At 46.3% G+C, this 111,142-nt stretch overlaps 1 protein-coding gene across 1 annotated transcript; it reads left to right on the top strand.

Annotated features, from left to right (window-relative positions):
* The first annotated feature begins 31,500 nt into the window (after positions 1-31,500).
* On the top strand, positions 31,501-104,072 carry LOC138768711 (NXPE family member 1-like). Its single transcript, XM_069946666.1, has 5 exons — positions 31,501-31,917; positions 81,072-81,763; positions 90,041-90,105; positions 101,702-101,917; positions 103,519-104,072. Exons 1-5 carry the CDS (start codon positions 31,501-31,503, stop codon positions 104,070-104,072), a joined length of 1,944 nt encoding a protein of 647 aa, XP_069802767.1.
* Positions 104,073-111,142: the final 7,070 nt, after the last annotated feature.

The raw sequence follows: 111,142 nt of genomic DNA, 5'->3' as shown, positions 1-111,142 counted from the left end.
GCCCCCATATACTAATAATGCCCCCAGAGGTGGCCCCTATGAACTAATAATGCCCCCAGAGGTGCCCCCATATACTAATAATGCCCCCAGAGGTGGCCCCCATGAGCTAATAGTGCCCCCAGAGGTGCCCCCATATACTAATAATGCCCCCGGAGGTGCCCCCATGAACTAATAATGCCCCCAAAGGTGCCCCCATATACTATTAATGCCCCCAGAGGTGCCCCATGAACTAATAATGCCCCCAGAGGTGCCCCCATACACTAATAATGCCTCCAGAGGTGCCCCCATGAACTAATCATGCCCCCAGAGGTGCCCCCATACACTAATAATGCCCCCAGAGGTGCCCCCATGAGCTAATAATGCCCCCAGAGGTGCCCCCATATACTAATAATGCCCCCAGAGGTTCCCCACATGAACTAATAATGCCCCCAGAGGTGCCCCCATACACTAATAATGCCTCCAGAAGTGCCCCCATACACTAATAATGCCCCCCAGAGGTGCCCCCATACACTAATAATGCCCCCCAGAGGTGCCCCCATACACTAATAATGCCCCCCAGAGGTGCCTCCATACACTAATAATGCCCCCAGAGGTGCCCCCCATGAGCTACTAATGCCCCCATACACTAATATTGCCCCCAGAGGTGCCCCATACACTAATAATGCCCCCCAGAGGTGCCCCCATACACTAATAATGCCCCCAGAGGTTCCCCCCATACACTAATAATGCCCCCAGAGGTGCCCCCCATGAGCTAATAATGCCCCCAGTGGTGCTCCCATACACTAATAATGCCCCCAAGGTGCCCCCATACACTAATAATGCCCCCAGAGGTGCCCCATACGCTAATAATGCCCCCAGGGGTGCCCCTATACACTAATAATGCCCCCCAGAGGTGCCCCCATACACTAATAATGCCCCCAGAGGTGCCCCCATACACTAATAATGCCCCCAGAGGTGCCCCCATACACTAATAATGCCCCCAGAGGTGCCCCCATACACTAATAATGCCCTCAGAGGTGCCCCCATACACTAATAATGCCTCCAGAGGTGCCCCCATACGCTAATAATGCCCCCAGAGGTGCCCCCATACGCTAATAATGCCCCCAGAGGTTCCCCCATACGCTAATAATGCCCCCAGAGGTGCCCCCATACACTAATAATGCCCCCAGAGGTGCCCCCATACACTAATAATGCCCCCAGAGGTGCCCCCATACGCTAATAATGCCCCCAGAGGTGCCCCCATATACTTATAATGCCCCCAGAGGTGCCCCCATATACTAATAATGCCCCCAGAGGTGCCCCCATATACTAATAATGCCCCCAGAGGTGCCCCCATACACTAATAATGCCCCCAGAGTTGCCCCTAAAAAAACAAACATCCTACTCACCTAATCGGCGCTGTGCAGGCAGCAGCTCTTCCTCCTTTTCTGGCTCCATCTTGCGAGCCGCAGGGACGGGACTTCCGGCAGGCGTGATGACGTCACATGATCATGCCTGCCGGAGAGGTCACGGCCCGGCCTCCCATAGGCTGCTGGTATGAAGTGCCGGCAGCCTATGGGAGGGAATACAGGAGGAGGACGCTGACAGATCCATTTTTAAGCAGGAGATAACAGTACCACATACTTACAGGAGCCACATCACATGCAGCCCCAGTGTTCTACATATAACCCTGCAGACTGGAGGGAAAATACAGGGAATAAATACAAGTGCTGTGAGGTGTATGTGTGACAGTGAGGGGAATAAGTGACAGCCTGCAGCCTGAGGTTTCCCCACCTGCATGTAAAGAGAGAGAGACTACAGCTAAAGCCTATCAGTCCCCTGCACTGTTATCTGTGGGAGCTACTGGATTTACAGCTGTGCACATGCTGGACTTCTCTGGGTTTTGGTACTAGAGGACTCTGGACACATTTTTCCTCCTTAAACCAGTTCTTTTTACTCTTACCTCAGACAAGAACCTCTGAGGGCATTTTTGAATCAGTTAGATCATAAAATTACAGTTTATTGTGTGATTTAATGTCTATGCATGTGTAATTAATAACATTACCTTAAGTTCATTATTGCTGGTTAATTAGCAAATCATTTTCTTTTGTTGCTGTATGCTAATTGTCTATTGTGTTAACTGCTCTAAGGACAATTCTACTAACCTGTCCTAATAAATGTGTTTTCCTGCTGTCAAAGAAAACTGTGTCAGAGAGTTGGGGAATATTTGGGGTGTCACCAAGGTTTCAGGCAGGGGTCCCATCCAATTAGTATAATAAAGCTCCACCTACGGGTGTGCTACACCAAGATGGAGTATTCCACCACCTTTACAGCCTCTCAATAATACACTCCAAACACAACATAACTTTACTTTAATATTCAATCAAATAGCTACTTGATTGAGTACTACTCACTCATCTACTGCCATATTAGTTGGCCTCTGCCTCTCTCCGAAAAATACATGATAAAACTCCATTAGAAAAAATGATGGACTCCCCTCACTTTATACTAAATAACACATATACACTTTACAGATGAAACAAAGTGACAATGATGGACCATAGCATCTTTTTTCCTTCCTGATATTTGATATATTTGTATGCAGGGACAAAGTAAAGAGAACCAATCACCTCCCTGAGTGAGAGTTAGTACTGGCACCTTACAGCTGCCGGGCTCCAGCGGTGCAGCAAAATCAAAGCTGAGTTTTGTATTAAAGCGTAACTGTCATTTCAGGGTCATTTTTATGAAAACAATAAATATCTAGAGTACAAGCAATTTAAGGAAACTCTGTAATAGGTTTTATTTACCAAAAGAGTTTTCTTTGTACTGAAAAGCTGTTTTCCTAGCTCCCCCCTGACTTCAGAAGAAGCAGGATTTCTGTGTCCATTATGTGGCTTTAGAGAGGCTGAGAGGAGTACGTGAGCACGGAGCAGTCGTGCACAGCACAACACCCTGCAATCTTCTCTCAGCAAGTTCCTAGATAAGCACTGACCTTTCTGACCCCCGAATCCAGCGTTTTAGGTGCCCAGACAGTCTACAAACAGCTGACCTTCATGTCACCTCTTCCTGCTCACTCATCTCCCTCAGCCCCCCCCCCCTTCATAGGGATATAATGGACACAGCAGAACCTGTCTTCACTGGCTTCTCTGTAATGAAGACGGATTTGCCTGATAATGCACAGATAAGAAGTGAGGGAGTGTGTGTGTGTGTGTGTGTGTGGGGGGGGGGGGGGGGGGGGGGGGGTCGGCTGGGAGATTGCTTTTTGAGTACAGAAAGAGGCTTTTTTGGCTAAAAAAACTATTATATACAGTTTCTTAAAATCGCTTATACTACTGATTTCTGCAAAAGAAAAAAAAACAATGACAGTTACGCTTTAAGTTCCCAGAGCTATGGCTGGCAACCCTCCTGCCTATTTACCGGACGTCGGAATGGATGATTAAAGATGAGGATTTAGAATATGTCGCTCCAAGCAAAGCTATGCCCTGGCAGCTGTAAGGTACTCATGCCAACTCACTCTCCCTCGGGGAGGTGATTGGTTCCCTTTAAGGTACCCGGGGGCCAGGCAGGATTGGGACAGGCTCTATTGGTGTCCAAGGCAAGGGCTTTAAAATGCATGAGTATGATAAAATATTTCATGCAGCTATGCTGTAGTTACATATTGCTGAAATAGTGGATTCTTAAAAGGGTAGTGCGGCGGTAAAGAATTATTCACAGAATAACACACATTACAAAGTTATACAACTTTGTAATGTACTGTATGTTATGTCTGTGAATGGCCCCCTTCCCCGTGTCCCACCACCCCCACCCGTGTACCCGGAAGTGTGGGGCGCTATACATTACCTGTCACGTGCCGACCGCCGTCTCCGATCTTCAGTCAGTGACGTTTTCTTTGGCCGGCCCGCGAACAGCTCCGACTGTTCCGAATGCCGGCCGCCCTCTGCAGCGTCATCCGAGGCTCAGCCGCGATTGGCTGAGCATCGGATGACGCTGCAGAGGGCGGCCGGCATTCGGAACAGTCGGAGCTGTTCGCCGGCCGGCCGAAGAAGACGTCACTGACTGAAGATCGGAGACGGGGGTCGGCACGTGACAGGTAATGTATACACTTCCGGGTACACGGGTGGGTGGGACACGGGGAAGGGGGCCATTCACAGACATAACATAGATTACAAAGTTGTATAACTCTGTAATGTGTGTTATTCTGTGAATAATTCTTTACCGCCGCACTACCCCTTTAATATTGAAAAACCTTTATGGGTGATTGTGGAGAACTTACAGAAATGCTTAATAATTCTGTACGGTTACACAGAATATTTTTAAAATCAGAGCCCTAGAGATGAATGTTTGAAGACCATATTTTAGGGTGAGTTCACATGTACTAAATTGCAGCGGATTTCACACTGTCAGTACTGAAATTTTTTATGGGTTTACATACTCGCAGCAGATTTTTCATTCCACTGCAAGTATGTAAAGCCCTGTCCCCCTTAACCCACCGCTGCCTATTTAATACTCTTCCCGTTTCTTTGGCTCCTGGCTCCCTGACATACCGCTCAGCCAATCGGTGTGCTGTCCCTCCGCAGGCACTAATTTGCTGAGTGGGATGTCAGGGAGCCACAGAAACAGGCTGGAGCGTAGATGGGTAAAGTATTCACCAGGCTGTGGTGGGTTAAGGGGAACGGGGCTTTACATACTCGCAGCGGAATGAAAAATTTACTGCGAATATGTAAACCCATACAAAATAACAGTACCGAGAACCACAGCGGATTGTGAATCGGTATGTGCAATCCCACCCTAAAACAGTTTTACCATGAATATACATAAAAAAGTTAGGACTTGCACAAGTAAATACATATGAGAAAAAGTGTGAAGAGAGAAAGATTAGATAGATAGATAGATAGATAGATAGATAGATAGATAGATAGATAGATAGATAGATAGATAGATAGATAGATAGATAGATAGAGATGTTTAGATGTTTGTTTGTGCAGTTGTCAAAAAGGTTAATGCTATCTGCAAAAATAGTTTTTTTTAGAAGCTACCCCTAGTGGCTGATGCTTGTAGACATTTTTTAAATAGTTTATTGAACAGATCAGTCAGCATCTTACAACACACAGATCCCTCACAGGATCTGTTTGGTTGTTCATTAAGAAATCTTGCCCAAATTTTCTTTTAATTTTAGTTTGTTTTTCCTACAGAATCTGCTGTGTAGTCAGTGAAGGGCAGTATGACTGGAAAAGACACTGGTGCTCTAAACTGCCCTTACTGTACTCACAGTATTGACTTCATTGTCAGACCTCTACAGTTCACCTCTCAAGTTAAAATGTTGAAAGAACAATTTAAAAAAATCTCACCTGCTCAGGCTGCTGGACCATCTTCATCCTCCTCCTCCGCAGGGCAGGGGCTGATGAGTGACGTCATAGTACCTGCAACATGGGCAATGGTCACAATCTGATTGTCCAACACTGAGACTTCAGGCCCTATTACACAGACAGATTTATCTGAAAGATTCTTATAGCCAAAACCAGGAATAGATTTGAAAAGAGGAAAAATCTCAGCCTTTCCTTTATTCCTGTTTATAGTCTGTTCCTGGCTTCGGCTTTAATGATCTGTCAGATAAATCTGCGTGTATAATAGGGCCCTTACACTGAGAGCTTTCAGCTGCATATGTGCATACAGTTGAAAATGATGCTCGTTCGTTCAGGAATCCTGGGCAAGTTTTTCTGGATTCCTCATTTATAAACAAACACAGAGTAAACTTTAATGGGGGCAATTGTATTTCTGTCCTTGACACCATTATAGGACTGGGCCCCAGGTGGTAATTCATTTTGCCTTTATAGAAATCTGCTGCTACATCTTCAGCAGGAGGTTGTGCTCCCAACATTTTGAATTTGTATAATAATAGGGATAATAAGTACACAGAAGCGGTGCCCATGGGCTCATTTAGGATCCCAGTGATGACTGGCGGCCAGGTTCCTATTTGAACTGTGGCTCTGGGTTCTCGGCGTGTGGGGGGGATTTATGGAGACCGGAGTACTCCTACACCGGTCTTAAATTAGGTAATTCCCCCTTTTCTCTGACAGAATTACTAAGAGACGCACACCTTTTAGTGAACCCGGGGGAAGGAGCGAATCCGCATCAAATTCATAGTTAAAGTGACTGTACCACCAGGTCCAGGCTAAAGCACTAGAGGCGGGCCGACCCACCCTTAGTGGGAAGAAACTCCAGCCCCTCCATGACGTGACTCCATTAGAATCAATGGAACCCTATCATAGAGGGGCTAGGGTTTCCTCCCACTAAAGGTAGGTCGGCCCGCCTCCAGTGCTTCAGCCTGGGCCTGGTGGTACAGTCACTTTAAATCAGAAGGTGGTGTGACAAGAGCATAGGACATGGGTTTTAAAAAATCAGGAGCATAACAACCCCCCTAACACACACACACACACAGACACAAAATATTCAAATGTATTGGTACAAAAAATATAGCTTTGAGCTGAGGCAGCCATGTAGCAGAGCCGACACCCGCACTACGTAGCAGAGCTGAGCCAGCCGTGTAGCAGAGCTGAGGCAGCTATGTAGCAGAGCCGACACCCACACTTTATAGCAGAGCTGAGGCAGCAGTGTAGCTGGATGATATACAAGTCTCTCTTAAAGGGACAGTACCCAAGTCGCTCTTTAAGGGACTGTACCAAATTTGCTCTTAAAGGGAGGGTATCAAGGGTTAAAGTTTCTCTGAAAAGGTAGTCACTGTTAAAGGGGCGCTCTTTTCAAGCACTATGTATTTCCCTGCAAATGCAAATCTAGTCTTATTTGTTATACAAGAGCAGCATAATTTGTTTTCCTCCCCCTAATATGCAGCAAATGTTCCCACCTGTGTCTCACACTTCAAATGTCTCCATTCTCCTCAAGCTTTTCCCCAAAGAGTCTTTAGTCTCTTAAATTCCTTTCTGGCCGTATTACACAGCATGATAATCAGGGCAAAGCAAATGCCGACCGGTCTGGTTACCGCTCGCTGCAACGTGAAACGTGCTGCCATTTTCTATGTCTACGTATTGACTTTGCTGGTATTTTAAACCTTTTAAGGATCAAGGCTCAAGCCCCCCCCCCCCCTTTTTTTTGTTTGGGCAGGGGGAGGAGGAGAAGGAGGAGGAGGAGAAATTTGGTCAGATGCTGATGAATTTATCTAATCTTTATTTGATTAGAGGCCGTACAGATATTATCCAATTTAAATTTTTAAGTTTAACAGAGATAAATAGGATAATACAGTGCACAACAGTGCACAATGTGGGAGATTTATCAAACATGGTGTAAAGTGAAACTGGCTCAGTTGCCCCTAGCAACCAATCAGATTCCACTTTTCATTCTTTACAGACTCTTTGGAAAATAAACGGTGGAATCTGATTAGTTGGTAAGGGAAAATGAGCCAGTTTCACTTTACACCATTTTAAAGCAGTATAACCTGTACATAAGTATGTAATGAGCAAATGATAGATGTTATCCAGACATAAAGCTCAAGGCAGTTATACCATTGTTATTCTGGGTAAATGAGGTGGGAGGTGGGAGGGGTGGATAAGAGGTGAAGGGGTATTGGTCTGAGACCAACCATTTACAAAAAGGCACTTACTGATCCGAGGCAAAGTAAAAAGTGTTTTTTTTTTGTAATATTGGCACTAGCTCACACAAACCTCCTCTCAAGAGGACTATAAGGAGTATGTAAAATAATCTTGACCTAACAACTAGTTGATATTCCATAGGGGGAGGGACTGTGGGCAGATGGAGGGAGGTGAGAGATGCCAATCCAAACCTGAATCATCTTCTGTGAGAAAGGATTTTTTTCTAAATGTTTTCCAAGGGGGCCAGACCTCACAGAACCAAGCGTGGGTACTATTCTTCCAACTGGCTAGTTCTTCCATTCCCATAGTACATGGGAATCATCAGTAGATATACAAGGGAAACTTGAAAAAGTATAGCACCCAAAGGCACACACAGTATGGTAACGCCTGGGCCAATAGTACTGATGATTCCCATTTACGTTGGAAGGAAACGCATTGTCAGGGAAGGACAGGAAGGCACAAGGACAGGTGAGCCCTGAAGCTGGCACCCGCCCCACTGGTTCTACCTACTTGCCCCAGATGCCCTAGATGGCAAACGGACAACTGGACGGCAGTCCCTGTACTTACTAAGGTGCAACACGAAACAAACAAGACAGACACACACAATAAGAGAGAGGTCAGAATTCCGGGTCAATAACAGTCGAGCGGCGAGGTACAAACACAAGTCCAAAGGGTAGTCAGAAATACAAGCCAGAGGGTCAGGTAACGGGAATAGCAAGGTCAGGAAAGATCAAGAAAACACTAGGGATACTAGGCTCTATCGCAGGCAAGGACTGAGACACAGGGGAAGGAACTTATACAGCCTGGAGTCCCAGCCCCCTAACACCATTGGAGCTGAGACTCCAGGCAAACACAGAGCGATGTATATGACTGGAGCCTACTGCTGTCAGTCACCATCCCTAACGCCGCTCAGCTGGGGAAGAATGAGCCCCAGCCGCGGCTAGCAGTGGGTGTTCACAGCAGGCTGACTGCCAGGGACGCTGCCGACGCGCCCCTAGCAACCAGCCCTGCACTAAGGACGCCGTCGGCGTCTCCTGAGCCTGGCCGCGCGCTCCCACAGAGTGAGAGCCGGGAGCGCGGCCGGCCGTAGTGAAATAACAGTGGGCCGGCTGCTAGGGACGCCGGCGGCGCGCCCCTAGCAACCGGCCCCGCACGTCACCAGGGACGCCGGCGGCTCTGCTCAGAGTCCGGCCGCACGCTCCGGCAGAGCCAGGAGCCGAGCGCGCGGCCCAGACCCTGACAGAACCCCCCACCTTGAGGAGGGGCCTCCGGACCCTCACAAGAGCCTCCAGGTTTGGTAGGATGTTCCTCATGAAATTTTTTAATCAACACTGGGGCATGAAGATCCTGTGTAGTGACCCATGTGCGCTCCTCTGGCCCGTATCCCTTCCAATGTACGAGATATTGTATGGTTCTGCGGATTCTCCTAGAATCTAAAATTCTTTCGACCTCATACTCTAGCTCGCCTTGAACCACCACTGGAAGAGGAGGGGAACTGGTACTAGTTGGAGGAGTATATTTCTTAAGGAGGCATTTGTGAAACGCAGGATGGACTTTCAAAGATTGAGGCAATTGCAACCTAAAAGACACAGGACTTATAATGTCTACAATGGGAAATGGACCAATATACCTCGGGGCGAGTTTATACGAAGGAACTCGGAGACGCAGGTTTTTTGTAGATAGCCATACTTTTTCACCCACCACATACTGGGGACCGGGGCGGCGTTTCCGATTAGCATATAGAATTTGTTTTTCTTGGGAAACAGTTAGAGTCGCCAGACTCTCCGCCCAAACTGTGCACAGTTTTTTAGTAAGTTCATTAGCAGAAGAAAAGTGTGTTTCTTGATTTGGGACAGCAGAGAACCTGGGATGGTAGCCATAATTGCAAAAGAACGGAGTTAGTTGCGTGGAAGCATTTACGTGATTGTTTAAGGCGAATTCCGCCATTGGTAAGTATTCTGACCATGTAAGTTGATTATCGGAAACAAAACACCTTAGATACTGCTCAAGGGATTGATTGGTCCGTTTCGTCTGACCGTTGGTTTTGGGGTGAAATGCTGAGGAAAAAGATAGTGATATATTTAACAGTTTACAGAAAGCTCTCCAGAATTTTGAAACGAATTGTACCTCTCGGTCCGAAACTATGTTGGTAGGTATTCCATGTAGACGAAGGATATGCCTAACAAACAACTTGGCGAGAGACCTGGCATTGGGAAGTTTTTTCAAAGCAATAAAATGACACATTTTACTGAACCTATCAACCACTACCCAGATTACTGTCTTTCCTAGAGAAGGAGGAAGATCAGTAATGAAATCCATTGACCGGTGAGACCATGGGCGGCCAGGTAACGGTAGTGGTTGGAGTAGACCTTCAGGCAATGACCTCTGGGTTTTAGCCCAGGCACACGTCTCACAGGACTTTACATATTCCCGTACATCCCTCTGCCATGAGGGCCACCAGCAGGAGCGGGACAAGAGATAAGCAGTACCGGCAATACCAGGGTGGCCAGCAAGTGTAGACGCATGAACTTCCTTCAAAACTGCTAACCTAAGGTGTACAGGAATGGACAGCTTTTCAGGGGGTACATTAGCAGGCGCATCATTTTGAAATCTCAAAATTTTTTCTTTTAAGTCAAGGGATACACTAGCGACCACAATACCTGGGGTTAAGATATTTTTGGTTTCCTCCTCAGGCATATCATTCGTCCCAAAGCTCCGAGATAAGGCGTCAGCCTTTACATTTTTGGACCCTGGACGGTGTGTTACCACAAAATTGAACCGGGTGAAAAACAAGGCCCAACGCGCTTGACGTGGGTTCAACCTTTTGGCTTTATCCAGGTATAACAGGTTCTTACGGTCCGTTAGAACCGTTATTTGGTGCTTAGCACCCTCCAGGAAATGCCTCCACTCCTCAAAAGCCCATTTGATGGCCAACAGCTCTCTATTACCAATGTCATAGTTGACCTCGGAGATGGAGAATTTCCTGGAGAAGTACGCCACAGGTCTCAGATTGGTATACGGTTCCCTTCCTTGGGACAACACTGCTCCGACTCCGAACTCTGACGCGTCTACTTCTACCACAAATGGTGAATCTAGGTCAGGATGCACCAGTACAGGAGCAAATGAAAAACTATGTTTAAGCTGGGTGAAAGCTAGGTCTGCCTCTATAGGCCAGGAGGTTGGATTCGCACCTTTTTTCGTTAATACGGTTAAAGGCTTGACAATAAGTGAGAAATTACGGATAAACTTCCTGTAGAAGTTTGCGAAACCTAGGAACCTTTGAACCTCTTTCAAGGTGGTGGGCTTTGCCCAATTAAGTACTGCTGACACCTTCTGAGGGTCCATCTGTACAGATTCTGGAGTTAAAATATATCCTAAGAATCCAACCTCCTTAACCCCAAATAGGCACTTAGATAATTTAGCACAAAGGGTATTCTCTCGGAGTCTAGATAAAACCTCGCGGACATGTTGAACATGGGACTCCCAATCAGGGGAATAAATAAGTATGTCATCCAGATAGATTACTACATATTGACCAAACAGATCACGGAAAAGATCGTTAACAAATCTTTGGAAGACGGCAGGGGCATTACTTAACCCGAAAGGCATTACCAGATACTCAAAATGTCCCTCGGGCGTGTTAAAAGCCGTCTTCCACTCGTCCCCTTCTCTGATCCGAATCAAATTGTAGGCGCCCCGTAGGTATATTTTAGAAAACCAGTGGGCACCTACCACCTGGTTCAAAAGATCTGGGATCAGGGGAAGGGGATGTTGATCTCTGATGGTGATCTTGTTGAGTTCCCTGTAGTCAATACAAGGACGCAGACCACCATCTTTTTTTTCCACAAAAAAGAATCCAGCGCCCATAGGGGACACTGAAGGCCATATATGACCCTTCCTCAGACTGTCCTGAACGTACTGGCGCATCGACTCTCGTTCCGGAGGAGACAAGTTAAAAAAGCGGCCCTTGGGAAACTTGGCCCCGGGCACCCGGTCGATGGCACAGTCATACGGACGATGAGGAGGTAAGGCGTCGCAATGGCCTCATTAAACACATCAGAAAAATCTGAAATAAAATCAGGAATAGGGGAATCAATCACTGTACACATAATAGGATTCACTTGTAACAAATGAGAGTCACAGGAGCCACCCCACTGAACCAGCTCTGTGGATGTCCAATCAAATACCGGATTATGTTGGCGCAACCACGGTAGACCCAGTATGATATCAGCGGCCAATTCATCTAACACAAAAAATGAGATCTCTTCACGGTGAAGACACCCAACTTGCATTAATATCTCCGGAGTGCGATATTTCACTGACCCGCCTCTCAGAGGGGCGGAGTCAACCCCCGCCACTGTGAAAGGAGTACTGAGAGGTATCAATGTTAAACCCAATGAGTCTGTTACAGAGGTACGGACGAAATTCAGGGCGGCACCTGAATCAACCATGGCAGAACATGAAATTACAATATTGTTGAACACCAGTGTAACCGGTAAACAAAAATTATCAAACTGTCTAGGAGGTACCTGTGTGCCTGAGTGACCCTCCGGATTATCACTCAGGCACTGAAGTTTTCCGGCTTCCGAGAAGGCTTGGTGGGACAGTCTTTCAGGTAGTGCCCCGACTTTCCGCAGTAAAGACAGAGATCATAGGTTCGTCGGAATTCGTAGGAGGGGGAAGTGACTCTGTCACCTTGGGGAACGGTTTAGGAAGCTGACTGACCCCTCGACTGTACTGTGGTCACCCCCATTTTTTATCGCTTTCTTTCCTCTGAGTCTCCGGTCAATACTAATAGCCAACGTCATATATGCGCTGAGGGAATCAGGAGTGGGATGACTGACCTTGGCATCCTTGATGGAATCCGTGAGACCCTGTCGGAACAGGGTGTTCAGAGGGGAATCCTGCCATCCAGTCAGGGTGCACCATTGGCGGAACTCCGAGCAGTACTCTTCCGCAGTGCGACGGCCCTGCTGAATGGACAATAGGTGGGATTCCGCTACTGCAACACGGTTTGGGTCATCGTAGATCTGAACCAGGGAGGAAAAGAACGTTTCCACCGAATTCCACTCTGGAGCTTCAGGGGAAAGGGCTAAGGCCCAGTCCTGAGGGAGCCCTTGAAGGAGGGAGACAATTAGTGCAACCCTTTCAGCATCTGAAATAAAAGGGTTAAAACGAAAATACAAATAACAAGACTCCCGAAAGGTACGGAACTTGTCAGTACTTCCACTAAATCTATCGGGTAGTATCATTTTGGTTTTATGCTTAACTACCTGGACAGGTGCTGACTCCGGGTTCTGTGTCACCGGGCGGGATGAAGTAGCCTGAGACAGATTGTCCACACGATTAGACAATTGGGCTACTAATCCAGCCACACCTTTGAGCTGAGTATTCAACTCGTCTAGACGGTCAGCGACCGAAGTATCGGTACTCATGCTGATCCGCCGGGAGTGACGTCGGTTAGGGCCTGCGATAATGTCAGGGAAGGACAGGAAGGCACAAGGACAGGTGAGCCCTGAAGCTGGCACCCGCCCCACTGGTTCTACCTACTTGCCCCAGATGCCCTAGATGGCAAACGGACAACTGGACGGCAGTCCCTGTACTTACTAAGGTGCAACACGAAACAAACAAGACAGACGCACACAATAAGAGCGAGGTCAGAATTCCGGGTCAATAACAGTCGAGCGGCGAGGTACAAACACAAGTCCAAAGGGTATTCAGAAATACAAGCCAGAGGGTCAGGTAACGGGAATAGCAAGGTCAGGAAAGATTGCGAGGTCAAGAAAACACTAGGGATACTAGGCTCTATCGCAGGCAAGGACTGAGACACAGGGGAAGGAACTTATACAGCCCGGAGTCCCATCCCCCTAACACCATTGGAGCTGAGACTCCAGGCTAACACAGAGCGATGTATATGACTGGAGCCTACTGCTGTCAGTCACCATCCCTAACGCCGCTCAGCTGGGGAAGAATGAGCCCCAGCCGCGGCTAGCAGTGGGGGTTCCCAGCAGGCTGACTGCCAGGGACGCTGCCGACACGCCCCTAGCAACCAGCCCTGAACTAAGGACGCCGTCGGCGTCTCCTGAGCCTGGCCGCGTGCACCCACAGAGTGAGAGCCGGGAGCACGGCCGGCCGTAGTGAAATAACAGTGGGCCGGCCGCTAGGGACGCCGGCGGCGCGCCCCTAGTAACCGGCCCCGCACGTCACCAGGGACGCCGGCGGCTCTGCTCAAAGTCCGGCCGCGCGCTCCGGAAGAGCCAGGAGCCGAGTGCGCGGCCCGGACCCTGACACGCATCTGGGTGTTAATATAGAGACATGAAATAGGGACACAGTAGCTGACAGTTTTGCTTTTATGGGTAAGTGCTCCGCTAAGGGCAAGAGCAAGGGAACAGTAATTAGGGGTAGTCTTAGGGTCCCATTCCATGGGCCGAGGAGGGCCCGATCAACAATGTAAACGAGCGGCGATCTGCTAGATCGCCACTCGTTTACTGGGCCTATTCCACGGCACGATGATCGTTGAGCGAGGGCTGCAGGGACATCGTTACTGATGTCTTTGCAGCACTTGCAGCATCATACATTACCTGTCCAGGCTTCTTCTCCGCGCTGTCTTCATCCCCGGGTCTCGCTCGCTCTATCTTCAGAATGGCCGGTCAGCTGACAGGCCACACTCAGCCAATCACAGGCCGCGGCGGTCCCAGCCTGTGATTGGTTGAGTGCTCTGTCAGCTGACCGGCCATTCTAAAGATAAAGCGCACGGGACTTGGGGATGAAGACAGCGCAGAGAAGAAGCCTGAACAGGTAATGTATGATGCTGCTGCTTGTCAAATCTCCGGTCGCCCACTATTCAACCGTAGCGATGCGCAGTGGGGGAACGATGATTTTAGGTCTGGCCCTAAATGAACGATCAGCCGATGACACGATCATCGGCTGATCGTTCTCTCTATTTCGCTGAACGATAATCGTCCGAATCGGGCCAAATGGGGCCGATCCGGCCGATTATCGTTACTGTGGAATAGGGTCCTTACTAGCAGGGTGGTCTGCTTTACTGCTTTAGGTAATCTGTACAACTGTGTGGTTAGCAACCTAACTCCGTGTGTTAACACACTCTGTGTGTTAATGGGGCTATATATAATTTATATTTACTTTTGTTCAAGTGGGCTGTTTTTAGTGCATATTAATAAAAGGTTTATTTTAAAGGGAGGAGTATCTAGGTATTTGGTAAAAGCTGTTTCGCAACCATCAGCATTTAAGTAGATAAGTCATGTATTTTAGGTTGAGGAGAGAAAAAGCTCAGAGCAAGATAAGAGGAGATTTCAGGTAACAATTATCAGGTGAGATTTTTTTATTTATTTTGCTTTGCATTTATTATGGTGCAAGAACATTTCCGTGTCTGAGTGAGGGAAATTCGGTCAGACGCTGATATTTTTTTTGAAGAGTGTCATTACAAAGTGTCATTACAAAGTACAATTGGAGGAATAAAAGGAAAGTACAAAATTGAAAATTGGCTGCGTCATAAATTGGTTAAGGTCTGAACAGCCTCTAATCACATGAAGATTAGATAAATCCATTTAATCTTCATGTGATTAGAGGCTGTACAGACATTAACCAATTTATGACGCAGCCAATCTTCAATTTTGTACTTTTGTTTTATTCCTCTAATTGTACTTTGTAATGACACTCTTAAAAAAAAATCTATTTGTATCAAGTCAGTACGATTACAACAACACCCAATTTATTACTTTTATTATTTACTACTTACTTTACTACTTTAAAAAAAATGTACTTAAAATTGTTCTGACCTTTAATACACTTTATTGTTTGGTCTATGGGGCTGCTTGATGGTTCATCTTTTGTGCCATAATCTGTAGTTGCATATATTTGACTTTTTGATGACTTTTTTATCTATTTTTTTCTTAGATGTGATGTTACCAAAAATATTCAGTTTTTGCACTTTAACACGTTTGTTTTGTTTTATAATTATTTATTTTTTGTTTACATTTTTTTATTCGAAAAATAGGAAAAGAATGGTGATTTAAACTTTTATTATTTTTTAGCATAGTTGTGTAGTCCTTTTAGGGGACCTAAATTGCTCATAAAGATCTGAGCAGTACATATGTAGGCATCATATAGGCACTGGATTGCTTCATCCTGCTGGAAAATGAAACAATTGGTTATCTACACCCATAACCAGGGCCTAGCAGAGGCCTTAGGCAGACTTTACAATGAATCAGCTTCCAGCCACTAAACCACTGATTACAGGCATTTGAGCAATTACCCCTTCACGTCAGTGTCGGACTGGGCCACTGGAGGACCAGAGGCACACTTACATGGCACACTTACTCTAGGGGAAGCAGGGCAGGGGTCCCCAACAATAGTATAGTGCTGCCGATCGATGCTGTCATCTGACTGGGCAATCACTTACCCAGTCAGATGACAGCATCAGTGTTGAGTTGCTCCCCCCAGGACTGGCGTCTCTGATTAAAACTGTATGTGCTTTCGCTGCCTATGAGCGCATACAGTTCCTGCAAGCACTGTGATTGACCCAGCCAGGAGGAGTCATAGGGTCTTCGCTATGTCAATCATTCTTGTGGCCGGAGGCAGCATTATGCCTCCGGCAACAAGAGGCTGCTCTTTGCACCAGCACACAGCACGCATGAGTGACGTGCCGACGTCACTCATGCACTTGTGCGAGGGACGGCGGATCAGGACCATCTAGCAATCAGGCAGTCCTTTCAGCCTCCTTACCCTACAGAGAGAAGTGTGCCAGAGTTGATGCGCTGGCGCTGATCCCCAGCCCCTGTGACCCCAAGCTGCTCACCCTGCCTTGAGACCCCCAGCTGCTCAACCTGCCCTGTCACCAAAGCTTCTCTCCCTGTCCCTGTGACCCCCATCTGCTCCCCCTGCCCTGAGCCCCACAGCTGCTCCCACTGTCCCTGTAATCTCAGCTGCTCCCCCTGTCCCTGCCACCCCCAGATGCTCCCCTTGTCCCTGCCACCTCCAGGTGCTGTCCCTGCCACCTCCAGGTGCTGTCCCTGCCACCAACAGCTGCTCCCCCTGACCCTGCCACCAACAGCTGCTCCCCCTGTCCCTGCCATCCGTAGCTGCTCCCCCTGTCCCTGCGACCCACAGCTGCTCCCCCTGTCGCTGCCACCCCAGCTGTTCCCCCTGTTCCTGCCACGCCCAGCTGCTCCCCCTGTCCCTGCCACCTCCAGTTGCTCCCCCTGTCCCTACCACCCCCAGCTGCTCCCCCTGCCCTGTAACCCCTAGCTGCTCCCCCTGTCCCTGTGACCCCCAGCTGCTCCGCTGTCCCTGCCACCCCCAGCTGCTCCCCCTGTCCCTGTGATGCCCAGCTGCTCCCTCTGCCCGTGTTACCCCCAGCTGCTCAATCTGCCCTGTCACCAAAGCTTCTCTCCCTGTCCCTGTGAGCCCCATCTGCTCCCCCTGCCCTGAGCCCCACAGCTGCTCCCACTGTCCCTGTAATCCCAGCTGCTCCCCCTGTCCCTGTGACCCTCAGCTGCTCCCCCTGTCCCTGTGACCTGCAGCTGCTCCCCTTGTCCCTGTGACCCCCAGTTGCTCCCCCTGTCCCTGCCACCCCCCAGTTGCTCCCCCTGTCGCTGCCACCTCCAGGTGCTCTCCCTGTCCCTGCCACCCCCAGCTACTACCCCTGTCCCTGCCATGCCTAGCTGCTCCCCCTGTCCCTGTGAACCCCAGCTGCTCCCACTGTCCCTGTGACCCCCAGCTGCTCCCCCTGTCCCTGCCACCCCCAGATGCTCCCCCTGTCCCTGCCATCCCTAGCTGCTCCCCCTGTCCCTGTGACCCCCAGCTGCTCCCCCTGACCCTGCCATCCGTAGCTGCTCCCCCTGTCCCTGTGACCCCCAGCTGCTCCCCCTGTTCCTGTCACCCCCAGCCGCTCTCCCTGTCCCTGCCACCCCCAGCTGCTCCCTCTGTCCCTGCCATCCCTAGCTGATCCCCCTGTCTCTGTGACCCCCAGCTGCTCCCCCTGACCCTGCCATCCCCAGCTGCTCCCCCTGTCCCTGCTACCTCCAGTTGCTGCCCTGTAACCCCTAGCTGCTCCCCCTGTCCCTGTGCCCCCCAGCTGCTCTGCTGTCCCTGTGAAAGGCATCATATAGGCACTGGATTGCTTCATCCTGCTGGAAAATGAAACAATTGGTTATCTACACCCATAACCAAGGCCTAGCAGAGGCCTTAGGCAGACTTTACAATGAATCAGCTTTTAGCCACTAAACCACTGATTACAGGCATTTAGAGCAATTACCCCTTCACGTCAGTGTCGGACTGGGCCACCGGAGGACCAGAGGCACACTTACATGGCACACTTACTCTAGGGGAAGCAGGGCAGGGGTCCCCAACAATAGTATAGTGCTGCCGATCGATGCTGTCATCTGACTGGGCCCTCACTTACCCAGTCAGATGACAGCATCAGTGTTGAGTTGCTCCCCCCAGGACTGGCGTCTAAAACTGTATGTGCTTTCGCTGCCTATGAGCGCATACAGTTCCTGCAAGCACTGTGATTGACCCAGCCAGGAGGAGTCAAAGGGTCTTCGCCGTGTCAATCATTCTTGTGGCCGGAGGCAGCATTATGCCTCTGGCAACAAGAGGCTGCTCTTTGCACCAGCACACAGCACGCATGAGTGAAGTGCCGAAGTCACTCATGCACTTGTGCGAGGGACGGCGGATCAGGACCATCTAGCAATCAGGCAGTCCCTTCAGCCTCCTTACCCTACAGAGAGAAGTGTGCCAGAGTTGATGCGCTGGCACTGATCCCCCAGCCCCTGTGACCCCAAGCTGCTCACCCTGCCTTGAGACCCCCAGCTGCTCAACCTGCCCTGTCACCAAAGCTTCTCTCCCTGTCCCTGTGACCCCCATCTGCTCCTCCTGCCCTGAGCCCCACAGCTGCTCCCACTGTCCCTGTAATCTCAGCTGCTCCCCCTGTCCCTGCTACCCCCAGCTGCTCCCCTTGTCCCTGCCACCTCCAGGTGCTGTCCCTGCCACCAACAGCTGCTCCCCCTGTCCCTGCCATCCCTAGCTGCTCCCCCTGTCCCTGTGACCCCCAGCTGCTTCCCCTGACCCTGCCATCCGTAGCTGCTCCCCCTGTCCCTGCGACCCACAGCTGCTCCCCCTGTCGCTGCCACCCCCAGCTGCTCCCCCTGTTCCTGCCACCCCCAGCTGCTCCCCCTGTCCCTGCCACCCCCAGCTGCTCTCCCTGTCCCTGCCACCCCCAGCTGCTCTCCCTGTCCCTGCCACCTCCAGTTGCTCCCCCTGTCCCTGCCACCCCCAGCTGCTCCCCCTGCCCTGTAACCCCTAGCTGCTCCCCCTGTCCCTGTGACCCCCAGCTGCTCCGCTGTCCCTGCCACCCCCAGCTGCTCCCCCTGTCCCTGACTCCCTAAGCTGCTCCCCCTGTCCCTGACACCCCCAGCTTCTCCCCCTGTCCCTGCCACCCTCAGATGCTCCCCCTGTTCCTGCCCCCCCCAGCTGCCCCCCCCCCCTTTGCCCCTGTCACCCCCAGCTGCTCGTCCTGCTCCTATCTCCCCCAGCTGGCCCCTTAACCACATAACTCCCAGCTGCCTCTCCTGCCCCAGTCACTCCCAGCTGCCTCTCCTGCCCCAGTCACTCCCAGCTGCCTCTCCTTCCCCAGTCATCCCCAGCTGTGTCTTCTGCCCCAGTCACCCCCAGTTGTCTCTCCTGCCCCGTCACCTTAGCTGCCTCTCCTGCCCCAGTCACCCCCAGCTGCCTCTCTTGCCCCAGTCACCCCCAGCTGTCTCTCCTGCCCCAGTCACCCCCAGCTGTCTCTCCTGCCCCAGTCACCCCCAGCTGCCTCCCTGCAGATGAGTTGTGGCTAGAGACGTCTTCATGAAAGAAAAAAGTGAGTGACTGCAGTCAGAGAAGATGTCGCCTGTGAGTCAATAGTAATTGCACTGTAATCACTTATATAGTGTGCATTGCCTGTGTACTATTGTGGTCTAAATGGGTCAGTGTATAGTTTGCGCTAGTGCACTGACACAGCCCTGTGGTCACTACAGTACACTGTACAGCGCCAGCTTTTTAACTGCCTAGGAGCTCCCAACATCATTAATTATCAGGATGCTGGGAGCTCCCAGGTCCAGTCCGCAGAACACCGTCCGTGCACGGGTGGAATTCTACAGATGTGTGTGTTAGTAACTATGTGGTGGTAATGGTGGTGGTCATGGTGAGGTTATACTATTTGTTTCTGCTGGTATAATTGGTCTTGGTATACTGGACTTCAGTTATGGTATGGTCGTATTAGTTACTATATGGTGATGGTGGTGGTCACAGTGGGGTGATAATGTTTGTTTCTTATATACTGGTATTATTGGTAATTTTGTTCTTGATTGTTTGGTTACTAACAGTGTGACAGTATGGTAGCAGTGTGACAGTATGGGGATAATATAATAACGGTGTGACAATATGGTGATAATATGGTAGGGGAGTAGATGATTTTGTTCTATCCCCTATTGGTGATGTTCTGGGGTCACCTACACTGAGTTCCCACAGATCTATGTATTCTTATATGCCACAAAGCATTCAGTGTATAATGCACCTAGGACCCAACTACAACAGCTGCAGGCACTACAACTTCCAGCATGTACTGACAGTCTGCAGCCCTCAGGATATGCTGGGAGTTTTAGTGCACTGTGGACAGATGTATTGCTGGACCTTAAGGGCTGATGGTTGTCACCTACAGATTGCAGCCACTGAAAGCCTCTGCACATAGTGATTTATTAAACTGTTTATGCCGGAACGAGACGTGCCTGCTTGTGCATAATTGAGTATGCATAAGAAGGAGTGCACTTTCACAACCAGCGTGCAGGTGGGGTGGTGCACTGAGGGGGGGAGGAGCTTCCCCAGTGCATTAAAGGAACTAATTAGCATTTTTATTTTGGATCGAAGTGTGGCAGCAAAACAGCGGCACCTGCAAAAATAAGGAGACTTGCGCCGGAATGAGGAGCTAGGCAGCTACAGTGACACATCAGCAGGACGGTCATATGGACGAGCAGGGGCGTAGCTAGGATTCATGGGGCCCCATAGCAAAAAACGGTACGGGGCCCCATGAATCCTGTACGCTCCCCTACCCCCCCCTCGCCAAACACAGACAATGACGCACATATACACACACAGAGGCACCATTAACATATATACAGATACGCCACTGACATACACACATATATACTCTGTAATGTGATTACACTAGTGCAGATGTATAGACCATGAGTAGATTGTACACAGGGAAATCTTCTCAGTGTAATAAGAAATACTCAACCAGAAATAAAAGAAAATGCAGCAGATATTGGTGGTGGGTTCTTTTATTAGAGCCCAACATTAATAGAAGCTGCTGCAGAACATCTTTGGGAGCTGACCTGTCAATCACTTGAGACACTGCTGACATACACACACATATACACCTTTGCTACAGACATTGTAGACATACACAAACACACACATATACACCAGTGTTACAGACATTGCTGACATACACACACACACACACACACACACATATACATACCTCCCAACCGTCCCGGAACGGCCCCCCGTGTCCCGCAATATATGTGGCCCCAGCGAAAAAAACAATAAACCAGTAACTCACCTGTCCTCCGGTCCCAGCAGCTCCTCTCCCGGCAGAGCGCGCACTCCTGTCATCCTCCGGGGCGGGCAGCGGGGTACAGAGTCACTGACTGTGCCGGAAGTAATTCATATAGAGGCTGCAGGTCACTTCCGGCACAGTCAGTGTCTCTGTACCCCGCTGCCCGCCCTGGAGGATGACGGGAGTGCGCGCTCTGCCGGGAGAGGAGCTGTTGGGACCGGAGGACAGGTGATTTACTGTTTTTTTGTTTTTTCCGCTGGGGCCACACTAATGGGGGGTATTGGCTACTCTGTGGGGCGCTATATGGGGGCATTGGCTACTATGTGGGGCACTATATGGGGGATTGGCTACTATGTGGGGCACTATATGGGGGATTGGCTACTATGGGGCATATATGGGGGATTGGCTACTATGTGGGGCATATATGGGGGATTGGCTACTATGTGGGGAATATATGGGGGATTGGCTATTATGGGGCATATATGGGGGATTGGCTACTATGTGGGCATATATGGGGGATTGGCAACTATGTGGGGCATATATGGGGGCATTGGCTACTATGTGGGGCATATTTGGGGGCATTGGCTACTATGTGGGCACTCTATGGGGGTTTGGCTACTATGTGGGGCACTCTATGGGGGATTGGCTACTATGTGGGGCACTATATGGAGGGATTAGCTACTATGTGGGGCACTATATGGGGATTGGCTACTATGTGGGGCACTATATGGGGATTGGCTACTATGTGGGGCACTATATGGGGGGATTGGCTACTATGTGGGCATATATGGGGGATTGGCTACTATGTGGGGCACTATATGGGGGCATTGGCTACTATGTGGGGCTCTATATGGGGGATTGGATAATATGTGGGGCACTATATGGGGGCATTAGCTCCTATGTGGGGCACTATGTGGGGATTGGCTACTATGTGGGGCACTATGTGGGGATTGGCTACTATGTGGGCATATATGGGGGATTGGCTACTATGTGGGGCATATATGGGGGCATTGGCTACTATGTGGGGCATATTTGGGGGCATTGGCTACTATGTGGGCACTCTATGGGGGTTTGGCTACTATGTGGGGCACTCTATGGGGGATTGGCTACTATGTGGGGCACTATATGGAGGGATTAGCTACTATGTGGGGCACTATATGGGGATTGGCTACTATGTGGGGCACTATATGGGGATTGGCTACTATATGAGGCACTATATGGGGGGATTGGCTACTATGTGGGCATATATGGGGGATTGGCTACTATGTGGGGCACTATATGGGGGCATTGGCTACTATGTGGGGCTCTATATGGGGGATTGGATAATATGTGGGGCACTATATGGGGGCATTAGCTCCTATGTGGGGATTGGCTACTATGTGGGGCACTATGTGGGGATTGGCTACTATGTGGGCACTATATGGGGGGATTGGCTACTATGTGGGGAACTATATGGGGGGATTGGCTACTATGTGGGGCACTATATGGGGGCATTGGCTACTATGTGGGGCACTATATGGGGGCATAGGCTACTATGTGGGGCTCTATATGGGGGCATTGGCTACTATGTGGGGCACTATATGGGGGCATTGGATACTATGTGGGGCACTATATGGGGGATTGGATTCTATGTGGGTGATTGGACACTATGTGGGGCACTATGTGGGGGATTGGACACTATGTGGGGCACTATGTGCGGGATTGGATACTATGTGGGGCATATATGGGGGCATTGGATACTATGTGGGGCATATATGGGGGCATTGGATACTATGTGGGGCACTATAATGGGGGATTGGATACTATATAGGGCATTTTTTGGGGGATTGGATACTATATAAGGCACTATTCAGTCAGCAGCATGTGGTGACTGTAGGGGAGTGGCTATGGAGGGTTGCTATGGGGGCGTGGCTATGGAGGGTCACTATGGGGGCGTGGCTATGGGGACCGCGGAGCACATGTCCCTCTTTGCTCTTTGCAAAAGTTGGGAGGTATGCATATAGCCACAGATACATACACATACTGACATATACATATATACACAGATACATATATACACACACTGACATATACATATACCCACAGATACATATATACACTCACTGACACAAATACACAGCACTTACAGCTCCCAGGCTTCCCCCTCCTCCTCCTGTAGTCCGGGCTGATCTTCACATAGAAGTATTCAGGACGTTTGGGTCATGTGACCCGAAGGTCCTTCACTCCTCTCCTGTGGCGTGCAGGACCTGGTAGGTCCTGCTCCTCTGTTCAGCCCGCTCACCCGGCACTACAGTGAGGGGGCTGAACAGTGCAGTGGGGTTTCCTCTTCCGCTCTGGACCCCTGGGGGTACAGTGGTCGGTACCTAGCATGAAGGCAGGGCAGGCTTCCTCGGGCCCCCTTCCTGCAGGGGCCCCATAGCAGTCACCTTCCCTGCCTTCATGGTAGCTACGCCACTGTGGACGAGCCTGCTTAACTTCATCTACAGAATGCTACATATATTGACAGTCATACACACAGGTTATATATTTGTACACACACATGCACTTGTGCACTTTACATACTAATATACTATATATATTTATATATATGTATATACAGTATATATATATATATATATATATATATATATATATATATACAGTGGCGGATTATAATATGGGCGGTTTGGGCGGCCGCCCAGGGCCCGAGGCTCCGGGGGGCCCATGCCACGCCGCCCACATTATAATCCGCCACTGAATCTTAGTCCCCCGGCTGATGCGAGGCTGCCGGGGGTGTCCTATCCCATCAGAGAGATCCCCTTGCGCTTGTGGCTGTGACTTCCGGCGCACGGGGAGCTCTCTGAGGCGCGCGCTGCCGGGGATAGGGCGGGACAACCCTGGCAGCCGCGCATCAGCCGGGGACAGACCAGGAGGCGTGAGGCTCGACGGGGGAACGGACGGCAGGTGAGTTGTGTTGTTTTTTTTGGGGGGGGGGTTGTTTTGTTTTATCTGCTGTGCACAGGGGGGGGGGAGAGAGAGGGGGACAATCTTTAAGGGAGGGGGGAGAGGGGGACAATCTATAAGGTAGGGGGGAGAGGGGGACCATCTATAAGGGAGGGGGGAGAGGGGGACCATCTATAAGGGAGGGGGACCATCTATAAGGGAGGGGGGAGAGGGGGACCATCTATAAGGGAGGGGGACCATCTATAATGGAGGGGGGAGAGGGGGACCATCTATAAGGGAGGGGGGAGAGGGGGACCATCTATAAGGGAGGGGGGAGAGGGGGACAATCTATAAGGGAGGGGGGAGAGGGGGACCATCTATAAGGGGGGGGAGGGCGACAATCTATAAGGGAGGGGGGAGAGAAGGACCATCTTTAAAGGGGGGGAAGAGGGGGACCATCTATAAGGGAGGGGGGAGAGGGGGACCATCTTAAAAGGAGGGGAAGAGGGGGACCATCTATAAGAGGGAGGGGGACCATCTTTAAAGGGGGGGAAGAGGGGGACCATCTATAAGAGGGGTACCATCTATAAGGGAGGGGGGAGCATCTATAAGGGGAGGAAGAGGGGGACCATCTATAAGGGGGGGAAGAGGGGGACCATCTATAAGGGAGTGGGGAGAGGGGGACCATCTATAAGGAGGGGGAAGAGAGGGACCATCTATAAGGGAGGGGGGAGAGGGGGACCATCTCCTATAAGATCAGCACCCTCCTCTCCTGACATCCTCTGTGCTGCTGTGACCTCCCCTATAAGATCAGCCCCCTCCTCTCCTGACATCCTCTGTGCTGCTGGGACCTCCCCTATAAGATCAGCCCCCTCCTCTCCTGACATCCTCTGTGCTGCTCGGACCTCTCCTATAGATCAGCACCCTCCTCTCCTGACATCCTTTGTGCTGCTGTGACACTGTGTCCTCTCCTATAGGATCAGCACCCTCTTCTCCAGACATCCTCTGTGCTGCTGGGACTTCTCCTATAGGATTAGCACCCTCCCTCTCCTGACATCCTCTGTGCTGCTGGGACCTCCCCTAGAAGATGAGCCCCTCCTCTCCTGACATCCTCTGTACAGCAAGGGACCAAACATTATGTTTATTGGGGACAGCATGGGGGGGGGGGGGGGGCAGTAGTGGATTATAATGTGGGTGGATTGGGGGGGGGGGCCCAGGTTGGGTGGACAGCCCGGGGCCCAGGGTACATTTAATCCGCCACTGTATATATATATATATATATATATATATATATGTATACACACACACACACACACCAACAAATCACTGGGCTACATATACATTTTTTTTTTATTTCCTTGAGAGCGGACTCCTCCAACCAAGGGGTGTAATTCAACAAACCTTCCCTCATCCAGTCTGGACCAGTGTAACGCCTGGAGTAGTGGATCCACTGGACCGTCACTAGCGATAGCACTAACCTCACCAGGGAGCGGAGTCTAAGGGGCCGCTGGTTTTCACCAGAGCCCGCCGCAAGGCGGGATGGACTTGCTGCGGCAGGCGACCCCCAGGTCGCTACCCCTGGCTTGGTTGCTAGTGACGGCAGGCGAGGCGTGGCAGGAGCAGCAGGCAGAGGACTGTAGACGTGCTCGCAGGTGGCGGACAGGACTCAGGAACAATGGGAAGGCAGCGGGCAAGGACTAGGGACAAGGACTGAAGACAGGAACAAGGGACAAGGACTAAGGTCAGGAACAACAGGGAGCTGGGCCAAACGCTATGGGAAGCATGTAGAAGCTCCAACACCTGTAGTGGGGCAGCGCTGGAATTTATAGGGTGTGATTGTGTGCATACACCAATTAGGGGCGGACTGGCCCTTTAAATCTGAGACAGCCGGCGAGCGCGCGCCCTAGGAGGCAGGGACGCGCGCGCCGGCCGGCACAGACGGAGACAGGAGCGGGGCGAGGTAAGGCGCCCCTCGGGGCCGAACATGTAGCAGCGCCGGGTCCCCGCACAAGGACCCCAGCAGCTGCATGGGGCAGAGGGAGGTCGCGGCGGCGGCCCGGAGCACGGGACGCCGCCGCGGCCGTGACAGTAGCCCCCCCCTTTGGCCTCCCCCTCTTTCTAGCCTGCAGGAACCTCTTGATGAGATCTTCGTCCAGGATGTTAGCCTCGGGTTCCCAGGACCTCTCCTCAGGAACAAATCCTTTCCAGTCCACCAGGAAGAACCTTCTCCCTCTGACAGTTTTCATGGCCAGAATGTCTTTAACAACGTAGACGTCATCAGAGACGGCTTGTGGAGCAGAGAACGAAGATTTATCGGAGAACCGGTTGAGGACCACTGGCTTTAAGAGGGAAACATGGAAGGCGTTCGGAATCCGCATAGTAGGGGGTAGGCGGAGTTTGTAGGTGACAGGGTTGATGCGTTTTAGCACCGAGAAAGGACCGAGGAATCGAGGACCCAACTTGTAGCTGGGAATCTTGAGTTGGACATATTTGGCCGAGAGCCAGACTTTGTCACCTGGGAGAAAATTTGTGGCGGGTCTTCTTCTCTTATCCGCCTGGCCCTTCATACAGTCAGATGCCTTGAGCAAAGATTGTCGAGTCTGTTCCCAGATAATAACTCCTCCACGGCTGGGACCTCAGAGGATGGAGAGAGAGGCAGAGGAGGACGAGGGTGATGTCCATAGACCACATAGAAGGGTGACTTGCCGGTGGAACTCGAGTCCAGATGGTTGTAGGAGAACTCCGCCCATGGAAGCAGACTGGACCAGTTGTCCTGGCGAGCGGAGATGAAGTGTCAAAGATAATTGCCAAGGACCTGATTGACCCTTTCCACTTGCCCATTGGTCTGGGGATAATAGGCCGATGAGAAGTCCAGCTTCACTTGGAGTTGAGAGCAGAGAGCACGCCAGAATCTGGTGACGAATTGTGAGCCTCTGTCAGACACTATATGAAGAGGAAGACCATGTAGGCGGAAGATATGCTGAAAGAACAGCTGGACCAGGCGAGGAGCTGATGGTAGTCCAGGAAGAGCCACAAAGTGGGACATCTTGGAGAAGCGGTCAGTAACAACCCAAATGACAGTGTTACCAGCAGATGGAGGCAAGTCTGTGACAAAGTCCATGCCTATATGGAACCAGGGGCGGTCTGGAACTGGCAAGGCCTGAAGTAGGCCGGCAGGTTTTTGACGGGAGGACTTGTTTCTGGCACAGATGGTACAGGAAGCCACAAAGTCCTTGACATCTTGGAGTAGGCTAGGCCACCAGTAGTGGCAGGAGATCAGTTGCCCGGTCTTTAGAACTCCCAGATGCCCGGCCACCATAGAGGAATGACCCCATTTCAAGATGCGTCTTCGAAGAGCAGGGCGCACATAGGTCTTACCGGGAGGCAATCTTTGAAGAGTGGATATGGCGACTGGCACTAGGCGATCGGGAGGTATAATGTGGCGAGGAGAGTCCTCTTGTCCCATGACATTAGATGCTCGGGAGAGAGCATCGGCTTTCACGTTCTTCTCAGCCGGACGGAAATGGATAACGAAGTTGAAACGTGAAAAGAAAAGTGACCACCTGGCCTGCCGGGGATTGAGACGTTGGGCCGATTGGAGGTAGAGAAGATTCTTGTGGTCCGTGTAGATATTTACCGGATGCCTAGCCCCCTCTAGGAGATGACGCCACTCCTCCAGTGCCAACTTAATCGCCAAGAGTTCTCGGTCGCCAATAGTATAGTTCCTCTCGGCAGGGGAGAAAGTCTTTGAGAAGAACCCACAGGTTCGGGTTTTGCCTGATGCGTCCCTTTGTGAGAGGACGGCTCCAGCGCCTACTGAAGATGTGTCGACCTCAAGTGAAAACGGCTTGGTGGCATCCGGGCGAACTAGCGCAGGAGCAGAAGCAAAGGTTGACTTTAGGCTAGTGAAGGCTTGCTCGGCCTCAGGTGGCCAGTGCCTGGGATCCGCCTTCTTCTTAGTGAGAGCCACGATGGGTGCGACCAGGGTAGAGAAGTGTGGGATGAACTGCCGATAGTAGTTGGCAAATCCTAGGAGGTGTTGGATAGCTCTGAGTCCCACAGAACATGGCCACTGGAGAACAGCTGAGAGCTTGGCCGGATCCATTTGTAGACCCTGGTCGGAGACGATATACCCAAGAAACGGAAGACTGCGCTGATGGAAAACGCACTTCTCTAGCTTGGCGTACAAATGATTGGCCCGTAGTCTTCGTAGGACCTGACGTACTTGTGTAACGTGAGTCTGCTGGTCAGGGGAGAAGACCAAAATGTCGTCAAGATAGACAATGACGCAGACATAGAGGAGGTCACGGAAGATGTCGTTAACGAATTCCTGGAAAACCGCTGGGGCATTGCATAGGCCGAATGGCATGACCAGGTATTTCTAGTGCCCATCTCTGGTGTTAAAAGCGGTCTTCCATTCGTCTCCTTCACGAATACGCTCCCCTGAGGTCCAGCTTAAAGAAGATCTTGGCTCCACGGAGACGGTCGAATAGTTCAGGGATAAGTGGAAGAGGATAACAGTTCTTGACTGTCACCTTATTTAGGCCCCTGTAGTCTATGCATGGGCGAAGAGAACCGTCCTTCTTCTGCACAAAGAAGAATCCTGCGCCAGCAGGGGACGTGGATTTGCGAATGAAACCCTTCTGTAGGTTCTACCGGATGTAGGAAGACATGGCCTCAGTCTCGAGAACGGAGAGAGGGTACACCCAACCTCGTGGAGGAGAAGTTCCAGGAAAAAGGTCTATGGGACAATCATATGTCCGGTGAGGGGGTAGAGAGTCCGCCTCTTTGGCAGAAAAGACGTCAACCAAGTCTTGGTATTCTGCCGGTAGGCCGGGTAGAGGCTTGACGGAGTCAGGTGACATCATAGAGCACTTGGGCTGAGGAAGCTTCAGACACCGGTTAGGACAGTCCAGACCCCAACTGAGAATCTCCCTGGTTCTCCAGTCTAGCTTAGGGGTATGTAATTGCAGCCAAGGTAGACCCAGCAGGATGTCGGAAGAGGAATGGCGCAAGACGTAGAAGGAGATCTTCTCCTGATGTAAAGCGCCCACCTGGAGGACTAGAGGTGCAGTCTGGTAGAGCACAGCTTCAGCAAGAGTCTCGCCCGTGACCGAGGAGATAGACAGGGATCGGGCTAGCTGGATCAAGGTAGCTGCAATGAAACTGCCCGCAGACCCGGAGTCGATGAAGGCAGTAGTCTGGTGAATTTGTCCTGAAACTGGCATAGACAATCTTGGAGAGGTGGCATTCACACATAGGGAGGCCTCTCCTACCAGACCTAGGTGCAAGCGTTTCCCTGACACTGAGGACGTTGGGGACATCTCTGCAGGAAGTGATCAGAGCCACCCCAATAGAGACAGAGATTCAGCTCTAGTCAGCGAGCCCTCTCATGAGGAGTCAGGCGAACTCGTTCTACTTGCATGGGAACCTCAGGAGTCGACTGGGGTACAGGAGCAACAGGATTCTGGAAAACCGGTGCCAGGCGGTGATGGCGACGGTTCAGGCTTAGTCGCCGTTCTTGCCGGACCTCCTCCTCTCTCTCGGAAAATCGGTTGTCGATTCTGGTAGCCAGTAGGATTAGATCGTTCAGAGATGTAGGGAGGTCGCGGGCGGAGAGCACGTCCTTCACCTGACTGGATAGGCCCTTCTTGAAGGTGGCTATTAGAGCGGCCTCATTCCAGTCTAATTCAGCTGCCAGGGTGTGGAACTGGATGGCGTAGTCACCAACAGAGGAGCTCCCTTAAGAGAGGTTGAGGAGAGCAGTCTCAGCTGAAGAAGCACGGGCAGGTTCCTCAAAGACGGAGCGAAACTCGGCCAGGAAGGTTTGGATATTGGCAGCAACAGGATCATCTCGGTCCCACAGTGGCGTGGCCCAGGCCAGAGCTCTACCCTCCAATAGGCTGATGATGAAAGCCACTTTAGAGCGCTCGGTGGGAAACTGACCACTTAAGAGTTCAATATGCATGGTGCATTGAGTCAGGAATCCCCTGCACAACTTGGGATCGCCTCCATATTTACTCGGGAGAGCCAGTCAAAGTCTCGAAGAGGCTGCAGGAGGTGGTGAGCGCTGAGCTGTAGTATGCTGCTGTAAGGCGGCAGTCAGTTGCTGGATCTGCTGCGACTGTTGCTGGATTTGTTGAGCCTGTTGAGCGACCACTCTGACTATGTCACGGAGATCAGGCACCTCGCCGGGATCCATGGTTGGAGCCTACTGTAACGCCTAGAGTCGTGGATCCACTGAACCGTCACTAGCGATGGCACTAACCTCACCAGGGAGCGGAGTCTAAGGGGCCGCTGGTTTTCACCAGAGCCCGCCGCAAGGCGGGATGGACTTGCTGCGGCAGGCGACCCCCAGGTCGCTACCCCTGGCTTGGTTGCTAGTGACGGCAGGCGAGGCAGGCAGAGGTCTGTAGGCGTAATCGTAGGTGGCGGACAAGACTCAGGAACAATGGCAGCGGGCAGGGACTAGGGACAAGGACTGTGGACAGGAACAAGGAACAAGGACTAAGGTCAGGAACAACAGGGAGCTGGGCCAAACGCTATGGGAAGCATGCAGAGGCTCCAACACCTGTAGTGGGGCAGGGCTGGAATTTATAGGGAGTGATTAGTGCAACTTCCATTTAGTGGCGGACTGGCTCTTTAAATCTGAGACAGCCGGCGCGCGCGCGCGCCCTAGGAGGCGGGGACGCGCGCGCGCCGGCCAGCACAGACGGAGACAGGAGCGGGGCGAGGTAAGGCGCCCCCGGGGCCGAACAGGTAGCAGCGCCGGGTCCCAGCACAAGGACCCCGGCGGCTGCATGGGGCAGAGAGAGGCCGTGACAGACGCCTTACCTCGCTATCCCGTCCCTGGCCATCACTACTTTTCCTGCTTTACACCAGCATGTGTCCCATCATCGGGCGGGTCCTAAGTTACGCAGTTAGCGCAAAGGTCCACTTAACTTGATCAGGTCCACTGATGCAGAGCCTGCCTCACCATTACGGGACTCTCCTGCTATTCTATCTCCTGTTCTGATTCTACAGCAGGACTCCTCTGCCTCTGCTCCTCCACCAGCTACTGTTAAGGGGGACAATGCTCTCTCTCCAGAGGCTCCTGAATTCCATAGCCTTATTTGTCAGCCAGTTCTTGGAGATAGTCCTATTATGCAGCATCCCCAACTACTGCCATCATCTTTATCTACAACTTGCTCTACAGCTGCATTAAGCACTGCTGCTCTGAGAGGGGCGAGAGACAGACATATGGATTTGCTTCAACCATCAGACACTGTACCAACCTCCCCCTTCCTCAAGTCATTGCTATTATCATTCCGGGACTCACTTTTGGAGGGGGTTGACCGGATTGTTTCCTCCTTTGTTTCATCCTTGAGAGCGATGGAAGATAGGCTCCTGCTAGCCGAGACTAAACTAGGAGAAATCATTTCCTTCCACAACTCATTGTCAGATGTTTGCCGGAGGTTGGATGAAGAATCTGCTCGCCTAAACAGCAAAATTACAGCCCTAGAAGACTACACCAGGTGCAATAAATTAAAGCTGCGGAATGTCCCTGAATCTATTGCTCTTCCAGACTTGTCATTGTATGTCCAGTGTCTCCTTAAGCATGTCTTGCCTCCTTGCCCTAAAAGAGAACTGGTGCTGGATTGGGTCCGCCGGGTCCCTAGACCCAAGCATCTCCCCCTTGACTCCCCAAGGGACGTCATTGTCCGCGTTCACTACCTACATGTTAAAAATGCTTTTTTGACTGCCACTAGACGGTTGGACAAGCTTTCTGGCGATTATCAGGATGTTTCAGTATTTTAAGATCTTTCCCCGGACACATTGAAACTACGCAAATCCTTTGCTTGTCTAACTAAAGTTTTAAGAGACGAACGTTTGCCCTACAAGTGGATTAATTCCGCACACCTATTGATGTACCTCAGAGATAGCAAACACATTGGGAGAGATTTATCAAAGGGTGTAAAATTTAGACTGGTGCAAACTGCCCACAGCAACCAATCACAGCTCAGCTTTAGGCAGTGCTGAAAGGAAAGAGGAGCTGTAATTGGCTGCTGTGGGCAGTTTGCACCAGTCTAAATTTTACACCCTTTGATAAATCTCCCCCATTGTTGCCAGCCCAGGGGAGGGTCTACAGCTACTGGATGCTTGGAAATCTTCTCATGGTCACCGTTGACTCAGGACAGATTGTGGGATCGCTCTGTAGTATCCATGCACTCACGACATGTATCAATAATCCTCTGTGACATCGGCCGAACTCTGAGCCCCTACCCTTGCAGCGTATCTAATCTGTGTATTAGTACTGCAAGCTGCTTTTGTGTTTTCATATAGCTGCATTCTTCAGTTATGCTTTAGGTATTCAATAGCTTGAATTGTGACAGTGTTTCTGTTTGACAGTGTTTGTGTTTATAGTGCTGTTTTGTAACACACCTGCATTTGTGTGTCTCCTATTTCCTTTTAATGCAACCTGATGCCTTTAATTGTGTATCACTTACCTGCGTAAGAGTGCTTAGGTGCTTTTGCATCACATCTGCCTATCACTGTAACCTGCATATAACTCTTCTTATACACACTGTGTATTACCTTCCTTCATTAGATATTCCTGCATTGCGCACTTGCTCTCACACTTCCTACCTGCGATTTATTTGATAGCTAGAGATGAGCGAACCGGGTTCGGGTTCAAGTCGATCCGAATCCGAACATTTGGCATTTGATTAGCTGGGGCTGCAGAACTTGGATAAAGCTCTAAGGTTTCCTGGAAAACATGGATACAGCCTATGACTATAATGACTATATCCATGATTTCCACATAGCCTTAGAGCTTTATCCAAGTTCAGCAGCCACCGCTAATTAAATGCCGAAAGTTCGGGTTCGGATCGACTCGAGCATGCTCCAGGTTCGCTCATCTCTATTGATAGCTCATTTGTTATAGCTTATCTCTGCATTCCTCTGCACATGTTTCATTAGCCTTTAATGATGATTGCCATTCCTGGGCAAGTGTTCGCTTAGGAAACTTCCCAGCTTTTCCTGCAATTTTAAAGTAACTGTACCACCAGGCCCAGGCTGAAGCACTGGAGGAGGACCGACCCACCCTTAGTGGGAGGAACCCCTAGCCCCTCTATGATAGGGTTCCATTGATTCTAATGGAGTCACGTCATGGAGGGGCTGGAGTTTCTTCCCACTAAGGGTGGGTTGGCCTGCCTCCAGCACTTTAGCCTGGGCCTGGTAGTACAGTCACTTTAATAGTCACTCATACCCTAAGGGTCCGTTTACACACACAGATTATCTGACAGATATCTGACAGATTTTTGCAGCCAATGCCAGGAATGGACTATAAACAGAATAAAAGACAGCGCTCCATAGCATAGTTCTGACAGGTAGAAAAGGTGAGTCAGTAATGGAGGTTCTCACCTAGTGGAGTTGTCCTAACTGCAAGGCACAATTCTTGAGTAAGCATGCAAACAGGACCGCTGCCACTCCCATATGATCCTCACAGGAAAAAACATACGACAATACACCTCCTCTCCAGGTATGGGTCAGCTGGGCGCAGGTCCAATGGGAATGAAAAAATGTTAACCATAAGGTAAAAATAAATAACCACATTTATTAATCAGACACAACGCGTTTCGAGACCAGTCTGGTCTCTTTATCAAGTGTCATATACAGCAATGAATGCTACTAAAATTATATATATAGATATCCCATGTATCCCAGCACCACTCATCAGCTGGGTGGGGCTGCAGATATTAACTCCAGGTTAACCAACACAGTAAAATAAATGAATAAATAAACAAATGTTAAAAGAATAAATTCATACATACACACATTTATAACATTAATGAATCAATTCATTACAACCTACAATAAAACATCTATAAAAAGTGATGTGTATAGCAAAAAAACAAAACAAAAAAACACTGATGTCTGAATACAACTCTAAAAACAACTTCCCCACCCTTACTGAGTAGAGACTCATTACTACTTTGGATCCTCTATTGTTTCATTTAACTCTTGAGGGGCCAGTGTGCACAATTTAAAAATCCAAAAAGACTCCCTGTTTATCAGCTGCTTATACCTGTTCTGTTTCTCACTGGGAATGTGTTCCAGAATGGTAAGTTTCAGTGCAGTAGGGTCACTATGATGTTTTAATAAGTAGTGTTTAGACAAACTATGTAATAAAAAACCTCTCTTGATGTTGGAACAATGTTTGTTCATACGTGGGAATAGGAATGGACTATAAACAGGGAACAGGTCATAAAAGAAAAAAATGAGATTTCTCTTTTTTCAAATCCATTTCTGGTTTTGGCTGCAAAAATCTAGCAGATATCTGTCAGATAATCTGTGTGTGTGTGAACGGACCCTTAGCCTAATATCATTTCCAGCATTTCCTTATGCTGCATCCTCGCTTACACAGCGTTTGATATATCTTACCACACTTATTTTATCTATCATAACCTGCGTTGTTTTATGTGATCTGTTCCACCCACATCCCTCCTGCCGAGGGTATGTCCGGCTTTCTCCTGTAATTTATACACGTATTATCTACCTGCTCAGTTCTCCGAGATGGGGATTATTCCCTGCTAGGATGTGTAAAATTTTTCTGTGAAAAATCTCAATAAAAATTTATTGAAACAGAAACTTGGCATTTCACCTTTAAATCATAATCTTGCTATTTTAGTTCCTTGTGTTGTCTATCTCATACCATTTTATTTCTTGATACAAACTTGATTTGGGTGTCTTCTGCCTTTCTTTGATTTTGTAGCTGATGAAAGGCAGAAATCAGTAGGTAAGTAGAGGCCACTCTATTGGCAGTTTTTTTTTTTCTTTTTTTAATTTCAAATTAAATCAAATTCAATTAAAATGTTAATTACATTTTTTAATTTTTTATTAAATTGACTCAAAAATGGTCATTTTGGAGGCCTCACCTCAGGGGCACAAAATCAATTTTTGGAGGGCTTACCTCAAGGGCCTTAAAGGAGTACTACCGCGGCGCCCTCCAAAAAAAAAAAAAAAAAAAAAACACAGACACACACAGGAAATATACTTAGCATCCCTCTGGTGATGATCGCTGTTCGATGGCCAAGATGGCACCTGGGAGAAGAGGACAGGGTCGAGAGTTATTTGGTATGTATATTTTATTTAACTTCTGGGGGGGGGGGATGGAAAGACTAGGGCCAGACCCTTATTAACACACATTACAAAGTTATACAACTTTGTAATGTGTGTTAATTAAGCAGGAAAAGAAAATCGCTGCCCTACCCCTTTAAACTCCATTTTTGGCACGCTAATCTTTTTTTTTTTTGTCTCTGCTCCTCGGGAGTCGGGAGCTCTAATTTTCTTTCCTTATGCCTTTAGTTCGAAGAACACACAGTTTAGCAGGCAGGATCAATCAGGTATGCAGAGGCAGTAGTAGTGGGTGTTTTATTTTTTTCATCAAATTCAAATTAAATTTTAATGTCTTTTTTTTTTCTTTAATTAACCCCTAGACGACCCTGGACGTAGGGTTACGTCATGGAAGTCTGTCCCCAGACGACCCATGACGTAACCTTACGTCATGGGTGTTATTCCCGCTATGAAGCGCGCTCCGGAGCGGAGCGCGCTTCACAGCAGGTGGGGGCCGGCTGCAGTGAGCAGCCGGGACCTCACCAGTAATGACACGCTGCAGCGATCGCGCTGCCGCGTGTCATTAACCCCTTAAACGCCGCGATCGCGGCGCGACCGCAGCGTTTAAGTGTAAGTGACAGGGGGAGTCCCCTGTCACTTACCGATTGGGACCCCCGCAGTGTGACTGCGGGGGTCCCGATCGTTGAAACGGACTGCTGGAGGTCTCTTACCTGCCTCCATGCGGTCCGATCGGCGATCTGCTACACTGAGCCTGCACAGGCAGGCTCAATGAGCAGATCGCCGATAACACTGATCAATGCTATGCCTATGGCATAGCATTCATCAGTGTATAAATCAAAGTAATGTATGTACAAGTCCCCCAAAGGGACTTCAAAAGTGTAAAAAAAAAAAAGTTCAAAACACTAACACACTACCCCAAAACCCCTCCCCCAATAAAAGTCTAAATCACCCCCCTTTCCCATTATATAAATAAAACATATAAAAATGAATAAATAGATAAACATATAATATACCATAGCGTGCGTAATTGTCCGATCTATTAAAATATAACAAGCGTCATTGCGACCGGTAAACGGCGTACACGAAAAGAGGGGAAAAAGTGCGCAGATTACCGATTTTATGTTACATTATATATTTAAAAAAATCTATAAAAAGTGATCAAAACGTCCGATCTTCACAAATATGGTATTAATAAAAACTAGAGATCATGGCGGAAAAAATGACACCCCATACAGCCCTATAGGTGAAAAAATAAAACCGTTATAAGCGTCACAATAGGCCCATTTTATTAATATTTAATTGCCAAAAAAAGGATTTCATAAAAAAATACATATATAACATTAGAGAATCTGTGTAACCTGCATATGGTTGTGTTCGGACTGACCTATAGAATAATAGTGTCATGTCGCTGTTACCATATAGTGCATTACGTAGACACAGGAACCCCCCAAACGTTACCATATTGCATTCTTTCTTACGATTTCACCTATTTATATCTTCATAAATAATATATTTGGAATTCCATCATACATGTTATGGTAAAATGAATGATGCCATTACACAGTACAACTATTCCTGTAAAAAACAAGCACTTACATGGCTTGTAGATAGAAAACTGAGAGTGCTAGAGCTCTTAGAAGGGGAGGAGGGAAAAACGAAAGCACTAAGATCAAAATTTGCGCGGTCCACTGGGTCATTTTGGGCCTGGTCCTCAAAGGGTTAAAAGCGCCTAAAAATAAATAATATCCTGGTTTGCCAGGGCTACCGCATTTGCCCTCTTTTAGATACTCTTTTAGGGTGCGTTCACACCTACCGCATCCGCAGCTTATTTTTCCGAGGAAATCCGCAGGTCTGTTAGTGCAGATTTCAACCGGCGAGAAATCCGTGTATGTGTGCGTTTTGCGTTTTTTCCGCAGCAAGTTTATCGCAACTGAAATGTCCGTTTAAAATGTCTCTCATTCTAAACGTACATTTCAGTTGCGATAAACTTGCTGCAGAAAAACCACAAAACGCACACATACGCGGATTTCTTGCAGGTTGAAATCTGCACTAGCAGACCTGCGGATTTCCGCGGAAAAATAAGCTGCGGATGAGGTAGGTGTGAACGCACCCTAAAGGATTTCAATTGTAAATATTTAAATTCCAGGGTCTCTTAGGAAGACGGTATTGTTATCAGTTCTCCTGTAACCCCCAGGATATTTCTAGGGCATCAATTTAAATTTTTACATGGTTTTTATGAGAACCACACCCCTTTATGTGTAGCACGTGTCTGACAACATCACACAAACAGGAACACGCACACAATGACAGTGGTAGGTGCGATTTGATTCCCCCCTTGCCTATGCCATCTGTAGTTGTCATAGGCAATGTGAATTAAAGGGGTGCATGAAAATGTTTCTTTTGCTTAAAGGGAACCTGTCACCCCCTCGTGCCAGGGCAGAGCCCGGCCGTCCCCCCTGTGCAGAACCATATACTTACCTCTTCCACAAAGTCCGGCTCCTGAAACCGGTCCTGCCGCCGAAATATTCCCGTCCGAAGCCGCGCACGCGCTCACCAGAGATGAGTGAGTCAGAGATGAATGAGATGAGTCAGAATTTGTTGGTTTTTGTTTGTCCACCCGTCTCTTGATGACTGACCACAAGTTCTCAATGGGATTAAGATCTGGGGAGTTTCCAGGCCATGGACCCAAAATATCTATGTTTTGTTCCCTGAGACATTTAGGTATTACCTTTGCTTTATGGCAATGTGCTCCATCATGCTGGAAAAGGCATTGTTGATCGCCAAGCTGCTCTTGGACGGTTGGGAGAAGTTGCTTTTGGAGGACATTCTGGTACCGTTCTTTATTCATGGCTGTGTTTTTAGGCAAGACTGTGTGAGAGCCGATTCCCTTGGCTGAGAAGCAACCCCACACATGAATGGTTTCTGGATGCATTACAGTTGGCATGAGACAAGACTGGTGGTAGCGCTCACCTCGTCTTCTCTGAATTAGCTGTTTTCCAGATGTCCCAAACAATGGGAAAGGGGATTCATCAGAGAAAATGACTTTACCCAAGTCCTCAGCAGTCCACTCCCTGTACCTTTTGCAGAATATCAGTCTGTCCCTGATGTTTTTTCTGGAGAGAAGTGGCTTCTTTGCTGCCCTCCTTGACACCAGGCCTTGCTCCAAGAGTCTCCGCCTCACAGTGCATGCAGATGCACTCACACCTGCCTGCTGCCATTCCTGAGCAAGCTCTGCACTGCTGGTAGCTCGATCCGACAGCTGAAACACTTTTAAGAGACAGTGCTGGCGCTTGCTGGTCTTTCTTGAGTGCCCTGGAGCCTTTTGGACAACAATGGAACCTCTCTCTTTGAAGTTCTTGATGATGCGATAGATTGTTGACTGAGGTGCTATCTTTCTAGCTGTGATACTCTTTCCTGTTAGGCAATTTTTGTGCAGTGCAATGATGACTGCATGTGTTTCTTCAGAGAACCATGGTTAACAGAAAAGATGCCAAGCACTAGCCTCCTTTTAACCGCCTTTTTTACGGCGGTCACTAATGGGCTTTATTCCGATGCGTACACCTTTTAACGGCAGACGCATCAGAACAAATCGCCGCACCGGCGGCGGCAGCAGAGCTGGGGATCAGCTGTCAGTGTGACAGCTGACCACCCCTCTGAAATTGCCCAGAGTGGAGGATTCTCCGCTGCGGGCAGTTTCACCGGTTAAATGCCACTGTCAAACCATGACAGCAGCATCTAATGGGTCCCGGTGGGTCTGGTAGGCGCAATGGGCCACTTTCATAATTGCGATCCGGTCCTACGATGTCTCCATGGTGATCCCGGGGTCCAAATGAAGGCCCCCGGGGTCACCATGGAGATGCCTCATGCTGACAGGGGTGGCCGTGGCTATTGCCTGTCAGCATTAGGCATGATACAATACACTGCAGTACATTAGGTACTGCAGTGTATTGTATCAGTGATCCAAGTATTTTACACTAGTGTACGGTAATGTACACTAGTGTAAAAGTAAAAAAAAGGGAAAAAATGTGCAGCAAACACAAAACATCCCCCCCAGCCCCCCCAATAATAAAAATGCATTACATTCCCCATACACAATAAAACATTACATAAAAGTGATCAAAAACACAAATCCTATTGTTACGTCCGTAACGACCCAATCTATAAAACGATATCAATAATTATACCACACGACACACGCTGGGAAAAATAATAACGGCGGCCACCGGTAACGGGCATTGCCAGAGCAGCTAGACGCTTTCATCTCTTCTCACTGTGAATCCACAGTGAGAGGAGATGAAAACATGTCCCCCCCTGTCCCCAGAATTAATCCTAGTGACCTGGTCACTGACCCTCCCTCCCACCCTCCTGGTCAGACTCTGTTCACAGTGATGGATTTCTAAAAATGATCAAAGCTCCATTCTCTCCACCACCGGAGGTGGCAGACAGCATGGGGCAATGATCGGGGACCACCCGGTGTGGTCCCAGTACAAGCGATCAGCGGTATATACTATATACCGCTGATCGCTTATTCCAAATGGTGCCGGCACTTTTTTACCCCTGTCACCAAAGTCAAGTGCCCCGGATTACCTGTAACCACCCCAGATTACCCGGAACAACCCCAGATTACCTGTAACCACCCCAGATTGCCCATCATAACCCCATATTGCCGTCACCTCCCCAGATTGCCTGTAACCACCTCATATTGTCCGTAACCCCCCCAGATTGCCCGTAACCCTCCAGACAGCCCGTAATAATCCCAGACAGCCCGTAACCATCGCAGACAGCCCATAACCACCACAGATTGCCCGTAACCACCCCAGATTGCCACAGACTGCCCGTAGCTACCTCAAATTGCTCGCAACCATCCCAGATTGCTTGTCACCTCCCCAGATTGCCCGTTACCTCCCCAGATTGCCCTTCGCCTCCCCAGATTGCCCGTCACCTCCCCAGATTGCCTGTCACCTCCCCAGATTGCCCGTCACCTCCCCAGATTGCCCACCACGACCCCAGATTGCCCGTCGCCACCCCAGATTGCCCGTAGCCACCCCAGATAGCCAGTGAACACCACCAGATTGCCCGTCACCACCCCAGATAGCCAGTGAACACCACCAGATTTCCCGTCACCACCTCAGATAGCCAGTAAACACCCCCAGATTACCCGTATCCACCCCATATAGCCAGTAAACACCCCCAGATTGCCCATAACCACCCCAGATTGTCCGTAACCAACCCAGATAGGCACAGACTGCTTGCAACCACCCCAGATTGCCCATAACCACACATGATTGCCTGTTGCAACCACAGATAGCCAGTAAACACCCCGAGATTGTCCATTACCACCCCAGATAGCCAGTAAACACCCACATATTGCCTGTAACTAAAATGACACTCTTTTTCTTCTGAGCCCTGCTGTGTGCCCACACGGTGGTTTATGCCCACATATGGGGAACCATTGTACTTAGGAGAATCTCCTTTACAAATGTTGGGGTGCTTTTTCTCCCCTGTTCCTAGTGAAATTGAGAAATTTGAAACTAAACAAACATGTTATTGGAATTTTTTTTTTTTTTTTTTACGGTCTAGTTTTGAATACTTTCCTCCAATACCTGTGGGGTCAAAATGGTCACCACACCCCAAGATGAATTCTTTGAGGGGTGTACTTTCCAAAATGGGGTGACTTTTGGGGGGTTCTATTCTGCTGACACTACAGGGGCACTGCAAACGCACCTGGTGCTCAGAAACTTCTACAGAAAAGTCTAAACTGGAAATGCTAATGCTCCCTTCTGAGCCCCGCTGTGTGCCCATACAGTGGTTTACGCCCACATATAGGGTACCGTTGTACTCAGAAGAACCTGCGTTACACAATTTGAGGTGCATTTTCTCTTATGTTTATTATGAAAATGAGATACTTTATTCTTAACAAATATATTATTGGAAAATTTCTATTTTGTACACAACAGTGTATATATGCTACACCAATTAGCAATACAAAACAAAAGATAGGATATGCTTATAACAAAAGGTGTTTATTCAATATACAACCATCACCAATATATACAATTATGTACAGAAATTCGATTTCTCCGAAACAATGATTAATTTAGTAGGAAATAATGCAATAATGTGCCTAATTTTCCCTACAAAAATCATTTAGTCTTGTCCGGTCCAGTCCAGTCCATTCCCTGATCTGGCCGAGGGACCAATCACCAGAAACGAAAACACTATTTGCAGTACACTGTACAAATGTTACAGTATCAATGTTCACCAGCGTTATAAAGTATATCAGGTCGAGCAATGACTATACCAACAGACCCATCCATCTATTAGTCAACTTGGTCCCTGTGTCAACAGCAGTAGTCGTATTTGCACTCTAGTCCTTAGACATCAACACCTCGACCGAACGCGTTTCAGCCACCCGTTATGGTGACCTCATCAGGGGTCGCCGAGGCATGCAATAATATCAATTACATTAAATTGCAATGTTAATTAGTTGTGTTATGTCACAAATCGGGATAGCTGCGGGTTATGGCTACTCACTGTCCGGAGTATGGCTAGAGGGTAGGTCACATGTAGCAGTGGCTGATATGGACCAAACTCCCTCCAAGCTCCTATATAAAGGTGAGTGCCCGGAGGTCCGGAAGGTGCCCGCGGAGCTGTGCTTTTGCTATGTGTCCTGTGGCTCTGCAGTGCCACTGCTGCCGACACAGGGACCAAGTTGACTAAAAGACGGATGGGTCTGTTGGTATAGTCATTGCTCCACCTGATATATTTGATATACTTTATGAAGCTGGTGAACATTGATACTATAACATCTGTACAGTGTACTGCAAGTAGTGTTTTCGTTTCTGGTGATTGGTCCCTCTGATGGATCAGGGAACGGACTGGACTGGACAAGACTAACTGATTTTTGTAGGGAAAGTTTAGCACGACATAGTGCATTATTTCCTACTGAATTAATCATTGTTTCGGAGAAATTGAATTTCTGTACATAATTGTATATATTGGTGAAAATTTCTATTTTCCATTTTTTACGTTCTAATTGTGAATACTTTCCTCAAGCCCGTGTAGGGTCAAAATGCTCATTATACCCCTAGATTAATTCTTTAAGGTGTCTAGTTTCCAAAATGCTGTCACTTATGGGGGTTTCCAGTATACAAGCCTCCTAAATCAACTTAAAAAAAGAACTGGTCCCTAAAAAAAAATCAGTTTTGGAAATTTCATGAAAATTTGATAATTTACTGATACATTTCTAAGCTCCGTAAAACCCTAAAAAAGTGAAATATGTTTACGAAATGAAATCAGAATAAAGAGGACATATTGATAATGTGACTTACTAACTAGTTTTTGTCATGTAACTTTCTTTTTTTAGAAGCAAAGAATTTCAAAGTTCGTAAAGTGCAAATTTTTCATGATATTTTGATGTTTTTCACAAAAAAACAGACAAGACAGTGACCAAATTTTGCCACTAACATAAAGTACCATATGTGACGAAAAATCTCAGAATCATTAGCATACGTTAAAGCATCACTACGCTATAAGCGCATTAAGTGAGACAGGTCAGATTTTGAAAAATGAGCCTGGTCATTAAGGCCCAAATAGGTTTGGTCCCTAAGGGGTTAAAGTGTCCAGTGGTGTCATTCTTACTTAATCATGACAGATTGATCTCCAGCCCTGTCCTCATCAACACCCACACCTGTGTTAATGGAACAATCACTGAAACGATGTTAGCTGGTCCTTTTAAGGCAGGGCTGCAATGTTGTTGAAATGTGTTTTTTTGGGGGATAAAGTTCATTTTCTAGGCAAATATTAACTTTGCAAGTAATTGCTGTTAAGCTGATCACTCTTTATAACATTCTGGAATATATGCAAATTGACATTTTAAAAAAATGAAGCAGTAGACTTTGTAAAAATCTATATTTGTATCATTCTCAAAACTTTTGGCCATGACTGTATTATTGAGAGACAGTGATATTGGCGTAATACTGCAACTTGGGCATGTTAGATGCACCCAGGCATGAGTCCCCTATTGCCCCAGTTGCATTCCAGAGGTGTGTGCATCCATTTCTGAGGCTTCATTGAGGACTTGGTGACCTCCAAGTAATCAAATTTAGGTTTCCAAGAATCAAGCATTTTTCGCCCATAGGCTGGGTTCAAACACAGTTTATTTCAGGCAGTATTTGGTCCTCATGTCAGGTCCTCATAGCAACCAAAACCAGGAGTGGATTGAAAACACAGAAAGGCTCTGTTCACACAATGTTGAAATTGAGTGGATGGCCGCCATATAACAGTAAATTACTGCCATTATTTCAATACAATGGCCGTTGTTTTAAGATAACAGCAAATATTTGCCATTAAATGGCCACTGTAATAGGGTTCAATATTTGATCAAATTGTCGAACATCGCTGTCCATTCTAATCGAATTTCAAGCTTTCGAATACTTCACTACTCGCTCATCTCTAGTCATCAACAGTCTGCCCACTCTGTTAATGTACACAAAGGGGGAGATTTATCAAACTGGTGTAAAAGTAGAATTGTCTTAGTTGCCCCTAGCAAACAATCAGATTCCACTTTTCATTCATCACAGGTCCTTTGGAAAATGAAAGGTGGAATCTGATTGGTTGCTAGGGGCAACTAAGATAATTCCACCAGTTTGATAAATCTCCCCCCAAATGTTGTATCTGTGAAAAGGAGTAGTAGATGTGTGATACTCTCCACCGTGTCCTGGACAGACAGAGCATAAAGTATTTTTAGAGTGACAACATGGTTGACAGCAAGTTGTAATAAAACTAAGCTTTTATTTAATGTTGTAAAATCAGTAACATAAATGGACGAACATAACAAACAATTCCACAGTGCTCTCTGTGGAGGATCAAGGATGGATAGGCCTAAACCCTAAAGAATCCCTGCCTATAACTACTGTGGACCGCCTGGTGTGGGCGTCTCTTGAGCCAGGCGGGAATGTTCCTATATACCCTGAGAAGATGATATATTGTGAGAAGAATACAGGTATGTGGTTTCATGTGACCTTAAGTGTTCAACTATAAAGCGGGATGTATGCCCTTTTAGCCATTAGTGATAAAGAATATTGTAAATTATTGCAAAATATTTGACATCTATTTTGGTCAACCCAATGATGTGTGGAGTTGTTGTTGACCCTGTTTCCAAACTGATTTTACAAAACCAAATAAAAGCTAAGCTATGTGCTGTCAACCATGTTGTCACTCTAATAATACTTTAAGCTCTGCCCACTCTGTTATTAAGAGGAGTTTGTTACTTATAATCAAAGGATTTGTCCGTCTACTCAGTTATTAAGTGGAATTTGTGACTAACTATAACCACAGCATCTTATTATAATAAGACATATAATAATTATCGGTTCATTCTGTGATTAAGAGGAAGCTGTACTAACCACAACTAAAGTTACTTTCTGGTTATTCTGATATTGAGTGGATTTTGTGACTAACTACAGTGGCGTAACTAGAAATGGCCGGGCCCCATAGCAAACTTTTGATTGGGGCCCCCCAGCCCCACCCCCCGACCGACCACTACACCATCAAAACACCCAGATCTACACAGGCTCTGTACTCCATATAAATTACAGTGCAGTTATATTAAGTAACTCACAGGAGACGTCTTCTCTCATCTGAGTTCTTCCCTTTTCATCTTCTTCTCCATCTGTCCTGGGCCATTATGAGAACTTCTCCGAGCCACGAATCCACAGAATCTGCCAGACAGACATATTAGGCTCCTCACACTGGCACCATCCTCATCTCAACCAACTGCACATCTGTATTGGCCCCTTTAAGCCCTCTTTCAGTGGGTAGCCCTGACTGTAGTATATGAATATATATATATCCCTTATAGTATATGCCCCCCTCTGTGTAGACACCTTATAGATGGTCCCTTGTTCAGTCTTCCATATATGTGGCCCCCATGTGCATGTATGTGTAATACCTATACATAGTAGATGACAACCTCTGTGCATCATCTATGTCAGGGATAAGGAATCTTGGCTCTCCAGCTGTTGCAAAACTACAACTCCCATCATGCCTGGATAGCCAAAGCTAAAGCTGTAGTTTTGCAACAGCTGGAGAGCCAAGATTACCTCTGTGTAGTCCCCATATAGATGACCCCTCTGTGTAGTCCACTATAGTAGATGCCCCCCCCCGTGTAGTTTCCCTTATAGATGGCCCCTTTGTTGTTCTCCTTAAGATCCATCCCCCATATAGATAGCCTCCTTATGTTGCCATTCCCCCATATAGCCGCCTTATGTTGCCATTCCCCCATATAGCACATAGCCCCCTGTGTTATCCATTCCCCCATATAGCACATAGCCCCCAGTGTTGTCCAGCTCCCCCATATAGCACATAGCCCCCAGTGTTGTCCATACCCCCATATAGCACATAGCCCCCTGTGTTGTCCATACCCCCATATAGCACATAGCCCCCAGTGTTGTCCATACCCCGTATAGCACATAGCCCCCAGTGTTGTCCACACCCCCATATAGCACATAGCCCCCAGTGTTGTCCATACCCCCATATAGCACATAGCCCCCAGTGTTGTCCATACCCCCATATAGCACATAGCTTCCAGTGTTATCCATTCCCCCATATAGCACATAGACCCAGTGTTGTCCAGCTCCCCCATATAGCACATAGCCCCAAGTGTTGTCCATACCCCCATATAGCACATAGCCCCCTGTGTTGTCCATACCCCCATATAGCACATAGCCCAAAGTGTTGTCCATTCCCCCATATAGCACATAGCCCCCAGTGTTGTCCACACCCCCATATAGCACATAGCCCCCAGTGTTGTCCATACCCCCATATAGCACATAGCCCCCAGTGTTGTCCATACCCCCATATAGCACATAGCCCCCAGTGTTGTCCATACCCCCATATAGCACATAGCCCCCAGTGTTGTCCAGCTCCCCCATATAGCACATAGCCCACAGTGTTGTCCATACCCCCATATAGCACATAGCCCCCAGTGTTGTCCATTCCCCCATATAGCACATAGCCCCCAGTGTTGTCCATACCCCCATATAGCACATAGCCCCCAGTGTTGTCCAGCTCCCCCATATAGCACATAGCCCACAGTGTTGTCCATACCCCCATATAGCACATAGCCCCAGTGTTGTCCATACCCCCATATAGGACATAGCCCTCAGTGTTGTCCATACCCCCATATAGCACATAGCCCCAGTGTTGTCCATACCCCCATATAGGACATAGCCCTCAGTGTTGTCCATACCCCCATGTAGCATATAGCCCCCAGTGTTGTCCATACCCCCATATAGGACATAGCCCTCAGTGTTGTCCATACCCCCATATAGCACATAGCCCCAGTGTTGTCCAGCTCCCCCATATAGCACATAGCCCCCAGTGTTGTCCATACCCCCATATAGCACATAGCCCCCTGTGTTGTCCATACCCCCATATAGCACATAGCCCCCAGTGTTGTCCATACCCCCATATAGCACATAACCCCCAGTGTTGTCCAGCTCCCCCATATAGCACATAGCCCCCAGTGTTGTCCATACCCTCATATAGCACATAGCCCCCAGTGTTGTCCAGCTCCCCCATATAGCACATAGCCCCCAGTGTTGTCCATTCCCCCATATAGCACATAGCCCCCAGTGTTGTCCATACCCCCATATAGCACATAGCCCCCAGTGTTGTCCAGCTCCCCCATATAGCACATAGCCCCCAGTGTTGTCCATTCCCCCATATAGCACATAGCCCCCAGTGTTGTCCATACCCCCATATAGCACATAGCCCCCAGTGTTGTCCAGCTCCCCCATATAGCACATAGCCCCCAGTGTTGTCCATACCCCCATATAGCACATAGCCCCAGTGTTGTCCATACCCCCATATAGGACATAGCCCTCAGTGTTGTCCATACCCCCATATAGCACATAGCCCCAGTGTTGTCCATACCCCCATATAGCACATAGCCCCAGTGTTGTCCATACCCCCATATAGGACATAGCCCCCAGTGTTGTCCATTCCCCCATATAGCACATAGCCCCCAGTGTTGTCCATACCCCCATATAGCACATAGCCCCCAGTGTTGTCCATACCCCCATATAGGACATAGCCCTCAGTGTTGTCCATACCCCCATATAGCACATAGACCCAGTGTTGTCCAGCTCCCCCATATAGCACATAGCCCCAAGTGTTGTCCATACCCCCATATAGCACATAGCCCCCTGTGTTGTCCATACCCCCATATAGCACATAGCCCAAAGTGTTGTCCATTCCCCCATATAGCACATAGCCCCCAGTGTTGTCCACACCCCCATATAGCACATAGCCCCCAGTGTTGTCCATACCCCCATATAGCACATAGCCCCCAGTGTTGTCCATACCCCCATATAGCACATAGCCCCCAGTGTTGTCCATACCCCCATATAGCACATAGCCCCCAGTGTTGTCCAGCTCCCCCATATAGCACATAGCCCACAGTGTTGTCCATACCCCCATATAGCACATAGCCCCCAGTGTTGTCCATTCCCCCATATAGCACATAGCCCCCAGTGTTGTCCATACCCCCATATAGCACATAGCCCCCAGTGTTGTCCAGCTCCCCCATATAGCACATAGCCCACAGTGTTGTCCATACCCCCATATAGCACATAGCCCCAGTGTTGTCCATACCCCCATATAGGACATAGCCCTCAGTGTTGTCCATACCCCCATATAGCACATAGCCCCAGTGTTGTCCATACCCCCATATAGGACATAGCCCTCAGTGTTGTCCATACCCCCATGTAGCATATAGCCCCCAGTGTTGTCCATACCCCCATATAGGACATAGCCCTCAGTGTTGTCCATACCCCCATATAGCACATAGCCCCAGTGTTGTCCAGCTCCCCCATATAGCACATAGCCCCCAGTGTTGTCCATACCCCCATATAGCACATAGCCCCCTCTGTTGTCCATACCCCCATATAGCACATAGCCCCCAGTGTTGTCCATACCCCCATATAGCACATAGCCCCCAGTGTTGTCCAGCTCCCCCATATAGCACATAGCCCCCAGTGTTGTCCATACCCTCATATAGCACATAGCCCCCAGTGTTGTCCAGCTCCCCCATATAGCACATAGCCCCCAGTGTTGTCCATTCCCCCATATAGCACATAGCCCCCAGTGTTGTCCATACCCCCATATAGCACATAGCCCCCAGTGTTGTCCAGCTCCCCCATATAGCACATAGCCCCCAGTGTTGTCCATTCCCCCATATAGCACATAGCCCCCAGTGTTGTCCATACCCCCATATAGCACATAGCCCCCAGTGTTGTCCAGCTCCCCCATATAGCACATAGCCCCCAGTGTTGTCCATACCCCCATATAGCACATAGCCCCAGTGTTGTCCATACCCCCATATAGGACATAGCCCTCAGTGTTGTCCATACCCCCATATAGCACATAGCCCCAGTGTTGTCCATACCCCCATATAGCACATAGCCCCAGTGTTGTCCATACCCCCATATAGGACATAGCCCCCAGTGTTGTCCATTCCCCCATATAGCACATAGCCCCCAGTGTTGTCCATACCCCCATATAGCACATAGCCCCCAGTGTTGTCCATACCCCCATATAGGACATAGCCCTCAGTGTTGTCCATACCCCCATATAGCACATAGCCCCAGTGTTGTCCATACCCCCATATAGGACATAGCCCTCAGTGTTGTCCATACCCCCATGTAGCATATATCCCCCAGTGTTGTCCATACCCCCATATAGGACATAGCCCTCAGTGTTGTCCATACCCCCATATAGCACATAGCCCCAGTGTTGTCCAGCTCCCCCATATAGCACATAGCCCCCAGTGTTGTCCATACCCCCATATAGCACATAGCCCCCTGTGTTGTCCATACCCCCATATAGCACATAGCCCCCAGTGTTGTCCATACCCCCATATAGGACATAGCCCTCAGTGTTGTCCATACCCCCATATAGCACATAGCCCCAGTTTTGTCCATACCCCCATATAGGACATAGCCCTCAGTGTTGTCCATACCCCCATGTAGCATATAGCCCCCAGTGTTGTCCATACCCCCATATAGGACATAGCCCTCAGTGTTGTCCATACCCCCATATAGCACATAGCCCCAGTGTTGTCCAGCTCCCCCATATAGCACATAGCCCCCAGTGTTGTCCATACCCCCATATAGCACATAGCCCCCTGTATTGTCCATACCCCCATATAGCACATAGCCCCCAGTGTTGTCCATACCCCCATATAGCACATAACCCCCAGTGTTGTCCAGCTCCCCCATATAGCACATAGCCCCCAGTGTTGTCCATACCCCCATATAGCACATAGCCCCCAGGTTTGTCCATACCCCCTTATAGCACATAGCCCCCAGTGTTGTCCATACCCCCATATAGCACATAGCCCCCAGTGTTGTCCAGCTCCCCCATATAGCACATAGCCCCAGTGTTGTCCATACCCGCATATAGCACATAGCCCCCAGTGTTGTCCAGCTCCCCCATATAGCACATAGCCCACAGTGTTGTCCATACCCCCATATAACACATAGCCCCAGTGTTGTCCATACCCCCATATAGGACATAGCCCTCAGTGTTGTCCATACCCCCATATAGCACATAGCCCCAGTGTTGTCCATACCCCCATATAGGACATAGCCCTCAGTGTTGTCCATACCCCCATGTAGCATATAGCCCCCAGTGTTGTCCATACCCCCATATAGGACATAGCCCTCAGTGTTGTCCATACCCCCATATAGCACATAGCCCCAGTGTTGTCCAGCTCCCCCATATAGCACATAGCCCCCAGTGTTGTCCATACCCCCATATAGCACATAGCCCCCTCTGTTGTCCATACCCCCATATAGCACATAGCCCCCAGTGTTGTCCATACCCCCATATAGCACATAACCCCCAGTGTTGTCCAGCTCCCCCATATAGCACATAGCCCCCAGTGTTGTCCATACCCTCATATAGCACATAGCCCCCAGTGTTGTCCAGCTCCCCCATATAGCACATAGCCCCCAGTGTTGTCCATTCCCCCATATAGCACATAGCCCCCAGTGTTGTCCATACCCCCATATAGCACATAGCCCCCAGTGTTGTCCAGCTCCCCCATATAGCACATAGCCCCCAGTGTTGTCCATTCCCCCATATAGCACATAGCCCCCAGTGTTGTCCATACCCCCATATAGCACATAGCCCCCAGTGTTGTCCAGCTCCCCCATATAGCACATAGCCCCCAGTGTTGTCCATACCCCCATATAGCACATAGCCCCAGTGTTGTCCATACCCCCATATAGGACATAGCCCTCAGTGTTGTCCATACCCCCATATAGCACATAGCCCCAGTGTTGTCCATACCCCCATATAGCACATAGCCCCAGTGTTGTCCATACCCCCATATAGGACATAGCCCCCAGTGTTGTCCATTCCCCCATATAGCACATAGCCCCAGTGTTGTCCATACCCCCATATAGCACATAGCCCCAGTGTTGTCCATACCCCCATATAGGACATAGCCCTCAGTGTTGTCCATACCCCCATATAGCACATAGCCCCAGTGTTGTCCATACCCCCATATAGGACATAGCCCTCAGTGTTGTCCATACCCCCATGTAGCATATATCCCCCAGTGTTGTCCATACCCCCATATAGGACATAGCCCTCAGTGTTGTCCATACCCCCATATAGCACATAGCCCCAGTGTTGTCCAGCTCCCCCATATAGCACATAGCCCCCAGTGTTGTCCATACCCCCATATAGCACATAGCCCCCTGTGTTGTCCATACCCCCATATAGCACATAGCCCCCAGTGTTGTCCATACCCCCATATAGGACATAGCCCTCAGTGTTGTCCATACCCCCATATAGCACATAGCCCCAGTTTTGTCCATACCCCCATATAGGACATAGCCCTCAGTGTTGTCCATACCCCCATGTAGCATATAGCCCCCAGTGTTGTCCATACCCCCATATAGGACATAGCCCTCAGTGTTGTCCATACCCCCATATAGCACATAGCCCCAGTGTTGTCCAGCTCCCCCATATAGCACATAGCCCCCAGTGTTGTCCATACCCCCATATAGCACATAGCCCCCTGTATTGTCCATACCCCCATATAGCACATAGCCCCCAGTGTTGTCCATACCCCCATATAGCACATAACCCCCAGTGTTGTCCAGCTCCCCCATATAGCACATAGCCCCCAGTGTTGTCCATACCCCCATATAGCACATAGCCCCCAGGTTTGTCCATACCCCCTTATAGCACATAGCCCCCAGTGTTGTCCATACCCCCATATAGCACATAGCCCCCAGTGTTGTCCAGCTCCCCCATATAGCACATAGCCCCAGTGTTGTCCATACCCGCATATAGCACATAGCCCCCAGTGTTGTCCAGCTCCCCCATATAGCACATAGCCCCAGTGTTGTCCATACCCCCATATAGCACATAACCCCCAGTGTTGTCCAGCTCCCCCATATAGCACATAGCCCCCAGTGTTGTCCATACCCCCATATAGCACATAGCCCCCAGTGTTGTCCATACCCCCATATAGCACATAGCCCCCAGTGTTGTCCATACCCCCATATAGCACATAGCCCCCAGTGTTGTCCATACCCCCATATAGCACATAGCCCCCAGTGTTGTCCAGCTCCCCCATATAGCACATAGCCCCAGTGTTGTCCATACCCCCATATAGCACATAGCCCCCAGTGTTGTCCAGCTCCCCCATATAGCACATAGCCCCCAGTGTTGTCCAGCTCCCCCCATATAGCACATAGCCCCAAATGTTGTCCAGCTCCCCCATATAGCACATAGCCCCCAGCGTTCTCCAGCTCCCCCATATAGCACATAGCCCCCAGTGTTGTCCAGCTCCCCCATATAACACATAGCCCCCAGTGTTGTCCATACCCCCATATAGCACATAGCCCCCAGTGTTGTCCCCTCTGATAAAAAGAAACAAAACACAACTCACCTAACCACACGCTCCCCCGTCGCCGGTCTCCTCTTCTCTCTTCCTCCGGCCGATGAGCAGCTCCCTGCTGAAGTCCCGGGCAGCGGCATCACTCAGCTCAGTGTGCGCCGCGGCAGCTGGGACTTCCGGTACAGGAAGCGCAAAACGGAAGTCCCAGCCGCCGCCGCGCACACTGAGCTTAGTGATGCCGCTGCCCGGGACTTCAGCAGGGAGCTGCTCATCGGGCGGGGGCCGGGACGAAACTTTTGTGATCGCAAGCAAAACGCTGCTTACGGTCACAAGAGTGATTGACTGCGCGGGAAGCCTATGGCTTCCCGCGCGGTCAATCGCAACACTGAACACCTGTTTGGCCCCCTCGGCCCCCGGGTGCTTCAGGCGGTCAGCTCCGGGGGGCCCAGGCCACGGGCCCCGTAGCGGCCGCTACGGCTGCTACGGAGGTAGGTCCGCCCCTGACTAACTATAACCTAAGTGATTAACAGAAAAAAAAGGAAAAAATTGGTCAGCACTCCTAGAACACTGTTCACACTAGACAGGAGCACGTTGCCATGACTGAAATTGCAAACACACAAAAACACAGAAAAATGCAACAGCTCACCGCAACAGCAAGATACAGACCCACCATAGACATGAAAATAATTAAAAGCAGCCCCCCCAACTGCCCAAAAAATTCCCACAAAAATAATGAGTCTCTTGGTTACTATTTGCAAACAGCGTAAACTGCCTCACCACGATAAGGTGGACTCATATAGGCAGACCCTACACTGTATGTACACTATGGCCTCTCCATGGCGTATAATACGCCTATGCTCTGGGCATGCAAGATCCGTCTAATACCTGCAAAAATAATTGCATCACCTGGGTGAGACAGGTGGAGTGCATGACCAAATAGAGGCAGCCACTCCCCCAACTGGAAAACAGAAAAAAAAGGAAAAAATTGGTCAGTTGGGGGAGTGGCTGCCTCTATTTGGTCGTGCACTCCACCTGTCTCACCCAGGTGATGCAATTATTTTTGCAGGTATTAGACGGATCTTGGATGCCCAGAGCATAGGCGTATTATACGCCATGGAGAGGCCATAGTGTACATACAGTGTAGGGTCTGCCTCGATATGAGTCCACCTTATCGTGGTGAGGCAGTTTACGCTGTTTGCAAATAGTAACCAAGAGACTCATTATTTTTGTGGGAATTTTTTGGGCAGTTGGGGGGGCTGCTTTTAATTATTTTCATGTCTATGGTGGGTCTGTATCTTGCTGTTGCGGTGAGCTGTTGCATTTTTCTGTGTTTTTAAGTGATTAACAGTCTGCACACTCTGCTATTAAGTGGGAATTGTGACTAACCACAAAATTACTAATGGTCTGTTTACTGCTATTACGTGGAACCTGTAATTAAGTACAACCGAAGAGACAATTTATCTGTTTACTCTGCTGTTAAGAGGAATCTGTGACTACAGTGACTTTTGTCTGTTCACTCTAATTAAGTGCAATTTGTGATTAGCTATAACCAAAGTGGCAAACTGCTTGGAATCTGGGACTTACCAAAGTGACAAACGGTCTGCTCACTCTGCTATTAATTGAAATCTGTGAATAGTAAAACCAAAGTGACCATCTGTATGGTCATTCTGCTATTAAGTGGACTCTGTGACTAATTATAACCATAGTGATTATCTGTCTGCTTATTTTTGCTGTATTCTCCACTATTTAGTGGACTAAGGGCCATATTACAGCAACAGATTATGTAACAGATTTTTTTAAGCCAAAGCCAGGAATAGATTTGAAAAGAGGAGAAATGTTGGTCTTTTCTTTGTTACTAGTAATGAGTGAGTACTAAAATGCTCAGATGCTCGATACTCGAGATCAATATTTTCCAATGCTCAGGTGCACGTTTCGAGTAACAAACCCCATTGAAGTCAATGGGAAACTTGAGCATTTTTGCAGGGGACCCAAGCTCGGCCCAGGGAAGGTTGCGTGAAAACCTGTCAACCTCAGAAAATGATGGAAACACCACGGGAATGGACAGGAAACAGCAGGGGCAGCATGGATGGATGCCTCTGAGGATGCCTAATAGCACCATTACGCCAAATTCTGGGCAACAGCCTGGTGGTTTACCTTAAGACAATAGTGGTGACCCAGACCAAGATGGGCAAGGCCAAGGTCAAAGGCCTGAAGGTCACTTTGAAGGTTAAAGGCCTTGGAGAGTGTTCCCCTGCCTGTACCTGACAAGCTGATTGCTCCTCTCCCCCCATTAATAACTGACTTGTCTTTTTAAGTTACTAGACTAACCAGGGCTGGGGCATGACACCCCCTGACTACTTTCGCAGTTATGGTAATTTTCCCAGTATCATGTCACACACCACTTCTCCCCACCGCTTCTGTTCTAGCAAACGAATTTAAAATTATTTATTTATTTATTTGAAGTTTGAATTATAATTTGATTTTGAGTTTGAATTAAAATTTGAGTTTGAATTTGAGTAGCATTTGAGTTTGAATAGCGCTTGAATAGAAGTCTATTCGATTTGAAATTTTTAAAATTGTAAAGTGGCCTTTACCGAGCTGCTGACTTCTGCCTTTGAAACAGCTACGAAATGAAAGGATGGCAGAGGACACCCACAGCAAGTTTATATCCACAAATTATATGGTTCGAAACGGACAACACAAGGATCCTAAATTAGGATCCACCATTTTCACTGTCTGTTCCTTTTAGCTGTGGCGTATATCTTGGAGATACAATAGATGACCTGACAGCCCTGCAAAGTAGCACTTGAATCAAAGTCAATTTGATTTGAAAATTAGGCCTGACACAGCATTGCGGTGAGAACTCAGTAAACAAGGTAGATGAGGCAGCAATGCAACCTCCCAAAAATTATGCCTGACACATCATGGCGGTGAGAACTCAGTGAACAAGGTAGATGAGGTAGGCGTGGAACCTCACAAAAATACACGCTCAACATACACGCTCAACAGATAACAACGATTGAGCATAGGTACCCTCTTCAATCTCTACAACAGTCTGCTTCTCTTCCTACTTCTGTGCATCTGGGTGAGTGGCAGTGTATTTGCGCTTCCATTCAAAGGTCTGTTGTAGGGAGAGTTAAACGCTGCGCTTGGACACCTTGCTGGAGGGTGTGGAGCATAGTGAAGGTGAAAGTGTGGGTGTAGGGTGGGAGTCGCTCGTGCCTGGGGCCTGGGCGAGGGGACTGACAGAGCCAGCATGTGACACAGGGGAAGGAGCAGGGGTATGACTTGCAGTAACTGAACGGCCTTGGTTCCACTGAGTGGGGTGTTTAGCACTCATATGCCTGCACATCAGTGAACAGTTGCTAATCTACTTGCTCTGGCCCTGCTTCTTCCTCTGTCCACCCCTCTTCCTCTTCCAACCTGTTCTGTGGCTGAACTTGCCTCCCCCTCAGAAGCACTGTCTTCACTAGGCTAACCCACCCAGCTCAGGTTAGTCACCTCGTCCTCATCCACCAGCTCTTCCTCCAATTCCTCACTCTGCTCCCCATTTTGACTTAAAGCATTGACAACAAAGTCACTGTCTGACAATCAGGTCTCATCGTCATCATCAGACACCTCTTCAAACCCCACTTGCAAGTCCCCACTCTCATCACCCACTGACTGCGTGAGCTCCATAGTTTGGGCATCGGGACAGATCAACTGCTCCGGTTGCTCAGACTCAGGGAAGGGTCCAGAAAAGAGTTCCTGGAGGCATGGTGGTTGGGAAAGGAGGCGGAGCTGCTGGAGCAAGGATTCCACACCCTTGGGTAGCATGGGTGGACTGCGTGGAAGACTGGCTGGTGGATAAGTACTGGACACATTATCCGCTATCCACGTTATCACCTGTTCACACTGCTGCGGTTTCAATAGCGGTGTACCCTGAGACCCCGTAAGTTGCAAGAAGAAGCTAGGGAGTGAATGTCTGTGGTGTGCCACTGCTCCCTCCTCAATGGTTGCTGTGTCACCCTGCCCAAAACTACGGCCTCTGCCCACTGCATCGCTTTGAACCCTACGCCCTCGTCTTCGACCCTTACCCCTGGGGTTCACCATTTTATGGACACTGCACAGTCAAGACTGAGATAGCTGCACTACAGATCACAGCAAGCCACGGAAATGTGTTACTCAGACTACTTTTGGAGGTAGTCGTATAGAGTTTGTGTGTAAGTGGTGCTATATGGTATATGCCACCTCTTACACAGGACAATGAGCAGTGAGGTTGGATATGGCTGCACTAACAAAAGAAAGCAACCCTGCAGACTGGCTGCAGGTGACAACAGATAATGGTCAAACTAGTTTTTGGAGGTTGTTGTATAGAGTCCGTGTGTAAGTGGTCCTTTGTGGTGTATGGCACCTGTTACACAGAACAATGAGCAGTGAGGTTGGATATGGCTTCAATAAGAAAGAAAGAAACCCTGTAGACTGGCTGCAGATGACAACAGATAATGGTCAAACTATTTCTTGACGGTTGTCGTATAGAGTCTGTGTGTAAGTGGTGCTATATGGTATATGTAAACTCTTACACAGGACAATGAGCAGTGAGGTTGGATATGGCTGCACTAAGAAAGAAAGCAACCATGCAGACTTGCTGTAGATGACAACAGATAATGGTCAAACTAGTTTTTTGGAGGTTGTTGCATTGAGTCTGTGTGTAAGTGGGGCTTTATGGTGTATGGCACCTGTTACACAGGACAATGAGCAGTGAGGTTGGATATGGCTGCACTTAAAAAGAAAGCAACTCTGCAGACTGGTTGCAGATGACAACAGATACTGGTCAGACAGGTTTCGGAGGAAGTCGTATAGAGTCTGTGTGTCAGTGGTGCTTTTTGGTGTATGCCACCTCTTAAACAGGACAATGAGCAGTGAGGTTCTATGCAGATGTACTACAGATCACAGCAATACAATGTACAACAGCAGCAGCACCAGCCACAAAAAAATAATAGTACTGAGGACTTCTATGGGGTCTGTATGCACCACCTGCTTTCCCCTTTCTGCCAGCAGTCGATCACCACAGTGTGCAGCTAAGATTGTTGTAGCTGCACTGCAAGCCACAGCCAGCAGCCTGGAGTACTCCAAACAAAATAAAAATTTTAAGCCCATACAAGGGCTGTTGTGTTCTTTGTCTAGTATACCTGCCTACAGGAACGTTAATTCCTTTCCTAACACTGTTTCTGGCAGCAGTCGATCACCACAGTGTTCAGCCAAGATCGTGGTAGCTGCACTGCAAGTCCCAGCCAGCAGTCTTGAGTACTCCAAAAAAATGAAAATTTTAAGCCCTTACAAGGGCTGTTGGGTTCTTTGTCCAGTATCCTTGCCTACAGGAACGCTAATTCCCTACTTAATGCTCTCCCTGACAATCAGCAGCTCTCTCCCTATGCTCATCCTGCATGCATGTAAGGCGAGCACTGCCGGTGCACATTATTATATGCCCAGGTTATCTCATCTGGCCAGCCAATCACTGCTATCGACATGTAGGGTTCCCACGTGATGCTACGAGCTCCCAAAGACTCTCCTGTATGATGATTGGCTGAAAAAAGCCACCAAACATGCAGGAAAAGGAAGATACCATTGTCTCGAGTATTGCTAGATGCTCGTCTGAGTAACTAGCCTCATCGAGTACCCTAATACTCGAACGAGTACCAAGCTCGGACAAGCACGCTCGCTCATCTGTATTTATTACCTGTTCCCTGTTTATAGTCCATTCCTGGCTTTGGTCAGATAATCTATTGGTGTAATAGGGCCCTAAGAGTGGAGTGCCAACTATGTTTTTTGCCTGATTATTATCTGTGCACCAATTTTCGTTACAGGGATAATCTGTTGGAGTGAGAGGGGTTCCTCAGCTGTGAAGGGGTGGGGGCAGGAAGGAGGAAAATCTGTGTTAGAAAGATGAGGCCTAAGAAAATGGTAGTGAGTCCTAACAAGGAAAATGCAAAAGGATCCGCTAAATTGGATATATATCTAGTCTCACCAGCAGGGATAAAGGAGGGAGGTACTAAAGTGGACCAAAGTGTTATAGCAGAGCAGGGTGAAAGTGAGGGCCTCTCCCTGTGATTTTTGACACCATAAACAAATGTACTTCCTCAGTGGAGGGGTTATCACTGATGATATTGATGGGGTAGAGGCAAAGGAGTGCTTAATTAAGGAAGATCTTAGAAAAGTTAGGGATAGGTGCACTAAGGCAGAGTCGCAAATTTACTCCACAAAGGATGAAATCGTCAAAAAGAGAAAGGAGATGGACGAGTTACTGTCTAGAAATAAAACCTAGCATTCGGCTAGGTCCTGGCAGATCACTGTGTATGTAATTCTGCCGGCCGCTTAACCCCTTCTGTTGCCACCCGGCTCCCGCTCCTGCTCTGTATACATTACCTGTCCTCGCTGCACAGGGTCCCGGCGTACTGCTCTCCCGCCGGGCCAATCAGTGTGTTGCCCTGCCGCAGCCACTGATTGGCCTGTCAGGATCTTGATATTTTATCATTTGACCACTAGAGGCCACCATTTGTAGTTTAGAAGAATTTGTGCTGCAGTTCCATACCTTACCACTGAATGCTGCTGTTTTTCCCTTGTTTTTGCCCTTTTCCAAAATGGTCACTATGGATGGTGTGGCAGCCATCTTGCTTCCTGTTTGGGCCTTCTTCTGACCATGAGGCAATGCAAACATTGCTTGAGTATTGTGACTTGTTCCAGTCTCCTGCTTCAGAGAGCTATCTTCTCCAGACTGTTCTACATTCAAGTTGGACTATCCTTATCTACATTGTAGTTGCACCCCTCCGGACATTCTCTTCAGTTTATCCGTGTTCTTGGCTCTCTCCATCTGACCATTGGATTCCAGGTGCGTACACCAGTACCGTGACATGGCTGGGCAGGAGAGCAGTATGCTGGGACCCCTTGCAGCATGGACAGGTAATGTATACAGAGCGGGAGCAGGGCGGCAACAGAAGGGGTTAAGCGGCCGGCAGAATTTTTTTAAAGGATTTTTTTAAAAGGATGCAGGGGGGTGGAGACTAAAATCTTGATTTGGAACGTGACGGGGCTAGCGAATTGGATAAAAAGTGGCAGTAATGGTTAGAAAATGTTCAGTGGGCATTGTATGTCTGCTAGAGACGCATTTAGAGCTACAAAGGGTGGAATGTCTGGATTACCCATGGTAGAAATATAAGTACTATTCCTGTCACTCTGTTTATACAAGAGGGGTCTCAGTTTTGGTTGCTGCTGGATCTAGCTGGGAGGAATCGGATAATAATATTTATTACTACTCTTTATGTCATGCATGGAAGAACCAAGCAGGTTCACTGATGATTTGCTAAACGATAAACTGCTACGGCTGCACTTCTCTGCTTTTACTTCCATAGAGAAGAGGGGGAACACACAGATTGTGTGTAGGCATGCTTGCAGCATCTGCAACATGCAACCCCCTCAAGTCTGCAGAAGCATCAGCATGGACGGGCAGGTGGAGAAAGTGGAGCACTGGAGAAGAGAAAAGATAGGACCGTTCCTGCTCTCCAGATATCCTCTTCTAATGCTGCGTTTACACTGAACGATTATTGTTCGAATTTTCTCAATAACAATCGCATTTGAGCGATAATTGTTCTGTGTAAACACAGCAAAAGATCAAGCGATGAGCGAGAAATCGTTCATTTTAATCTTTCAACATGTTCTCAAATCGTCATTCGTCGTTCGCTTAAAATTTGCAAATCGCTCCATGTAAACAGTCTTTCAAAGATTTGCCCTATGTGAAAGATGGGCTTAAGCGATCTTAATAACGATCACAATAACGATTTTTCTTACGAATTTTCGAACGAGTTTTCTAACAGTTTATTCGTCTAAATGTTGATCATTATAAAAACCAAAGTGTTGCTTCAAAGTCGTTAAGCGATTGGGCGAATTATTGCTTCGTGTAAACGCAGCATAAGGCCTGGAAGTATTGATGGACAGTAATGTGATGACCACCAGGTGTGATGTAGGTACTGGTGTTTGTCAGCTCAGCGGGAGGTGTTAGTTGTTGTGACGCCAGTGCTAGTCCAGCACACAGGTGTAATGTTGGTACCTGTTTTTCTAGTATGGCTGGCTGTGTTCCTCAAATGGTCGGTGACCTGCCGGGTTATCGCGGGTCCCTTGGCCTCTTGTCACAGCAGTCCTGAGTGGCAACTGACCCAATCTGATTGTCGGTATCACCACCCACAGAAGGGGGAAAATAACCCAAAGTGTGCGGTGGTGTGTGTGTATAGGTACAGGTGCGAATAGAGATGAGCAGAGCCCCGTGCAGTGGTGTAGCTACCTAAGAGGCAGGGTAAGCAACTGTTATGGGGCCCTTGGGGGAGGGGAGCCCAGGGATAATAAGGGTCTCCTTTGAGAGAGAGAGCACCTCCTAATGGTCAGCATAAAACACATGGTACAACAGACATTAACCCATGACCTTCCTCAGCTGTGCAACCAAATACATATAAGAAACACTGACATCTAATGGGGAAACTTAATATACCTCATCAACCAGTTAACCTGAAGTGAAAACTTTTGACAGGTGCAAAGGAGAAGAGAAAACACCAGTGGTGGGACACCACAGTAAACTTAAAGGGTATTCCCCCCAAAATTATTTTTGCATTAATACGTTGCCCACCCGTAGCTTTCCATCTTTCCAATATAAAGTTATTACAGATTCTGCACAGTTTTGCTGTTATCCAGCTACATTCACCCCCACGGATTGCATAGAATCATCAGACCTCTGTCCACTCCGACACGCTCCCTGCTCCTGGCCCCGACCCTCCGAGACGGCATCACGTGTCCTCACTCCCAGCACAGTGAAGTGATTGAGAACACTGATGGGGTGGCTGCTGTTACAGATGGAGACAGTGATCAGCCCAGCTGTGACTGCATCCCTCTCTAACAGCAGCCACCCTGTCACCCCCAGCCCAGAGCTCACCCCCTGTGTCTAGAGCCTCCCGGCAGCACTCACCAGCAGCACAAAGCCCCCTGCAACTAAACCAACCGCCCCCCGATGACAAGTGGCATCCCTCACTCACCCGAGGCATAACTGCTGCACTCACCCGGCGAGCGCCCGCGGCAAGCTCCACCCCCATCGCCCGCAGCAAGCTCCGCCCCCCCAATCATCCGCGGCTCTGCTACACCGCCCCCCCAACTCAGCTCTGCTACGCCGCCCCCCCCCCAACTCAGCTCTGCTATGCAGTCACCGCCCCCCCAACTCAGCTACGCTGTCCACCCAACTCAGCTCTGCTACACCGTCCCACTCAACTCAGCTCTGCTACGCCGTCACCGCCAACTCAGCTCTGCTACGCCGTCACCGCCAACTCAGCTCTGCTACGCCGTCACCGCCAACTCAGCTCTGCTACGCCGTCACCGCCAACTCAGCTCTGCTACGCCGTCACCGCCAACTCAGCTCTGCTACGCCGTCACCGCCAACTCAGCTCTGCTACGTCGTCACCGCCAACTCAGCTCTGCTACACTGTCATCATCTCCTTCATTGTCTCAGCTCTGCTACTTCACCATCATCAGGCATAAGCATTGCATGATGGGAAATGTAGTTTCCTATCTTGGATATAGATTGGCTTTTAGAAAAACTTGTCACTCCGGAACGGCAGCAGCTAGAAAGATGGGAGACGTCTCAAAATACTCAGGGGGACTTGGTGAGTAAGGCCAGCTAGGTTTGGGAGCATTTCATTTTTTAAGCTCTTGGGGGGAGTACCCCTTTAACTTTAGTGATCAGTGCCAGGCAGCGGCTGCCAACAGGCTAAAAAATTATGTGAGCAAAGAGGCATACATGCTAAAGATGGGAACATAAATTTGCCTCTTTGTAAATTACTCGTCAGACCACACATGGAATACTGTGTTTAAAGAAGCAGTTAAGAAAAAAAAGATGTTTTAGAGGCGATCTGATTACAATGTACAAATATATGAATGGACAGTACAGAGGTCTTTGTAGTGATCGTTTTACTCCTAGGCCTGTAACCATGACAAGGGGGCAACTGCTACGTCTAGAGGTTAAAAGTAGGGATGGTCCGAACCCGATGCAATGATTACCGCTGTCTGCCCGCTTGGTGCAGCGGGCGGATCCAGTGGAAGGAACGCCTGGAAAACTGGGATACAGCCATAGCCATAGGCTGTATCCCAGTTTTCCAGGCGGTCCTCCTGCTGTATCCGGCCGCTGCACGGAGCGGGCAGACAGCGGGAATCCGATGCCGAGCGTTCGGGTTCAGCCGAACCCAAACCTCGGCGGGTTCGGACCATCCTTAGTTAGAAGGGTTCACCATCGCCACATACGCTGATTCTTTACTGTAAAAGTAGTGAGACTATGGAACTCTCTGCCACATGGTGTTATCATGGCTAATTCATTTAATACATTCAAGGGAGGGCTGTACGCTTTTCTTGAAAAATATAATATTACAAGTTATGGGCATTAGATTTTATGTGATTACATGGAATTTTGCTCCCTGTGATGGGGCAATTGGCATTTGCCTCATAAGGGTTTTTGCCTTCCAGCGAAAGCAGACCTGACAGATAAGAGCTTGTTTTTTACTCGTTCCCCCCTGCTTTCAGTGCTGTTACGCCCGCCAACAGCGAGCGGGGGGCCTAAGGCAGCTGCGGGAGAGGATGCCTGATGATCTTTAGATCGTCTAGGTATCCCATAAAACACAGGTGTCAAACGCAGACCCTCCAGCTCCAAAACTACAATTCCCATCATGCCTAGAGTTTGACACCCCTGCTATAGAAGATAGCGATGGTCTGCTGCCACCGCTCTCATTACACAGAGAGATGACAGGCACATCGTCACTATCGTCATCAGAATTTTGGTTCATACAGAAAGGTAATGATCAGCCAACATTTTCCTTGTCGGCTGATTGTTGCCTTTCTGCATGAGCTGTTACACAAAACAATTATTGTCCGGATCAGTCGGTAATCCGCCAAGTACAGCCTTTAATCGCTTTGTGTAATATACCCTAACATAGTAGGGTTTTTTTTTTTTTCAACCTTATTTACTATGTTACTATGGGAGAGATCAGACAATAAAAGTGTAATTAGGTTATTCCTGCTTCTCCTGTAAGATCTTTCATGTGTGACTGAACAACTGTAGGTGTGAAAGGAGGATAATTTATAACCCTATCCTAGTGAGCAATGGTCTCGCCCTAGTGAAGTGTGTGACAGTGTTCCAATTCTAGCAATTAATGTCTTGTTCTGCGGTGCAGGTTTATTCTTGTGAATGTGGACAATTAGGAAAGAGAAACAGTGGAGGACTTCAGCAAACCCATATGCTGAAAATGATTCAAAGATAATAAAGAATGTACAGTCAAGATGGTTTCTAGATCAATACATATGGTGGATAAGGCAACAGAGAATAAAATGAAAAATTATGACAAAATGTATAAGGGGATCAACAAATGTTTAATTGCTTTTGATACAATATATGAGATTAATTTAACCTAAACAATAAGCATAAAAAGTATAGTTATAAAATAAAAGAAACTATTTTATGAATAAAAATTTTGTAATAAAATTTATAAAACCTTTTATACACTTTGGACAAACGTGTTTATCTATTGACCTATAGATCTAGAGAGTACTAAACTATTTTTAACAGAATTTAGCATATTTCTGCAAATCTATGCACATTATTTTGGTTATTATATGGTAATGTAAGTTTATATTTATATTTGTACATTTTACATCTATGTATATTAATATTGGTGATAATTTCACACTCATTTAAAACATACAGATATAGCAGGGCTTACCTTCACTCATAATGAATGGCTTTGAATGGTACTGTCTGTTTATAATAAAGAGCTTTGGCGTTATGTAGACGAAATATGCATTTGACTTCGAATTGTATGTATTGATTAAGAGGCTTATTTTATAACAGTATACTTTTTATGCTTTTAACATCTTATCCTTTAGATTAAATTAATCACATACACTGTATCCAAAGCAATTAAACCTTTAAGTCCCTTAATATTTTTTTTTTCCTTTTTTTCATTCTATTGTGTGTTGCCTCATCCACCATATGCATTGACCTAGACCATCCTAAGACATTTACTACTATCTTTTCTGTTTTTGAAAGTGGATAACAATTTGATACTAATGGGAGTTGAGACTAGAAAAAAATTTATTATTGTAGATTTAAAGTGTACCTGTCTTTATAACTTTGAAAATTTAAACCAAAAGAAGATGTGATATAAAACAAGTATGCAATTTACATTCATTATTTTTGTTTTTAATTATCATGGAAAACATGGCACTTACTGTTTTCTGACTTTGAGAAAACAAGAGTCAGAAAACAGGAAGTCCTCTGTTTTCCAGGTCATCTGATAGCTGGACACATTGAACCGTGACTCTCTGTACTGACCAGCATTCGTGTGTTTAGTCTGTTTTTAAAACAGCACAAGTCAGAAAATCTGTCTTCAGGAGACTGGACCTGGATTTCTGGCAAGTTGAGCTTAGTTTTACAGCATGATAAAAACAAAAAAAATAATGAATGTATATGGCAAACTTGCTTTCTTTTACATCTACAGATCGCCGCCGCCGCCCCCCCCCCCCCCCCCCCCCCCCCCGCAATGCAATCGCAGATGGGCAATCCCTTCTGCTTACCCGGCCCGGCCTCAGCATCTGTATGACGCTGATCCCGACTCGGCAATAGACTGCTTTTGGCGGCAGCAGCCCTAAGAAATCTATCACTGATCTCATTGATCAGTGTATTGTAAGTACACTTCAGTGATCTCTATAAGAGATCGCTGCAGTAATAATTAAAGTCCCCCAGGGGGACCAAAAGTAAAAGTAAAAAAATAAAAAAAGTTTTTTTCTTAAATAAAAACCCCCTTCCCCTAATAAAAGTCTGAGTCACCCCCCTTTCCTATTTTGGTATCGCCGCATGCGTAATTGCCAGAACTATTACATTATCACATTCCTGATCTCACACGGTAAAGAGCGTAATCGCAAGTGCAAAATTGATGATTTTTGGTCACATCAAATGCAGAAAAATTGTATTAAAAGACAATCAAAAAGTCCCATATATGCAATCAAGTACAGATCATGCCGTGAAAAATAACACCGCATACAGCCCCATAGACCAAAAAATAAAAGGTTTATAAGGATGGTAATAGAGCAATTTGAAGAACTTTTTTTTTTTTTTTTTTTTTTTTTTTTTCGATTTGAATTTTTTAAAAGCCATCAAATAAAATAAAAGTTACATATCATTGTAATCGTACCGATACAAGGAACATAAATAACATGTTAGTTTTACCATGGGGCGAACGGTGTCAACACAACCCCCCGCCCCCCCAAAATAAAAAAATTGCCCTTTTTTTTTATTTTTTATATTTCACTGCACAAACAATTTTTTCCCGGTTGTGCACCATATTTTATGGAAAAATAAAGTTGGTCAATGCAAAGTAAAATTAGTGTCACAAAAAATAAGGGCTCATGTGGGTCTGTAGGTGAGATAATGCAAGCGCTATGTCTCCGTCCTTAACCCCTTCCCTCTGCAGGACGTAACGGCACATCCTGCGGGGGAGTGGGAAGGTTCAGAGAGGTGGCCCTGCTCTGAACCACTGTGATCCTGGCTGCTTACTGCAGCATGGGACCGAGGCTATTAGCTGGTGCTGCCGATCAGCCGCGTCCGCTAATTAGGACAGTTAGATGCAGCTGTCAAACATGACAGCTGCCTCTAACTGCCTTGTGTGCCCCTCTCCCTGGTGTCTTGTCCCTGGATCCCCCCCCCCCCCCGCGATGCGATCGCGTGGGGAGGGGAGGGAGATCCGGTATACTGAGCTGGCTGGGGCTCAGCGTCTGAATGAATCTATTTAGATGGTCTGCTGCAGACCATTATAATACAGCACCGATCTGATGGATCGGTGCTCTATCATATACACAGCATTGATCTCAATGGGAGATCAATGCTGTGTATATAGAAGTCCCCCAGGGGGCTTCTAATTACTGTAAGTTAAAAAAATTAAAAAAGTGTTTTTAATAATCGCTCGTTCGCTCCTCACTATTGGCCTGTGGAATAGGGGCTTTAGAATCGTTGGGGGTTCGGGTGCTGAGACCCCCGCAGATCGTTAGAATAATGGGGCAGAACGCACATCTCCGTCTCACTCCTAAAGTAGCAGTCGACCGAATTATAATGGAACCCTCTGGAACTTTGGTAATTGCTGTACCAGAAATTCGATAGGGATTCATTATAATTCTATTGACTGCTACTTTAGCAGAGATGAAGAGGCAGAGCATGGCTCTTGTGTGCGTCTGTTCCCTCATTCTTACAATTGGTGAAGGTCTCAGCAGCCAGACCCCAACCGATACAAGCCTCTGACATATTGTTATGACAAGTTAGAAGTTTTTTTAAATGATAGGTACAAATAAAAAATGAACGCTCACCTGTCCAATTCAATGCAATTGCTGCCCTTGCAGTGCCCAGTTCTAAGCTGATCAGCATTTCCTGATGCAGTCTCAAATTAAAGGAATTGTCCATAAATCGTAATAAATCAGATGCAGGAGGAGGCCTTACCTCTCCACACCTTGCCACCCCTCCATGCCTGTCCTTTCTGTGCAAAAATTTGTGATTATAGTCAAGTAGTCACCAGGGGCAGGTATGATATATCTTCCCCATTGTCATTTTTTTAGCCATTTTACAGCAGTTTTTTTGGGGGGACAACAGTCAGCTGTATTTTGCACATTACCACTGTAATTTGCATAATACTCCCACTTGTTGGTGCAAAAATGACAGACATCCAAAAAGGTGGGTTTAAAACGGCCAAAAAATGACATTGTGTAAACATAGCCGTAATGTGCAACCCAGCTGGGAGAACAGGTTCTTCAAAAAGGATAGATAACAAAAAATAGTATCGAGTGTCATCAATGGCACTTAATATTTGGCTTTCAGTTATGTACGCATATATGAGACATATGGCATATGGTTAGTGATTTTGTATTGATGACATAAAAACCTGTTTCATAATGAAGGTAGGTTGTAAAAAAGATTTTGTTAGATATCCCTCAAAGTGAAAAATAAAGTAAAAGTTCCTTTTGCTTTGATTTCAAGGACGAGTGTCAGGGTTAAAATTCCAAAAGATTTTCATCACATCAATGTATTACGCTGCAATAATGGTAAGAACAATGATCGATCATATATAAAACCAAAACATTAAGCATTAAACATTAATAGCTCGCTACAGAATTAGGCTGGGTTCACACTCAGTATATTTCAGGCAGTATTTGGTCCTCATGTCAGGTCCTCATAGCAACCAAAACCAGGAGTGGATTGAAAGCACAGAAAGGCTCTGTTCACATAATGTTGTAATTCAGTGGATGGTCGTCATTTAATGGCAAATATTCGCTGTTATCTTAAAACAACGGTTGTTGTATTGAAATTATGGCAGTTATTTACCATTATATGGCGGCCATCCACTCAATTTAAACAGTGTGTGAACATAGCCTCTCTGTGTTTTTAATCCACTCCTGGTTTTGGTTGCTATGAGGACCAAATACTGCCTGAAATATACTGTGTGTGAACCCAGCCTTAATGCACATGTTTACATAACTTATAACATCCCTGACCACATTACATGTTCTGAAATTTTTTTTTTAATGCAAGTTATGGTAAAACTGACTATTTGTATTTTGAGGGTCAGTGCGATTACAAAGACACCCAATTAATCACAGCACATAGACCCATAACACCTACGGGTGCGGGCCATAGAAATGAATGGATCCTTTCTCTGTTGGCACATACAAGTCCACAAATGCAAACATAATAAACAGATTTGTTAAAAGTGCCTTATTTCTAAACACATTCTAACATCACAGTCAACAAAGCTCTAGGAAGTGCCAATATTTCAGGTGTTTTATCTCAAGCACACCCAATGCAACTAATGCTCTCTGTTTGATAGACTACAAGAAATTTAGCTGTTTATCTGTAAGGCCGGGTTCACACAACATATTTGTTCAATTACTGATGGCCGTTGTTGCAGATTGCAACACCGAACGCTATTTATTGAAAAAATGTATTGCATTGTTTTCTATCGAATCCCGGCCGGAGTGTTCCAAATTTTTAAGAAATAAAGTGAGAAAGAAAAGGAGCCCATTCTCTCCTTAATAACCCTCCCCAATTCTAATAGTTCAAACATATTTCTACCCATCCCTATCCACCTATCTATATAGTTTAGGGCGGGAGCGGAAGTCCCCCTCGCCAGCCTCCGGGCCCCAGATGAAATGAAGTAGAGACCGAAGTCAGGCAAGGACAGACCCCCCCCCCCCCCCCCCCCCCCCCGCCCTCTGGCCTAGTCAACACCCGATATCCCAAGATCTGAGGGAGGAGAATTATCTTAATTATTGCGGCTTTGTCGGCCATTGAGAGAGGTAACTTAAGCCAAATATCTATTTTTCGTTCTACTTTTTTTAGGTATGGTCTAAGATTCAAATCCACGTATTTCTCTACATCTGCTGTTATCTTAATGCCAAGGTATTCTATCACCTCAACCTGTGCCAGACGCAAATCCCCCTGTCCTACCCCCTCCTCCCCCAATAACTATGGGGAAAGCAGCAGATTTAGGCCAATTTATTTTCAAACCCGCCATCTGTCCAAAACTCAGAAATAATTTTTACTATTTTAGGAATACTCACGACGGGATTTTTAATAAACAACAATACATCGTCCGCGTAGAGCAAGATTTTATCTTTGTTACCCTAAATCCCAAATCCTTCTATATCATGGTCTACTTAAATTTTTTCCTCGAGGGGTTCAATGTATAAATCATAAAGAAATGGGGAAAGAGGGCAACCTTGCCGAGTACCACGGGTTAGTTCGAATTTCTTGGTTTCCCCATCATTCACCATGACTCTAGCCGTTGGGCTTGAATACAGAAGTTTCACCCAATCCACAAACTTGGGACCCAATCTGAAGGCTTCCAGTGCCTTCCAGAGGAAGCCCCACTCCACCCTATCAAAAGCTTTCATACCATCCAAGGACAGGATGGAGTGGGGTGCCTCAGTTCCAATATTGTTCTGAATATTTGCATACACTCTCTGTCAGGAATGGCAGGTGAAGACAATTATCATATTGGTCCTGCAATTGCTGTAAGGTCTCCGCGTTACATCCCGTTCCCCCCCCCCCCCCCCCCCCCCCCCCCCCCCCCAAATCTCTCTCCGCCTCCCGAATAGACTCCTTTAGTCCCTCTTCCTGCGCTCTGAAGGATTTCTTTTTAGTGGAATTTTCTTTCAAAAGGATCCCTCTTAAAAGGCCTTTAGCCCATCCCACACATACTGTATGTGGGCAGTGCCTTTGTTAATCCTCCAAAAGTTCTGAATCTCACCTATTATTTACTCCTTATTGTTCATTATTGTAAACCAATGTGGGTTGAGACGAAAGCCCCTTCTAGGTTGGACTGAACCTTGAGTATAGTCTATTTTTACAATCATTGAGGAGTGGTCAGAAATAGAACGGACCTCATAGACCATCCTCTTGACTAACGTCAATGCAAAATCATTGCAAAAGAAGAGATCTATACGGGAGGCGGATTTATGGTATGTATTGAAACATGAGAAGGCTACTTTTTCCCCATATAGGGACCTCCAAACATCAGACCATCCCACTTCCTGAAAAAAATCTGGACAGAGGAGTAGAAGTCCCCTTAGCTCTAGGTCCCCTTCCGCTGCTGTCCAGGCCTGGGTTCATCACGCAATTAAGGTCGCCACAGGTGACTAAAGGAAGATGTTCCTTACCCTGAGTAAAGCGAACCAGATCAACCAAAGGCTGGAGAAAAAAAGGGGGAGGGACATATATAAAGGCAAGAATCATCTGCATTGAAAAAAACACACACTGGAGAAAAATGTATCTACCCCTATTGTCACACTTACATTTTATAATCTTAAATGGAATCTGGTTGTGCACCAAAACCAAAACTTCTAAAGAGAAGTTCGAGAAACTAGCATGAACATCAACCACACTCTATTTCTTTCTTAGTCTATCTATTGACTCGGCTGTGCAATGAGTCTCCAAGAGACAAACTATAGCAGGCAAATGATATTGTATAGTATCAAAGATAGCAACCCTTTTTAGTCGGTCTCCCATCCCTCTGACGTTCCAACAGAAGATATTAAAGCTCATTCAAAGAGGAGCAAGAAGAAAAAGATGGAGGACCTCTCTGTAAGACATTCTTTTTATTTGTGTCTCTCTAGCAAAGTCTGGGAATACGGCTATCTTGGATCCATTAAACAAGATGTCTTCTTTTTGCCATGCCAGTTTTAATATCATATCCCGATCCCCGAAACACATGATTTTAATTAGCATAGTCCTAGGTCGAGAACCGGGTGGTAACTTTTTCCCAGGGACTCTGAGCCCTCTCTATAGAGAAAAACGGTGATAAGTCCTGTACTCCAAATGTATCCACAATCCATTTATTGCAGAATTTAACAGGGCCACCCTCTTCCACCCCCTCTGGCAGTCCCAAGACGCGAATATTAGATCGTCTTGATCGATCCTCAAGATCATTCACTTTTGCCTGAGTAGCCACCAATTGACCATCCATTTCCTTGACCTTGCACCTAAGCTCTTTCAAGGATTTTTCAACTGAGGGAACAGATTTTTCCATGACCGCTGTTCTATCAGATATTTTTTGTTTAGTTCGTCTCTAATAATCATTATTCCTGATGACATTGTGCCCACTTGGGTAGTGAGATCTGAGAGAGATTTATTACAGTTCTGTACCTCTTTGACTATTGCAAGTAACACGTTAGGATCTTGAGCCGCCTCCCTTCTCCTCCTAACCCTGCTTGGCCAGTAAAAGTGTAGGTCGAGGATCAGCAGACTTTGTACGCCCCTTCTCCGGAGAGGGGGTTCTTAAATTTAAAGCATTCCCAAACGAGGCTGGTGATTTTAAATAACTGTCCATTCTTTGGCATTTTGGAAGGTCCTTTGGGGAAGCTGCCACGGGGGGTTTTTTGGATGTATTTTTTTAGCGGCATCCTGACCAGCTTTACACAAACCAGGTCTTGCTAAGGGTTAACCGACAGAATTTACAGATGCAGAACGTAACATAAAATCAAGAATAAAGCTACCTAAACAAAGTTAGGCAGACTGGTATATAGAGATAGAGGACATTGCCCCAAGGGATTACACTCTACAAGGTTTCTAACCCAAAATGCTGCCCTTAAAGTGACTCTGTACCCACAATCTGACCCCCCCCCCAAACCACTTGTACCTTCAGATAGCTGCTTTTAATCCAAGATCTGTCCTGGAGTCAGTTCGGCAGGTGATGCAGTTATTGTCCTAAAAATTTTTTAATCCTACAGCACTGTGTCTAACGGCCGGGGCTTACATTTGTATATGCATTAGGCTGGCAGAACCTCTCCTTCCCTCCTCCCAGCTCTCCTCATCATTAGGAATGATCCAGGAACATTAACTGCTGTTTGAGCTTTGCACAGGTGTCTTAACGATCCAGCCTATGTTCATTATGCACACAGAAAGGGAATAGGAAGCAATCTGCCTGGAGTATTCCTAATAATGAAAGGGTGGGGAGGAAGGACATAGAGGGTGTGCCAGCCTAATGCATATACAAATGTAAGCCCCGGCGTTAGACACAGCGCTGCTGGATTAAAAGTTGTTTTTAAAACAATAACCGCATCCCCTGCCGAATGGACCCCAGGACAAATCTTTGATTAAAAGCAGCTATCCGAAGGTACAAGTGGTTTGGGGGGGACAGATTGTGGGTACAGAGTCACTTTAAAAACTATAGCTCAGTGCACAAAAAAAATCCTAACACAACTCTGCAGGGCTTGGGCGAAGAGGGTACTTCCATTACTGTGCTTTTTTTTTTTTTTTTTTTTTTTACATAGTGACATTTCCATGTTTACTTTATCAATGCAGATTTCTACCTACTAGGGAAATATCTTCCATATATTAACTATCTTTCAAAAAAAGAGTTTTCTTAGACTATTACTATAAATATTCGTAGTTCTATGTGATTGATCATGTTTTACTAGTTTTAAGGGGTTTCATTAAGCCCATTGGGAACCAGAGTAGCCAATCGAAATATCCAATAAGTTTCTCGGTTGATTAAAAGCTGATATCTGTTAGATATTCACAGGGATTTGTTTAAATACTGTAAGTGTGAGACTACTAGGGTAACTGACATGTTTAACCATATAATTTCTAGATAGACTATGTTTGACATAGTTATTCTTAATATTAGCCCGGTGTTTGTTCATGTGGCACTGCAGTGTCTGTACTGTGCGGCCCACATACTGAAGAGAGCAAGGACAACTTAGGAGATAAATGACAGTTAGAAGAACAATCACAGATATCTGTGGATTCCACACACAGCACAGACACCGCGGGAGCCTGCACGGGGATGTATTACCATACCATGGGTACTGGTAGTGCTGCCATGTGCGGTAATTCATCCCAGTGCAATCTCCCGCGTATCTGTGCTGTGTGTGGATTCCGGAGAATCCTACTAACTCCTCTACTACCAAAGAATCCTTCAGAATTAGGGATATCTGTGATTGTTCTTCTATGTCATTTATCTCCTCAGTTGTCCTCGTTCTCTTCAGTATGTAGGCCGCACAGTACAGACACTGTGGTGCTGCATGAACAAATTCTGGGCTAATATTAAGAATAACTATGTCAAATATAGTCTATCTAGACATTATATCATTAAACATGGCAGTGACCCTAGTAATCTTACACTTACAGTCCTTGAACAAATCCCTGTGAATGTATCTAACAGATAGCGGCTTTTAATCAACTGAGAAACTTTTGGATATTTCGGTTAGCTACTCTTGTTCCCAATGGGCCACACATTACAGACACTGTGGTGCTGCACAAACAAAATCTGGGCTAATATTAAGAATAACTATGTCAAACATAGGCTATCTAGACATGATATTGTTACACATGGCAGTGACTCTAGTATTTTTACACTTACAGTCCTTAAACAAATCCCTGTAAGTGTATCTAACAGATATCGGCTTTTAATCAACTGAGAAACGTATTGGATTTTTCAGTTGGCTACTCTTGTTCCCAATGGGCTTAATGAAACCATTGAGATTATTAAATGAGGATCCTTTTCTTTCTTTGTAGTTTTATATCATTGTATGTATTGTTTTATGTATGGTATTTTGTGGTGTACTGTCCCTTTAAGATGATGTCAATTCTTGTTTTGTAATTTCCTGTTTCTGCATTTAAATATCATGTTTTACATCTCTAAGTATGCACCTGATGAAGAGGCTGGTCCAGCCTGGAAACGTGTTGTTCTCTGTCCTTGTTTTATTGTTTTAATATACTTTTTAAATTAAAGTTTTTATAAGCTCTAGCAATCCTATTGGAGTTGGCTGCGTTTGTTGCACCTGTCTTTCTGGAGTGGAGGTCTGCATCTCCCAGGATGATGAGTGTTTGCAGTTAAATGCGGTGCTGTTATTGACAGAACAGTCCACAAGAAGCCGTTGCCTACCCATGTGCTCCGGCGCTTGAGTGACATACACTTGCAAAGAGGAATTCAGGTGGGTATGGCTTTTTTCCCATTACAAAAGGGTGATGCCTACATGGGGGGTAACTACCAGGGGATTAGCTACAGGGGGTGCCTACATGGGAGGTAAATACCCAGAGAGATGCGTGTGTGGGGGTAACTTATAGGGGAATTATCTACAGGGCATACTGGGGAGGGAGGACATAACTACCTGCAGTGAAAGGCCAAACTACTATATGAGAGGCCTAACTACTATATGAACGCACAGAGAATGCTAAATACTATAGGGAGATAGAGGTACCTAACTACTATTTGGGACCACAAAAAAAGGCCTAAATACTTGTGCGTCACTGGATGTAACTGCAATGTAATGACTTATATGGTGTGCAGAACCTGTTTACCATGGGTATCTACCTCTACATGGGTCAGTGTAAGTGGGAATACTTGTTGCTGGTAACGTTGGTCTTGGTATACTGAATTTTACTAATTGTACGCTGGTATTAGTCACTATGTGGTGAAAATGTGGTGATATTTGCATCTTATAAACTGGTTTTATTGGTGTCAGCGCAGGCTGGACCAGGAAAAGTATACAGGATAACGCTTAGCATGCTCAGATGAGACTAATAGCTAACACTAGCTAGCACTGGAGCAGTCATTTTCTATGCCATCAGACTCATCTCACCTGCTTTGCATAGGGCGCGCGCTCCGCTTCGGCCCGTGATTTCTCCACCCAGGGACAAGATCCAGCAGCGGGACTCCAAGGGATGGTTACCCATGCCGGGCTCCATTGGGATATCGGGGGCGGGCTCCGCCACTGCATCCCGTCTGTCAGGTTCCCTTTAAGTGTTAATTTCTTTTAATGTCAATGATTATGGTTTACAGCTAATAAAAAAACTAAAGTTAGTAATGCTAAAAGATTTGCCCCTTATCCTGGCATACGCCTGCTGTATGCCCTGCTTGCCCGGATGGGGGGGGGGGGTTTCACGTGACAAGGCACATTTAAAATGATTTATGCCTGCTCACAGCCATAGGTTCCGTGTTTCCCGGTAAATGAGAATAAGCCCTAAAGGTCTTATGTGTACAGGGCTCCCAAATGTGTATAAGCCCTTACATGCGAATGTAACTCAAATGCAAAACGGTCAAAATATCTTGTTTTCACGAAAAGGGAGTGGTCGTCACGTGTAGTTTGACGATACCTAAGATATGAGAGCAAAAAAAGTAATTTAATAATAATAAGTAGTTTTCTATTAACAATTTTGTAATAATTTAAATAAATTCTAGCCAGAACGACTTAGAGGTCAGGTTAACACCTCTCACAGACTTAGCACAGAATAAACATACATGGTACTGATGAGTGTATTACTTTTTTTTTTTTTTTTTTTTACCTATGTTTAGAACACACCCTTTGCCATATCCTGGTTGGGATTTATTTCATATTGTTAATTCCAACTGACTTTGAGGAGTCATAAAGAAGAAGCATGGTAAGCTTGTATTCTAGTAAAAAGAATGTATTGTATTTTACACTATATTTAACTACTTAAGTAGTTGAATTCTGTTGTAGTTAACGCTTGCTTTGTAAATGATATATACATTTAATTTATTTTAAAATTCTGTTTTGTCTCAAGCAGAGATAATGAAGGGGCTACTAAGCTATAAAGGCTTTATGTTAGCGCTGGTCGTATTCTGTTATCTTCTGAGTATTATTTATTATCAAAGCCTAAAAAAGGTAAAGTAGGAATATGTCTGTACATAATCTCTCTATAAATTCATGTTTGTACATATGTTACTATATTACCAGTACACATCTTTTACCACTGCTCTTGGCATATTTACATAAGTATAAGTTCTTTGTTCAGGATACACACACATATAACAGCAAGTTTGATACATATGTTTCTGAGTTATCATAACAATATGATAACAGCTTTTACCACTGCTCTTGGGATGTTTACATAAGTATAAGAGATCTTTGTTCAGGATACATATACATATTGCAACAGAAAGTTTGATGCAGATCTTTATAACAATTATAACAATATTCGCCCTGTGTAATGCACAAAAAGACAAACTGGTGACCGACCTGGCCGATTGCTAGGGGCTTGCTGTTGATGCTTTTGATTGATGTTGCCCCACCAATCCCAGCCAATCTGCATTAGGTACCTGGTCTGCAAAAGCTTAACAATATCCACATGACAATCTAAATGGAGTAAGTGTTTACTTGTGGGCACAGAGGTCTTATATAAAATAGGGATGAACTTTGGTGAGCTTTTACAGCTGTTAGAAACACCTGTGGGCTTTATCTTCTAATTTACATAAATGTAAATTAACTACAATTTCTAAGTACCTAAAGTAACATGCCTTATTGTATACTGCATTTACTTTAGTTAGCAAAAAGGAGTGCCTGTCCCAATTCAGTCTTCTAAACTTCAGTGTGCTGACCAGGGTCTGCATTAGCACCTAGCTTACTAGGGCAAGTGCCGGGACCCACAGCACCTTAAGGGGGCCAGTTTTACTACCATTTTATTCCTGTCATTGCGGTTGCACAGGGGCACCATCGGCAGGGCTGTTTTCACCACCATGGCATGCTGTTGCAGGTGAGTGAGGTGAAACCCAGCTAGTGCAGCTCCATCACTGTGCCCCTCAAAGCCTGGCGCAAGATGAAGGAGACCAGGAGTGACAGTGGAAGACAAATAAGCAGTACGACCACCGGCGGTAACTGGGAGAGAGGGTAATGTAGCACTGTGGCATGAAGTTTATTACTGTATTACTGCGCTGTAACATTTCACTCTCCATCACGCTGATGCTCAGCTTCCTCTTTAGTGCCCTAACACCAAGCTCTCCCAGTGTTTCTTTTTCAAGTACTTTAGTCTCTTGGCAAGTCTTTTGACCTGTGCCTACTCCCACTGCCAACCATTAGGGGTTAGCAGCAGGGAACATTCATGTCTTATCTGCATTGTGGACCAGTCCTAAGTCCTAAGCCCGTCGGTCTGGCGTGGGAACTCATCGCTCTAAATTTCTGTTTTCCTTTGTAATAAATCTATTAATCGAATTGTGGGTACCTGCGTGTTAGCAAATTAAGTGATCAGTGTTGCTCCTAAAGTGCTATTAAGAAATTATCATATTGTGACTGATAATGGTTAATTTCGACCACAAGCTGGGCTGCGGTACTCAGTTGAAATCTGCCTTCATTGGTGTTGTGCCTACTGTTTAGCACAAATCCATCAGGTTAGTATTTAGAAGCACCTGATTATTACGTGCTATTGAATTAGAAGATTGAAGTTTACTTTGCAATATTAGCGCCCTGGTGTGTGTTTTTGTCTATTTTCAAATAACAACATAGGACATGCTGCTGTGCTGCTATTAGTGGTGTTTGGTTGTCTTGTAACAGTGGGAGGGTTACAGGTTGAGTACCCAGAAGGCCACTGGATGATTACCACTCATATATTTATATATATGTGTCTAGTGGATATATGCTCCACAAAGGGGCCCGCTAAGGGTCTGTCGCCCAAGGACCCACATAAACGTGGAGCCGGCCATGGAGCAGATGCAGCTGCCGATGGAATTTTGGGTTGCTGTGGAAACATTCTAAGCGCCTGTGCAGCATATTGATACACTTTATATATATATATATATATATATATATATATATATATATATATAATGTTAGATTGCTAGCCACATGATACTTCTTGCCCCAATCCGCTTATGGGGTGAATTATAGCATCAACATTATTTAAGTATTGTGCCATCCATAGCACTTCATATATGCTATGCAACAGTTCAAACACTCAATTGAAAGTCTATCAGGTCAGTGGGGTCCAGTAGACTTGTTCAGTGCATTAAAGGAGAAGTTTGGGCAAAAGCATTTTTTAATGTTATTAGTTAGGGAAAGTTAGACATATTCCTAATATACAATAACCCTTAGAGGCCCTGACCAATTTCAATTTTTGCGTTTTCGTTTTTTCCTCCTTGTGCTTAAAAGGCCATAGCACTTGCTTTTTTCCACCTAGAGACCCACATGAGCCCTTATTTTTTGCGCCACTAATTGTGCTTTGCAATGACAGGCTGAATTTTTTCATAAAGTACACTGCAAAACCAGAAAAAAATTCAAAGTGTGGTGAAATTGAAAAAAAAACGCATTTCTTTTATTTATTTATTTTTTTTTGTTTTTACGCCGTTCGCCCAGGGGTAAAACTGACGTGTTATATATGTTCCTCAAGTTGTTACGTTTACGACGATATGTAACATGTATAATTTTCATTGTATCTGATGACCGGTAAAAAATTCAAACCATTATTAACATAAATATGTTCCTTAAAATAGCTCCATTCCCAGGCTTATAGCGCTTTTATCCTTTGGTCTATGGGGCTGTCAGGTGTGATTTTTTGCGCCATGATGTGTTCTTTCTATTGGTACCTTGATTGCGCATATGCAACTTTTTGATCGCTTTTTATTACAATTTTTCTGGATTTGATGCGACCAAAAATGCGCAATTTTGCACTTTGGGATTTTTTGCGCTTACGTCATTTACTGTGCGAGATCAGGAATGTAATTAATTAATAGTTCGGGTGATTACGCACACGGCGATAGCAAACATGTTTATTTATTTATTTGTTTATTTTTATTTATAAAATGGGAAAAGGGGGGTGATTCTGACTTTTATTAGGGGAGGGGGCTTTTTACTTATAACACTTTTATTTTAACTTTTACACTTATACCAGAAGGCCCCCTGGGCGACTTCTAGTATAAGTGCACTGATCTCTCATTGAGATCTGTGCTGCATAGATGTGCAGCACAGATCCATAAGATGGGCACATCAATTGCCGAGCCGGGATCAGCGACATTATGGCGCTTACCCGGAAGGGGGAAGATGTGTGGACGTTGTCCCGGAGAAGCGATCCTCCCCACTAGACACCAGGGAACGGCTGCATTCGGTAATCGGATGCAGCTGTCAACTTTGACAGCTGCATCCGATTACTGTATTAGCGGGCACGGCGATCGGACCGTGCCTGCTAATACCCGTGGTCCTGGGCTACGAGCGGCACCCGGGACCGCGGCGGTTCAGACCGCGGCCCCGCTCTGAACGCGGGGAGGCGGCTCTGGACATACGGGTATGTCCAGGGTTGCCTAAGGGTTAATTATGGAAAATGCGCATTTACTGCTTTTTCCCTTAATTTAGTAGATCATGGAGACTTCAAAATCTCAGAAATACCGTGACGTCACGAACTGGGGTGTAATTCCAATGGCGTGTCCAGCGGGGGGCGCACTATATATAGAAGTCGAAGAGTACCATTGACTTCTATATATAGTGTGCCCCTGCTGGACACTCCATTGGAATTACACCCTGATTTGTCTATAGAACAGGTGAGTCTGCACACTGTACTACTCCCCCATTCTCTATCTGCTCATAGTATGAGCAGATAGATGATGGGGAAGTAGAACCAGGGCCATCCCCAATTTGTGACGTCAGCAAATTTCTGAGATTTTGAAGTCTCCAAGATCCACTAAATTAAGGGAAATTATATGTCCATAATTAATGTATATTAGGAATTTGTCTAACTTTCCCTAACTAATAACATATAAAAAAATGCTTTTGGCTGGAGTTGTCCTTTTTAACTGTGACCTTTCTTGTTGCGTATGCCAAAAATACACTGCAACAGCAATTTAGCTTTAGGATGTAGCAGTAGCATTTCCAGAGCCCTGGTGCCTGAAAGGTCCTAGATATCCCTCTGTCACATGAGATACCCCTCTGCCAGATGTTTCTAACTGCAGATGCAGGATGAATACACCATAGCTGCAAATCTCTTAGCATTTTTACTTACAAAAGGTAACCTTTTTGCATCATCTGCTAAAGCAGCTTGTTGAAAGGTGTTAAACACCAAGGAAAACTTCCAATATCTCTGCATTATTATTATTGGTAATAATGTTAAAGAGGTTATCCAGCGCTACAAAAACATGGCCACTTTTCCCCCTCTCTTGTCTCCAGTTTGGGTGGGGTTTTGAAAATCCGTGCCGGGGTGACAGGCTCCCGACTCCCCCGTTAGAGCCCCCTATACTCACCTAATCCCGCCGGGTCCCGCTTCTGGAGGTGGTCGGGTGACGGAGATCTCAGCCACTGCAGCCCGGCGCGCGCGCGCTGAGAGATGAGTCCAACGCTCATAGAGAATGACAGAGTCCAGCGCTCCGTCATTCTCTATGGGTGTTGGACTCATCTCTCAGCGCGAGTGCCGGGCTGCAGCGGCTGAGATCTTCATCACCCGACCACCTCCAGAAGCGGGACCCGGCGGGATTAGGTGAGTATAGGGGGCCTAACGGGGGGTCGGGAGCCTGTCACCCCGGCACGTGGGGTGACAGGTTCCCTTTAAACATGTTGAAAAATTTGTAAACGATAACGGTGGTTTGCTGGCCGTCTCTCCGTATAATAGGAGTGGAGGCAGCAGACCACTGCTATCTCCTATGGGCTCCCCAGATGATCCTGCTCCCCTTGTGCCCCCTCCCCCAGCATTTACCCCCTTGCTGTCAGTGAGCTGGGAACGAGGTGTGAAGTGTCATGAATGTTCCTGTTTGGACCTTGTTGCAGTCCTCAGTTCATAAGATACGACCGAGACTGCGCTTTTGGCCATGATTCTACACTTTTATGTTTGTATTACATTTATGTCTGAACCAGGTCTGAACACTGTCTTATTCCAGCCCTTGCTGGGTGGTGATTAGCAGGCTTCCACGACACCAGTGTCCACCTGTGTAGCTCTCTGGCAGGTTTAGAGTTAAGATTTCTTGCTCTGGTTTCTTTGTGATTGAGGGTTCTTATAGCCAGCCTGTTTCCTTGTTTTCAGCTGTGTATGCTCTGCAGTAAGGAGGCTGCTCTACTGGGATTCTGGACCGGGCTCTGGTTCACTATAAGTGGTTCTCAGTATCACAGTTCATTGCTGGTTATTCAGTATAGTTTCCCTGTCCTGCATTACAGCTCTGCCTGCATTTATCTGTGCACCCTCTGGTTTTCTGTCGCTTGCTTTGTATTCTGACCATCCTTGCCTGCTCTGACCTTTTGCCTGACTTTTGACTTCTCCTCTGTTTGGTGATTCGGTACCTTGCTGCCCGCTTATTACCTGGACTGTCGACACTGCATTATTGTGTTTGTTCGTCTTGTTTTGTCTTTTTGTTTCACGAATATAGGCCAGGGACCGCCGCCCAGTTGCCCGCTGCCACCTTTAGTGGCAAGTAGGCAGCGACAGTGGGCGGGGTTTAGCTTAGGGCTCACTGTCTGTTTGTTGGGTGCGACTGGTCCAGACAGCAAGAGAGCGCTGATCTGACAGGTCGGCGCTCGCTTGCTGCTCTCCATTGGCCTGTGTAATAAGGCCTTTAGTTCCAAAATTGCTAAAATAAAAAATCTTTTCTTTTCTCATCAGTGTGAAAGACCAACAATTCCAATTTTTTCATCAAGTGGAAAAGCGAAGCGAATAAGTGAAATTCAAAAGGCAGTAAATGGAATTTATGAAGAAGTAGATCGAACAATTCCCAGGACAAATATTACTGACCCATTAAAGACAAGTAGTGCTAAACATAGCAAAGTCTTTTTAAAATATCCTAAAGACTCCTACTGTGTAGGGGACCAAATAAAACTTGAAGTTACCATGTACGACTACTTAAGCCAAAGGAAAACCTATGGAGGAGACTATTTAAGGGCAAGAATGTCAACAACCGATCTTGGAGCAGCGTCTTCTGGTAAGATTGAGGATTTTAGAAATGGCACATATCATGTCCATTTCCTCTTATTCTGGGAAGGTAGAATCAATGTTACAGTGTTTATGATGCATCCAAGTGAAGGGACATCAGCCCTGTGGACTTATAGAAATAATTGGCATGGCTATGTAGACCATCAGGGCATGTTTGAAGCACCTAATCAAAAACATGAAACAGAATGTGGATTTGACCTTGACCAAAGCAAAAAACTGTGCGACTACAAAGATAAAAGAGATGAAGAATATTTCTATTGCAAGAAGCCTGACAATTATAGCTGTGATTCTCTCACTCATGTAAAAAGTTTGTGGAGACATGACAAGTCACTTTTTACCAGTTCTGAAAAGAGTTTTTTTAACAGGTTAGTAAATCATCTTGCAAAAAGGTAAATGTAGAACCCCAAAGTACGTGAAAGGGTATATTTACACGAACGGAGAATCTCGCTGCGAGTACGGCAGGTCCTGGCAGTTCCCACACACTATATACTCGCTGCAGTCTGAACGACCGCAGCGAGTATGTAATTCTACTGCCCTTAACCCCTTCTGCTCCCGCCCCGCTCCTCCGCTGTAAGCATGCATTACCTCTCCTCGCTGCACGGGTCCGGCGTCCTGCTCTCCTGTCCGGCCAATCAGTGTGTTGCCCAGCCGCAGCCACTGATTGGTCGGACAGTAGAGCAGGACGCTGGACCCCTGCAGCGAGGACAGGAAATATATGCTTATAACGTGAGAGCCGGGCGGGAACAGAAGGGGTTAAGGGCGGTAGAATTACATACTCGCTGCGGTCTGAACGACCACAGCGAGTATGTAATTCTAGTATATAGTGTGTGGGAACTTCCAGGACCTGCCGGACTCGCAGCGAGAATCTCGCTGCGAGTCTGTTCGTGTGAATATACCCTAAAGAAGTAACAACCTGTGTGCTCTTCAGTGACCACTAGAGCCAACAGCTAAACATATGTAGAAATCTTTGGAGTGCTGCGGTGATTCTACATCTGTTCATCCTTCTATTATATTTCTATTATATATTTCATCTGGTTAAAATATATTAACAAATCATACATTAATCAAAGAAATATTATCATAAAACATTAAGCAATACACATGTGGATTAAAAATAGTGAAGTTAGGTAAAATCACAAAGTCTCTCTATGATGTATTGTATCACTGGATGCCGGCCGATAGCGATACTGTGTTAGTGGTTCACTGTTTCCAATGTACTCCTTACCCAAGCAGTTTTAGATTATGCCTCGGGCTTGTGGACTTGTAGTCCTTCCGTTTAGTTAGTTTAGGATTGGACTTGTAGTCCTACTAAGTGTACAATTGTCCTCGGACTATTGGTCCTTCCCGATGTTCAGCACTTGTTCACTAAACCCCTCTCTGCAGATATCTCTCAATTTGATGCGGAGAGACAAGGATTTAGTGACAGTACATTGGTAGTCAGTGATACTAGCAAATAAAATCAAATCAGCGTTCGCTGGTTGAAAGACAATGTAGCGGTATTACCGCTTCTCACCCGTCCCGAGTCGTTGTCTCCCTTTTCCTTGGCTGTAGCTCTGCGGCCCTCGGGGTAGAGGGATCCTGTAGCGCGTCCTCGTGGTTCTGAGGATCTGTTCGCGCGCGGTGTCACAGCCTCGATATCATCCCAGGTGACTCCGTCCGGGACAGGGTGATAGAGATGACGGTGCTTGAACAATGGCCAGATGTAAATCACATTTGGGGGGCCACCCAGAGGAATCATGCAATCCAGGATACAGTTCCAATAAAAATGAATTATAAAATTAATCAAAGTTGCGGTGGCTAATCCTGTATGGTATTAGTCTGCCAGTGTCACTTGCCAAACGCGTTTCATGGTTCTCAAGATTAACCCTTTCATCAGTGGCGATCAAATCAGTCCTGATGAAGGACTGATTTGATCGCCACTGATAGAGTTAATCTTGAGAACCCTGAAACGCGTTTGGAAAGTGACACTGGCGGACTAATACCATACAGGATTAGCCACCGCAACTTTGATTAATTTAATAATTCATTTTTATTGGAACTGTATCCTGGATTGCATGATTCCTCTGGGGGGCCCCCCAAATGTGATTTACATCTGGCCATTGTTCAAGCACCGTCATCTCTATCACCCTGTCCCGGACGGAGTCACCTGGGATGATATCGAGGCTGTGACACCGCGTGCGAACAGATCCTCAGAACCACGAGGACGCGCTACAGGATCCCTCTACCCCGAGGGCCGCAGAGCTACAGCCAAGGAAAAGGGAGACAACGACTCGGGACGGGTGAGAAGCGGTAATACCGCTACATTGTCTTTCAACCAGCGAACGCTGATTTGATTTTATTTGCTAGTATCACTGACTACCAATGTACTGTCACTAATTCCTTGTCTCTCCGCATCAAATTGAGTGATATCTGCGGAGAGGGGTTTAGTGAACAAGTGCTGAACATCGGGAAGGACCAATAGTCCGAGGACAATTGTAGTCCGTGTACAAGTCCAATCCTAAACTAACTAAACGGAAGGACTACAAGTCCACAAGCCCGAGGCATAATCTAAAACTGCTTGGGTAAGGAGTACATTGGAAACAGTGAACCACTAACACAGTATCGCTATCGGCCGGCATCCAGTGATACAATACATCATAGAGAGACTTTGTGATTTTACCTAACTTCACTATTTTTAATCCACATGTGTATTGCTTAATGTTTTATGATAATATTTCTTTGATTAATGTATGATTTGTTAATATATTTTAACCAGATTAAATTGTTACACTGTAGTCAGTATACCAGTATTTAGAAGATAGGGCTGGTGAGGTCTTGAGGACTAAATATAACCTTTTATTACTGTATTTAATTCTTGGCCCGGTTCTAGGTAAGGGCTCTTTTTTAGTTTAACCTCGACATAATCAGCAGTATAATTGTGAGCTGCACCTACATATTCTTCTGTATTATATATTTCTCCTGCATAGTCATTGTTATGTTACTGTAATAGGCCCTAGATGTTAAAATTAGTTATAAGGTAATACACTAATGTGCTTTAAGAAAGCATAAAGCAGCCTAGGCCAATCCTTGAAATCAGGGGTGTAGCTAGGATTCACAAGGTCCTATAGCAAAAAATTCTGAGGGCCTACCTCCCCTACACACAACACAAAGCACATATATATTCTGTGATGTGGCAAAAAAATAAAATCTCTTGAGGCCAGAAGCAGAATCCTGCCTGCAGCCACAAGAGTGACTGGCAGAGCAGAGAGCAAATGGCTGCTTGCTCTGTTAGTCCACTGTTTTTAACTATGAGGGCCCATCATAAGGAGCCCTTATGGTTAAATAAATAAGTGCAGGAGCAGACTACCTTTTGCTTAACCCCTTATGTACTGCAGTGTGTAAGTGACCCAATGTTCAGAAGACAAGGAGATCTCTGCTTTACTGCTAGTGCACTGATAACCCCTGAACTCTGCACTGGAGCTCTGCACGTTTTCCTACTTGATTGCAGCAGGCAGCGAAAACAGAGGTCAGGGGTAAGCAGTGCAGTGAAGCAGAGATCTTTGTCTTCTGTTTGTTAAAGCGACCCACAATCTGACCGCCCAAACCACTTGTACCTTCGGATAGCTGCTTTTAATCCAAGATCTGTCCTGCAGTCCGTTCGGCAGGTGGTGCAGTTGTCATAAAACATTACTTTTAAAATTGCAGCCCCGTGCCCTACGGAGGGATCTGTGCCCGAACTTTGCACCACCAATCCGTCCCTCCTCCCCGCCCCCCCTCATCATTAGGAATGCTCCAGGCAGATTGCCTCCTATTCACCACCTGTGTTACCACAGCACATGGGCTGGATAATTAAGACACCTGTGCAATGTTCAAACAGAAGTAAATGTTCCAGTGGCATTCCTAATGATGAAGAGGGTTGGGAGGAGGGACGAAGGGGGTGGTGCAAAGCTAGGGCACAGATACGCCCGTAGGGCACAGGGCTGCAATTTTAAAATTCGTTTTTTATGGCAATAACTGCATCACCTGCCAAACGGACCCCAGGACAGATCTTGGATTAAAAGCAGCTATCCAAAGGTACACGTGGTTTGGGGGGGGGGGGGGGTCAGATTGTGGGTACAGAGTCACTTTAACCCTTTTTTGTGTTGCAGCATGTAAATAAACATTGGATCACTTACACACTGTAATACATAAGGGGTTAAGCAGAAGGACACAGGACGGCTCTTACCTTCTCCCCCAGGCAGGGCCGCCATCAGGGCATTACTGGCAGTACAGGTGTATGGGGCCCGGCCTATGGGGGGGCCCGGGCCTCCCACACACTTCACTTTGTGAGAAGCCTGGTATACAGACAGTGCAGGGAGAGGGGAGAGCTACTGCAGATGCAAGGGGCCCCTTTTACTTAACTAATATCATGAGGCCCTCCTCCCCCCTGCACTGTCTGTGGACCGGGCTGCAGAATTCCCCCCCCTCCACAATGGACCGGCCCCCTCCTCAGCAGCTCCCAGTCTCGTGCGGAGCTGGTGACTTCCGGCCTGTGTGCTTTCCCAGGTGACAGGAAGATGCAGCGGGCCCCCTCTCCTCTTTCCTCTCTCCTGCCTCCCCCTCCCTCCCTCCTTCCATCTCACAAACTTCTCTGGCTGCCGTCGTCTCTGCTGCAAGGTCGGGACATAAGGGGGAGGGGCAGAGCCGCTGTGTGAGGAGCACTGAAGACTGAATGGGTCCTGGAGCTTCCCTGCATAGAGTAAGTGTGTGTGTGTGTGTGAGTGTGTGAGTGTGAGAGAAAAAAGAGAGAGAGAGAGAGTGTGTGCCCCCATCCTGGGATAGTATATAAATCTGTTACTGCTGAACCAGTCCCTACCGTACTGACAACTCGGCTCTGCTGTGCCTGCCCAATGTAACCGACAACTCGGCTCTGCTTTGCCTGACCAATGTAACTGACAACTCTGCTCTGCTGAGCCTGACCAATGTAACCGACACCTCGGCTCTGCTGTGCCTGCCCAATGTGACCGACAACTCGGCTCTGCTGTGCCTGACCAATGTAACCGACAACTTGGCTCTGCTGTGCCTGACCAATGTAACTGACAACTCGGCTCTGCTGTGCTTGACCAATGCAACAATGCGTCTGAAGCACTGGAGGAGGGCTGGCTTGCCCGAATGGGAAGGAATTCCCTCCCCTCTATGACGGGGCTTCATTATAATCAATGGAGCCGCGTCATAGGGGGGCGGGGGATTCCGTCCACTGGGGCAAGCCGACCTGCCTCCAGTGCTTCAGACCTAGCCCGGTACCCGTGGATAGAACGGCATCGTACATGGGAACCAGGCCGCAGTTCTAAAAACGTACCACGGCATCGGCTTCACCGTCATGGCGGCGTTCTATCCGTGGGTCATATTAAAGAGGATGTGTGTGTGTTGATTTCTGTGGACATGGAGTCTGGAGGGGTGATGCTGTATGGCTATCTGTATATTATATCCAGGCTGTATGGTATGTGTATACTATATCCCAGGCTGTATGGTATCTGTATATTATATCTAGGCTGTATTGTGTGTGTGTGTGTGTGTATATATATATAATATATAATATTAGCAGCGGCTGACCAGGCATGCTGGGGGCTGTAGTTGCAAAACAGCGGCTGCTGACCAGGCATGCTGGGGGTTGTAGTTGCACAGCAGCAGCAGACAGCACATCTAATTTCAATTTGTAAGTTAAGTGTGCTGTTTGTCTGCCGGTGCATCCCCGCCCCAGCTAGCCGGGAGTGATGTGCCCTGTGCCAACCACACAGGTCGCACCCCCCAAAGGCCAGCCCTGAGTCAAAGATACGTTCCATATTTTTCGTTAGGGGGGGGGGGCAGACAATGACAGGCTGTATGGGGCCCCGAAAATCCTGATGGCGGCCCTGCCCCCAGGCCCCCCTCCTGCTCAGGCCCCATAGCAGCTGCCTACCCTGCCTCTATAGTAGCTACGCCACTGCTTGAAAGTCTTAAAAGGGAAGTCTTTTCATTAGAGACTGAACATAGGAACAAGAGGCCAAAAATTTAAGTTAGTTGGTGGAAAAAAAAATCTGAAGCAAAAGAGAAAATATGACTTTACTAAAAGAGTAATAGATACTATGAACAAACTTGTAGAAGATGTGGTAGATGTGTAGGTAAATCCACATTAACTGAATTTAAACATGCTTGGGATAAACATACATGTCCTAAGATAAAGATAAGGGAACTAATTTTGAGAAAGAAATTATAGATAAAGCAGTATAATATATGACTTTTGTCCTTTATTGAGTGGGCAATATATTATGGTTCTGTCAGTATCTAGAGATGGAGATGGTGGTAGGGTGGTATCTAGAATGAATCTAGAGATACACAAACCAAAGCCATCCATCTCAGCTTCGTAAAAACTCAAACCTCAGACTCTTAGTTTTATCCAAACCTACTAAAATAGCATTGGCAGAAAGAAGAAAGATTATCCTCATGTTAGCCCCTACTGTCAAGCAAACAGTTCCCCCAGTTGGAGGCAGTATAGTGGTGACGTCAAAGCCACTATAAAAACACCAACAAAAATGGCTGAAAAAAAAAAGTAAACTGCACCTCCTGATTGTAAGAAAGTATACCTATGAAATCTTTATTAATACATAAATGCAAAGGGACAAACATTTAAAATCATTTAAAAATACACACATGCCAATTCACCGGTTCCAATCCAACGCGGCGAAAACTGACCTAACATAGACTAATGCACGGAGCAGCAACAAAAATAATACAATAATAACGGAAATATTGCAAAAGAGAAATGTGCAAAATCGCAAGTGATAAATCCTGGAACAACCAAGATGCAGGAGAAATGATTTTAAAACACTGGGCCAATGATCACCTAAAGAAACATCAAGTGCAAAATAATAAAACAAGTATAAAGTGACTGCTGCCACTCCAAGTTAGGTCAGACCAGGAAACCCCACGCGTTCCGTCACCAGGACTTTCTCAAGGGTCAAAGCCACTATAAAAGCCTATGCACAAAGCTTTAGCAGCTATGTTACAGATAGTAGACGTTAGGAAATGATCTTTGCGAGAGACCGTGAGAAGCAAAGAACACAAATTTTTGTAGACAACAATCAGAAAATGAATAGGATGACACTTACCAAGTAGTACTAAAGAGGAACTATCAGCAGGTTAGACAACCCTGCTGACAGCCCCCTATTGCGCAGGAGGTGCTGAAGATGAAGGTTTGCCTCTTACCTTGATCCTCAGCGCCATTCCCATGCACTTAGTCTTTTACTCCTCGGTCCGGTAAGACAATAAGGAGCACTGGGGCATTGTTGGGAGACTGCCTTATCCCCATAGTGCCGTTCTGCCCCGGACTGGCCGCCCCTTCTAATGACAGTCAATGAACCGGAAGTGGGGCAGATCAGCGCTATGGGGGCAGAGCAGTGTTTCTAACGGTGACCCAGTGCTCCTAATGATCTTAGCAGACCAAGGAGTAAAAGACTAACTGTACAGGAACATTGCTAAGGATCAAGGTAGGAGATATACCTTCATCTTCAGTGCCTCCTGTGCAATAGGGAGCTATCAACAGGATAAATTTGTCTAACCTACTGATAATTCCCCTTTAAATCCAGTCCATAGATACCTAATTGTTCCAACAACGCAGCTGCCCTGATAAATGGCTGTCGCTTGTGCCTTCCCCTCTGCACCTGCATTTGCTGAACCAAAAAAAGGTTTCTATGAACTGGATTTAATACTACTTGGTGAGTACCAACCTATTTATTTTCTTATCTGTTATCTGGCATCAATACTCTAATGGGATGAAGCATAATCTAGGACAGTGCTTCTCAACTCCAGTCCTCAGGCCTCACCAACAGGTCATGTTTTAAGGATTTCCTTAGCATTTCACAGGTGATATAATTATACTCAGTGCATCAGGTATTCTCACAGGTGTCCTTTGTATGGGATATCCTGAAAACATGACCTGTTGGTGAGGCCTGAGGAATAGAATTGAGAAGCACTGATCTAGGATATTTATACTGTGGGACATGCACTTCAGGCAAATCTTCTAATAAGTTAGCAAATAAACATTTCATTAAAAAGAATTTTTTTAGACTTTTTTTTTTCAAAAAACGTAAAAAAATTAGTGCAGTATATTTTAAATAAGCTGTTAGTTACTCATAGCAATACATTTAAATGTAACTTTGCCTTAAAAATAGCTACAAAGTCGACACCCTACAGAATGGAAATGTGCCCCTTTTTTATGAAATCCACACTCTCCAGAAATTGCTATTTTCCCTATATATGTTAATTTGCATGGGGGCCAATGCCCCCATCGCACTAGTCCCATCCTTACATGAATAATAATGTGGTTTGGCAGCAGTGGGAGTAGATATCGGTGCACTGGGGGTGCTAAGAACGTCTCATCTGAGCCAGACCTGCTGATTTACATATAGAGAAAAAGTATAATATCTGGAGAACAGGGCAGCAGATTTCATCAATTCAATGTGGTGGTGCCGACCTGGAAATGTAAAAAAGTTATTGTATCGATTATGCTGATAGATTCGCTTTAAGAAGTCAAAACATCTTTCACCCCTAAACTTTCAGAAATAAATCTGGCTTTGAATAATTATAAAAATGTTAATGAACAACTAGAAGAAAACAAAATAATCTCTATACGTTTTGATTTCAAGGTCTCATGTGAGAACTGAGATTCCAAAAGACTTTGGTCACATCCATGTATCACGTTGTAACAACAGTAAGTACAGCTGTTTGTAAGTAGAAATTAAAATTCCAATCACATCTGTTAAAGTAAATTTGTTATGTCTGGAAATTAGCGAACCAAACTCTCTGAACCCGAGTTTTACGCAAACTTTAGGGTTGAGCTCTTGTTCAGGCGGAACTGAAACTTTTGCTGATTCGTTGTGACGAACTTCTGCAAAATGTCCCATAACCAATGAGGAGACATATAGGGGATGATGTCACAGGCTGTATTTATGCTATTGGCCATGTTGATGGTGACCATTTTCAGCTTGGAAGAAGTGTGCATAGCATCAAATAATGCAATACTACACCAGCAGAAGGCATCTGAATCTCATCTACTCCTTCAGCATGTCATCAGAATACAGCAAGGGACAGAAACAGGCAGAGAGTGAGAAAGAAGATTCTGTGCATTAAGGCCTCTTTCACACATTGACTAAATCTGTCCACATTTGCAGACTGGCAGAAGCAGACCCATTATTTTCTTTGGCCTCTTACACGTGTGTTATGGCCAGAATTTGTGCCTCTAAAAATACGGCATATATACCCTATCTTAAATAAAGGCACTAAAGATCGAACTGGTATGACAGGGGGTTTCTGGGTAAAAAAGGCTCAGAGACTGACCATCACCCAATTAGTGGTGTGCTCACCTTTTAAATTTAACAAAGCTGACGCACACGGCGTAGGTGAGTGATGAGACTTGGGACTGGGCTTGCAAGTGTGCCCGCACCTCAATACGCGGGACTGTTAGGTTTAAGAGATGGGAGCTGGGGCTACGGGTTCCCCCTTTTGACCCAAGCATCTGTAACAGTAATTAGGAAGGGAAGTTAGATAAGATTAAGAATTTTGTGGTCGGAATACCCCTTTAGCAGGGCCGGCATCAGCACCCGGCATACTCGGGCAAGTGCCGGGGCCCACGGCCGCTCAGGGGGCCCCCGACACTTGCCCGAGCAGTGAGCCAGACGCCCTCCTCATCACCAACCTCCGGACACCTGGTGGGGGGGGAGGGTGCTGCCGAGCCTGAGTCCGGGTGTGTGTGTGTGTGTGTGGGGGGGGGGTTGCTAGAAGGACCTGCTGTGTTGGGAAGGACCTGTGTTGACGTCATAAGGGGGCGGGGCTGAGAACGGAAGAGGCTGCATATGGATGAAGGACCTGTGATCATTGTCATGTGACGTGAGGGGTCGGGGCTCACTTATACCGTCTTTCTGTATGCTGTGAGTTATAGTCCTCCTCTTATACCTTCTCCTGTAATGGCCTCTGATCTCCCATAATAACAGTCTGTCCATGCTGGGAGTTGTAGTCCTCCTCTTATACCTCCTCTTGTGATGTCCTCTGATCTCCCATAATAACAGGCTGGACATGCTGGGAGTTTTAGTCCCCCCTGTATACCTCATGTAATGAGGACCCGTCCCCCGCCCGGATTAGTGAGTATGGTTTTATTTTTTTATTTTCTTGTGTTGAGGGAGAGCAGGGGGCATTTCTATGGGGGCAGGGGACATTACTATGGGGGGCGAGGACATTACTATGGGGCAGGGGAAATTACTATGTGGACAGAGCAGGGGACATTACTATGGGGGCAGGGGACATTACTATGGGGACAGAGCAGGGGCATTACGATGGGGACAGAGCAGGGGCATTACGATGGGGACAGAGCAGGGGACATTACTATGGGGAGCAGGGGACATTACTATGGGGAGCAGGGGACATTACTATGGGGGCAGGGGACATTACTATGGGGAGCAGGGGATATTACTATTGGGGCAGGGGACATTACTATGGGGAGCAGGGGATATTACTATGGGGGCAGGGGACATTACTATGGGGAGCAGGGGACATTACTATGGGGAGCAGGGGATATTTCGATGGGGGCATGGCAGGGTACATTACTATGGCGATAAAGGGCATCTTTACTAAATGGGGGGCACAGCACGGGACCTACAAACCTCCTTACTTTACTTCACATGACACCAAACAGTGGAGTTACTACTGTATGGGAGTCTATGGGTGGTAAAAAAAGGGAAGGAAGTTGCTGGAAATGTGCGGAGTCTAAGATGTTTGTCTGACAGGTCCCGAAGAGATGAATTGTAGCTTGAAGATATCATCATAAAGGTCTGGGCAAGATGGAGAGGAAACGGAGAGCGATCGCCTCAGATCAAAGAAGACGTCACATGTGAGTTACTGAATTCATTTTTTTTCAGTATTTTGTCAAACTTTATTTGGTAGGTGTGCCCCGAGGTGTGCTATACAAAGGGGCCCGCTGAGGCTCTCTCGCCCAAGGGCCCACAAAAACCTGGAGCCGGCCCTGCCCTTTAGGCTATGTGCAGACTATGTAAGAGAAAAGCCGTTCCGTGACCTGGCTGGTCTCTGAAAAGATCATCCCGGATTATCTTTTTGGCCCCAGGGTTCTCCACATTATGGAGCGTGACCCCGCAGCCTCTCGCTCCATAGTGTGCACTGACATGGTTTTCTGCGGCCGCTTTTCCCTTAATAGCGGCCGCAGAAAACTGACATGTTAGTTGTGGCACAGCTAAGGGTCCCGGCCGGAGGATATACCCTGTGTATACGCTCTGGCCGGGATCCCATAGATGAAAATATAAGTTGTGTGAACATAGGCTTAACATATATTTCCCCATATGCCGTACATATTGGGGGTGATTTATCAATTATGGTGTAAAGCGAAACTGGCTCAGTTACCCCTGGCAACAATCATATTCCCCTTTTCATTCCTCACAGACATGTTTGATAAATCTCCCCCATTAACTTTTACCTTCAGATAGTGGCTTTTAATCCAAGATCTGTCCTGGGGTCTGTTCGGCAGGTGATGCAGTTATTGTCCTAAGAAACAACTTTTACATTTGCAGCCCCATGCCCAACGGCCGGGGCTTAGAGTATCTGTTCCCACCCCTCTGTCCCTCCTCCCCACCCTCTTCATCATTAGGAATGCCACTGGAACATTTTCTCCGGTCTGAACATTGCACAGGTGCCTTAACGATCCAGCCCGTGTTCAGTATTCACACAGCTGATGAATAGGAGACAATCTGCCTGGAGCATTCCTAATGATGAGGAGTAGGCAAAAATTTAAAAAAGAATAGTACTGACAAAAAAGAGCTGTCCCTAGTCCAAAAATAGCCAGGAAATTAAATCAATGTTGAAGTTTATTGTTAGAGCACAAAGTTTACGCGTTTCAGGAGTTTTAACATTCTCCCTTCATCAGAACAGTGCAGCATGTACAGTCTGGTAAGTATGCAGTTTAAAAAGGGAAAAAGCCCGCCAAACACACCCCTTTTCCAAAGGGAGGGGGCAAGGGCAAAGAACATAAATGTAAGATGTCACTAATAACATTAATGAACAAGAATAAAAGTAAACGTTTAGCCATAAAATAATTAGCCTGTGATTACAGTCACCAACAGTATTTTGAAACAAAGAAACAGCTTATCTCTAAACCGGCCGAGTATTTGTTTTTATGAAATTCATATTTATACTTATATTTTTATATTCCTCATTTCATAGACATTATGTATGTAGGTGTGCATGTGTGTATTTGCACGTATGTGTATATTTGTGTAGATATATGGGTGTGTGTGTATGTTCAGTATACTCTTTATCATTATCATGTACAGCATATAGGCTTGTATGGAGCTACCTCTCAAGGTCCCTATAGTTTAAGCTTCACGCTATCCCCATAATAAGATGCTTTTATTTCTACTGGTTCTACTGATTAATAGTTTACACTATCAATTGAGCTTCTATTTATCTATTTATTCATTTAAGTATATTGGTTTCTATGTGGACCCCGTAAGGCCATCTGTATTTGTTTACCTAATGTTTCATCTATTGATGCATCCATCACCTCTTTTACAACTGAATGTTTTTCTGTTTACATTACCTGCAGTTCTTTCGAGTCTGCTGGCGTGCTGTCATGCCGTGCGATCCCCGGGGCTGTCATGCACTCTTCTGGCCAGCTTAGGGTACTATTACACCAACAGATCTGACGACAGATTATCTGCCAAAGATTTGAAGCCAAACCCAGGAGTGGATTTGAAAAGAGGAGAAATCCAGTCTTTCCTTTATGACCTGTTCTCTGATTATAGTCTGTTCCTGGGTTTGGCTTCAAATCTTTGGCAGATAATCTTTCGTCAGATCTGTTGGTGTAATAGTACCCTTAGTCTCAGCACTGATCGATCTTCACTTACTGTGGCATCTGTGTACTACATCAGGCATCCGCTATACCACAAACCACAGCACTACAAACAGCTTCGTGATGCTCACTATGTTATAACTCCTCCTCTTTTGTACAGCGCGATGGCGCTATGGGGATTCTACCTCTGTGTGCTGAATTGAAATACTACGGCCGTCGCCAGCAGTGCAAGTCCTGATACGCTTCTTGTTACTAGGCCGGTTTAGAGATAAGCTGTTTCTTTGTTTCGAAATACTGTTGGTGACTGTAATCACAGGCTAATTATTTTATGGCTAAACGTTTACGTTCATTATTGTTATTAGTGACATCTTACATTTATGTTCTTTGCCCTTGCCCCCTCCCCCTCCCTTTGGAAAAGTGGTGTGTTTGGCGGGCTTTTTCCCTTTTTAGGCTATGTTCACACAATGTATGTGTGCGGCTGTATTTTTTATGCGGCTGTAAATGTGCGGATGAAACTACGGCCGTGGGAAAAAAAAGACATGCGGCTGAAAACATACGGTCATTTACTTGGAAATCTGGTTCAACTAAAAATAACAAATAAAATCTTAAGAAAGTGATGCAAACACCTCTGTAATGCATCTGGGAAAGCAGGGAAACAGTTTACATGAATCGCTATTACCGGGGTTTGCGATCCTCTGCAGTATGCCCATGCCGATGCCTCTCATGGTTAATATATTGAATTAATAAAACACATTTTCGTTGTAATAAAGTCCCTTTCATTGTTCAATAATTAAATGTAAACGATTCCATCATTTTGCAATTAAATATACTGTTAAAATAAATATATATATAAATAAATGTATATTTATATATATATATATTTAGTTTTTTGATAGTATATTAAATTGCACAATTATGGATTCGTTTAAATTAAATTATTGAACAACGAAACTGATTTTATTTCAACGAAAATGTGTTTTATTAATTAAATATTAATTAATACAGGAAGCTCCAGTAAGCCGTTAATTCATATTGCCGGCAATAGAGCATTCTGTACTAATCATCACTTTACTTTAATTAAAACATCAAATGTTTCTTCTAATTATGTTATCACAATAGCATTATTAGAAGAAACATTTAGAATTATATGTGAGCTCAGCTGATTGGCTGATCGGCTGAGCGCACATATAATTAGCAGGTCCGCAGCACAGTGACTTCATTGTGCTGCGGACCAGCGAAGAGACAACATCGGGGTGAGTATAGAGCTCTCCCCACCCCCTCCCCAGCACTGCACACATACCAGTAAGGAAGGGGGGTCACTTAACCCCTTCCTTGCTGGGATGGGTGCAGTCTGACATCAGTCTGGCCCCCAAGGGGTTAAGGGGGATGCAATACATCCTCCCTTAACACCTTGGGGGCCAGACTGTAAGCAGCGATCTGTAAAGATGCTGCATGCTGTAAGGAGCACAACACCGCTCACAATGATGGGTGTTGTGCTCCTGTTTGTGTGTTTTTTGTGTGTTTCTCCCTTTTTGTTTTTCAGTTATCGGTATCCTGTGGATTACGTCGGATTACGTCGATGACCAGCGGTTGTATGTTGTTGTTTTTTTTTATAAAATGGTCAATGAGGGGTGTGGGGGTGTTTTTATTTGAATAAAATTTTTTTTTAACTTGTGTCTTGTCTTTATTTCTTTACTTTATAGACTTAGTAATATATTCCGTCTATTAGACGGCTTCCACTACTAAGTCGGGGCGTAGTGTTAGCCGGTATAAAATGGCTAACACTAACCCTTCATTATTACCCCAGTACCCAATGCCACCAGGGGTACTGGGAAGAGCCGGGTGCCAGTGGTCCCAGAGCGTCAAAATTGGCGCTCCTGGACCGGGCGGCAGCAGGCTGGTAAGATTTAGGCTGGGGAGGGCCTAAACCAATGGCTCTTCCCACCCTGGTGTTACCAGGCTGCTGCTGTTTGGTTTTTAACCCGGCTGGTTATAAAAATAGGGGGGACCCTGTGCGTTTTTTAAAAAAAATAAATAAATAATAAAAAAAAACAACGCATAGGGTCCCCCCTATTTTTTTTATAACCAGCCGGGTTAAAAACCAAACGACAGCAGCCTGGTAACACCAGGGTGGGAAGAGCCATTGGTTTAGGCCCTTCCCAGCCTAAATCTTACCAGCCTGCTGCCGCCCAGTCCAGGAGTGCCAATTTTGACGCTCCGGGACCACTGGCACCCGGCTCTTCCCAGTACCCCTGGTGGCATTGGGTACTGGGGTAATAATAGGGGGTTAGTGTTAGCCATTTTATACTGGCTAACACTAGGCCCCAACTTAGTAATGGATTCCGTCTATTAGACGGCTTCCACTACTAAGTCTATAAAGTAAAGAAATAAAGACAAGACACAAGTTAAAAAATTTTTTTATTCAAATAAAAAAAAAAACCCACACCCCTCATTGACCATTTTATAAAAAAAAAACAACAACAACCGCTGGTCATCGACGTAGTCCACGTAATCCGACGTAATCCCCAGGATACCGATATCTGAAAAACAAAAAGGGAGAAACACAAAAAACACACAAACAGGAGCACAACACCCATCATTGTGAGCGGTGTTGTGCTTCTTACAGTATGCAGCATCTTTACAGATCGCTGCTTACAGTCTGGCCTCCAAGGAGTTAAGGGAGGATGTATTGCATCCCCCTTAACCCCTTGGGGGCCAGACTGATGTCAGACTGTACCCATCCTAGCAAGGAAGGGGTTAAGTGACCCCCCCTTCCTTGCTGGGATGTGTGCAGTGCTGGGGAGGGGGTGGGGAGAGCTCTATACTCACCCCGATGCTGTCTCTTCGCTGGTCCGCAGCACAATGAAGTCACTGTGCTGCGAACCTGCTAATTACATGTGCGCTCAGCGATCAGCCAATCAGCTGAGCTCACATATAATTCTAAATGTTTCTTCTACTAATGCTATTGTGATAACATAATTAGAAGAAACATTTGATGTTTTAATTAAAGTAAAGTGATGATTAGTACAGAAAGCTCTATTGCCGGCAATATGAATTAACGGCTTACTGGAGCTTCCTGTACTAATTAATATTTAATTAATAAAACACATTTTCGTTGAAATAAAATCAGTTTCGTTGTTCAATAATTTAATTCTAACAAATCCATTATTGTGCAATTAAATATACTGTCAAAAAATAAATATATATATAAATATACATTTATTTATATATATATTTATTTTAACAGTATATTTAATTGCACAATGATGGATTCGTTAGAATTAAATTATTGAACAACGAAAGGGACTTTATTACAAAGAAAATGTGTTTTATTAATTTAATATATTAACTATTAGAGGCATCGGCATTCGGCATCATTGCCCGCTATTTTTGAAGTACTCCGCACGGACCGCCTGTCAATCCACAGCCGCATTTCCAGCCGCAAACAATGGTCTTGTTCATTTTTTACGGGTCCGTTTACGATAGGGCCGTAGATTCATACATAGTTTGCACTGTGCAGCCGTATATCGTATACTTTCCAGCGTACGCATGAACCGCCAAAAATACCGCCGCACAATTACAGCCGCAAATACAGCTGCACAGTTACATAGTGTGAACCTAGCCTAAAAAGGTTGGTTAGAGCAGGCCTAGGGGTTCTGGTGCTGATTCAAGTTCGTGTGCTGATTCCAGAGTTCGTGTGTGTGTGTGTGTGTGTGTACGTGTACCAACTGAATAAAGATCCAGAGAGTGTTCTTCCAGGGGCCTGGCCACTGGCCAGAGCCCATGCTGTTCCTGATACTGATCTTGAGATGCTATATTGCTGTGTGTGTTTTTATGTTCCTGTCTTCCTGGATCCTAAAGACAAGACATATGCAAAGCTCAACCACCAAGGGTGTGACTACCTCAGAAAAATCAGCCTGTTCACACTGCAAGGGTCATTGCTTTTAGTCAAGTCCTGTGATCCACAGAGATACTTCTTAAGGGGCAACTCCAGTGAAAAAGTTTAGCCAGGGGTTGGAGAGTCTCACAGACTGGGCTACCCTGCTACTGCCAAGTCCGGTCACCGGCTAACACCAAGGACGGCTCCTACCAGCTTCCAAGTTGGTGCCAAGTACTTCTGCATATGGAGGGCAGCCCTGCTCTCAATCTTCTTTAACTGAAATCCAAAGTCGGAGACTGCATTATGCATCTGCAAAGTGTTCTTATTTCTCCAGTTGACCTGCATTCAGCCAAGGTAATCATATTGAAAGGGGAATTGCTTGACAGACACGCTCCTAAGCTATCTCGCCTGTCAACAAGGATTCTGTATTGTATTGCAGCTAAAAGACTTTCCAGTAAAATTACAGTTTTCCCCTAACTTGTGATTTATGTCCTCTGTCAACATACCATAACTGACAATTTTGTCACAGTGTGTGTTGGGACTGTGGGAGAAGTTAGTGTACCAATCATGCCCTGTGACAAGTACCGTAGCATGCAATCTGATAAAGGGAGATGAAACTCCTAAAACGTGTAATTGCTTATTTTATTGATTTTATCCAATAAATCATCCATTTTATGTTTTATACTCCACTTGTTGTTAAGGATATCTACCCAGGTACTTTTTTCTTCTCTCCACTGCAAAGACCATAGCGATAGCTGCATTGCACCATCTCATAGACCCCTTGGTCACTCTATATATGTTTACAGTGGTCTCACTAGTTACAATATTAATATTGTATCATTAGGGTTCTGAAGCTCCCAAAATGTCATCCCAAAATAAGAAAAACATGAAGATTTTAAGAAAAAAAACTAATATGGATAAAACCACCCTCATGTGGTGTCCAAAGGACAAGCTCATCTCAGCGCAAGTAAAAGGCAGTAAAGGACATGTAGTATCACACTGTACTGTGAAGAGGAGCTACTAGACAGCCAATAACTGCATGCACTTCAGCAATACTGGAGTTTTTACCATTTAAATACCCACTTTTACCCAGTATCACAATAGCACTACAATGTGTGAAATCTGCCTTATACTAAGGCAAGGACACCATTTACTTTTCTTGGATAGTTCTATCATTTTATTAACAACAGGAGCCTGAGTAAGGCTGCTAATAAATGGGACCTGTGCTCCATGTTTCCTCTGCCATCAGTGTGACCAGCAATCTCCCACTGCACTGTGATTGACAGCACAGGACAGCACATAGCTTACAATGTCCCATACAGGCTATGTTCACACAACATTTTTTATTAGTAAAGAAAGGACGTTGATTGCAATGGCATCAGCGTCCCTTCTTTACTAAGGGGCGGCATTGCATTGGAGTCAATGCAATGCCCCCCGCTGTGTTCATACATCGTTATTCTAATGCTCCATCTTTAGAACGGGCGTTAGAATAATGTGCCTGTCAATTCTTTCCGGACGCTGTCCACCGAACAGTGTCTGGAAACATCAGCTGTTCACACAACGCAATGTGCAGCGGCGGCCGTACATTGCATTGAAGTGAATGGCTAATTGATTTGCGGGCACACCCAACAGTGCCCGCTAATCAATTGAGAAAAAAGAACTTTTTTGCAGCCGACACAGAGGTATTGGCTGCAGGAACGGGCTGAGTGCAGTTAAATGATGTGTGAACATAGCCATATACAGTACCTTCTGTATTTGGTTCAAGCCCTGCTGTCATACATGAAGATGTATTTAGGACAGTAGGAGGAGCAGAAAACTCATAGAACAGCAATTATGACAGTACCCATTTAATTCATTATTTTACTGCTTTTATAGTGAATATAGGTGTTTTCTTTTTAGGTTACAAATCGGTGATGGGGGATACTGAAAGGCCTACCTACAAAGAGAGGCTTAACCACTCTATGGATGCATAGAGGAACCTAACTACTTTATAGGAATACCGTGGAGGCCTAACTTCTGTATTATAAGAGAAACAGATTGCTGATCTCAGGGAGACTAGCCAAACAATACACTGCAGCCTGCTAGTCAAAGCGCTCAATGCAGTGAAATCCTAGGTGCACTGCCCCCTGGAAAACATGAATATGCACAAGAAGAGCTTATGGAGCCTCACTGAAGAATCTCGAAACACAGGACTAGCCAGATATCCCTCCGGGAAGGACCCAGCCAAGGTCCCAGCCTAGCTCCTGTACGGAAACCACCAAAACCACCATATTAAGTGGCCCTATAAGTCAATGTAATGACAAGGGAAAAACCAAGGCTAGGTAACCATCCACATGGGTGTTTCGGGGTGATCGCTGATCTCAGGAAGACCAGCCAAACGACAACACTGCCGGCTGCTAGTGAAAGTGCTCAATGCAGTGAAATCCTAGGTGCAATAACTTCTGTATTGGCACATAGAGGGAGCTTGGCTACTTTATGAATGCAAATACATAAATAAGTAACAATTATTCATGTACATGTTTACATCTGGTTGTACTTCAGCATAAAACATACAGTAAAAGACATGGAAAATGTACTGCATATATCCTTCATCCACAGCATACCCTGTAAATCTGGAATAAAGATCACAACAGTGCTGCCCTGCAGATAATGCAGTAGCTACAAGCATGGTTCTGGGAAATTGCATGGGCACACAGAAGGACATATGGATGTACAGGGGTTTTTCTGCCTGTAGCAAGCTCTGACTGGCTCAATAGGAAGCCAGTGAATCCTCTGGTGGGCCCACAAGGGTGTAACAACTTGGCTTGCAAGGAAAGGGGGGCAGTTCGCTCCTTTCATTAAGTGAAAAGAGGCACTACTCCAAGAAGCAGGGAAAGAGGAGGAGTTTATTTAGTTGATATAAGGCACCCTTTCTCCAACTCCTCTCTACTTGACGTATCTACTTGATCCTGTATTACTAGGGATTTGTGTTTCTTAGATTTTGCATATATTTAATATCAGGAATAACTGTTATATTGATAATTCCTGGTTCCTGGTCCTTCGACTGGTAATCACTTTGTAACCCTAACCTTAAAGGGGAACTCCAGGTAGAGGGGGGGGGGGTGTCAAACTTCTGCAGAAGCATATAGCATTACTTACCTGTCTATCCCAGTTTTGAAACCAAAACATTTTGTTCTGTATTGTGTTTCTGTACTTCCTGGTTGAGCAGTTGTACACAGTACTACAGGTTACAGAATGCATTGCTTTCCCTCAGCTGTTCTAACTACTATGTAGATACAGGGACTAACTTCTATATGGGAGAAATTAAGGTTTGAGAAATGAAGAAATGAGTTGTGATTGACTGATTGCTATCTGTCTGAGACAAAAATGATCAAAACCACCTTTTATTTGTTCCTGGGTATTCTGATTAGGAGTATGGCATTTTTTTATGTTCTGGTTTCATTTTCTCTCTCAAAGTTTATGCAACTGTCATCTAGAGACCCACAGTCTACAGAGCCTTAGTTTATAGAACATAACCCATTAATGAAATGTTGTTATGGTCATTGTTATAACCTACATTATTATGATTTTTAACAGGTATTAGTTCCCTTATCAAACCATGCAAACTTGGAACAAAACTGGAATACCCCAGTGGATATGTTATGGAGGATGTCTGGTACCCCAAGGGGTGCAGTACACTGACTTATGGAGCTTTGAATAATCTGAAAAAATGCTTGAAGAGAAAGTTCATTTATCTTTTTGGAGACTCAACATTAAGACAGTGGTTGTTTTATTTTCAGAAACATCTCAAGAGTAAGTTTTACATTTAAAATATATTTCAGGTCAGAGTGTTTGTTTTATGAAATCTATAGTTTTACATAATCTATATTAGTGATCCTCTTGCTAAACACATTTCTACATTAAATCTATTGGTTATTTGAAGAGAACAATAATCTTCACACTGCCATAGCTTGTGCTCCAGCATAGAAAATGTTGAATAATTTGACATTTTTAGCTTAAGTAGCTTGGAACTTGGAAACTAGAACTCAATATTATATTAATATTTCATACACACTTAGCTACAAAATATTTCTGCCTGTAGCAAGCTCTGACTGGCCCAATAGGAAGCCAGTGAATCCTCTGGTGGGCCCACAAGGGTGTAACAACTTGGCTTGCAAGGAAAGGGGGGCAGTTCGTTCCTTTCATTAAGTGAAAAGAGGCACTACTCCAAGAAGCAGGGAAAGAGGAGGAGTTTATTTAGTTGATATAAGGCACCCTTTCTCAAACTCCTCTCTACTTGACGTATCTACTTGATCCTGTATTACTAGGGATTTGTGTTTCTTTGATTTTGCATATATCTAATATCAGGAATAACTGTTATATTGATAATTCCTGGTTCCTGGTCCTTCGACCGGTAATCACTTTGTAACCCTAACCTTAAAGGGGAACTCCAGGTAGAGGGGGGGTCAAACTTCTGCAGAAGCATATAGCATTACTTACCTGTCTATCCCAGTTTTGAAACCAAAACATTTTGTTCTGTATTGTGTTTCTGTACTTCCTGGTTGAGCAGTTGTACACAGTACTACAGGTTCCAGAATGCATTGCTTTCCCTCAGCTGTTCACTACAGTCCTCCACCCTGCCCATTCCCCGCCCAAAGCTGTCGCAAAACATTTAGGCTGTGTTCACACATTGCAGTTTCATTGTGTTGCTGAATTATTTGCAGTACTTTATCATTTCATTGTAGTCCCACCAACACAGCATACTGTATTCTCTACCTGTAACGCCAATATAGGAATAAAGTAAAGAAATTATACAATTACAAAATTATATAACTTTGTAATGTGTGTTAATAAGCTGTCGGACCCCATTTGGCTAGAGCGCATCACATGGCTTCCAGCTTGCTCAGCCCTGATTGGCTGAGCTTGCTGGAAGCCATATGATGCGCTCCAGCCAATGAAAAGGCTGCTGGTGCGCAAGCACACTAGCAGCCTTTTCTCTCCCATTCACTGGACTCGGACCCGGAAGTGAGGGCGTTGACCAAAGCTGGCTGGGAAGCGGCCGACGGGAAATTCGAACAGCGATGGGATTGTAAGTATATTTTCTGTGTATGTCTATGTTTTTTTTTTTTTTTTTTTTTTTTATTTTGGGGGGGGGGGGGGGGTGTTCGGTGCCACACTACCCCTTTAAGCCCCTTATGTAACACTGAGCCTTATTTCCAGGTTCTACACAAGATTTCTTCTCCAAGTAGTAGTAAATGCGGGATTTCTGCAAGACCCATTTAGATTAATTTGACTGTGGCATAAAATGTGCTGCATATGAAGCCACCTCTATATGCCTGCATTTCTATGAATATATTTTCTAATACCAAGAAATTAATTCCATACATTTAGGTGCTGTTATATTTCTCCTTTAGCATTGAAACCATTCACTCTCTATGAAGATAACTGGTCACGTCAGCTATTACTCTTGGATGTAAAAAACAACCTGAAAATCTCTTGGAAGAGGCACACCTTCCCTTTTATTAGCAGTTCATATCAATCATGGAAAGAGGAGCGCACCATAGCTCGTGAAATCGACTTAATAAGAGGTGATGAGCGGACTGTGATTGTGCTGAATATTGGGGTGCATTTCAGATCCTACCCCATTTATTACTTTATTAAGAGACTATATAATATACGCCGTGCTATAGAGCGTCTGTTCCTTAGAAGCCCAGACACTAAAGTGATAATCAAGACTGAGAATACAAGCCCTATGTTGACAAATTTTGAAACAATGAGTGATTTTCATGCTTCTATACATTATTTTATAATGGAAATTGTCTTCAAGAACCTCAATGCCGGCTTTGTTAATGGCTGGGATATGACCAATGCATTTGATACAAATCTAATTCATCCTCCAGAAACTGTTATTAGGAATGAGGTTAAAATGCTTATGACATATATCTGTGAACCCCCTCCTGACCCTTGATGTAAAGTTACATGATAGGTAAGGGTGGGGGGGAAGTATGATGTGGGCCTTCATCATACCCAGCAGATAGCAGCCGCTACATCTGAAATGACTCCAATACCCTTTATTTAACTGTTTAGATGCTGTAATTGATAGCTATTGCGTCACCTAAACAGTTTGTACCTGCATCAATGTTAATACCGGGGAACTGATCGGCACCTCCTCTGCTAGGCTTCAGGACCTGCCGTGACATCTCTGCTTGTGTCACACTTTACAGGTACAGCACAGATCTAACAGATCAGTGATATGCAAATGCAGTACAACGATTTGTTGTAAGCAATCGAATGGCTGTTTATAATAGATCCCTAGGAGGACTTCAAAATTGTGGGGGGAAAAATCTTCTGCAGATTATGTACATGGGGAAAGGTGGGGGTTAATAATTTTATAAAGACTAGTCTGTAGCTCTATTGGAAAGAATAGGGCAGAAGTTCAGTGGGGTTGTTGGAGTGCCTTAACATTACAAAATATTATCAGTAACTCACAGGTAATGTCTTCTCTGGAGTAGTTCCTTTTCTTGTTCATCTAATCTAGATCACTATGGCCCCTTTCATCTATTTTTCATCTCTGTGAAATTTTATGCCCGGATTTTTTTGGCTACACTAATAAAAGCTTCTCTTCATGTTGCACACTGCAATCTGTGAATACTTCTACATACTGAAGCCTCTATATATATATGTGTGTGTGTGTGTGTGTATACATACTCTAGCTATACATACATATCAGTCTGATATTAGATATATACATGCTATAGCTATCAGTCTGATTTTAGAGCAAAATGGTGTTCCTAGATGATGCGCTGTCAACAATGAGAGGGAAACAATGAGCATATCAAGAGAAGGAGGCAAGTTCGCTAAAATAATGTATCTGCAAAAATACTTCATTTGGCAAGCCCTAAAAGTTTAGCTATGTTAGTTGAAATGGGGATACCCCATATTAACCTACAATTTCCCCTTAATACACTTTGTCCCCCCATTAGTTATTATGAACAGTGCATCCCTCTTCTTTAGGCTGGGTTCACACTATGTATATTTCAGGCAGTATTTGGTCCTCATGTCAGGTCCTCATAGCAACCAAAACCAGGAGTGGATTGAAAACACAGAAAGGATCTGTTCACACAATGTTGAAATTGAGTGGATGGCCGCCATATAACAGTAAATAACGGCCATTATTTCAATACCACAGCCGTTGTTTTAAAATAACAGCAAATATTTGCCATTAAATGATGGCCATCCACTCAATTACAACATTATGTGAACAGATCCTTTCTGTGTTTTCAATCCACTCCTGGTTTTGGTTGCTATACAGCCTCACAAATACAGCCTCAAATATACATAGTGTGAACCCAGCCTAAGCAGTATTCCGGGTTATTTTGACATTCACTGTACTGATTTGTCTTGTAATATAATTAATATGTCTGATTGTTTTTTATTACTAATTTTGTCTCTTTCTCTCAATTTTTAAATTATTCACGTGGTTCTGTGACATCACCGGCCCGGATGTGTGGTGAGGTTCATCGGCCTCTAGCTAGTCATGCACTTAGCAAGCTTTCAGAGCCTTACAAAATGCCCTCCCTGAACACGGGACATCACATGATACCCCGTTCCAGGGGCAGCCTGTCAGTGGGGAGGAGGTCGCACCCATCTTCAGTGTAATCACCCCAATCCCCTTGGCCCCCCTTCCTGTGCCATCATTCTGATCCCCCCAGCCCCCCACCTGTGCTATAACTCTGATCCCCCTGGCCCCCTCCCTGTGCTATAACTCCCATCTCCCGACCCCTGCCTGTGCTATAACTGCAATCCCCCAGGCCCCCCTACCTGTGTAATCATTCTGATGCCCCCGCCCTAAACTCCCTAACGAAAGGGGTTAAAGAGGATGTACCACCTGGTACATCCTCTTTAACCTGAACCCACAGATCAATCGGTGCCGGCACGGGGAAGCCGGTGCCGCGGTCCGTTTTTCGGAATCCCCCCTGGCTCCCGTGCACGGCGCCATTTGATCAAGCGGTACCGGTTGGTGCTTAAGCACTGGAGGTAGGCCAGGCTGCCCCCAGTGGGATAGAATTCCCTCCCCTGTATGACGCGGCTCGCTTAGAATGAATGGAGCCGCGTCATACAGGGGAGGGAATTCCCTCCCAATGGGGGCGGGCCGGCCTCCAGTGCTTTAGCACCGGCCGGTACCGCTGGATCGAACAGCGCCGTGCATGGGAATCGGGCGGTGGTCCTCTTTAAAGCAGGTTCACACTAAGCACATATCTGGAGTCTGGAGATGCCGTGGAGAGCAACATCTTGCAGCCTGACCAGTTTGGCAGTGGGTCAGTAATAGTGTTGGGTGGCATTTCTTAGGAGGGCCGCACAGCCCTTCATTTGCTTGACAGAGGTAGCCTGACTGCCATTAGGTACCGAGAAGAGATCCTCAGACCCCTTGTGAGAACATATGCTGGTGCGGTTGGCCCTGGGTTCCCCTAAATGCAGGAAAATGCTAGTTTTCATGTGGCTGGAGTGTGTTAGCAGTTCCTGCAAGATGAAGGCATTGAAGCTATGGACTGGCCCACCTGTTTCCCAACCCTGAATCCGATTGAGCACATATGGGGCATTATGTCTTGCTCCATCCACCAATGTCACATTGCACCACAGACTGTCCCGAAGTTTGCGGGTGCTTTAGTCGAGGCAGAGATGACTCCAGGCTTTTGTGGGCCCTTGGGCGACAGAGCCTCAGTGGGCCCCTTTGTATAGCAAATCATGCAGACCCCTACTACTAAACAAGATGCTATGAAAGCTGAGTGACCTCCATTATACTAAGTACTAAACAAGATGCTTGGAAAGCTGGGTGACCCCATTTTACAAGATGCTGGGAAAGCTGAGTGACCTCTATTATACTTACTACTAAACAAGATGCTAGGTAATCTCTGTGACCGCAATTATACTACTATACAAGATGCTAGGAAAGATGAGTGACCTCCCTTATACTACTATACAATATGCTAGGAAAGATGAGTGACCTCCCTTATACTAACTTCTATACAAGATGCTGTGAGCGCTGAGTGACCCCATTATACTGATTATACAAGATGCCAGGAAAGCTGGGTGACCCCATTATACTTACTATACAAGATGCTAGGAAAGCTGGGTGACCCCCAATTTACTTACTATAGATGATGCTAGGGAAGCTGGGTGACCCCCATTATACTTACTATACAAGATGCTAGGAAAGCTGGGTGATCTCTATTATTCTAACTTCTATACAAGATGCTGGGAAAGCTGGGTTAGCTCTTAGTACTATACAGGATGCTAGGAAAGTTGAGTGACCGCATTATACAAGATGCTACGGAAGCAGAGTGCCCCTATTATGCTAGGGAAACCCGAAAAAAATTGCAGAATTATTAAGAAGTATAACAAAGTCCTTTATTTACATATATATGATCTACAAAAATTGATAAAAACTAGGGAATTTCATGGGAAATTACACAAATAACACAAGGCCAGAGGGGGAGAAAGATCTCAGTGTGGTAAATCAATATAAAATTAGAAATTATAAGTGCTGCAATTATTACCAATTGCAACACTACCATTTGGTGGTCACTGAAATTATAGCAGATGACAAGTATTTAACCTGCAATGCAGTTACAGCATAGATGTAGTATAATATAATATAGTATAATGGAGGAGAGACTGTTCGTAACCCCTCAGCGGCCGGCCAGGTAATTAATAGAGCACCACAAGTAAGGCCCTACAGATTTCAATTCCTATGCGACCATACAAAAGTGAAAAAAAAACCAACACTGAGATCTTACCCCTGTCCGGCCCACCAGCCCGACGCACGTTTTGCTCTCTTCATCAGGAGCGAAACGGTTTTGTTGCACTGTATGTCGTTTAGGCAGGACTTTCTTTTGGGTTGTCAAGATGCTAGGGAAGCTGAGTGATCCCATTATACTTACTATAAAAGATGCTGGGTGACCTCAAACTGGCAGTGCCTTACTGCTGTACAGCCCCCTCTCTCAGGTCCTGCATCCTCAGGCTAATCCTCCACCCGCGGTCGGCATCCGTGATGGGGCTTGTTGGCATGGGGCTTATCAGGACATACCGGTGATATTAATTTGCCGGCAAAGTTCCGGCAAAACTGGGAACTGGGGGTGGAAGGCTGCGGCTGTCAGCACTTCACTGGGGTCTGGTTGCCCTGCATTCTGGGGGAAGCAAGTGCCGGGGGGGGGGGGGGGGGATTTGGGTGGCCTTTGGCTTCAAAAATCCGTCAGATACATCTCTCTGTGTAAACACACCCTAATTGATGTGCCCCACCCGTTGACCCAATGTGTCAAAAGAAAAAAGAGGAAATAATATGAATCCTCAAAGCAAACCCAAGGTGTAAAGGTTTTAATGTGCAGGTTAAAATAATCAAACTAAAACACTATGACAGATCAGTAAGACATGTAAATATATAAACCAGGTAAATCAGAGGGTAATGTCAATAAATTAATGCATAAACTACAGGGACTTTATAGTAACTTAAATGAATTACATAAAACCATAAGCACATTGCTACATGTAGTGATAAAGTACATGTAATGAAAGTTCATCAAGGCTACGGCCATTAGAAAATGTGCAGTGCCTTAAAAACAGCGAAATTGCATAGAATGACTACTCCCAACATCCTCCTTAGCCCTTGTATGGATGAGGGTTGTAGTGCCAGAAGTGTGCAGTCAATTGAAAAATGCTATTTCATAGGATAACTCCTCCCAACATCCTCCTTGATGTTTGAGGTTCAAAGTGCCATAGCTGACAAATCACAAAACTACGGGAGGCAGTAGAGTTATGGGTTACGATTAGTGATGAGCGAACATGCTCATCCGAGCTTGGTACTCGTTCAAGTATTAGGGTACTCAATGGTACTCGTTACTCGGATGAGCATCTCGTGATACTCGAGAAAATCTCATCTTGCGTTTCCTGTAAGTTTGGGCGCAATTTCTAAGCCAATAAACATGCAGGAGACTCTTTGGTACATCCTGCGATGACGTGGGACCCATACATGACGATAGCAGCGATTGGTTGGCCAGATCAGATGACCCTGCCATATAAAAATCGCAGCCGCCAAGGCTTGGCTCACATGCATGCTGGAAGAGAATAGGGACAGAGCTGCTGCTGGTCAGGGAGAATGTTAGGAATGGAATTAATGTTGCAGTAGGCAGGGAATACTAGTGAAACAACCAAACAACCCTTGTAAGGGCTTTAAATTGTTTTCAATTTGTGTTACTACAGACTTCTGGCTGGGACTTGCAGTGCAGCTACCACGATTTCTGCAGCACACTGTGGTGATCGGCTGCTGGCAGAAAGGGGACATTAGGTGTTGCATACAAAAGTGCACAGTACTCTTTTATGATTTTGTGGCTGATGGTGCTGCTGTCGTAGATTGTATTGCTGTGATTTGTAGTACAACTGCATAGAACTTCACTGCTCATTGTACTGTTTAACAGGTGCCATAGACCACAGACCACCACTTACACACAGGCTCTATACAGCTCCGAATACTAGTGTGACACTGACCACCAGTATATTTTCTGATTTCTGTATTTCTTACTCAATATCTAAGCTTACTACTGATTGCCCAGTGTAAAGGGGAGTCACACAGTGTATAGGTGCAGCCACCACCAGCTTGTATACCACAGCCTCCCCAAAACTAGTGTGACCACTAGTATATTTTCTGATATCTGTATTTCTTACTCAAGGCATATCTAAGCTCACTACTGATTGCCCAGTGTAAGGGGGTGTCACACAGTGTATAGGTGCAGCCACCAACAGATTATATACCACATCCTCCAAAAAACTAGTGGGTATTTTATGATTTCTGTCTTTCTTACTGAGGGCATATCCAAGCTCACTTTTAATTGCCCTGTGTAAGTGCTGCTATACACCATATAGCAGCACTTACACACAGACTCTATACGACTTCCTCCAAAAGTAGTCTGAGTAATATATTTTCTTGGCTTGCTGTGATCTGTAGTGCAGCTATCTCAGTCTTGACTGTGCAGTGTCCATAAAATGGTGAGGCCCAGGGGTAAGGGTTGAGGACGAGGGCATGGGGTTCCAAGTGATGCAGTAGGCAGAGGCTGTAAATCTGGGCAGGGTGACAAAGCAGCACCCGTTGAGGAAGGAGCAGTGGCACATCGCAGACATTCACTCCCTAGCTTCTTGTTGCAACTTACGGGCCTCAGGGTACACCACAATTGAAACCACAGCAGTGTGAACAGGTGCTGACGTGGATAGCGGATAATGTGTCCAGTAACTTTTCCACCACCCAGTCTTTCATGCAGTCCACCCACGCTAGCCAAGGAGTGGAACCCTTGCTCCAGAAGCTCAGCCTCCTTCCCCACAGCCTGGCCCCTCCAGGGAAAGGAGAAATTCAGAATTGGAGGAAGAGGTGGTGGATAAGGACGAGGTGACTGACCCTAGCTGGGTGGATAAGCCTAGTGACAGTGCTTCTGAGGGGGAGTCAAGTTCAGCCACAGGACAGGTTGGAAGAGGAAGAGGGGTGGGCAAAGGGAGAAGGGAAAGGGGGGTGGGCAAAAGGGAGGGCCAGAGCAAGTAGATCAGCAACTGTTTCACGTCAAACTCCCGTGGCGAGGCCTAGATGTTTGCAAGTCTGGAGGTTCTGTAAAGAAACTGCGGATAACCGACGGACGGTAGTGTGCAACCTGTGCCACGCAAGGATCAGCAGGGGAGCCACCACTACCAGGCTAACCACAACCAGCATGCGTAGGCATATGGGTGCTAAACACCCCACTCAGTGGAACCAAGGCCGTTCACTTAGTTAGTGATCCTTCCCCTGTGTCACATGCTGGCTCTTTCAGTCCCCCCGGCCAGGCCCCAGGCACGAGCGCCTCCCACGCTACACCCACCCCTTCACCTCCTCTATGCTCAAAGTCAAACTCAAAGTCAGACTCCAGACTGCTGGCTGGGACATGCAGTGCAGCTACCAAGATTTTAGCAGCACACTGTCGTGATCGGCTGCTGGCAGAAAGGGGACAGCAGGTGTTGCATACA

The sequence above is a fragment of the Dendropsophus ebraccatus genome, chromosome 12 (assembly GCF_027789765.1).
Source record: "Dendropsophus ebraccatus isolate aDenEbr1 chromosome 12, aDenEbr1.pat, whole genome shotgun sequence".
Taxonomy (NCBI): domain Eukaryota; kingdom Metazoa; phylum Chordata; class Amphibia; order Anura; family Hylidae; genus Dendropsophus; species Dendropsophus ebraccatus.
The sequence above is the reverse complement of the archived record's forward strand: the minus strand, read 5'-3'. Positions and strand labels throughout refer to the sequence as shown.

What these genes read in the sequence shown, in the direction of transcription:
- LOC138768711 (XM_069946666.1), top strand. Translation starts at nt 31,501, where the DNA reads ATGGAAGATAGGCTCCTGCTAGCCGAGACTAAACTAGGAGAAATCATT. An exon ending in GCGATTATCAGGATGTTTCA is followed by an intron (nt 31,918 to 81,071) that starts GTATTTTAAGAT and finishes TTTTCTCATCAG; the next exon opens with TGTGAAAGACCAACAATTCC. An exon ending in GAAAAGAGTTTTTTTAACAG is followed by an intron (nt 81,764 to 90,040) that starts GTTAGTAAATCA and finishes TTTGATTTCAAG; the next exon opens with GTCTCATGTGAGAACTGAGA.